At 54.5% G+C, this 121,337-nt stretch overlaps 2 protein-coding genes across 2 annotated transcripts; one reads left to right on the forward strand and one right to left on the reverse strand.

The window, feature by feature from the left end:
- Positions 1-16,071: 16,071 nt before the first annotated feature.
- Positions 16,072-101,846, reverse strand: Lpin1 (lipin 1). The gene is made up of 22 exons (XM_048353404.1): positions 101,773-101,846; positions 81,872-81,928; positions 54,155-54,355; positions 52,800-52,895; positions 50,865-51,175; positions 49,756-49,881; positions 47,876-47,983; positions 44,263-44,392; positions 42,790-43,093; positions 41,664-41,757; positions 40,865-41,055; positions 40,257-40,350; positions 39,142-39,211; positions 35,970-36,062; positions 33,784-33,863; positions 29,893-30,019; positions 28,466-28,614; positions 27,409-27,495; positions 23,687-23,839; positions 20,703-20,817; positions 19,936-20,039; positions 16,072-17,976 (listed from the first exon to the last, which is right to left on the reverse strand). Exons 2-22 carry the CDS (start codon positions 81,917-81,919, stop codon positions 17,814-17,816), a joined length of 2,844 nt encoding a protein of 947 aa, XP_048209361.1. The 5' UTR covers positions 81,920-81,928; positions 101,773-101,846; the 3' UTR covers positions 16,072-17,813.
- Positions 101,847-108,609: 6,763 nt separating this feature from the next.
- Positions 108,610-118,013, forward strand: Ntsr2 (neurotensin receptor 2). The gene is given in 6 exon segments (XM_048352235.1): positions 108,610-109,221; positions 113,139-113,406; positions 114,891-114,981; positions 116,150-116,303; positions 116,305-116,383; positions 117,769-118,013. Coding segments are annotated over 6 exon segments (1,449 nt in total).
- The last annotated feature ends 3,324 nt before the right edge of the window (positions 118,014-121,337 follow it).

Genomic DNA, 121,337 nt, shown 5'->3' on the forward strand with positions numbered 1-121,337 from the left:
AATCTGATGGGACCCGGAGGAGAGAAGGCCAAGAGGAGAGCGGGAGCCGCGGTCTCCGCTGGCTCCTGGGGATCCGTGCCCAGCGCCTGACCCACCCTTCTCCCTTTCATGCTACAGCAGGACAAACACTTCAAAACCCAGGCAGATTTCACTCCTTCCTGACCTCTGCCCAACGCTCAGCGTGTCCTGGAGGGGCCACACAAGAAAGAACACGGAGCTGGAGCTGCCCAGGCGGGCGCTGCGCTTCAAAGAGACTCAAAGCGGCCCAAGGTGATGGGTAACTAACCGGCCATCGGTTCTGAAGAAAGGGCCTTTGTGATTATCCAGACACTTCTCTCCGGGCACCGGATGCTTTCCGCTCAAAGCAGGACCCTGGTCCCTCAAAGATCAGGGGACATCCCAGCTCATTAAGCCTTTTCAGATGGACTCTACCTCCCCTCCCCCCACCAATCCATTCCCTCCCAACCTCACCCCTTCCCCAAGCACTAGTGCCTCTCTCCGCATGGACACCCCTGCACGGGGGTGAAAGTGGAACCGGTGGTTGACGCTTCCGAAGCGAGCTTCGCCATCCCTACAATGCCGGGCTCTTTTGACGCTTGGAATCCTCGTCCTTCTTGGCCCTCCCTTGGGCCAACGTCTACTCAGCCTTCAGGGCCCCGGCGTGAAATTCGGATTGAATCTCTTGTCCCGACCAACTGCTACATTCCGGTGTGACTTTGGTCAGAAAGCTGATTTCCTGGTGGGAGTGACCGATGACTCTTCTCAGTCTCGATGGCTGTGGCACGTGTGCGACATGGCCGATTCCACGCAAGCCAGCATCCACGAGGAATTCTTACCCTCCTCCTCTCGGGTAGAAGAAGCCCGGTTACAGGGCAGGGGGGCTAACAGGATCCTCACACCGATCCAGGAAGCCAAGATGATACCCCAAAAGGAGTCTGGACCAGCACGGGCCTCCCTGGGCCATTTTCAGAAAGGATCCAGCCGCCGCCAGCTGCCAGTCGCCACCCCCACGTGCCAGGCCCGCCACGCGCTGGGCCCCAGATAACCATTTCCTGGCTCGGTCGGAGGCAGCTCCAGAAAGCAGCCCTTCCCCCGAGTGCGCTGCAAACCTGTCAGCAGGAGCCGGGAATGCCTCCCACGGGAATCCGCTGCCCCTGCTCGGGTCACAGGCGCGCTTCCAAGAGAGCCGGGCACACAGCGCGGCTGGACGCCGGCCCAGCCCGCACACACTCGCCCGATTGTGTGGGGACCCGTGGGGAAACAGTGTCGGCTCTGAGATGCACAAAGTGGCCATCAGCCCCCCCCCCCCCGCCCCGCCCCAGGTGCCACCGTGGGGATTCTTCCCAGGGGCCTCTCGAGGACAACCAGAGACTGTTCCAGAGCCCCATCGGGGCCTTCCCACGCCTCGCCGGGCCCTCTCGCTGAAGGAAAGAAAGCCAGCCCATGGAATCAGAGCCACGCGGTCCGTGGGAAGCCTCCATAGGGGGTTCGCGGAGGGGCCTGGGGGGAGGCACTCCCCGCCCCTCGGCACCCAGGTGCGGGGGTAACAGACACACGCTGTCGCTTCACAGAGCCGGGAAGAACCTGCCAGCCGTCTTCCTCTCCCTGGCTCCGGGCGTCTCCCCCTAGCCTTCATTCCTCCGGGCTTTTGCCAGTGCCACCATCTTGGTTAGCTGCTGGGGGCTCACCCCTGCCATCCTAGCTACTCAGGAGGCTGAGATCTGAGGATCACTGGTTTGAAGCCAGCTCCAGCAGGAAAGTCTGTGAGGCCCCGCACTCCAATTAACCAGCAAAAAGCTGGAAGTAGAACTGGGGCTCACGTGGGAAAGCACCATCCCTGAACAAAACAGCGAGGGGACGGGCACACAGGCCGTGAGATCGAGGCCCAGGACAGCAGCAGTAGGAAGCAACACACTCGGGACTCGGGGTCGCCGCGGCTCAGATCCTCTGGGAGTGACCCCAGACCACGAGCGGATTGCAGACGGCCGAGGCGCCACGGGCTCGCAGGCGGCTCTTCCTTCGGAACTCACCTAGTCTTCTGGGAACAGCGAACGTCTCCGGGGCGGCACCTGCTCCCCAGTGCCCCGGGCACGGGAGGGGAGGCGGGCCTCCGTGTGTGACCCTTCCCGCCTTCTCTCGGACAGCCACAGGGACCTGTGAGGAGACTGTCACCATCACCAGGCTGGGACAGAGACCCCCAGCCTGGCCCCGGCGCCCGCCCGGGCATCGAACCCCTGGCCAGTTGCACACACCGCGCTGCACCTGACAGCAGCGATGAATAAACCAGGCCCGGGAGGGCACAGTTCCGGCCGCAGCTTCACGCAGACGCAATGGCACCTGGGCGCCTTAGGGGTCGGCAGGGCCGGGGTTCGCATGCTGTGATTTGTTTTAGGGTGGGACGGACATAAAACTTAAGCTTCGCTTTCGCATTCAGAAATCCGTCAACCACTTGAGCCTCACCCTCCACTTCTGGCTTTTGAGTGAGGAACTGGATGAGAGTCTCACGTTCCTGCCCTCCAGAAGCTGCCCCGGCCTGGCAGGTGGACAGTGGCCATTGGTGCCTTTAGCACATTCCTAGTAAACCAATATACGGAGAAAAAGACCTGTTGGGAATGAATCTACCTAGTTTTCCCACAGCAGAAGAGTTCATATTGATTGAATCCTCCTTCTCAGGAGGTTTTTATATGCAATCACGTCTAGTCTTCAGGACAGCCCAAGGAAGAATGATAACCACTTGCTCTCCACGTATCAGCAAACTCCATTCCAATCTGTGATTGTCTATATTCCTATGCTCTTTGAATTTTTCATAAAAATTCATTTTTGTAATTTGCTGGTTCCTTCGTTAGTTAGCGAATTAAATGATACCCTTGGTATATATTCATTGCATAGTTCCACAAAATCATGTTTTTTAACACCACTTAGGATTCAAACTCAAGGTTGCTGGTTCTTTCTAAACACACACACACACACACACACACACACACACACACACACACACCAATGCGGATCAGGAGTTCTTTATTATTAAGCTCTCTTCCAAAAGCAATTGACCATAGTTGACATTTTTTTAAGTGAGCTCAGAAATAGAGCACGTACTTAGCACGTTTAAGGTCTTAGGTTCTATCCCCAGTACATGTACTCACAAAAATACAGAAGGAAAGAACGAATGGAGGGAAGGAGGCAGGTGGGAAGAAGAGCGGGAAGAGGAGAGGGAGGGAGAGAGGGAAGGAGGGAGGGAAAGAGGGAGGGAGGGAGGGAGGGAGGGAAGGAGGGAGGGAGGGGGGAGGGAGGACAAATGTTAAACAGATTTAAGGAGGCCTTTCAAGTCTATGTGTCTCAGTATTGCCTAACAAGCAGCGCCTGGGTAAGGTGTGTCCCGGGTTGCTACACAGACCCGCACCAGTGACTTCCTTGGATTCCAAAGTGGCAGCCGCTTTCACGTGCGTGTGCTTCCCGTGCTGGCCTGCCTCCACCTCTCCCGGGCCCAGAAGGCTTCAGCCCTATGTTTCACGTTTCTCAGGGCAAGCCGGCATGCGATCAGACTAAACATGTAGGCCAGGCTGAGGTGAGCCCAGCCTCCTAGATCTACCTAGAAACATCTGCCTTCCCACAAGGCAGCACTCTCCGCGTGGTCTTCCAGAAATAACAGCGGCAGAACTCCGAAGCAACCCTAGGAGACCACACCCCCCCCCACGCTAAATGAGAGCACCTCTGGGGCCAGACATCCCTGCCTGGCAGTCTCCCGCTGTTGTGCCAAGACGCAAGACCACCCCCAAGAAGACCACCGAGATTCAGACACTCCGAAATGCAAAAGCAAGGCAAGGCTTTATTTAACGAGCTGCCAACTCGGGCCTCGTCCTACCCACCGACACAGCGGAGGTTAGGAGGAAGCCTCGAGCTGTGATTACACAGGGCTTATAAAGGCAAAGAACAAGGTTACAACAATCAGCTGTGCAAGCAAGATTAGCACACAGGTACAAATCTGATTGGCTCAGGGTTCGATTCTAAAATGGGGTTCACGTGGTGGGGCCTGACTTCAAAGTCTGGCACCTCATTTCCCCCTTTTTCTTTTTGGTACCTTGGGAGCCAATCATGGCTCCATTCTGTCCATTTCAATGGCTTGCATATCTAGGGGATGATATAGAGGTAAGGCATGGGCCAGTAGGGCCAAAAGTAGTATCCGAAAATAACTCTGGTCCCTCGGTTTTAAAGGGGGGCTGATGGGTGAAGATCATCTATCTTCTGTAATTTCTTCAGGCTGACTCAGGGGCGTTGACCTTACCTAGCCAGGAACCTATAACCTTAGTCTACTTTACCAAGGGACTGCAGGATTCACCTCACTTTGGAGTGAGCTGCCAAAATAACATCAACACTAGCCAGGGTAGTAAGGAAAGAAGGCAAAAAGAAAATTATAACAATATTCAGTCTAACTTTCTTTTCTTGAGGCGAAGGCGAAGCGGCTGAGTTGGGTGCTTGGAGACCTCCCATGTTCCACCACGGTAGTTGTCATCCAGGGCAAAGGGGTCAGCTGGCCTGGCGTGGAAGCAATGAACCCAAGTGGCGATGCCGTCTAGGGTTCCTTCCACCGTGGTTCTTAGGATTTCAGTCCCCTGGTCTGAATAAATGGGGGGTAGGGACAGAAGCAGAATCATATCTTTTAGAGTCCAATTCATTTTCTCTACCTGTCCTGCACTCTGGGGTCTATAAGCACAATGCAATTTCCAATCCGTCCCCAGTGCTGCAGCTATTCCCTGACTTACTTTTGAGACGAAAGCCTGTCCGTTGTCTGACCCAATGGTGGATGGGAAGCCATACCTGGGTAGGATTTCTTCCAGATCTTCTTAGCCACTACATTCGCAGTCTCATGCTTTGTTGGATAGGCTTCAACCCATCCTGAAAATGTGTCTACAAAAACTAGCAAATATTTGTAATTTCTGTGAAATCTACTTCCCAATACACACCTGGCCTATTCCCACAGAGGCGAGCTCCTTTAGTAATCTGTTGATTGGGGGCATTGGCAAGCTGACAGGCCTTTAACAGATCTCAATAAGGACACAATCTCAGGTCTACAAGCTTTCTTTACTAAACAGATGTATGAGCTTAAAATTCTCACTGCCAGTCAGGGCTTTGAGTAAATGCGGGGGGTGAGATTTTAATCTATCCTCTCATTTGACAAACTTACCCTTACTAACCACTATCACAGATGACTGGCAAATTCCTGCCCAGTAGACAGACATGGGCATTGGAAAGGCATGCTTACGAACTATTCTTCTAGGACTTCCCAGCTTTAACTTTTGAAAGGCCAACAGTAGTGACTCTAGGATCTGACACCATCTCTGCCATCCAAGCAGTGGCTTACTGCCTCTGGATGCTCCATCACTTTTGTCCCAGGAGGAGTGACTTTCGACTTGGACTCAGGGCCTGAGTGCTGTCCCTCAGCTCTCCAGCTCAAGACTAGCACCGTACCACTTTTGAGCTCCACACTACTCCGTTCCCAGCACTCTGCTGGCTGATTAGAGACAAGTCTCTCACAGGGACCTTTCTTTGCCCGGGCTGGCTTCGAACTGCAGATTCAGATCAATGAGTCTTATAAGGGGCCACTTTACTCCAATTATAAGCAACAAGGTGGTCCACACAGAGGTACAAGGTGGTCCACACAGAAGTAGTTTTTAAGCATGCTCTCTTACCTGGAACTTATTAAGGGTCAGTATTAGATCTTGACAAACTTGTAGGAATCACCTGTGCTTCTCTGTGGGCCTGCTGGAAACTGTTACAAAAAACCTACAAAGAAGAAACAACACAGAGATGACAACGCAGCATGGTGAGGTCACTCCCTGCCACCTGTGGGTGGCTTGGGCTGGCCCTACATCCACCCCGTCGGCGGCTGCGGGTCAGGACTTGGACTTGGGGCTGATGCGTCTGTGTCCTGGGCTGTCGGCAACGGCGAGTTGACTGGGCAGGACCCTCCGGAGCGGAGGGCACAGCTGAAACATTTTCCTCAGAGTCCTCCTCTTGTAGAGTTAACTGGGATGGGGAGTATGGAGCGGGAAACATTTCCTCCTCCATGCTTCCTCCCTATGTCAAAGCTCCCTCAATTTCCTCAAAGGTGGACCATTCTGACTTGCACAGGGTGATCCACTTTTCCTTTTTAAGGGCCACACCTTGGTTCTGAGCTATCTCCTTAACCTCCCTCCAGTGAGCTAGGATCAAGTCTAGGGGGCTAGATGGAGGTCCTCAAGATAGAACGTTATCCATAGCTCTGATCAGAAGTTCAGTCCAAAAGGCTACAAAAAACAAAACAATAAAAAAGGAGGAAAACACACAGGCCTGAGAACAAGAAAAGCTACGAGTTGGAGATCTCCCAAGCTGGCCCACAACCTCCTACAAGGGTGCAGAAGGAATGGACCCGAGTTGGCCCACAACCTCCTGCAAGAAGGAGTGGACCCGAGTTGGCCCACAACCTCCTGCAAGGGTGCAGAAGGAGTGGACCCGAGTTGGCCCACAACCTCCTGCAAGGGTGCAGAAGGAGTGGACCCGAGTTACGAGTTGGAGATCTCCCAAGTTGGCCCACAACCTCCTGCCAGGGTACAGGAGGAGTGGACCCAAGTTGGCCCACAACCTCCTGCCAGATAAGCAGAAGGAGCAGACCCAAGTACAAGGTGGGCGGGTTGAGTCTCGTTTAGGAGGCCCTCCTGGTCAGTTCCGGCCAAAAACCAAACTGACTCGCGCCCTACAAGCAAAAGCAAAACAGACAAATTACAGGACAAGACAAATGAACAGTGCTGTTTTCTTACCTTCGGAGTCTGGGATCTCGGGGTCTCTGGGGCTATCCCGGACGAAACCCCAAATGTTGTGCCAAGACGCAAGACCACCCCCAAGAAGACCACCGAGATTCAGACACTCCGAAATGCAAAAGCAAGGCAAGGCTTTATTTAACGAGCTGCCAACTCGGGCCTCGTCCTACCCACCGACACAGCGGAGGTTAGGAGGAAGCCCCGAGCTGTGATTACACAGGGCTTATAAAGGCAAAGAACAAGGTTACAACAATCAGCTGTGCAAGCAAGATTAGCACACAGGTACAAATCTGATTGGCTCAGGGTTCGATTCTAAAATGGGGTTCACGTGGTGGGGCCTGACTTCAAAGTCTGGCACCTCACCGCCACCCAGCGCTTTCCTGAACTTCAACCTGATCTTCTGTGCTGGCTAATTTTACACATCGCCTTGTCTGGACTTTGCTGTCCGCATGTTTGCAGTATTGGTCCGGATGTCATGGTGAGTGTCGCATTAGATGCGACTCCCATTGGAATTGGTAGACGAGGAAGCGCAGCAGGTTTCTATCTAGGGTGGGTGGGCCTCATCCACACAATGAGGACCCTGAGGGAGAGAAAAGATGGCCCCCAGGTGCGGCGGGACTTGACCTGCAATCTCAATCCTTTCCCAGGTCTCCAACACTCTCGCCTGCCACGCAGACTTCAGATTTGGCACGAACAGGTTCCTTCTTTCTCATTCTCCTTGTCTCATTTGCATTCTCTCTCCTTCTCTCCCTCCTCGCTCTCACCTCCTCCTTCTCTTCCCCTCCTCGAGGAAGGCAGCTAGGATGACCTGCTCCGGGTCTCTCTCCTCCTCTCCGCTCTGAGTGGACACTTCATTCCCGGTAGGTAGTAGTTAGAACAGTGGATAAATAAATAAGAAAGTAACGGCGTATCTGGGTGCAAAAATGCCCACCTAAAATAGTGCACAGCTGAAGCCCATCAACTAAAAGTGTCCTGCCATTGGAGGACGATTTTCCCAAGTGGGATAAGCAGATTGTTGGAACTAGCACAGGATTGGTTGATGACGCCGTAGACCCCACCCCAGCCCCAGGCTGCTCTTCATCAGCTTCAGACCTGAACCAATGGGGTGGCAGGATGTTGCCAGGTTCTGGGCTGTAGATTCAATTGGCCAGTGTGCCTGTATATGGGGCAGAATAGGATTGTGAATTAAATTAACTCCTCACTCTTACTGTACCCTGTTCTGAAAAAGCATTCTAGCTTTATTTCATCCTGTATTTAAGTTCATGCCATATCATCAAAAGTAGTTCTGGAAAGATTTGACAGTGCTCCCAGCTAGACTCTGGGAAAAAAAAAAAAAAAAGTTTCCAAATGTGGATGCTGAACATTGCTGACTTTTTTTTTTTAACTTCCATGTAAGAATCAAGCGTCCCAATCATTTTCTACTCAAGTTTCTCCTGCTTGGTGCTAGAGAGGGGGGTTCAGATGAAAGTAAGTTTCCAGTGCATTTCTGCTGAAATCCTACCTTCCGTTGGCTGGCTATCATTCTTTTAAAAATACTTGTGACTCGTGGGTTCTGTTTTTCCAAAACTCCACTAGGGCCAAAAATTATCCTTCGTTCACAAAAGTTAGGAAGCTCAAGCAAATTCCATGTCCCTCAATAGGTCATCCAAACAGAATTATGGCGGCAGGACGAATTCACTGCATAATTCAGATCCCAGGAAAACACCCCAAAAGGCAACGGGGAATTGGGAGAATAAGGAAAATAAGGGGGTTACTATGAAAAAGCTAAACATTTATGATGGCAGCCCTAACACATGCCAGTAGATCTAGCTGACTGTTTGGAGTGTCTTTTCTAATTATCTTTAAGCAGTCCAAAACAGTTACCACTTAACTCGGCGGTTTCTGAATGCAGTACATCTTGATGTGTGTCAAATGCCTCCTGGGGCAGTCCGGGCCCTCCAAGTGGGCTGCGGTGATGGTGGCCCCTGACTGTGCTCGGGACAAGGCAGCTCTCCTCCAGCAAGCTGAAGAAGGTTGAGGTCTTAAGGGGGACTGGGCATGGGTCAGTCAGCCAGGCACCAGTGGCTCACAGCTATAATCCTAGCTACCCAGGAGACTGAGATCTGAGGATCACGGTTCAAAGCCAGACCAGGCAGGAAAGTCTGTGAAACTCCTGTCTCCAATTAACCACAAAAAGCTGCAAGTAGAACTGTGGCGCAAGTGGTAGAGCACAAAAGCTCAGGGACAATGCCCAGGCCCTGAGTTCAAGCCCCAGGACAGGCCAAAATAAGAGAGGCATCTGTCTGCCTTTTCAAAGAAATCTCCTCACTTCTACTCCCCAGGAGTTCTTGGCAGCCTGATGCTGAACCGAAGTGTTGGATCCGTCTCTAATTCCTCCTTCTGTGCAGAGCGTAATGTGTTTATTGTTAGCTTTTGCTTTCCTCATAGCTGCATTTCTTTTGCTTTTCTTTTATGTTACTCAAAAGATGCCTTCCTAGCACAGAGAAACAAGGGCTACATGTTTTCTTTCATATGTATGATAGACTTCATTTATAAACATATAAGTAAATACTTTGGGAAGTACAAAGTGCCTATAAATGCATTAACAGCAATAGAGTTGTACTGTTTATAAAGAAATGGAAAGACCTGGGGAAATTACCCAGTGAGGTGAAGTAAGTCAGGCCCAGAGAGACAAAGGATGCATGTTTTTCCTTATATGTAGAAGCTAGATTTAGCTTATATGCTTCTAAGTGTGCACGTGTGAGCGGTATGCAAGTGTATACAGGTGTACTCATTGAACATGGTAGATTCAAGGGAGATCTCAAATAGTGTAATTCCTTAGATAGGCAAAAACGAAGTTCAACAAAACAAACACCAGGAATCCAGGACTTGAAAGGGGTAGGGAGGAGTCAAGGGGAAAAGGGGGAACAAATGAAAAGAAGGGGGAAATGCAAATTCAACCTGTAGGCTGGGAATGTGGCCTAGTGGCAGAGTGCTTGCCTGGCACGCATAAAGGCCTGGGTCCGATTCTTCAGTACCACATAAACAGAAAAAGCTGGAAATGGCGCTGTGGCTCAAATGGTAGAGTGCTAGCCTTGAGCCAAAGAAACTTAGGGACAGTGCCCAGGCCCTGAGTTCAAGCCCCAGGACTGACAAAAAAAAAAAAAAACAACAACAACAAAGTAGAAGACAAAGAATGAAATTCAATGCATAGCCTACAAAATTAAGACAAGTGAGGGCAAGTGGTTAGGAGGGGTGGGTGAGAATGTTGAAAGGGGTGACATGGACCAAGACACACTGTGTTCATACATTGCTCTGTTGAACCCCAACTCCTTTGTCCAATTCCTTAAAGTGCTTTTCCTAAAGTTGAATACCTGACAATTTAAAAAAAAGAGGATTATCACCTAGAGCTCACGGTACCACAGAGAGGGTCCTGGCGGTATGCACGCCCCCCAGAGAATCCCACCTTCCCTGAGCGCCGGTGACTCACGCCCTGAGATCCAGCCTCAATACATCGGAGCGACCATCGATTCCCCTTCCCTCCCTTGGGGGGATGATGCGGCAACATGAGCAGCAAGCGGAGTCCATCGTTTGCACGTGTGCGGGTCCTGAGGCTGGGACACGGTGTCCGGGGCTTTGCTGAAGGCTACAGCGCTACGGCTCTGGCGCTTACCTGGAGCTCATTCCTTGCGATCTTTCCTGCCTGGTCTCGATCCTTCGCTCTTAGGCGTGAGCCGCTGCTGTGCAGCTCTCCCCGTCGTCTGGCAGTGGAAGACAGTTCTCTTCTCCCAGTGTTGCCTCCACTGGCCACGTCTGGCGGCCTCCTCACTGGTCCTGGGGACTTCCCACCACCCCACAGCCAGGACCAGCCAGGTGGTTATCACAGATCTCAGGGGGCCATAAAGGAACTACAAACAAAAATCGGAAGCTCCCGGTAAAATCCCACCCCCTCCTCCGTACACCGAGGCCCGGGGGGCTTTGATCCGCCCTGCGGCTGGGCTCGCTCTAACCTGAGCCCCGTCCCTCCCCCGTCCTGTCACTCGCTCAGCTGCCAGCGGCCGTCACAGGCCTCAGAACCCCGAGCCTCTGCCTCCCACTCGCCCAGAGCCGTCGGGGCCACCGGACCCCCCTCCCCCCCCCCGGGCCCAGGTTCCTTCCATCTTGTGGCTCTTCCCTTGCAAGACCTGCGCCTCTGGTGGAGGGGTGGGGAGGGGAAGACACGCTGCTTCGGCCCACGGGTGGCCACTGCTGGGATTCGCACGGACAAAATGCAGGGTCCTGACCCCACCCGAGACAGGCGTGGGGAAGAAGGGCAGGCCGGGCCCACGCCGGCAGCCCCGCCCCAGCAACTCTGCAGCGTGGAACCCAAGCCCACCCTGTAGAGGACAACCAGCCATCGAGGCTCTGCTTCCCAGGACCCCCCGCCCTCCAGCCCTGAGCCCTCAGCCATTGGCACGAGGGCCCCAGGGCGTCAGCGAGCAGGCGCTCGGCTCACCGTGCTCCCATCCTACTGTGCCTCCCCCAGGGCGGAGTCGGGAGGCCGAAGAGCGGGAAAGGGAGGGGAGAGGGTTCGTGAACCATCAAGCTTCAAGCCATGGCGGCTTCTAGTTTGATTTTCCCAGGGAACCCAGGAGTTGGGGGTGGTGAGTGGATGCCGGGCCCTGTTCGGCTCTGTTTATGCCCCACCCGTCCAGGAGGAAGGGAGACAGCACCCAAACCCACACCTATGTTTTCAATGGCTTGAGAGGTCCAGTGGCGCACGCCTGTAATCCCAGCTTCCTGGGAGGCTGGGATCTGAGGCTTGAAGTTTGGAGCCAGTCTTGTCACACAAGTCTGTAAGAGAGACTCTCATCTCCAATTTGCCACCATAAAGCCAGAGGGAAGCTGTGGCTTAAGTGGAAAAGCACCAGCCTGGAGCAAAAAACAAGCTGAGGAACAGTGCCCAGGCCCTGAGTTCAAGGCCCAATACTGGCACATATGCAAAAAAAGACTCCGCAACAGTTCATTGCTAGGCAATGTAAGTATTAACAGGGAATAAGGAATTTTCATTACTGCATCTTGTAGAAGTCCGTATCAACGACAATGATGCTTTTAAAAAGTCCTTGGTGCTCAGAAGTTAACTAGTTGACCAATGAAAGACACAAATGCATCTATTACAATCCAGATAATCGTTTCCCTGATTTCAACACATTCACATTCTCCACTGCATAACATTAGCGTTCATTAGAACCCTATTACTGCTTTTGTTTTATCTGCCCTGCTGTGTAATATTTGTGTCCATTTGCAAGCTGGCTTATGCTAAGAGATTCATCTTTCCAGACAGCATGAGCTGACCTCCAGAGAAGGACCGGGTAAGAAGTATTTCGGTCGCTCCCGTCAGTGGCTTACACATGTCATCCTCGCTGCTCAGGAGTCTGAAGTCCGAGGATCACAATGCAAAGCCAGCCAGGGCAGAAAAGTCCAAGAAACTACTCAGAAAACCCAGAGAGTGGTGCTGTGGCTCAAGCGGTAGAGTGCTAGCCTAGAGCACCAAGAGACTCGGGGACAGTGCCGCGGCTCTGAGTTCAAACCCCAGGACTGGCAAACAAAACAAAACACAAAAGGCACTTCTGTGCACAGTAAATTCTGCCTGTTGTCTGTGTGTGTGTGTGTGTGTGTGTGTGTGTGTGTGTGTGTGTGCATGAGGCTTGAACTCAGGGCCTGGGCGCTGTCCCGGAGCCTCTTTGTGCTCCAGGCTAGCACTCTCCCACTTAGAGCCACAGCACCTTTTTCGGCTTTTTGGTAGTTCGTTGGGGATTACAGTCTCGCAGACTTTCCTGCCAGAGCTGGCTTTGAACCTTGATCCTCTCGGCCTCCTAAGCAGCTAGGGTTACAGGCATGAGCCACCAACGCCCAGCTTTCTACCTCTTGTCTTTTGGGGGCCCATCTGTCATCAAGATCCCAGATTTTAATCCGCAGTGAAATCTCCTTCGATAAAGTAGCTTCAACCACTTCATCCAAACAATGTCTTTTTGAGGATGCCCCCCAAATCTGAATCCATAAGACAAAGAACAAAAGTGAAAGTTAGCCGGTCCCTCCCGGAAAGGAAAATATGAAACCCTCAAACGTGTGACTTGAAATCTATAAACCGTTTCTTCCCAGCTTGGCTCTGTGGACCATCTCGGAAAAGGATGTTTTTACAATCAGGGCAGAAATATGACTGGCTGTTCCCACATTTACATTTCTTTGTCGCAAAAAAAAAATAAAAGAAGAAGAATGTGACTTGTTCGGGTTCCAGCGGCAGAGAAAGCAGCAGAAGTGGTGGTTCCTTTCCAATGTGAACCTTCAGACCACAATCTCCGGTGCACAAAAGACAAGAGTGAGTCACAGGAAGAGGCCACTTGTTTGCAGAACTCATTAGAAGCAATGCCGGCTGAATGGATTTCCTGCACAGTGAAAAGACCCTGGCACCCTGACAAGCCCCCTCGGGCTCTGACCATTAGAAATCTGGGCACAGCCAGAGCTGTTCTACCCCTGGGGCTCTCAGCACCCGCCCTCCCCTGCCCTCTCGGTGGCCTGGCCCACGCTGCCGCCCCAGTCCTGCGGCTCATAACTGAGAGCCCGGGCTCAGGCGGGGTCCTTCGGGCTGAGTGTTCTGGGCTCCTTTTCTTCAGAGGGGCTGAATCGAGATGCCCTTTCCAGCCAGGCACCGGGGGCTCCCGCCTGCCATCCTAGCTACTCGGGAGCCGGAGGCTCTCCAATCCAAGCCAGCCCCGGCAGGAAAAGCCAGGAGACTCATCTCCAACGAGCCACCAAAAATCCAGAAGTACAGGTGAGGCTGAAGTGGAACAAAAACTAAGGGGCAGCAGCCAGGCCCTGAGTTCAAGCCCCAGTACCAGGGCAACGATGCTCTTCCAGGGGAGCTGCAGAGAAAGGAGGGCTGGGGGCTGAGAGCTTCAGGCGGTGAGCACTCTCCTGCCCCGGGCCAGATGCGAGTCAGATATGAACTGCCAAAGGACGTGGCCTCCATCTAACATGCGCATCTCCATCAAGTGTGCCTCAGACTCCTTCAAAGGACTTACTCAGACCACAGACCCCCCCCCCCCAATGTCGTTTGATTCTGTAGGCCTAGCCTAAGAGCCCCAAATCTCGTATTCCTCATGAGCTCTCTGGCAGGCAGAGACAAGCCTGGGAGAGTCACACGCTGACAGGGATAGCAGATCCACACCAACGGCCACACACCATTCCCCTTTCAAAGGCAGTGGTTGGGACCTCGGGATTTCGGTCCAAAGCAGTCCCCCTAAGGAGCCGTCCGCGCTTCCCACGCGCCCAGCCCACAAGCTGGCCGGGCTCCAAGCCTACATCCCAACCCAGGGGCCTTTGTCAACGTGGAGCCAGCATTTCGGTTTGGGGTGGTGTTTTTCCGAAGGCTGCAGCAGCCATACCAAAACCAATTGCGCCCCCAGGTGGCCAGTGCGCCCCACTGACTTCCAAGCCCAGCTTCCGTCTGGCCCCAACACTGGCTTCTAGCAAACAAGCCCCTCCGCCTGGTTCCCAACGCAAGTGGCGCCCAGTGCCACCACCCCTGAGGCCACAGGACTGAAAGGCGTTAGAAGCGGAGACTCAAAACTAAAAACCCTGTGAACCCGTCACCTCCTTCTCCAAGTTCAAGGACAAGATGGAGTGGGGCGGGGGCCACACACAAGGCTCAACAGGATGAGCTCATCTCGTCTCCAAGATATACAGCATTCATTCTCCACATGTCCAGAGAGGAGCCACGGTAAACTGTGAGCAACTGAGCTCGGCTCTTCTACAAGAACCAATAAGCTTCCATTTTTCCCAGAAGTGCTAAGGCCTGGACAGATAGTAAATAGGAAGCCTCTGGCTGTATTGGTACACAGAATTAGAAATTAGGATTGAGCCGGTGCCGGTGGCTCCGCCTATCATCCTAGCTACTCAGGAGGCTGAGATCTGAGGATCGTAGTGCAAAGCCAGCCCCGCAGGAAAGTCTGTGAGACTCTTACCTCCAGTCAGTCGCAGAAAAAGCCAGAAGTGGCGCTGTGGCTCAAGTGGTAGGGCACTACCCTTGATCAAAAGAAGCTCAGGGACAGCACCCAGGCCCTGAGTTCAAGCCCCAGGACTAGCAAAAAGAAAATGAAATTATGATTGAATTAGACAAGGATTTTAATTGATTCAAGTGGAAATGAATGTGACTCAACTCAAAACGGAAATAAATGAATCTGGGGTAGACCACAAAGAAGCCAAAAAATCCAAACGAGGAGAGTAGTGATGTGCAGTGAGCTGTCCACACGTGGTGAAGACCAGAGAGAGAGCGGCCCCCCGGGGGAGAGGGGCACAGTCACCCACATTTCACCAGCCCAGGCCCCTGGTGCAGCTCTTCTTTCCTTCATCCTTCCTATTCCCCAATAACCGAAAGCCTTGATATTTTACCTACTTGACTCTAACACCTCAGAAATGATGTTAATTCCAAGTAGTGGACAGCGTAAGGATGATTTTTCAAGTAGAAAATTTAGTCCCGTGCACGATCCCACAGTAGAAAAGCAGTGTTAAAACTGAACAATAACAATTTTTTAAAATTCACACAGCCAGGTGCTTGGGGCCTACACCTAAAATCCTAGGTACTCCAAAGGATGAGATTTGAGGATCGTGGTTCAAAGCCAGCCTGGGCAGGAAAGCCCGTGAGGCTTTCATCTCCAATTAAACACCAGGAAACCAGAAGTGGTGCTGGAGCTCAAAGTGACGGAAGTGCTAGCCTTGAGCGAAAGGACTCAGGGACAGCGCCCAGGCCAAATACAGGCCCCACAACCAACAGAACAAAAAATTCACACAGCTGGTTTGCACACAAGTCTTTCATTCATCTCGTTTATTCCAGTATTTCCGATTTCCGCACTGAGCACAATGCAATGAAATATTACAGTGATTTTCAGCATTGTACCAGCATTTACCAATACAGATCAAATGTTGTACAGAAAATACACTTTGAAGGAGTGACCTGAACCTAAAATCGGAAGTTAATTCTCTTTGAGGGTATAACCATTTGTGTCCAGGTCTGCCTATTTTTCTTCGTCCTGTGTGATGGACATGTGGAGTGATTCGTTCAGCAATGTGAGGCCTCATGCCAGTATTCTAGCCTACGATGCCGGGGCCACGAGTTGGAGCACACACACAGACAATCCAACTCTGGGGGCTGCAGCCCGGTACAGGTCATCTTCAGAAACCACGGGCAGGCGTCACTACCACAGCCTGCCCGGAGTTCCCACCCAGCGTGACTGGCATCTGAGAGGGTGACTTTGTTTAATTAAGAAGGGGAGGGGGGGAGTGATGTGGAGGTTTCAGGTACATCAAAATCAAGAGTGCTAAGATGCACGAGCTCAGACCGCCGGCGGCCTGCGAGGGTGGACAGATGCCCACTCCCACAGCCGGAGATCCTCCGAGGTGCAAGGGGGGAGCCAGGTGACCCCGGCGGGCTGCATTCGCAGGTATGTGCGTCACCGCAGTTGAAATCCACTGGGGAAAAAAACCTGCCTAGGTGGCAGAAGGGCTGCCCAGCCTCTAGGGGTCACTAGTGAGCAAGCCCAGGGAGTTTGTTAAAATGACGTTGAATGCCTCCAAAAGGGAGTCAACACACGCGTGCCTGTGTCTCCACGTCCATCTGAGGTGCCTCCGTCACCTCCGGGAAGCGCCCAGGAGAGGGCTGCCCCTCACGGAGCCCACCCACTGTGACCCAGGGGGCAACTCGGGGTTTTCTTTCACAGAAAGAGTAACGTTTCATTCAACAGTTCCATCTTTGGCCTCCTGTGACTCTTACCTATGAACTTTAAATAGTAAAGCATGTCAGTCAAGGGAGCATCACAGTCTTTAAACAACAACAACAACAATAATGATAAGAATACAGTGGAAAGTAAAGCACAATCTTTTACCAAAATAATTCTTTCACTTTTCACATTGTTCTGACCGCAAGTCAGTTTAATGAAGGAGGATTAGGTTAAGAGAATGTCACTCAAGCTGTTCTTGAGTGGAAAACACTAGGGGAAATAAAGTACTCATAAATTCCAGAAGGTCAGGGTGTCCGACCGACAGAAGTCTCTTTGGGTCATCTAGCTTACTTATGATCTGTTTCATGTACCCAGGACAGTTGTCATCCAAAGAATACAGCTACAAGGCTTACAACAGAAAAGTCCACTCTGAGCACAGCAATAAATAGTACCTATAAAGAAGATAACGTAACTGTGTTTCTTTAAAACAACTAAGAAGCAAAAGAATCCACATCATCATCATCATCATCATCCTCATCCTCATCCTCCTCGTCGTCGTCGTCCTTGGGCCTCAGTGCTCTGCGCGTTCCCCTGGCGAGCTCCGCTGGCTGCGGGTGAGCGGACTCACTCGTCCCGCCGCCCCGAGGCCTTGCAAGGGAGCGAGGGAGCGAGGGCCCGTGCACGCTAAATGAAAGGCCTCTCACCATGCAGTAAGGCAAAAACCGTGGGGACGCAAAGGCCGACGGCGCGGGTCGCGGGGCGCGGGCCGCCGACCGGGACCGCCAGCCAACGACTGCCCGGGGGCACTGGCGAGGCCGAGGCCGGAGGGCGGCCGCGGGGAGGGGCGGCCAGCTCGGGGGCGGGTCCCGTCGCCCCTCCCTCGCAGCCCTGGCCCGCACGGGTGCGGGGGGTGCGGACTCCGCCGCGAGTCAAGCGCGCGGGGTGGTCCTCGGGGACCGGTGCGCGGCAGGACGCGCGCAGGCGCAGACGGCCCTCTTCGGCCGGCCGAGGTCGGGGCCCGCGCGCGGTGCTGACTGGGAACTAGCATCCGGGCGGGCTGCGAGCGAGCGAGCGAGCGAGCGAGGCATTGTGGGTAGGACGCCGCGGCTGGGACGCACAGCACGCGCTACGCGGCGGCGGCGCGGCGCGGGCTCCGGGCCGGGTCGCCTGGACGGGGCGGGGCAGAGGAGAAGGGCTTCTCCTTCCTCCTGAGCAAGAGGGCCACACGGTGCCGCGCGGGGGTCCCCACAACCTATGCTTTAATGGGTGGCGCCCGCCTCGGGCCTCACAGGGGCCGCTGGCACAGGTCCGGCTGGTTCTCGAAGGGCGGCGGCGGCTCCCTCCAGAAGGTGAAGTTGCTGAAGGTGTCCGAGCAGGGGAAGTCCGAGGAATGGCTCCGCTTCAGCAGCGGGAACACGTGGTCCACCACCTCGCAGAGCCTCACGTACCTGCGAGGAAGAGGGGCGGCGGCGTCACCCAGGAGCCCGGGCAGGGCCCCGGGGCGCAGGTCTCGGGGTCCTTCCCCGCCCCCCATGCCCCGGATGCGCAGGGGGGGGGGGGGGCAGCGCGAAGGACCCGGGGAGGAAGTGCGCGTGGCCCGGGCGCAGTGGGGAAGAAACCACGAAGCCCGGAGCCAGCCGGGCCCGGGCCCCGGGGCCGCGGTCCTGACTCGCGCCCAAAGCCACAGCGTCCTCCGTGGTAAGAGGGCGTGACGGAAATGTTGGCTGCAGTGTTGGTATGTCTTTCCCGGGGATGAAAACAAACGAACACATGGTTTAAATGCCTCCTGGATTCGGGGCTCCTGCGCCTGAGGGTTTGTGGCCAGGGCAGCGGGCGGGGCCCCTCTGCTCCTGCCCCCCCCCCCCGCACCAGCACAACCCCCCCCCCCCACACACACACACGTGCATGGCTCAGGGACGCAGAGCCCACTCTGGGTGGGTGGCCTCTCCTGGCTCCCGCCTGCTGCCCACCACGGGGCCCCATCTCTGAACACCGCCCAGACATCTGACCAGGCTCGCAGGGACAAGCACCTGCCCAGCCTAGAAATCACTGTGGAGGCCAGCAGAGCGCCCTTCGCCCCGTCCCTCCCTGCTGTCCGCTTGAAGGATTGAGACACCCCGGGTAGGACATGGCAGAACCCAGAGTGACTTTATAGCACTCCATGGGGGTACCACATGCAAAAGAGCCATCTAGCCGGGCATGGTGGTACATGCCTAAGTCCAGCCTGAGGTAAGGGGATTGGAAGTTGGAGGCCAGCTTTGGTTACATATTAGGACCCTGCCTTCAAAAACAAAATTAGCAATCTATGGCCTGGGCTGGTAGCTGGATAGCAGAGCACTTGCCTAGCAGGCAGAAGCCCCAGGTGGTAACTCTGGCACTGTAAAAACTAAAGCTTGAAAACAAAAACATCAGTAATCCAGTTCAGCGCACTGACTCAGAGAAACTTAGCTCTGACCAAAAAATGCGAGCAGGATTCTTGACAATAACACTGGAATGGGGGCCATTTGGTGAAGAGATGGATACTCGTCTCTTTGTCTTTAAATACAATTTCACACACTGCACTGTGTTTCTATTTCTAATACATATTAGAGACTTCCAAATTGAATATGGCAAATTAAATGATCAGCTTCTGAATCCATCCCCTTCCTCTCCTGGGGGGGGGGGGGGGGGGGCTCAAACCCAGGGGTGGGCAACTGGATTCTCTGCCAAGGTACTGTGGGTATTTATGACATCATTCAAGAGCCAGACAGCATTACCCACATGGACAGTCTCAGTCAGCAGGGAAAAAGCTCATGAGAAGCATGTGTGGATTTCCTGCCTGGGTGGGCCTTTCAGAGCCCAGCCGTGGGGCAAGAAAAAGGATAGTACTGCCACTGTCAAGTTTAGACCTGACAGGGGGTGGAGGCGGGGGGGGGGGGGGGGGGAGGGGTCAGGGGGAATCCACTCCACTTACCTAAAAACTATTTTGGACAAAATACAAGGAGCTAAACTATATTTTTTATTAGTAGTCAGGTGCCATTGGCTGATGCCTGTAAAACCTAGCTACTCTGGAAGCTGAGAGCTGAGGACCATGGTTCAAAGCCAGGCTGGGCAGACAAACTCATGAGGCTCTTGATTGCAATTAACCAGCAAAAAGCTAGATGTAGAGGTGTGGTACAAGTGGTAAAGCATAAGTTGGAACAAAAGAAAGTATAAGACCTTAGTTCAAGACCTAATACTAGCACAAAAATGAACATAAATATACATATATGCATACATACGTATGTAGGTACATACATTCAGGAATTAAAACATGGGCAGAAAAGGATAAGAGGGTCTGCTGTCGGCAGCAAACCCCTACTTCTGGACAGCGGTCCGGGTTCAGGCCAGGAGCTCGGGCCTGGCCCGTGGGTGGCGCTGGTACTCACGAGGAGATGTTGGTCTTGGCATGCTCCTGCACCAGCTCGCCTTTGGGGTTCACGGTGAAGATGCGGTTCAAGGACACTCCCACTTGCTTGTAGGAATACACATCCTGCGTGTGCGCCAGCAAAGGAGGCGTGTGCATTAGGAGGAGGGACCAAGCTGAGCATCCGGGGTTAGCGACATCCAGGCGCCCCCCCATCCCACCCCCCCACCCCCCCACGCTCCCAGAAACACCAAGGCCTCCTGCTTGTCACTCCTTGGGGTTCTTCTCTGAAAATCGGTCATGGTTTTTAAATGTAGGAGAATTTTCTGGCTGAACAGCTGCTACTCAAGTTATATTCTCCAGACTGGTGAACTTTCCAGTAAATTTGGACCAAACATTCAAAATCTCAAAGCATATTTTATGGCCCAGGAGGCCAGAGACTGCTCCCCTCTTCCGACTTGAGATGGCCAGTCCCGCACTGTGGCCAAGATTCATCTTGGGCTTTCTTTCTGGGAGGAAGGCTCTAATGCTATTAAATGTCCCCAATGCGCTCATTTTCACAAGTAATGTGAAATTAGAAGTTTAATTGTCCCCATCCCCAGCTTCAAACCCAGCGGCCAACCTTCAAAGAAAACTAGACGCCACGCATGCCTTAATTGCTCCTCTCTGCCTAGGGACGTGGCATTTGCCAGGCTGGCCTAACAGACAAGAGGCTGGCTTGACGTGGGTCAGGCCGCAGGCCCCGGCCTTCCTGAGCTCATCTGAAGCACACCCCATCCTTGTCCTTACCGCCGGCCGGTTCCCAAAGGCAGCATAAAAGGGCTCCGTGTTCGGGAAAAACAGGTTCTTGATGTCTGTCAAGCACTGGACTTTAAACTTTTCTGGCTTCTTTTCAATCACCTCTCTGTTATAAAGGAACAAATAAGTAATGGATTAGCCTGACAGGATAAGCTTTGTTAGCATAAACTAATTGTCGAAGCTGTGGAGACAGTCCAGGCAGACCAAAGGAGCTCGAAACACAAAATAAAATGTACTTGCAGCCCCAGTACAAACCGAAGGCCGAGCATCAACAAGTTCACCCAAGAGCTCTCCCGCAGTCTAAGGAGCAAGACTCCCTAAGCCTTCTGAAGGACAGGGGGCAGACATCTCTAAATTCATTCTACAGGATCCCAGAGCCCAAGCTGGGCACCGTGGCTCACACCTGTCATCCTGGCCACTCAGGAGGCTGAGATCTGACGATCTCGGTTCCAAGCCAGCCCAGGCAGGAAAGTCCATAGACTCAAGAAAAAGCCAGAAATGGAACTGTAGCTCAAGTGGTACAGTGTCAGCCTTGAGTGAAAAAGCTAAGCAAGAGTGAAAGACCCTGAGTTCAAGCCCCAGTTCTAGGACAAAAGAATAAATAAAACCCTGAAGAAAAGTAGGCCCTAAGTACAGGCCAATCTCATCTATAAACATAAGGGCAAAAATGCCAAGGATTATCTGTTTGCAAAACAAAGCAGGGTGACATACAAAACCCACAGTTATTCCTAAAATGCATCAGCAATGTAATACTGATTGCTGCCCCACCACACATTATTGAATTTGCGGGGGGGGGGGGGGGATCATCTTTGATACACAAAAGACCTTAGGTACAATTCAACATCTAGTCAGGATGAAACTCTTCAGCTGGGAATAGAAGTAAGTAGAAAAAAAAGAAAAAAGAGAGAGAAAGGCAAGGGAGGGAGGAGGAAGAGAGGGAGGAAGGAAAGAAGCTCCTGCAAACACAGTAAAGATGATTTCCATCACGATTTCAGTTCAGTGATATATCTCTGGGCCTATCCAAAACAATAAGATATGAAAGATAAATAAAAGTAATAAAGATTAGATACAACTAGAGGGAGGAACTTTCATTATTCAATCACACAAAAACACATTTGAAAAACTACTGATGGCCAGACAACTTTGTAATGCTAACAATCAGGAGGCTGAGATCTGAGGACCTCTGTTTTCTCCAGGAAAGTAATCTGCTCAGTTCAAAGTCATCCCAGGCAGAAAAGACACACAGACTTGTTTTGCCTTTTGTTTTGTTTTGTTTTGTCAGTTTCTTGAACTCAGGGCCTGGCACTATCCTTGAGCTCTTTTTGATCAAGGCTAGCACTCTACCACAGCACCACTTCCAGTTTTCTGGAAATAAGATTCTCAGGGACTTTCTGGCTTGGGCTGGCTTTGAACCATGATCTTCAGATCTCGGCCTCCTGAATACCTAGGATGACAGACGTGAGCCACCAGCACCAAGCTCCAGACTCTCATCTCCAATTAACCACCACAAAGCTAGAAGGAGAGGTGTGGCTCAAGTGGTAGAGCATTAGCCTTGAGTGAAAAGAAGGTAAAGGAGCACGCCCAGCCCTTGAGTTCAAGTCCTAGGACTAGTGTGCACACACGCACACACGCGCATACACATATACATACACAGAGTCCACATTCATCTTGTCAGCCCCCTACACGCATGCACACACACGTGTGTGTACACACACACACACATCCTACAGAAAGAAAATACCTCCTTGGTCCCAGGTCACCACGCCTTGATGGCACAATAACCTCTCCTCTAGCAGTGATGATAAGATGGGGACTTGAGTGCATCTTGGCAGATGATCTGAATTTGCAGACGGTCCCTGGTCACTGGCCCCACCTACCTGGCAGGCTGGCTCACCTTTGAAAGCCACAGTACATACACAGCATAAGCTAAGAAAAGCACCTTATGCAAAACCAGCAAACTAGTTCAGGACAGCATTTCCTGACAACATCTGGACCGCCTTCAAGATCTATGCTGCCATAACCCTTGCTACTTAAACACTTTCCCATTGTTTACACAGCAAGCACCAAATCCAATCCTCAAATTCAGGAGAATCCTGCCAAAGCCTTGCACTGGGACTTTTGAGTTGGTTTGTTTGTTTTGGCCTTACTGAGGTTTGAACTCAGAGCCTCATGCTTACCACTAAGCCGCGTCTCTGGCCCCTGTTGGGTCTTAAGAGCCAACGATAGGATCACTCCAACCTTTCACAGGGACTGAAGTCCTGGAGCTGACAAGCAGGTGAACTGCCCCACCCAACCTCAGAGGAAAAGAGTGTCTGTCCCCAGTGCTCCCTGGCCAGAATGGCCTTAGCTGCCTACAGCCTGGCCAGGAGGAGGAGGAGGGAAAGAGGGAAACCAGAGATTGGCCATTAATATCCGCAGTGCCCCTAACTCTGGGAGAGAAGAAGCGTGTATTACAGGCTTCTACGGCCAGAGGGATGGGGGGTCGGATGGGCTCCTTCAGCAGGCTGGGCTCCCCACAATCTGAGTTGTTTCTCCAAGGACCATTAAGACTCTGCCAGGTCCCTCAGGGCCAACGACGAAGGGAGAGCTTCCCAGAGAGAAGAGCAAAACAAAGACTGTCTGGAACATGGAGCCCGTCAGCCTCCGTGAGACTGAGAAATAAAGAGGGAAACGCATCTGCGGAGGAAGCAGGGCCAGGCCCTGGAGAGCCGCCCTCCCCAGCTAACCAACCTGAGCTCGACCCCAGAGCCCGGCAGACAAACCAGGGGAGGTGCGGGCAGGAGAGGAGGGGCCAGACCGGCATTCAACAGGCTGGGCGGGGGGGGGGGGGGGGCAAGCACCCGCTATCAAGTGGGGGCTGGTGAAGAAGCGGGGCCTTCCCACAGAACTTCCAGTGGGGGAGGGAAAGCAAGGAGCAGGCACCGAGGTGAAGTCTGGGCTTAGGGCGGGCAGTTGGGGGGGGGGGGGCGCGGTACCTGTGCAGGGCCGAGAAGAGGCTGCTGGGGCTGAGCAGCAGCGGGCCCTGGGGCAGCACCGTGCCCCTCTCGTTGACCCAGTGCAGGTAGCCTCGCGTCATGTCTGCCATCCCGATGGCCCGGGCCGAGCAGTAGAGGAACTTATATCCGTTTCTGAAAGACACAAGGCGTCCGCGCGTGACAGCACCGCCAGGCAGGGCAGCCAGCGTTGCCGGGCCTTCGCCCGTCTGCTTCCTGCGCGCTGGTGCGGCCAGGTCCACGCTCCGCACCTCTGGGCGCTCAGTGCCACGCGCGGCAGCTCACCCGGAATGCTCGGAGTGGGAATGGCGGACGCTTCCCCAGTCTCCGTGTGTGCCACTGACACTACGTCACATCCCTCGTGTCTCTCTCTCTGTCTCTCTCTCTCTCTGTCTCACTCTCCCTCTCTCTTAATCCACGAAACCCCATGCTGAGGACAATGTGTGGCCCACGGTGGACACGGAAACATCCGCCACACGGGTGAACACCAAGTCCACCACACACATCCTGTGGCGGCAGAAGGCCGTGGCTACACCTGCCAAACGGAACCTTCCTGAAAACCAAGGAGCGGGAAAAGTGTTCAGACGAAAGCCATCTCCCAGCTTGCTTGGAACAGAGGGAAGCACGTGAATATGAAGTTGGCTGATGAACGGACCATCTTTGTACTGCAGCTGTCTAATGGGAGGTTTTTAAGGAAATCGCCATTTCTGTGCATAGCTCTTCACAGCAGACTCTCCGGGCGGCCACCTGCAGAGGTCTGAGAGTTCGTTTTGTTCGAACTTGATTTTCAACCCATCTTGGAGTTGGATTGGGCACCTGAGCTCATCTCCATGCGCATTCTCTGCTCACAAGCCGTTCCTAACTTGGGGCGGGACCTCAGCTCAGGGCAGTCTACCGGTAGGGGGAACCACGGCCGGCCGTGGGGCTGGACCTGCCTCTCCCACGGCCTCCCCCACAGCGGCCAGCCCACGCCTCTGCAATCTGGGGCTCCTTGCACCCCTGGGCGCCCCACCCTGGCCGAGGAGCCCGTGGGCTCCCGTGACCCTGCCCTGCAGGAGCAGAGAAAAGCAACAGTCAGAGAGACAGGGCCCTTGACAGCGCGCAGGTGGCTCGAGCACACGCAGGGTGTCCCGTCTCCAGCCTGCTTCTACACCGACCCGAGAGCGGTTGTTCTGAATGTTCGCCACACAGCCCGGGGATATCAGGAGCCATCCCTGGCCAGGACTGGAACTCGCTTTAGGCAACAGTCCCCGCGGAGGCAGCCGGCTCCACCCAGGGACTGAGACCGCAGCTCCCCGCAAGGACTCGGCGGGACATCAGCAGCACCCCTGGCCTCCACCCACTAGGTAGCGTAACACACACCACTCGGGACAGCCAAAGACAGCTGAGAATCCTGTAAAGAAAAGGGACTAGGTCCTCCTTTACAGTCCTCAGAGGAAGGACAGTCACCTGCCCCCTGAAGGAGGAAAGGACCCAGGTGAAACCCACGCATGGACTTGGCCCGGCCTCCCAGCCCCTCGGCCAGCTGGGTTCACAAGCGCATTGGGTTTTGGTTTGGGGTTGGGGTTTCGGTTTTTGTATCCGTCTTGGGGCTTGGACTTGAGATCTGGGCACTGTCTCTGCACTTTGGTTCTCAAGACTAAAGCTCTACCACTTGAGCCACAGCTCCACTTCTAGCCTTTTGCTGGTTAGAGATAAGAGTCTCACAGACTTTCCTGCCCAGGCTGGCTTTGAAACATGCACCTCAGATCTCAGCCTCCTGAGTAGCTGGGACTGCAGACGTGAGCCACTATCGGCAAGCGTGTGTGTGTGTGTGTGTGTGTGTGTGTGTGTGTGTGTGTGTGTCTGTGTCTGTGTCTCTTCCTTTCTTTCTGCTCTGGCTAGCTTTGAACATTGATCTTAAGGTCTCAGCCTCCTGAGAAGCTAGGGATACCGACCCCACCCTCCCCTGCACCAGAACCCCCTTTCCCTTGTGTGCCGGCTCATCCTACCCCTGCTCCTTCCACTGGAAGAGTTCCCTTTCCTTTGGAATGCCACTCACCATGAGGACTGGCTGGCCTGCCACGGCCCACCTATGCGAAGACACCAGCACTGTCCCGGAGCCCCGCCCCCAGCTGCCTGCAGGAGCTCTGGGCACTTCCTGTGCCATCGCGAGGCCCTGAGGCCCCGGGCATCCTCGCAGTGCATGGATGGTCCCCAGGGCCCAGAGCTGTGCCCGGTCCCTGGGCACTGCAGGTGTGCAAATCTAGCACACTCCGCAGAGTTCTGCCTGAGGCTCGGCTCACACACACTGTGCCATCCCCAGGCCTGACCCAACAGAAGAGCACCTCATGGCTAGCATTTGTTCTAACGGGTCATCTATTCTAACTTCCTCACGTGAGAGATAAGGAGGCTGACGCTCAGAGGAAGGCTCTTTTAGTCCAAGGGCCTCTAATGAGTTTGGTGGCTGTCACTTCTGGAATCCAGCCCTGTGACTTCCGTCAGACCTTCTACTCAACATGTCTCTCTATTCCTTGTGGCAGAGAGTGATGAGTGTAATAAACTAAGAGTTGGGGTAAACAACAAAAAATGCTAGGAATGTTGGGCCCCAGTGGTTCAAGCCTATAATCCAAGCTCATCAGTAGACTAAGATCTGGGATCGAGGTTCAAAGCCAGCCAGGGCAGAAAAGTCTGTGGGACTCTTCTCTCCGATTAACCAGCCAAAGGCCAGAAGGGAAGGCATGGCTGAGTGCTGCCGCAGCAGCCTTGAGTGCCGGCGGCTCGCGCCCACAGTCCTAGCTACTCAGGAGTTTAAGACCTGCGGATCCAGGTTCAGATCCTGCTAGGGCAAAAGCAAGCCATGAGTCTTATCTCCAGTGAACCAGCAAAAACCCAGACGGGTAGCTACAGTTCAAGTGGTAGAACCCTAGCTTTATGAAAAAGCCAAACAAGGCCCTGAGTTCAAGCCCCAATACCAACAAAAAAAGAAAAAGAGAGAGGGAAGGGGAGGGGAAGGGAGGGAAGGAAGGGGTAAGGGAAAGGAGGGAAGGAGGGGGAAGGAAGGAAGGAAGGAAGGGAGGGAGGGAAGGAGGGAGGGAGGGAGGGAAGGAGGGAAGGAGGGAAGGAAAGAAGAAGGAAGGAAGGAAGGAAGGAAGGAAGGAAGGAAGGAAGGATGCACTTTTTCAATATTATAGAAATAGATTTAACCCAGAAGTCAAGATGAACCCGCACCCTGACCTGTGCAGGTTTCTTTCCTTCAACCACAAATACCGCAGAGCACGAGAAGCTACTCGGGGGGGCAGGGCAGCGGAGGGTGGGTCTGCACACGGGGCCTGTGACCACAGCTTAGAGAGGCCGTGACCCAATGTCACGTGTGTACTTCCCTACACGCGTGTTCCCTATTTCCTTACACACACACACACACACACACACCCCATCCTATGTCAATGCTTATTTCATCCCGGCTGGCTGGCTGGCTGGCTTTGGCACCCCATGAGCACTGCCTATTTCTTCCATAATGGCTGGCTCACCTGTACCCTCCTCTCTAGTTTCGTGGTCCTGAGTTTAAGTCTGGGATGACGACTCTCCACCATCACTCCCCACCGCCACCGCTCCTCCTGGCCCCAGAAGTCCCCCCCCACCCCCGCCGCCCCGCACCCGGCACAGAGAGGCTGGCGCAGGGCGCTGCGTGCGGCCCCTGGCAGGGCACAAGCGCTCACACTTACTGGCTCACTTTGTGGTACAGCTTAGCGATGCCCTGGTGGGTCCAGTCCTTCCCGAGCGTGGGCAAAATGTGGCCGAGGGTGTCTGACCTAAAGCGGGGGGGAAGATGAGGAAATCAAACGATGGGCCACATTAAGCACATCCATGCCCCACAAAAATACAAACGCAAGGGCGCACAGTCCAGGGGCGCACCTGCCATCCCAGTACTTGGGGAGCTAAGGCAGAAAGCTTGAGTGTTCAAGGCCGGCCTAGGCCACAGAGGAAAGAAAACATTAGAAAAACTAGGGAAGTGGAGGTGTGGCTCAGTGGCAGAGCACTAGTCACGTGAAAAAGCTAAGGGAGTTCAAGTCCCAGGACTGGTGCACGTGCGCGCACACACACGCACACGCACACGCACACACACACACACACACACACACGAACAACCAAAATACTACGGACTATTATTAAGCCAGGCACTGGTGGCCCTAGCTACTCAGGAGGCTGAGATCTGAGGATCATGAGTCTGTGAGACTCTTATCTCCAATAAACTACTCAGAAAAAGCTGGAAGTGGCGCTGTGGCTCAAATGTTAGAGTGCTAGCCTTGAGCAAAAAGAAGCCAGGGACAGTGCTCAGGCCCTGAGTCCAAGCCCAGGACTGGCAAAAAAAAAAAAAAAAGTTTCAAAGGAGACCCACAAATGTCTTGATAGTATGCTCAAGGTCCAAAGAATCAAATGAGAGGCTCAGAGAGGGGCACTGACCGTGTGCCTGGTTTCAGGCCTGCCAGAGCACAGGGAAGTGGCACTGACCAGTCTTAAAAAGCTCTCTTCAAAAGCAACCGCGCCAGCAGGGGGAGGGGGGAGAGGGGAGGAGAGGGGGAAGGGGGTTGTAGCAACATCATGACGTGATGCCCAGATGATAGAGACAGCCACCGGGCCCCAAGGGGTGCACGGGAGCCAGGGCTGCCCTGCGGAGCGGCTCCCACCAGGAACGGGAGGGCACGCTACCCCAGGAGGGTGGGCAGGGCCCCGCCCAGACCCTGGGGGGGAGGGGCGGTCCCAGGCAGAAGCCAGGCCCACCTGGTGATGGTCCCATCGATGTCAGAAATGATGACCTTGTCGTCCCAGTTCCACAGGTAGATGGTCCCCTCACAGCGGCAGGTGCCCTGGTACTGCGTGGTGACGCTGAACACCACATCATTGGGGCCATTCTTCAGCTTCAGGCTTTTCTGAGGAAACACGAGTGATTGGCCAGCCTGAGGAGAGGCCCAAATGGGGGGGGGGGGGGGGGGCGTGCGGTGCGTCTGGCTTGGAGAAACAAACCATCAGCCTGGTCGTGGCCCTTGAGATTAGGCCCTGGCACTTGCTAGGCTAGCATTCAACCTCTCCCAGGCCTTTTGTGCTTTAAATATTCTTTTAGCAAGGTCTCAAACTGTTGCTGGGATGGAGCTAGACTGCAGTCTCCTGGAGCAACAGGCAGACACCACCACACCTGGCTTTTACTGGATGGGATGGGGCTCTGCCTAACTTTTTTTTTTTTTTTTTTTTTTGGCCAGTCCTGGCCTTGGACTCAGGGCCTGAGCACTGCCCCTGGCTTCTTTTTGCTCAAGGCTAGCACTCTACCTCTTGAGCCACAGTGCCACTTCTGGCCGTTTTCCATGTATGTGGTGCTGGGGAATTGAACCCAGGACTTCATGTATATGAGGCAAGCACTCTTGCCACTAGGCCATATCCCCAGCCCCGTCTGCCTGACTTTTTGGTCCGGGTTAGCCTGGAACCTTGATCCTCTTGCACTCACATCTTCCAAGGAGCTGAGATTGCAGGAGTGAGCCAGTGCACCCTTATTCTAGTTCCTCAAGGGGCCTGACAGGCAAATTAAGCCTCCACTGGCTCTGGCCCACCTGCACTAAAGCTCCTCCCCTTCCCACAAAGCTTTCTGTATGCAAGCACAATCGATGCTGCCACGCTGCAGTATTTCTGGAGGAGCCGTTCCCCAGGGCTAAGTGATGGGCCACAAGAACTGCAGAGCCAGGTGCCGGTGGCTCGCGACTCAGGAGGCTGACATCTGAGGATCGGGGTGTGAAGTCAGCCTGGGCAGGAAAGTCTGTGAGACTCTTAGCTGCGTTAAAAAATCAACCAGCAAAAGAGAAAAAGTGGAGCTGTGGCACAAGTGGCAGCCTTGAGTGAAAATGCTAAGGGACAACACCCAGGCCCAGAGTGGAAGCCCCAATACCTGCACACATGTGCATACGCGCGCGCACACGCACACGCGCGTGCACACACACACACAGTACAAAGATAAGAAATCGGGGCGAGTGATGCCACGCTCGGGGCTGCACTTGGACAGCTAAGAAGTCAGGTCGTACAGCACCAAACAGGGATGGAGGGGGAGCAGGCCACTGGGGGATAAACGGTGGCAGGAAGTAGAAATGGGAACCAAGTAGCCGGAAGAGCTTCCGAGGGCCCCTAAGAGTCTGGTGCGCGTGCGCGGGGTGTGGCGGCCTCACCAGCTGCTCGGAAGTGAGGCGCAGCGTCTTCTTGTAGCTGACATTGGCCAGGAGAGGGAGGTGGCCCGTGCTTGACGGCTTGGCAGCTGCGTGCTCTTCATCGCTGGAAGATGACTCATGCTTTATCCTGCAACACACAGTGATGGCATCACCCACTGGGAAATGCAACGGAGGAACCATTCACCGAGCATTCGCTCTGAATCAATGACTCGGTGAACCAGGCCTCTCCCCAGACCGTCCCTGGGGTGGTCATTGACCGTATGGCTTTAGATTATCAGCGAGCTCGTTCTGCACCCCATTCATGCATCTACGCATTATTCACTGGGAGCTGCCTCTCCTCCTTCACTTGCCCACATACTAGCTACCAGCACTCTTCCAACCAACAGACTTCTCCTGAGCAGCAGTCCGATCCCTCTAGCCTCAGCAGCCTAACCGACATTCCTCTCCTCTCCTGCCTCTCTTCTCTTCCTGCAGCAGCCAAGGGCCAGGCCCTCGGAGGCCCAACTCATTCGTTCATCTGCCTCTCCAGATATGTAATTCCAAATCATTAGAGCACTTCTAGGACCTATCAACAGGTGCCAGTCACCCCACCTGGACCTCTAGCAGGTCACCCCACCGAGAGGAGGCCATCTTTGCAGGCCTGGAACCCACAAGCTCATTGTGTTCTGAGTAGGGGATCTGCTTTAGGAAGTCCATCTGCAGTTCACTGTGCCCTGGATGGAAATCCGGCAGCGTCGTCATCTGCAACCCAGCGGTGGAAGCGCCGCCTCTCAGGACCGCTATCTTTAGAAAGGTCCTAGTGCCGGGCCCCAGTGGCTCACCCCTAGAGGTGTCTGGGAGACTGAGAATGGGAGGACTGAGGTTCAAGGCCAGGCCCAGCAGAAAAGCTCCCAAGACCCCTGCTCAACCCTTCATGACAAGCTACGTGGGAGGTGGAGCTGGGGCAGTATGTGGATCGAGGCCAGCCCGGGCGGGAGCATCTGCGAGAGGGAGGAAGCTCACGCCTGGGATCTCCATGACAACAGGAACACAAATGAGCCTCCAGGTTCAGGGCTGGAGGTGCGGCTCGGTGGTATAATGCGCCAGACAAGCAAGTGGGGGAGAGCCTTGAGTTCAAATCCCAAACCACAAAAAAATAAAGAGGTCTCGGCATCCTACGATTGAATGGAAAAGGCTGAGCGCCCCCCCCCCATCTGCATGAGCTCGATTTGGAGGCACACAGCCCCCCATCTTCAAGTCACTTCCGTGGGCACTCACCTCTCTCAGCCTGCCGTAAGATGGCGATAGAGCCCCTCACAGCCTCCCGTCCAAGAAACATTTCCACAACCAAGCATGGCCCCGCCCCGGCCCCGTGCTGGAGAAATGTGAGGATCCACGGCCACGGCCCCCACCTCCGCCCACGGAGGGGGTTCTTTGCGCCTCTCAGTGCGCTGCTCCCTCCCTCAGCACGGGCACCAAGGGAGCGGGCTTGGGAGCCGGGCCAGGAGAGCGGAGCGCCGTGACCACAGGGAAAACGGCAAGCAGCCTTCTGTCCCTGGTGCAAGAAGCCAGTCACAAGGCTGGGGCCGGTGGCTCTCGCCTGTCATCCCAGCTGCTCAGGAGGCTGACATCTGAGGACCCCAGTGTGAAGTCAGCCCAAGCTGAAAAGTCCATCAGACTCTCATGTCCAATAAACTACTCAGAAAAACACACAGGGGGCGCTGTTCAAGTGGTAGAGCACTGGCCTTGAAGACAAACACACTCGGGGACAGCATCCAGGCTCTGAGTTCAAGCCTCAGGACCAGAAGAAAAAGAAGAAGAAGAAGACAGTGAAAGGAGTGTAGCGAGTGGCTGCCGCCAGCCACGGTGGCCCGTGTCTGGGCCCTCCAGACGCCCCCACCCTCCCACCCCGAGTCCCCACGCCCCTCCCCAGAGGCTGGTTAGATGTCACCTGCTCTTCACAAAGGGGCCTCCACCATTTGAAAATCTGTGTGCAGACAAGGAGCTGAGAACAACACAATGTCTAAGTTAACGCCTGTCATGGCACACGACATTCTTCAAATGGCGTTTTAATTATTTGTGTGGTGACAAGCTGTTTGCTCAATTATGGGACTTCGGGGACTGTTCTGCCAATCAAGTCTGTCAATTAGAAAACATTTGCACACAACTTTTTTTTTTGTCTTCTGCATATGTGTAATAAGGAGACTAAAAGTCAAAGACACTCATCGAGATGAAAAGATGTACACTTCTCAAAAGAAGCTGAGTGCTTCTCCAAAGTTCCAGTCCCCCTGCTCGGGAGTCGGCTCTTCATGGATAGAGAAATGCATATGGCGAGCCGAGCACAGGGAGGGACCCGGGCCTACAGAACAGCAAGCGCGTGTCTAGGGAACTGGTGGACACCACTCTTCCTCCCAGCTCGAGGAAGCTCCATGAGCGGAGCACCCAACTTGGGAAGAGTCACCACGAGCTATCCCCATGGCCTCTGCCTTCAGCCTGCCCAGTGTGCTTCTCGAATCTTCCACACCACGAGCAGAAATGAGGAGAGTAACAGAGGTGAGGACACTAACTCAGCACCTGGCCTCGGTGTCCAGATCCCTGCCAGTGTTCATTCCCCCTCTGTGCCTTTGAACTGAGCTCGTGTGGCCAAGACCCATGGTCCCAGGTCAGAGCCTGTCACCTGGCAGGGCAGAACTGGAAGATTCCAGTCTGCGGGCCACAGACGGACATCCTTAGAACAGCTGAAACTACAGGTTTTGACTGAACATGGATTTGCAGCGTGGCCCGATGGGCGCGTGCCCTCTAGATCATGAGGTAGGTGCTGAGGTTGTTCTTAGCCCTGGGTTCGCAGGTGGAGATGCCCGGATGCGTCAATTATGTCCTTTGCCTGAGGTCCCCACTGGCCCCTAGGGAGCAACACCTGCCTGCCAGACCACATCTGCCCAGAAAGCCCACGGGTGCCAGGAGTCTTTCCAAACAGGAACAAGCAGCCACTCGACTGGAAATCTGTTGGCTTCTCTCCTGGCAGCTTCCAGGGATGGCACGTTCTCAGCTCAGGCTTAATCCTTAACACACTTGCCTGGGCCCTTCAGCTCACTCGGAGCCAAACAAAACTCATCAGAAAAGAGCCAGGCAGCCAGGTGCCAGTAGCTCCCTCCTATAATCCTAGCTACTCAGGAGGCTGAGACCTGAGGATCACAGTGTGAAGCGAGACTCAGCTCCATTTAACCACCAAAAAGCCAGAAGTAGAGCTGTGGCTCAAGCGGTAGACTGCTTTCCTTGAGCAAAATAGCACAGAGACAATGCCTCCCCTCTGTATAACTACTTAAATTACAAGCAAAAGAAGAAAAAAAAAACCCTCATCTCTGCTGTGCCAAGTTCCTATGAATCCATGAGAAAAAATATCAATAGACCAGGTGCCAGTGGCTCAGGTCTGTAATCCTAGCAACTCAGGAAGCTGAGATCCATTGGATTCAAAGTCAGCTCAGGCAAAAATGTAACAAGCAAAAAGCCTGCCTGAAGGAAGGAGCAGCTCACGCGGTAGAGGACCAGCTGAATGAGCGCAAAATCAGAGAAGGGAAGGAGGGAAGAGGGAAGAAGGGAATGAAGGAGGGCGGAAGGGAAGGAAAGTAGATTCCAGGAAGCACTGGATCTATGTAGAAAAGCAAATTCCCTCGGCGGGAACTTAGGGTCATGTCACCATCAACACCGTCAGCACAGGAACGCCGCCCCTCGCCAAGACCCTGAGAAACACGCCAGTTCTGTCATCTCCGTATTTAAGGCTCACATTTTCCTAAGGGAGCCACGGCCTCCACGTTAGGAGCGGTGGTGGGTCGCCGAGGGAAGGGGGGGCCCCAGGAGGGGGGGCCCCAGGCTCGGGGTGTCATCCGGGACCTCGGGCCTCCGCCGCCTTACCTGGGCGTCATGCTGAGCTGGGACGGCTGCTCTCCGGTGCTGTGGCTCTTTCCCGGCAGGCACTGCTCTGGCTTACTTTCCTGGGGAAGGAGAAAAGCAGTGGTCACACGGGCAGCAACACGGACGGACTGGTGTAAAAGCTTGCGGTCTGCCACGGGCCCCCCCAAAGCCCAGGGCAGGACCCCAAGGGGGACCCCACCCCAGTAGCCATAGGAGGCTCTCTGTGTTGAGTTTTCTTCGCAGCTCCTGGCTTCTCCTATGCGCAGAAGCATACAATGAAGCTGAGAAATGTTTTTGACAGAAATGAGTCTGTTATCCGTAAGTGTCGGTGGCACTCGACCAAACGCCATCATCGCTGTCTCGCCTGCAAATGCTTCATCAAGGGCTGCCTGGATTCCTCGGGGCTTTCAAAATATTTTCTTCTAATTGCCGATTGAAATGCTTGAAAATATTTTCACACCATATTTTGCTCGGAGAAAATGTGGAAGCATTTCTCTCTTCTTAATACCGCATATTCTTCATAGGGAATTGCTCTTGGGATGTAGTGAAGTCCTGGATTTCTAGAGGATTCCGGGGCCTGGGACCACCTCCTGCTTCTGATGGGTCCAGAAGGACACCCCTCACATTCTCATCCGTGGGGTGGGGGTGAGATTCTTGCCCCAGGGCGCTGCTCTAGTGACTGTGAAGGATGGTGTAGGCAGCAAAGCGGCCGGGGGAGGGGCGGGCAAGGGGCCCAACTTAGAACAGACCAGAAAGACACAGCAAGGGACAAAGGGTACAGGAGACAGCCTCCTTTCCCCTTGTTCAGGGAACACATTAATAACTTCCACTGGGGCATTTCAGCAAAGAAAACAAACAGCATCAACCGCATAACGTGGCAACTGTATCATTAGTACAAGTAATGGCAGGCGCTCGGGTTGTTTTATGAGCACATAAATAATGACACAGTTATTGTTAACCTATTTATCAAGCTATGTACCCTGCCACAAGTAACCATCTTTATTAGGCTAGTGCAGAAAACATACATCGAGCTGAAACATATATTTTAGCTTTTAAAGAAATACTTAATTTCACAAATACTCCTTTCTCACCAAACTGGTGGGAATTCAGATTACAAATAAAGCCGTCTTTGAAACGTACTTTGACCTACAATTCTACAACATTCTGCCATTTAGTAAGAAAACTAAAGGCCCTTTGGGCTTTAAGTCCCCTAAGAAAAGCATATGTGCTGGCTCCGACTTGGGTCTACCCTAGCAATAATGAGACAGTCAACTAAGTCACGTGCCAAGAGAAAGGTGTCAAAGAACAATCCAATGGAAGCAATGCTACCACAGACCTCTTCTCTTTGAACAAGTGGAATCAGCTAGCTGAGTGCAATGGGGCTTATTCTAGAGTTTCAATGGGTTTATTTAACCTGTGGTTATTTAACCCAAACAACCATCATGCCCTCAACAAATAAATGCCAAATCCCTCTGAGTGGTCCCGTGTGAGTTCCAGGAATGACCACGGGTTTAAGGTCCCACTGGCTGCAAACACTGAGACAAGGTTTAAGAAGGAAAAGCTCCTAGGCGGTGCTCAGGGAGCCTGCAATCACAGATCAGATGAGCCCTCTAAGAAAGAGAAATTTGTGTTCCAGATAGCTAATTTTTTTTTAGAAAATGAAATTATTACATTGAAGGTCTTCTTAAGATGCAGAGATCTAGCCAGGTGCGGGTGGCTCACACCTGTAATCTGAGCTACTTGGGAGGCTGAGGCTCGTGGTTCAAAGGCAGTCCCTGCAGAAAGGTCCATGAGACTCTCTCTCATCTCCACTTAACCAACAGAAAACTGGAAGTGGAGCTGTAGCTCAAAGTGGTAGAGCGCTAGCCTTGAGCAAAAGAGCTCAGGGACAGCGTCCAGGCCCTGAGCTCAAGCCCCACGATGGACAAAACTTAAAAAATACAGAAATTTTACAGAAGGAGAACAACTCTATTTTAGAGGCAGTGACCCCAAAACCTAATGACCTCTCACCTTTCAACCCTGATAACCCCTCACTCTTCAACTCCACTAACCTCTTCCATCTTCCTACCCTCCCTGTTAACATACAGCTCAGGCCTATTTCTCTGAAGCAAGTGGCTGGAAACATCACTACGACACAAAACCAAACCCCCTCTAAGTACAAACACCGTTCTGTACTCTGCACGTACCTCTTTGATTGTGGTGTTTCGGCCCCTCCAGGAAAACCACCATCTTCCTCCCTTTTTGGGCATCTTATCCCTCATGATAGATTCCACGGTAGCCTGTTTTAAATGGATGGTAACATAAATAATGGAACCAAAAAAATATCAACTGAGCGCATCAAACTGAAAGGAACACCATGCGAAGAAGATTGAAAAAGTAAAACACCAAAAAAGAAAACAAAATCAAAGGAAACACAACATACTATTTGTGAATTAAAAATTTTAGAGAAGCAAAACCTAATGGTGTCCAAAATCACAGTAAGATAACTTAAGCATGAAGACTTAAGGAGATGTTAAAAGAATAAACAAACAACAAATAAAATACAACACGACAACAACAAAAAAGAAAGCATTAAAAATCATTAGTGATTAGTAAGACCAGAAATTTTCAAATTAAAATGATTAAGATATTGTTACCTTCAATAGGATGATTATAAAATAAAACATGAAATGATTACTATGGCAACAAGATCAAACAGTTTTAAACAAAACAAAATGAACAGGACTTTTCGGGCAACATACATTTTCAAATTTTGACAATATAAACTTTAAAAGATGTACTTGGTTTCTATTCTCCAATATTAAACTGACACTCCCAGGAAACAGAAGTTAAGTGAAGGACATTACATGTGAATTAATAACTTTCTAAGACTTCCCAAGACATTGGTCTTGTCAAGATTAATTCCCAGAAGAAGGAAAATGTTATCTAATCCCACCCCTTCCTCGGTTTATACAACTTTCATGCGTTAATAATGGAACTTTATACAACTGTTACACAACTTTCATAGCTAATAAAGGCCTAGGGCACTCTACCTACAGGAGGAAGGAAAGGAGACAGACAATTCATATCTTTAGCCTGAAGTATGATTCTTCTTATCACTTAAAAATCTTTATCTGACACAAAAGAAAATCTGAGCATACTAAAAAACAAATCACGTATACAATGTTCAAGAATACCATAATGCATAAACCAAAGGAGTGACATTGATCAAGACATATTGTATTCATAAACTCCTTTGTTAAATGGCAACTCCTCAGTACAACTACTTAGAGGTCATAATAAAAGTGTGTGTGTGTATATATATATATATATATATTTTTTTTTTTTTTTTGCCATTCCTGGGGCTTGGACTCAGGGCCTGAGCACTGTCCCTGAGCTTCTTTTGCTCAAGGCTAGTTAGTACCCTACCACTTGAGCCACAGCGCCACTTCCAGTTTTCTCTGTTTATGTGGTGCTGAGGAATTGAATCCAGGGCTTTGTGCATGCTAGGCAAGCACTCTACCACTAAGCCACATCCCTAGCCGCAACAGAAAGTATACTCTTCAAATTGTTTCAAAAAAAATAAATCATGTTCCTTATTGTTCTCTTAACTCATACATAAATATACCCAATTAAAAGAAACAGCATTTCAGACCTGGACACACTGATTCTAAAGTTTATTTGAAAAAAAAAAAATAGGCAAGAAAGTTCTCAGGCAGAAGTATAATAGTGACCAGTAGTAACTTGGTAGATCAAGTACTAAAATGTATTTTAAAACTACAGTAATTAAGAGTACGCAGTACTTGCTCATGAGTAAACATACCAGAAAACTTAAAAATAAATCCAAAATCATGGGGAAATTAACTAGAAACAGGTGTAACGGATAATGCATGGGGACATGGCTACTTAATAGATTATACTGGGATGACTATGAAGCTGCGTCAGACTCAGTTACCTGCATGCCCCTCTTCCCTTCTGTCTTAGCAACAGAGCCAAGAATCTGCCTGAAAAATATCGTGGAGGGTCCAGAGGAAAAACCCGATTGGTCCACGCTATTGATTGACAGCTACTCCAGTATTTGGCCAACAACCAGCTTAAAAGTGATCAAGTTTGGGCCAATGAAATGTCAAGAATCTGCCCCAACCTTCCCACTTTGGATATGGTACGTATAAGGAGACAATGTGTAAAGCTGTCATTTATGATAAGGAAATGAAAAGCCAAGAAAATCACAGAGAATTCATCAAGCTCCAACATAGCAACCTCTAAGATTCCTGCCACAGGGGACAGTAAGTCCATAGTATTTAAGCCATGTCTAATCATTGTTTTCTGCAACGCAAAGTGTCCTGATTCAATAACCATCTGGGTTTGGTTCCTGAAATCCCTCATTATGCCCCAAAGAATTATAGATGGATCAAAGAAAGATTTAAAATAAAACAAAGCACTAGAAGAAAATGTAGGGAATATTTCCACAGGCTTCAGAAATGGAGAAGCAAGATTATTCTAAGTATACACAAAACCCAACAGCCAAAGAGAAGATAATTCAACATATAAAACTCATTTCTGAATTAGAGAAGCACCATAAACAGTCAAAAAAAAACCCCAAAAACCCAGCCAGGCTCCAGTGGCTCACGCCTGTCATCCTAGCTACTCAAGAGGCTGAGATCTGAGGATCCAGGTTCAAAGCCAGCCTGAGCTGACATATCTGTGAGACTTTTATCTCCAATTAACCAGCAAAAAGCCAGAAGTAGAGGTGTGGCTCAAGTGGTAGAGCATTTGAGAGAAAAAGGTAAGAGAGAGTGTAAGGCGTGAGTTCAAGCCCCAGTGCTTATGTGTGCACACATACACACACACAGGCAAGCGCACACACGCATGCACACGCTATTCCATGCCCAGGGGACTTGCAGGGCATGCACTGCTCTTGCCCCAGAATCGGGCACGGGGCTTGTGTCCTGGCTGGGCAGCACCAGATGTTACCTTCACACACACACACACACACACAGACACACACACACAGACACACACACACACACACACACACACACACACACACACACACCCCACACCTGAGCTGCTGCTCCCCTCCCCGCCCCCTGCCTTCAGTTGGCTCTGACATGCCCGGTCTGTCTTCCCTGACTCATAATCCAGCACAGCCAACGCCGAGAGCAGGCTTCCTGGTCCTCACAGCCTTCACAGGGGAAGGGGTGGAATGTTCCAGATGCAAGAAAGCAAGATCTAAAAACTGCTGATGTAAATACCCATGCACCTCAAGCCAGCCCAGAGCAGTTCGCTGGACGGTGTCTGACGCACAGGTTGAACTCCCACCGTCCCGTTACCCCGGCCGTCGTGGCGGGCACTCACGTGGCCCATGGTAAAGCTCACCTTTGGCAGAGGTTTCTGGAAGGCTTGCATCGCCAGGAGTAGAGGCGCTGCTGTTGTCCAATTATAATACCTGACAGAATAAATCACGAGAGAGATGTCAGGAGACCAAGAAGGCCCACGCTGCAAACCTTCCTAATGCCATGCGAAGACTCAGAGGAGGCCCGGAAGCCCCTTGAGGTCCTCAGAGCCCAGCACGGTGGCTGCTTCCCTGTGCCCTGCCCTGCAGGCTCGGGCTCCCTCTTCCATAACCCCCAAAGCCATGGTGAGGTGCCAACAGCAGCCATGGTAGAAGGGCAGACAGCCGGGCACAGTGCGAGCTGAGCAGCAGCTAATGTGCAGCCCCAGGCCAGGATGGAGCCGGTGGCACTCCCTGCCAGGCGACTCCACAAGCATGACTTCCGCTCGGGAGGCAGGTGTGCCAGCCGTCCACCCGAGACCCCTGCGCGGCTGGACCTCAGGTAAGGCCGGCTCTAAGGGGGCAGCTTCACGGTAGGCCCTGCACGGGGCAGCCGGGCGCTGGGGGCTCTCGTCTGTAACCCTAGCTGCTCAGGAGGCTGGGATCTGAGAATGGCAGCTCAAAGTCAGCTGGGGCAGAAAAGCCCATAGACACCTATCTCCAATTAACCAGCAAAAAGTCCAAACGGAGCTGTGGCTTAAGTGTGGCCTTGGGTGAAAAAGCCTAGCGAGAGCTCAAGGGCCTGAGTTCAAGCTTCTGCAAAGGAGCCGAGAGAGAATGGAGCAGGAGAAAGAGGGAAGGAGGAGGGGGAAGAGAGGAGAGAAGAGGGAAGAGGGGGGGAGAAGAGGGAAGAGGGAGAGGAAGGGAGGGGGGAGGGAGGGGGGAGGGAGGGAGGGAGGGAGGGAGGGAGGGAGGAAGGAGGGAGGGAGGGAGGGGGGAAAGCCTCAGTAGAGTTGTATATTACGTCTGGGATATTAGAACCTTACAATCCAACACCTCAACCCCTCTACGACACGGGAACCCAGAATAAGCCAGTGGTGAAGAGATAATAGCAAACGATCACAAAGTCTATTGCGTGTGTTTCTGAGGTTGAACATGGACGTCGATATATGTGAACAACTGAAGCCGGCGGTAGGGTGCTCCTGCCAGCGGCACTTACTTATTCCCGATCTTGACCACGAGGTTGGGGTCGTCGATGATGGCGGGGTTGTCCACAAACTGTTGGTAGGACACGGCCTGCTCCAGGAACGCATCTGCCACGGCCATGGGAGGGGCCGAGGGGCCAAGAAAGGACAGGGGTTGGAAGCAGGCCAACTTTCCGGAAGTGCTTCGGGGTCGGCGAAGGGCCTGCGGCGACCGCGCTCGGGGGTGCGGGGGGGGGGGGGCCCACGCCTCGGGCACAGGGTTTGGGGCGGCGTGGCCTGCGCGGGCAGGTCCACGGAGGCAGAGCGGTGGCGGTCGGTGCCGGGCCACCTGGCTGTCTCAGTTCCAGTCACCTGGGTGGGTGTGACGGGGGTCAAGCAATGTGCCCCTCCCCTGGGGTGTCAGCGCCCTCTGGTGCCTCAGTGGCCACACCCACCTCCCTGGGGGTGGTGAAGATGGGCAGGGCGCTGGGTGCAAATCAATGTCCCGCCCAGAGTGAGGCTTCCTCAGTGTGGGCGGCTGGGGACGTGGGGGGGGGGGGGGGGGGTACGGCGTCCAAGTGCCCCACCCCCCGCTAGCAGGCCCGGAGCACCAGACACTGGGCCTGGACGGCGCCCGCGGTACCTTTTGTGATCTCCCGGTGGTCGCTGAGCCCCCCGCAGAGGGAGATGGCGATGGACGGGAGGTCCCTCAGCCCGTCCGAGGTGCTCTCCACGCTGCTGTCAATGCCGGAGCTGCCCACCGACTGCGGGGACTGGTTGGCGGAGCGCACGCCGCTCTCGCTGGCGGGCTTGGCGAGTCCCGGGGGGTCCCCGCTGGAAGGAGGAAGTGGGAGCTGCAGTGGGGGCCTCCCCCGCACCAGCGTGGCGGGACCCCCGCTACCAGAACCCTCTAACCCCGCGGGGCCCTCCGCCAGGCCGCCAGGAGGAGCAGGGGATCTCATGCGCGGACAGGTCTGCTCAGGAGAGAGTGCGATCCTGGGCGCTCTGCTTCCTCCCCCAACTCGTCCAGGACGTGCAGAGACCACGGCAGGGCTCAAACCCTCACTCGCCAGGCCCTGCTCCGTCCCGGGGGGTGGGGGGGGGAAGGGGGGCCCCAAGGACCACACGACAATCTCCCCAGAGAAGAAAAAGGCCCAAGTAGCTCATGGGCAACTGACCCGCGGCCCAGCCCTGGGCTCCATGGTGCAGCACAACCTCAAGCTCGGGCTCCCTCCGGCGGGAGCAGGCAGCCACCTGCCGCTTTTGCGCCCCGACGGGCATGCGGGTGCTGCGGACTTGAGGGTGCAGCTGAGACTTCCGGTCGTGAAGTGCCAGCCCCGGCGGCACACCCCCCCCATCTGTGTGCCCGGTCTCACAATCGGGAAAACTGGACTAATCCTCACAGGACATAGAATGACGGCAACAACAGAGAGACGTTTTACTTTTTGGGGAAATACAGGGCTGCCACTTCCGGATCCATGTCCGTGAGGTCATCGAGGTAGACGCCGTCGGCACCTAGGTGTCGGCTCCGTTTGTCTGAAACAGCAAACGATCCAGTCGGGACGCTCGCCTCTCCAGGACCCGGGCACCTTGGGCGGCACCGGCCCCAGAGCCAGGTGGGCGGCAGGGCTCAGACCGGCCGGTCCCGGTCCCAGGCTCAGCCCCGGTCCCTGTGGGGAAGGGTCTCCCACTGAAGCCCTCACAGCTATTGCTGTTGTTGTTGATGAGCACCTTCAGTGAGACTGGCCCATTGTCAGGGCGCCAGAGGCTCACATCTGTAATCCTACACGAGAAGCTGAGATCTGAGGCTTGCAGTTCAAAGTCAACCTGGACAAGAAAGTCCAGGCGACTCTTCTCTCCAATTAGCCACCAAAACGCCAGAAACCAAGCTGTGGTTCAAGTGGCAGACCATTAGCCTTGAGCAGAAAAAAACTAAGGGACAGCAACCAGGCCCTCAGTTCAAGCCCTAGTTACCAGCACACGTGCACGTACGTGTGCATACACACGCGACATGACGTGGCATGCCTGCAATCCAAGATCACAGTCCAAGGCCAGCACTGGCAAAGTGAACACAGACCCTATCTGAAAAACACACTGAGACACAAAAAGACTGCTGGTGTGGCTCCAGGGGTAAACAGCTTGCCTAGCAAGCCTGAGGCCCTGAGTTCAATCCCCATTGCTTCCTGACCCCCAAAAGAGACTTTCTCCACCGATGCTCCAAGGCCTAACTTGTACAGTTGCCGGTCCGGGCACACCCTGATCTCAGGTTTCCTCGCTACAGCTGGCTGAGCTCCGCGTTCACACAAATCTGGAAAACACACAGAGCCTAACTTCACCAAGCGACCTGCCAGGCATGCCTTGCAGATCTCAGAACCTCAGATTAGATGCTCAACCACTGAACCCTGGGTCAGCATTCTAAAGCTGGACTCACGTCTGCCCCCAAACACTGACGGCGAGGAAACCCTGACTTTGAACCGGAGGAGGAAGGGAGGAACTCTGCTGTGCACGAAGCCAGGGAAGGCTGCCCTGTGCGGGAGGAGGGCCGGCCAGCAAGCACGGGCTGCGTACCCTTCTTCCTGGAAGGAGAGTCCATCTTGGCCCCCGTCTGCAGGCAGCTGGAAGCGGGGGACTTGAGCTCCTCGGCCATAGGTAGCGGCGGGGCGGCCGCTCCCAAGGCCTCCAGGTCGTCGTCACACGCAAACTGCATCTCCATGGGCGGCTTGCCGGGCTCGGCCAGCAGCCCTCCCGCTAACGTCGGCGACTGGTCGCTGAACGTGTCTGAAGACTCGCTGTGAATGGCCTGGAAGTGAGTCTTCTCACAGATTTTCCTGCTGCACAGGGGGCTGGATTCTTTCATCTTGTGCGGAGAAGACTAAACCAAAGGAGAGAGAGGGAGAATGAGTCAAGAAAAAGCCCAAGCATAGGCAAAGAAAGACTGAGTTACCAAAGAACTGCGGTCCAGGAGTAATACATAGCAGAGACTTTTCAACCTAAGGACCGCCTGTTGCTTTCCATGCATCCCCGAAGTCCAGACACCAAGAGTATTAATTCCAAATTAATATGAGCTTTCACACAGAACCACCAGACAAGTGAGACAAACGGCGGCAAGTGCAGGCAACGCCAACGGCTCAGTGGAACGGGAAGTGTTATCACAGCGGCATGGCTGCATCCGTAGGAATGAATTCATTAGCCAGCCATGGTGACTCGAGTCTGCAGTCCTGGAGAAGGACAGGGGGAATCTGAAAGAGTCTCTCTCAACCCATGACCCGGCATGGTGGTGTGCACCTGCCATTCCAGCTGGGGAGAAGGGGTCATGTGGCTGGCGCAGTAGGGCACACCTACCGTCCCAGCAATGCACAAAAGTCCAGATAGGAGGGGCCATAGTCCGGACCAGCCTGGGCAGACCGTGAGACCTTGTCTCAAACCACACAGAAAAGGGCTGAAGGTGTGGCCCAAGTGGTAGAGGGCCTGCCAAGCACGGACAAAGCCTCGAGTTCAACCCTAGATGCATTACAATGGCCAGGGATGACGTGGGGACATGCTATAAAATCAGTCTCTGCTACCACAAAACAAGCAGGATGGCAGCCATCCTTTTGGGAACAAGGAGCCAATGTGGCGGGGGCTGCGGGGACTGGCGCCCACGTACCCGACGGCCACACAGCTGAAAGGCAGCTGTCCCGCGCGGACAGGCACGCGTCGTGAAATCTCAGCTACGCTGCTCACTTAGGATCTGATATTCCTCTCTGAGATGCACTGTTTCAGTGGACTATCCCCTAAGTGGCGGTAACTTGTTCACAGAGATGAAAACTGACCATACATAGGGATTTCCACTAATGGAAAAAAAATTCACTAGATCACAACCATTTTACAAGCCCGGTGTGCCCGTGGCTCAGGGCAATAATCCCAGGTCCTCAGGAGGCTGAGATCTGAGGATGAAGGTTCAAAGCCAACACCGGCAGAAAGCCTATGGAACTCCTGCCTCCAGTCAACGGGCCGAAGGCAGAGGTCATCAGTGCATGGCCGACGGGAGGAAGGGCTTACCTTTGCGGCCTGCGGCAATTCCCCCCACAGCCACAGCATTTCTAGGTTGTTCTTCTGCATGGGCCTGTCCGTGGACTTGCTGACCAATTCTGAGTCGCTTTTTGGGGTCGAGGGTCGGGATCCTGAGGGACTGAAGAAAACACAAACCCACAATTTACGTGAAGAAAGAAACTCTTTCCTTGTCTTTGATCCAAACCCGGGGGTTCAAATAACCCATAAAGTACACCTAAGCTGCCAGTCCCTTGGGAGCACAGCCTTGGGGCAATCCCGCCTTTGGCCACCAGGGGTCCGGGTAAGCAGGAGGAAGATGTTCCCAAAATGTGGGTGTCCAAAAACAAAGGACGGCCAAACTCGGGAGAGACAAGGTAAGAAAAGCAGCATCTAGAAAGGAGACAGACAGACAGACAGAGGAAAAATAGACGCCTGTAATCTAGTTACTCAGGAGGCTGAGAGCTGAGGATCAAAATTCATTGCCAGCCCAGGAAGAAAAGTCCATGAGATTCCTACCTCCAACTAGGCACCAAAAAGCTGGAAGGATGGGCTGGGGATATGGCCTAGTGGCAAGAGTGCCTGCCTCGGATACACGAGGCCCTAGGTTCGATTCCCCAGCACCACATATACAGAAAACCGCCAGAAGTGGCGCTGTGGCTCAAGTGGCAGAGTGCTAGCCTTGAGCGGGAAGAAGCCAGGGACAGTGCTCAGGCCCTGAGTCCAAGGCCCAGGACTGGCAAAAAAAAGCTGGAAGGGGAGGTGTGGCTCGCGCGGCTCACGTGGTAGAATGCCAGTCGTGAGTAAGGAGCAATACCCAGGCCCGGAGTCCGAGCTCCAGGACCGCGGTAGTCTCTCAGCTCACCCGGAGCCCGCCACTGGCACATGATGCATCTCAATTGTTGGGCAGCCGCGCAGGCTCCTGGCCAGCAACACTATATTCCACCATTTGAATATTTACAAAAATGTGCCCTGGCTTTGAAAACAGGACAGCAGTACCACGCACCGACTCTACCAGACATAAACTGAACAACATGCCAGGGGCAGCAAGACTGGCATCTTCTAAGCCCTGTGAGCGTTCGGGAATCCTTCGGAGACGCTGCCACTCTCGAAGCCCCACTCTGCCGGGACGGGGACATCGTGCCACTCCCAGGCCAGCTGCTAACTGGCCACGTCACGCTCTTACTCTATGCTTGCTCTATTTTCATTCTAGAGACCTTCACAAAGTCTTACTGCTGTCCACCCACAAGTGGCACAAAGACTCCATTGAAATTCACCTCTAGACAGAAGGAAAGGCCATTTAAACTGAGAGGAGCTGGTGGTGGCTAACCCTAGCTACTTGAGAGGCTGCGAAAGGGAGGGTCAGAGGTTGAAGCTGGCCTGAGGGGGGGTGGTGAGAGCCCCTAGTCAACTGCTGAACACAACGGAGCGTATGCCTGCAATCCGAGATCGTGGGAAGTGTCAGCAGATCAACTGTAGGCCAGGAATGTACTCAGGCGGGAAGCAAGACTGTCTCAAAAACAGCCCGTGCAAGAAGGGGCTGGAGGGCTGGGGATATAGCCTAGTGGCAAGAGTGCCTGCCTCGGATACACGAGGCCCTAGGTTCGATTCCCCAGCACCACATATACAGAAAACGGCCAGAAGCGGCGCTGTGGCTCAAGTGGCAGAGTGCTAGCCTTGAGCGGGAAGAAGCCAGGGACAGTGCTCAGGCCCTGAGTCCAAGGTCCAGGACTGGCCAAAAAAAAAAAAAAAAAAAAAAAAAAAGAAGGGGCTGGAGGCGTGGCTCGGGGAGCAGAGTGCCTGCTTAGCAAGCACAAGGCCCAGAGTTCAAACCCCAATGCAGCCAAAGAAGAGACAATGCCCCTCAGCTATCGTATGTCACCTCCCATCTTCTTTCCCTGAAAGATGGCAGTGCTTCCCCATAAACAAGACACGGGGCACAACTTTCATCCACACCTCTCACCGACTGTGCACGTGTCCTCGCTTTGCCGTGGGCGCAGGGGGAAGGGCTGTGCGTGACGTGCACTCGCCCGAGGGGCTCCCACACTGAGCATGTCTCCCCGGGCCTGATCCTGGGGCTCCCTGCCCACCCACCCCCACGCCTTCCTGGCTCCCTCTCTTCTACCATGCTTTTCTCTAGAGCTAGCAGCGCTCCTAGTTTGGCCACATCCACAATCACAAGTTTGATGCCAGTGAAGTAGGGAAAGGAAGTCAAAACGCCCTGACCACCTCCCCCTGCACCGACCCAGGGCCTCCTGGGCCTCCCTGCCCTCGCTGCCCCTGCAACCAGCGCCAGTGAGGGGGCTGCTGTTCTGCTCAGCACACAAAGCTGACACGCTCTGCCCTCCATTCTGTCCCAGCCGCCACCACCAAGTTCACTGAGACCCTTTGGGGGCGCTTCAAGGGTTGGCCCACTTTCTGCCAGGGCTCAGATGGCCCTCGGTGGCGGCGGCTCGAGTCTGCCCTCAGAGCTTGAGAGAGCCCCTGCCACGGTGCAAAGGGACTGGCCGGGCTCCAGCAGACCGCGGGCCGGGCCGCCGGGGGCCCTGGGTCAGCAACCGCAGCTCCACAACAAAAAGGCTGAGCGCGGTGCTCTGCTGACCTCCCCGCTCTGGCACAAACGCTCCGGTCCTGTGACGGTCGCAGGTCCCCGGCAGCACTCGGGAAGAAGCCGGCCTGCGTGCCCATCTCACACGGGAAACTCTCCTCTCCCTAAGCGGCCATCCTAATCAATCCTACCCCCCCGCCCCGGGTCACGGCAGCCGGGGCTGGGCACGAGCGCGCGCGGCCGCCCTGCACCTGGCTCTGGGGGTGCCGGGGCCGCTGCGGGAGAACGCAGGGAGACGTTCAAAGCCAGTTCAAAGCCAGCCCGGGCAGCAAAGTCCAGGAGACTCCCTTCTCCAGCTACCTGGCGCAAAACCACAAGGGGAGGTGTGGCGCGAGTGGTAGAGCAGAAAAAGCCAAGTGAGAGCGTGCGGCCCTGAGTGGAAGCGCCAGTGGAAAGGGGACGAGCGGGCCACACCCAGCCTCCGTGGCCGACAGGCGATGACACGAAGCAGCCGCGGAGGCCGCGGCAGGGAGGCTGACCTGCAGATCGCCATGAGAACAAAGGCCTCCATGGAGACTCCAACCTGTACTCCTGAGATCCAATACCACTTCCACTCCCAAAAGGGTGTGCAAAACGCCTGCATCCATTATTCAGACCGCTGATAGACTACTTAAGTATTTATAGGTAACTTGGCTTATACTAAATCAGCATCCTAAAAATATCTCTGTAGACATATTGCATCAGACAAAAGACCAGATTCTCCAGGTGAATCTCTCACTCTTCCCGCGTTCAAGGCGCTCTACAGAATAACTGGAATGATACACTTAGCTGTAATTTCCAGGGTCAGATTGAGGACTTAAAGAAAATTTAATCTAATAATCGATACGTATTAAAAATAAAAAAAAGGGAAATAGCAATGTATATGTTTTCATCGTAAGTTGGTTAGTGGGTAAAATGGTTTTGTAAGAGTTAGATGGAAATTTCTATTTCAAGTCATCATTACCATCATTTGGTTAGTGGTAAATTAGTTATCTAGGGGTTAGCTCACATTCTGTTACTGAAAATGAACCGGTCTACCTTTCCGAAGCATGGAAATGGGAGGACTGTGGCGGGCAAGAACTAGACAGGACTCCCTCGGCTGCGACCACAAGATGAGGGGGGTTCCTTTTGCAATCTACCGGGCTGCTGGATGCACGTGGGAAAGAAAGAAAAAGAGATCATAGGTCAGAAGGGTACCATTTCTAACCGGGTCTTTGGCTCTTGTCAATAACATTTGCAAGAAAGTGATAATATCCAGCCATCTCACAGCAAAAGACTCTCTGTTGAGATCTCTAAGATACCGACATGAGCTTTCTGTACCAAAATTCAAAAAATAAAATTAAAAAAAGGAAAGAAACTATGGAAAAACCCATGTCTCTTCCCACACCACCCACGTAACCAGAGCACAATTTTCTTTAATGGTCATAGCTCAGTGCTGGATCAAACTACAGTCATCATCCAACGATGTAATTGTCCAGACTGTTATTGTCTCTTCTAAGAAAATCCATCGTTCTGAGCACGCCAATGTGCCTCTTAGCCCCATTTGTAATTGCATTTCGCAGTGCTTCACATCCACAAAGTCTGACACCACTGTTATTCCGGAGTCACAAAGCCAAGGGGAAAAGAATGCTCGGGGAAGCACATTAAACATTCCCTTGAAATTCTGAAGATTAATATGAAGATTCTTCAACCTATCATTGATTTCTCCATATTTTGCATCGTTTTCTTCCTGTGCTTTCTCTTCATGAGGACTTTCTCTACAGACCCAGGGCAAAACCAGGAGATTCTAGAACAGTCTGCAATGAGCACTATCCCCAATAACAAGCTGCAGGTTCCATGTCCCACTGAGCTTCTCAAATGTGCCAGTCCCCGTAGAGCCGTGTGCACACCGTACATTTTAAAGATGTGGTATGAAAACAATACCACGAACTACCTTGACAACAATCATTTGACCAGATTTACTTATTTAATGTTTCAGATACGCACAATGAGATGAAATCAAATTTCACCCCTTTGCTTTAGCTTTTAAAATGTTAAGTAGTGGAACCTGCAGAGCCACCCACGGAGCGCTGTGTCCTGGGGGTCGGGGCTAGCCTCTGCAGCAGGCTGGCCTCCACAGAGCCACTCCAACGCCGGTCCCAGGCTCACCCTCCACCTCAGCGAGAGCCGGGGACGGGACACACCTGCCTCCTCCCCAGCCCCAGCTTCCCGCCAACCCGCCTCAGTGCTGCGGTCACCCCCTGACGGTCACCCTGAGCAAACTAGAAGCAAGAAGGGTGTTCTGATGAGACTGACTGGGGACCAGAACCCACCACAGCCCATGACGGGGACGCCCAGGCCTTTGACAGCTCCACTGTAAGCCACAAGAAAGCCGAAGGCTTCAATAAACAAATAGCCAAAGAAAGCCGCAGGTAATTAGGGTTCCTCAACCTCTTTTTCTTTCTCTCCATCCCTTAAACTTAACTGTAAGCATTTTGAAAAATCACTTCTCACTCCTGCTGACCAGGACAACTTACTGCCGTGGGCCTTCGGGGGCCCCCAACCATTATCATGTCCAGGACGTATCTGCCGCTGCAACGGAGACAGCCCCTGTGGGCACACACACAGCCGAACCATCCACATGGCCGGCAGCCTCGGCTGTAAGCTCCCATCGGCCAGCAGGGGGCGCCGCGCAAGTGCACTCCGGGGGAGTTGGTGTTCTTGAACTCAAGCACACGAGAAGCCCTGCTTTAGAGCGGGACCAAGAGGCTCTGCCACCTCCGCATCGGGCAGCGGAGGCAGAGAGTCGTCCCCCCCCCCCCCCCCGTCCTGGCCCCAGGGAGCTCGGATGCAAGTCTGGTCCTAATTATTTTTTTCTTAATCCCTATTTCCCTTGTAACTCTCTGAGCAGGGCAGGTGAACACACACCAGCAACTCACCTGGGGTTGGGGGACCACTCTCTATCGGAACTGGGGTACGACGCCGACTGCGGGTACGGGGAGACGGAGGGGAGGTTCTCCTTAGGAATATCGTCTTGGAATGGCGGGGCGTCCGCGTGAAGCGTTCTGAAGGAAAAATAGTAACACCAGGTTAAAGCCAAAGAGGGACGCGTGCTAGAATCTTACCGACGACAAGTTCTGGGTTTTTTCCTCAGCTGTTCTGTTAACTAAAATGAACGCTTGAGCAGGGGCTCGGCCGCGGAGACGGAAAGGGAAGCCTGTAGAAACATGTCCTTGCCCTTGTGCTCTGGCTGGGCTATTCACTGAACAAGCTTTGGTTGAAACATCTGGACAACACTCCCCTCTCTTGTTCCTGCTGTGGGGCGGGGGGTGTCGGGCCCTGGACACACCAGCCAAGCCTCCCAGCCCTTTTCCTTTCGAGACAGCATCTCCCTACATGGTCCAGGCTGGCCTCCAAGTCATGACCCTACGCCGCAGCCCCCACAAGGTCTGGGATTACAGGTATGCGTCCCCATACCTGCCTTCCACTACCGTATCTTAGTGCTACCCTTCACAGCTCAGTGCACAAGAGCTTTGAGAGGAGCTCAGCCCAAAGCTGACCCAGTGGGTGCCATGTATAGAAGGAGCAGCTGAATAAATGAATGGCCATGCATACTATACTGTCTGGCAAAAGAAATACCAGGTAAACGTCCCTTGATTACAATGTGTCTGCCCAACTGCTAGCACACGCCACACATGACAAAATTCGATCATCAATACCAAAGCCAAGGGACAGGCTTCACATTACTGAGAAAATATCACCGGGCACGGGTGACTCAAGCCTGTAGTCCTAACTACTCAGGACGCTGAGAATACAGAGGTTCACAGTTCAAAGCCAGCCTGGGGGGAAAAAAAATTCAGCAAGACTCCAAAACAACCAACAAAAAGCTAGGCCAGAGGCATGACTCAAGCAGGAGAGCACCAGCGGAGTGAGCAAGTTTGAAGTCCTAAATCCAAGCCCCAGAACCAGCCCAGGGAGGAGGAGTGTAATCCACCCCACCGCTCGGCTCTGCAAGGCCCTGCTGGGGGGGGGGGCGGGCAGCGTTCACCTGCTGCTGCCGTCCAGGGGCCCCGAGTCCTCATCGGAGCTCATCTCTATGGGGAACATGTCCTCGTCCTCCGACGTGTGGCTGCTGTCGTCTCTTTTCAGGCTGTCCAGCTGGCACTTCCGCCTCCTCTTCCTTCTCTTCTTCACCAGCGAGCCGCTGGAGGGGCTCTCACTGGGCGCCAGGCTCTGGGAGGGCGTGCTGGAGTCCAGGCTCCTCACCCTGTCCACCGAGCTCCTTTTCAGCTGGCACTCGATGCGCGACACCCCTTCTGACAGGATGGGAGAGGTGGCCAAGTACATGGGGATCACCTCCTAAAGCGACAAGGACACGGTTTCTCAGAGCCCCTCCACTGGGGTGGAGGACCCGGGGCGGGGCCAAACATCGGGGGCGGAGACAAGCACGGGGGCGGGGCCAAGGCCCTGGGTGGCACCTGAGAGCCACCTGAGAGCCAGACACTGCCAGGGACTGCGGCACTGTCACCACAGCCTGGAGTCCAGCCCCCCCCCCCCACATTTAACAGAGCTTGGGCTATATGCAGCCATCCGTGTGTGTCTGTGTGTAGCGCGTGTGTGCGTGCGTGCGTGCATGTGTGCGCTTGCACATATGCATCAGTACTCGGGCTTGAACTCAGGGCCTGGGCGCTGTCCCTGGGCTTTTTCACTCAAGGCTAGCACGCTACCACTTGAGCCACAGCTCTGCTTCCAGCTTTTTGGGTGGTTACTCGGAGTTAGGAGTCTCATAGACTTTCCCGCCTAGGCTGGCTTCAAACTACAGTTCTAAAATCTGAGCCACCTGCATCGCTAGGACTACAGGCCTGAGCCACGGCGCCCAGCTACCATGATCGAACCTTCCCACATGACGTTGAGCGAAGGCCAGGCCACATGCGGGATATTTCCGCTCCGATGAGAGCTCAGGATGGAGAAATCCACAAAGAGAAGGTGGGCTGGTGGTGGCTGCTTGGCCTTTGAGGTTGTGAAAATGCTCTAAAACTGACAGTGGAGAGGGTGACACACACTAAAACCACTGAGCAGCACACGTGAAATGGGTGGCTAATGTGGCAGAACAATTACACCTCAGGAAAACTTTAAAAACTTGAAAATACTAAGACAAATGAGATTGGGCCAGTGAGTGGTGGTGGCCCACGCCTGTCATCCTACCCGCAAAGGAGGCTGAGACCTGAGCGTCAGGGCTTGCAGCCAGCCCGCGCGGGAAAGTCCCTGAGAGTCTACCTTCAGTGAGTCACCAGAAGGCCAGGAGGGGAGCCGTGGCTCAAGTGGTGGAGAGCTAGCCTTGAGTGGAAAAAACTCAGGGACGGCAGCAAGACCCTCAGCTCATGCCCTAGGACCAGTACCGGAGGAAAAAAAGGAAAAGGAAAAGGAAGAGGAAAGAAAGAGATTGGGCCGTTTGCCAAGTCAAGACCGAAACCCTTTCTCCCGGCCGCCTCTCCGGCCCCGGCCAGCCCCGCAGTTCACCTGACTCCATTTTCACAGGTGGGCATTGAATAGTATGACCGTTTCGCCCGCCCTTCCTTTCTCCATGCATGCGTCCCCCTCTCTCTGCCCTTCTCCCTCCCTCCCCCAAACACAAATCCCCAGCCCCCCCCCCCACGTCAGTGGGTCTGGATGCACCATGCATAAGGCCCTGGGCGTGTCGCCTGGTGTTGGCAGCTCAGGGCTAAGGCCACAGGAGGGAGCACACTCGACCTTTGCTGGAGCCTGACCGACGTCGCTGTGCGGAGGCTGCTCCAGGCCCGCCCATCTCCCTGCAAGTCACATGATCGCTGCTGGCATTGAGCACCGTGTGCTGTGCTCACAGACCAACATGTTGGGTTGAAGCCCCTATGGTCAACTACTTGAAATTAAATTTAAAAATTTGGTTTTCAGTTATGAAGAAAGAAAAGCAAGGTCAGAATCGGCGGCCGCCCGGCATCCTCACCTGGTCGTTGTCTGCCTCCTGGACGAAAAACGCCTCCCCGTTGTCTCCCAGCTTCATGTGCAAGTCCACGGACTCCCCGTTGATTTCTATGTCCACCTGGAGGAGACGCAGGGGGCGGCCTGGAGGGTGGGCCGAGCCTCTCCACGCACGCGCCGACCCCACGCCGACCCCACGCGCAGCCCCTCCCCGCGGGGACCCCCTCCTGGCAACCGTGAGGGCCCCCCACACGAGGTGGAGATGCGCTCCTGACCGAGCAGGGTACATACAGCCCAGGATTTCAAAGCTCCCCTAGCGCCGCGGGGTCCGGCCCGAGGAGCTGAGGGCAGATCAGGGGAGTGACTGGCACAGGAGGGCGCAGCAGGTGCTCCAGTGGTAAAGCTCAAGTCCAAACTGAGCCATCTCCCCTCCTCCCGGGCCCAGTCTTTCACACGCTGGAACTTTTGTCCGTTAGGGGTTGGAATCTTTCAACCAAGATCATTCCCTTCAACTTAAAATCCATCGCACCACGGGCGTGTGGCGAGCTCGTCAGAAGGCAGAGGTGGGAGCCCCAGGAGAAAGCTCAACACCCCAGGTGAAAACGAAACTAGACCAAAAGACTGGGCGCGTGGCTCACGTGGCGGGGGGAGGGGCACTCACGCCAAGCGCAAGGCTCTCAGTTCAGACCACAGTGGCGCAAAAAAGAAGAGAACCAGGGCTGGGAACATGACTCAGCACGACCAACATAATGATGATGATGATGAAGCATAACTCCAACTCCACAGTAAGCAGGGGTGTGAAATGGGTGACCTATTTTTAAGGATTGCGTTCACTTGTGTGGCCTATAATCTTTTCCAGAAGTGGCCGCCTCGGGATGCTGGGTCCCTGTGTCCTTCCTGAGCCTTGCCCTTCCCTTCTCTCTGAGCCTGGTGTACACGTCAGAGTACACATGGCGGGGTCATGAGAACACACCATCCACCTGCTCCCTCTCCCCCGACCGGCCGCGTGCAGGACGGGAGCCCAACGCACAGAGGGGCTCTGGCCAGTGGCCCTGGCTAGGAGCACAGCCAAAGGCCAGAAACGGTGCTCCACATGAGGCAGGGCGTGCTCAGCGATCCCGGCCTCCAGCCCTGAGTCTTCCGGTGGCAGCCCCAGGTAGCAGAGCGCTGAAATGGGCCATCCCAGGACCCAGGGCTTGCTCGGCAGCCCGTGCACGACCTTTAGAGTGACCGGCACAGCCAAGGTCACTGGAACTGTGTGGAGTACTTTTAACTGTTTGCCCTTTCCAGTGGAGGGCTGGGCACCTGGGTCCCAGAGCTTGGGACCGGGGGCGGCAAAGACGCACGACAGAGAGACGGGTGGCGGGGTCCCCATCTCACCACTTTCTCCCGGGAGCGCAGGACCCCCATCTTCCCAAAGCGGACGTGGAAAGGGGAGCACTGCAGGCTCCCGTTGGGCTGGCGGATGACAATGATGTCGATGCATCCGGACAGCGTGGCGGGGTTCAGCCCCTTGTAGAGTTCCTTCACGGTCACAAACACCTGGCCCGCCAGCTGCCCCACGTAATTCATGGTCTGGGCCTGGGAAGAGACAGAATGCGCATGCACACACCAGCGGTTAACTGGAGAGCCGCCCAGAGCCACCCACGGCCCCTCCACTTCAAGAATAGCGTTCCGTGTCCACACCGGCTCAGATCACCTCCTTCCTGGAATGTTCTCTAAGATCGCCACCACCACAGCCCATCTCCCCCCAGCTGCAATCAACAAGGCCAGCCACACCCAGCCTGGGTGCCGGCAGGGTCCAGCACCCCCAACCCTGATCCCTAAATCCAGGTGCCGCCAGGCTCTGTTGTCTTGCTGAGGTCCGTGGAACACGTGTGGGTTGTTCCTTACAGCTTCTGTCGCCTGCGCCCCACTCTGTCACTGTGCAAAGGTGGGTATAGTTATCTGAAGGCTTGAGATCTGCTTGCTACATCCCCCGCCATGCCAGGGTCAGTACTGAACAAGAGTCACGGGGAACGTGAATGGACTGCTTCGCGAGGGTTCCGTCCTGACCCCTGGTCTCCTGCCTGCCCAACCCGTCCCTCACCATCCTCTGCCCAACCTGGCCTGGTGCTGCCACGCCAATACCAGCCAGTCTGAAGGGCCTGCCCGTCCTCTTCCCAGCCAGCCCCACACCAGGCCTTTCTCCCACTCCACATCCCCAGCTAGGGTCAGGAAACCACCTCACAAGCCCCCTCCCATGGTACCTGAGCCTATGCTAATGAGGTGCCTCTGGAGGGCGTGGGGCTGGTCCCAGAAGAACCAATCATAGCATTGCAAGGCACTGTGGGCAGCACATCCCGTACCCTAAGACACAGGGGAGTGGCTGGAATTGCGGTCATCCCCAAAGGTCAGTAATGTAACTGATCGGGGTGCTCAGGAAGCCCTCATAACCCCCCCCCCCGAAGGCGTTGGTCTTGGTGCTGGGCGGGGCCTGCAGGCACTGAGTGGCGGGACACAAGCCCTCGGCCGAGGCAAGGGACTTCCGGTTGAACACTGTGCAACAGGCCAGAGGCCTAGGAGTGGTGAGCTCTACCTGCGGGGAGACGAGAGACGGGCCAGGCTCCCCCAGCAGGTGCACTTTAAACTCCAAGCTCCATCCAACCCACTGCTGTCCCTCCCCCTGCGCGTCGAGAGCGGGGAGGGGCGCCTGCCCCGGTGCTGTGAAGGGGGAAAGCCCAGGAGCACAGAGTGCCTGGGGCAGAGTCGTCCCCTCCACCCCCCACCCCACCCCACCCCCGCCAGGCAGACCAGCGCCCAGAGGGGAGGTCAGGGCTGAGGCTGTGGCTTTGGTCTCTGCCAGTGAGCTCCGCTGTCTGCAGCTGACCTTCTCCAAAAGCGCTCTGCAAGCCAGGGGCCAGTGGCTCGGGCCTGCAATCCTGGCTGCTCGGGAACTCCAGGTCTGGAGGATCACCATTAGAAGGCAACCAGGCCAGAAAAGTCTTCAACTGACCGGCAAAATGCCAGACTGAAGGTATGGCTCAAGTGCTAAAGCACCAGCCTGGCAAGCATGGGGACCTGTGTTCAGGCTGGAGAGGAGGAAGGGAAACAAGAGCCTGGCACAGTGACTCACGGTGGGAAGCTCAGCTCTCCGGGAATCAGGATGCGTGAGATTCAGATACCACCGCGCAAACAGCCGGACCCCAGCTACTGCGTCCAAGTTGACCCGGCTACCATGGACGCCCAGGAGGGAGGGTGATGGTCTGAGGCTGGCTCCAGGCAAAAAGCAAGGTTGTATGTGAAAAATAGCTACAAAAGCGGCGGCGGGGGGGCTGGCTCAAGTGGTAGAGCACCTTGCTAGCAAGGTCAAACCTCGGTGATGCCAAAAGGAAAAAGAAAGAAATGCTGAGCAAGACTAAATGAGAGCAAGACTAAATCCACTTCCTTCGGCTGCTTTTGAAGTAAAAGCAATTGAGCTGGCTCTAGGAAGCAGCTAGTGTGATTTACAGGAAGATAAGAAGCAGAGAAAACCAGCCCAGACACTTCCCTTCCCGGCCGGCTAAGCGTCTCACTGCCTGGGTTTCTCGTCCCTTGAGGACATGTGACACTGTAACCAGCAAGGGGAGGAGGGAGGGTGGATAAAAAAACTTGTAGCCAAAAGGTTTCTCCAATCTCACAAAAACCTTTCCGCCAGACTGGGATTCTCTAAGCTACCCTGGAGATCCTCCGAGAAACTCTGAGCTGATCACACATGGGGGGGATGCACACACGTGCGCACACACACACACACTGTCGTGTGGCATGTTTGGTCTGACTCTGTGGAATGAGGGTATTACCTCCCACTGGATACCATCTTTCCAGATGGGTGGGGCTTACACCAGCAGCTCCTGGGGTGCCGGAGAAGAGGTGGCAAAATCAAAGGCCCCGTCCCTGGCAGGAGACAGTGCTCCCAGTGAATCCCCACAACGAGCTGGGGCCTTCGGTGGACGCTGGGAGGCTCCGGCCACGCCTGCTCAGCTCTGGGGTGTCAACACCCAGGGACCCCCCTCTCACCCTGGACAAGTCTGCATTGTGTCTCCAGGGAATGCTGCTTTCTGAGTGGGACAAGAGAGGCACGTCTGGCCACTAACTCCCACCTGAGGAGACCCTAGCCCCACGTGACCGGCGGAGGCCCGCAGAGGCTCCCCAGACAAAGGGTTGGCGAGCCTGGGGGTCACGCGCTGCCAGCACCCGCTCTCGCTACCTGAGTCACGCGCGGGGGACCGGCTGTTACCCGGGGTGCTCGGGACACGTGTGGGCAAACCCCAGCCTGCCTGTCCACAGCTACGTTCATCCTCCAACTGCGGCACCAGCTGCAGGCACGGAGACGGCGCCGCGGCCGCCGGACGCCACGGGCTCCCACGTTGGAGCTGGAAGGCTGAGGCAGTGGAACCTAGAGGATCTGGGTTCGAGGCCAGCCCAGGCGGAAAAGCTCATGGGAACCCCCCTCCTGGACCCACAGCGGGCACAGTGACCCGTCACCGCCATCCCAAGCTAGGTGGAAGGCCCCAGGCCAGCCCCGACAGAGGGAGTCTGGACCCCCGGTGTATGCCTGTCAGCCCAGCAACGGCGCGGATCCTAAAGTAGACAGTGAGGCTCACACACACACACACACACACACACACACACACACACACTTAGAAGACCCTATCTCTAAAACAACCAGCAACAAAAAGGCCTGGAGGCACAACTCAAGTGGTAGAGTGTCTGCCTAATACGCCAGAGGCCTGAGTTCAAATCCCAGCACCACTCCCCCAGAAGGGAGCAGGGGGAACAAAGCTCCCCGTAGGTTAACATGAAGAAATACAGACTGGAAGAAGTCAAAACTATTCATTCCCAGAGCCCATTTTTAAGAGGTCTCCTACGTGCCGTGTAACAATGACTTCCATGTGGAACCGAGTCCTGGGAGCCCCTGCGGGCAGGCAAGAGGGGACCCCGTGGGTCTGACCTGTGTCTCCCCCTGAAACCGCCGAGCAAGAGGAGCAGGGACCTCGTGGGCTGGCAGGAGGCACGGGCCAGCTCCCCAGCCCTGAGTTTTGCAAGAAGCCAGCCTCCCCCCGCCCCAGCCCTGAGCCCTCGGCACCCGCCAAGGAGCCCAAAGGGCCCAGGCAGCAGGGGTGGGTGACAAGGAGACCCACGGGACCAGCCAGCTTCGGCCTGTGTCTGGCGGACGAAGACTGGGCTCCCCGGTGGCCTGCCGCGTCCGCGCTGGCAAGGCCCGGTCCCAGGGTGTCTTGCTCTTGTGACTCCCCTTCTGCATGACACCCCTCCAGCCTCCCCCCGCCCCAAATACCACCCGGGACGCAGACACAGGACACAGCTCAGAGGCGGCAGAGGCCAAGCCTGGGCAGGTGACAGCCTGTCTGCACCTCACTTGTGCTATCTGTAAAGCGGGTGCCCACCACCCAGAGCCAGCTTGAGCTAGTATACACGAGGGCCTTCACAAACGGCTCACACCAAGCCGAGCCACGGGCTGGCCACAGGCTCACAAAGGGCTCCAGACTGAGACTCGAGGTACCACAAGTTAATCCAACGACTCCTAACAGACAAATCACTACACTGGGACACGCTGAACTAAACAGCTCTCCAAGCATTCTCACAGTGAGAACAAAGGAGGATGTTCTTAGGAGAGGGTCACGGTGGCTCACTAGCTATGTGCAGATGATCATCTAAAATGATGCTTATTGAAATGAACAAGACATTTCTTCTGGTACTGTTTGCAGTTAGAGCTTTTTTTGGGTTTTTTTTGCCATTCCTGGGGCTTGCACTCAGCATCTGGGCACTGTCCCGAGCCTCTCTGTATTCAAGGCCTGCACTCTCCCACTTGAGCTACAGCGCCATTCCCAGCTTTTTCTGTACATGTGGTACTGAGAATCAAACCCAGGGCCACATTCCCAGCCCTGTCCTCCGGTTCATTCCTTGTTGTCACTGTTTAGTTTTTTGTTTTTTTATTTCTGGACCCTTTGTCTTGTAGATAAGTTTATCTGATTTGGGGAATCACAGAAACGGTGGGACAAAGGGCAAACAAATTCTAGAAACTATGTTGGAAATGAACTTTACAACATAGGGGGAAGGGAGTCGAGAGAGGAGGAAATGTGGGAGGGAGTAACACTGTTCAAAAAGCAATGGACTCACTGCCTGACTTACGTGACTGCAGCCCCTCTGTACGTCACCCTTACAATAAAATATTTTAAGTAAATTAAACTCAAGGTGGTCTCTCACCTGAAAGTATTTTGCACATACTTAAGGTGTTTGAATTATGCGTGACCAAAAAGACAGAGGTGAGCAGGACGGCTGGTTAAGCCACACTGGCGGGCCCAGGCAGACACGCGGGAACCCCACCATCATCAAGGCTTCAGAGGCATCCCAGTTTGGGAGGAGTGTCAATTAATAAAATGCATATGGGTTTCTGGAGGGCTTTGGAGGGAGGAGGGTCGTTTGTTGTTGTGTAAGTTTTTGAGACACACTTCATTATGTAGCCCAGGCTGGACTTGAACTTTGGACTCTCCTGCCTCAATCTCTTGAGTGCCAGGAGTTACAAGGGTACCCTACCATGACTAGCTAAATGTGTCACTTAAAAAAAAAAGGTGGAGCCAGGCACCAGTGGCTCACACCTGTAATCCTAGCTAGTCAGAAGGCTGAGATCTGAGGGTCATGGTTCAAAGCCATTAACCACCAGAAAACCAGAAGTGGCCCTGTGGCTCAAAAGGATAGAATGCTAGACTTGGGGGGGGTGGGGAACACTCAGGGACAGTGCCGAGGCCCTGAGTTCAAGCCCCATGACTCACACAAACTCTCTCTCTCACACTCACACACACACACACACACACACACACACACACACACGAAGACTGCTCTGCAAACACAAATAGCTTCCTGGTTTACGTCAACATCTAGCCAGGCTTTTTCGGTCGGGGGCTTTCAGTAAGAAAACCTCCCAGGCGTAAGCAAACCCTGCCATGCTGCAGAGGGCCAGGGACCCGCTCCCAGCCCAGCTCCAAACCACCACAGGCCAACCCTGAAGGTCATCAGACTGTCACCCTGGGGCCTCGGTCCAGACACACACACCACCGCACACACAGGAACACACACTCACAATCACATCACAACTAAGTCATACAAAACAACACCTAAAGACCAGTCTGTTACATTCTAATACTCTCTAGAACTTTCTATACCACTTGCTTAAAAAAAAGCCTTCCAGTCAATGACACTGACTTTACTCTCCATGGGTCACAAGCGGCTCTATGGAAAACACTGTCCCGTACTTTTGATTTTCCCAAACATTCCAGCCAGCCACTGACAAAAAAAAGATCACGGGGAGACCAACAAGGGAGGCCGAAATGCAGAATGCACACGGGGGGGGGGGGGGGGAGAGGAGGAAAGGGCGAAGCTCCTGACCCCTCATCAGCAGGGGCGGGGAGGGCTTCCAGGTGTCTGTCTGTCTCCACACCCCGGGCTCACAGCTGACACTAAGCCCCTGGGGACCTTGGCCCTCTCTCCCCTCTGCCCTGCCCTGAGCCCCTTTCTGATTTTTAAGTCTGTGCGTTTCTTGTAAACTAAATGAGATGGGGATTCCGTGGAGTCTAAAGCGCGTGATGCGTGCTTCCGGGTGTACACACACATACACACACACACATGCATGCACATGCAAGTGAACACACCCATACAACACGGATCAGGCCTTCCTGAAACAGGTGACCCCTCTACCCTCCCCATCCTACTCCACCCATCCCATCCATTCCCTTACCCGGGTGGCTGCCTCTCGGTTAGGTCCCTTGAACTCAGAAGAGAGAAGACACGGGAAGAGCTGTGTTACAGAGCAAGAGGGCGTCATCCCACAATGACTCTGGACCAGAGGCCAGCATTGGTCACCCACAAAAAAAGCCCTCCTGGCAGGCTCCAAGCCCCCGCCCCATAGCCCCTTCCCATCACTCCAGTGACTCATGTGCCCTTACAGCACACAGTAAGGGATAATTTGCTCTGCCTTTCACAAACAAGGCAACTGAGGCCCAGAGAACTGAACCCTCTGGCTTGCCATCCGGCTGTAAGTGGTCGGTCTCGGATGACATAGCCAGGCCCCTCACCCGGGCCAGGGTGTCCTCTGCTTCTTTTGCAATAGCTACTCGTCCCCTGACCTTCCCTGCCTCTGGCCCAGTGCAGAGCTAGCAGCAGGCAAGGCCCAAAGATTTCCTTCTGACTGGGCCTGAAGGCCACCCTAACCCTGTCCAGGGCAGGGTCACCACCACCCCCACCCCCACCAGGGCCTACCTCCGCACCCCAAATCCAACCTCTCACCCGCAACCAGCCTCAGCCCCAGCTGCTTTCCCAAGCGGACAGCTGTCACCTGACCTTGCACAGGACAGGGCTGGACAGAACCAACCCCTCTCCCAGCGGGCCCAACACGCCAACAGACGGGGATGCGAGCCAGGGCCGCCACCCCTGCATAAACAACACGCTGTGCGCGCGCGGAAAACTCAAAAGTCAGCAAAACCCAAGGAAGGCACCGTCCATCTCGGCGGACCTTCCACCCCAAGGGTGCAGCGGAAGAGGGGGTCCATCCCGCCAAGTTGCTCCCATTTCTAAAGCCCACCGAGGGGATACACAGGAAACCTGATCCTCGCCACCTCCCGGGGACCCTGGTTTGAAAGATTGGGGGGGGGGGGGGGGACTTGGGCCACCCTGGGGAGGGGGGCATGCCGGGGCAGAGCCTCTTGTGGGTCCTGGGTCCGGGCGGGCGCGCTGCCCGGGGCCCACGTCTTGGGAGGGGGGGCGGGGGAGGCCGGCTCCTGACCCCCACGCGCGGGCAGCCAGCGGCCTGGACACGGGGCGGGGGGAGGGGGCGGCCCGGGGGCCCCGCGGGGAGGAGGAGGGAGGTCACGACCCCGGCCGACCTCGGGCATCTGGGCCCACCAGTCACTCCCGACTCTCTCCAGAAGTTTCCTCCTCCTGGGGAGGGGAGGGGAGGGGAGGGGAGGGGGGCCGCGTCGGTCCACCCCGCCGGCCCGCCCGCAGCCCCGGGCCCGGGGGGTTCCGCCGTCGGCTGCGGAGAACCCCGCCGTCCGGGGGGAACGGGGGACCCCGCGCCCCTCACCCCACCCCACCCCACCCCACCCCACGCGGAGGCCCGCCGGGTCCCACCCAGCAGCCTCCGCGCGCGCGCGCTCCGGGAAGGCCCCAAAAGAGATGCTGGCCTGGCCGGCGGGGCTCAGGGCCCGCCCACCGCCTACCTCCGGGAAGCACTTCCCGCACGGTGCGCTGAGGCCCGGCGCGGCCTCGACCCCGCAGCCGCGGGAACCGGCTCCGTGCGTGCGGCGCGGCGCGGCGCGGCCCGGCCGCCTTTGTATGCAAACACGGCGCCAACCGCTGTCAGCGCGGCGCGGGCCGGGGGCGGGGCCGGGGGCGGGGCGAGGGCGGGTCCAGAGGGCCGGGGGCGGGGCCCGCGGGGAGGCGCCAGGGGGCCTCGCGAGGAGCCCGAGACGCGGCTGCTTTCAGCGCCGCCGCCAAGCCGCGGGCCTGGGGGAAGGTTTCCCTTTGACTTAGGGGAAAGCAGGATGCACCCGTCCAGCTGCAGACGGACCCCTAAGCCCGCCTTAGCTTTCCACCTTAGGCCCTGTGTCTGATTCTCGACACCGCTTTCCATTCCAGACAGACAAACTATAATAGAGACCTTGGGGGGGGGGGGGTCTTGCTGCTGCTGGCACACCCAGCAAGGGCCAGTCCCATAAATGGCCGGGGCTGGGGAGGCCCTGACTTAGGTTTTCATCCCTCTTCTTGTTCACCTCCCCCTCCAATCTTTTCAACCTTAGGTGACAGCCCTGTGGACCATTTTGCTACTTGCATTTGGTTTCTACCTCATGCTCTATCCTTATCCCAATGGTCAGAGGGGTCCCCTGGACCCTGTTAACTACCTCAATGAATGCCCAAAGGTTGGGGGGGAAAAAATGACTGACATCAGGTGATCTCAGATCATCATCATCCCATTCAAATTGAGACCCTGTATGGCAAGAAGCCCCAAGACACACAAAGATGCAGAGCTTTCTGAAGGAACAAGACCACCGAGTGCAAAGGTCCCGAGGCAGGCCACTGGAGTGTGGGTGGTATCGCTCATGTTATCCCTACAAGTGTTGAAGCCTGGGTGCTGGATATGGAAAATGGGCTACAGGAGTGGACACGAGCAGAACAGACAGGGACACTGAGGCACGGTAGGGAGACAACAGACGGGGCTCAGACTGTGAGGAGTAGGGTTTGCTCCAGGGGAAGTGGAAGGACGGGATAATGGTAGAGGCAGAGATCAGGAAGGTTGTGGTTCAAAGCCAGCCCAGGCAAAAGGTTCTCAAGACCTCACCTCAACAGAAAAGGCTAGGTATCGTGGTGTATATCTATCATCCCCGGCATGCAGGAAACAAAAAGAAGAGAATTAAGGCCCAGGCTGGATCAGGGAAAAGGCAAAACCCTATCTCAGAAATAACCAGAGTGCTAGCCTTGCGCAAAAAAGAAGCCAAGGACAGTGGCACAGGCCTAGTTCAAGCCCCAGGACTGGCCAAGCAAATAATAATAATAACCAGAGGAAGCCAGGCACCGGTGGCTCCCGCCTGTAATTCTAGCTACTGAGGAGGGTGCAATCTGAGGATCGTGGTTCGAAGCTAAAAGTTAGCCCTGGTTGGAAAGTCCAAGAAACTCCTATCTCCAGGGGCTGGGAATATGGCCTAGTGGCAAGAGTGCTTGCCTCGTATACCTGAAGCCCTGGGTTCAATTCCCCAGCACCACATATACAGAAAATGGCCAGAAGTGGCGCTGTGGCTCAAGTGGCAGAGTGCTAGCCTTGAGCCAAAAAGAAGCCAGGGACAGTGCTCAGGCCCTGAGTCCAAGGCCCAAGACTGGCCAAAAGAAAGAAACTCCTATCTCCAATTAACTACCAGAAAAACAGAAGTGGAACTGTAGCTAGCCTTGAGGGGAAAAAGAAAAAAAACAGCCTTGACATTGAGCCTGAGTTTAAGTCCAATAACCAACAAAAAAAAAAAGAGTAAACCAGACTGGAGATGTGGTCAAGCAGTGAAGCACCTGCTTAGCAAGCACAAATTCAGTAGAGGGTGGCATGACTGGCTGGCTCCTATAGCAGCTTGGGGCTGCTGTCTGGAGAGCTTCTCTGGGCTTCTCTGGGGCCATGAGACCTCTGTCACTCAGGCTGGGGCTAGACGGGCTCCTACAAAGGACTGAGGCTCCAAGGCCCCCACCCCAGAAAGCACCTGTCCTTGCTGCCCTCCTCCTTCCTCTCCAGGGAAGCCTTTTAAAAACAACCGTCTTGAATGTTTCAGGTTTGGAAACTGGAGGCTTAGAAACAAACGCAAGCTCTGCAGGTGACGCCTGGGGCTAGAGCAGGCTTGGCAGGCCCCCAAGCTGGCTTTGGTTAGCCAAGAGCAGGATTCGGAGCCAGTTCCAGACAGCTTTGCTGCTACTTCCAGGAAGGCCGGAGGCACCGGATGACATGTTTGCAAATGTACCCTAAGAAGCAAACACCTGTTGAGTCACCCAGCTGTAAAGTGAATGGGATCCTGACCCGGCGCCCCCAGGAGCCCCCCCTGGCAGGGCCCTGGGCTGTGTTGTCAGCAACCTGGCTGGTCACCGAGCTGAGTCACAGCACTGAGCTGAGGTGATCACCGGGGCCAATCCCGGACCTAGATGGGCTCAGCCCCCACTCGGAAGAGGGAAATAACCCCGGGGCTGAGTAGACTGGAGGAAGGAGGAACCCCAGCCCAGCCCGTACCAAACAACCGAGCATCCTGCCTTCTGGAGACTCAGTTTCACAATCTGGGAAGTGGAGAGCCAGGTCCGTGACTTTCAAATTCTAAACCCAGGCTCAGGGAGGACTGGGCGGTGCTGGAGCCCAGAAACAAAGCCTGCCCCAGACACGGTGCTCCTTCCTACCTGTAATCCTAGCTGTTGAGAAGGCTGAGATCTGAGGATCAAGGCTTGAAGCTAGTCGGGGCTGGAAAACCTGAGACACTCCCATCTCAGTTAGAAGAACCTGGTCAGGGACTGGTGGCTCACGCCTGTAATCCTAGCTATTCAGAAGGCTGACTTCTGAGGATCATGGTTGGAAGCCAGCCCAGGGCGAAAAGTCTGTGAGACTCATCTCCAGTAAACCACCCAAAGAAAGCTGGGAGTGGAGCTGTGGCTCAAGTGGTAAAGCAGCCAATGGAAGGAAGGAAGGAAGGAAGGAAGGAAGGAAGGAAGGAAGGAAGGAAGGAAGGAAGGAAGGGCAGCTGTCTCATTAAGGGCTGCTCCACCACGCAGATAAACAGAGCAAACTGCCCAGCTGTTTCTCAGAATTCCGGGACTTCTTGCCGCACAGATAAGGGCGACAGGCCACCTCCTCACTTCCAGCAAGTCACAACTGTGCTCCTGGTCCCAGAATTGTCACAGGTATGGGTAACTACGGTGATCCCAAGAATGCTGGATCAGCCACTTGCACGACTATAGCGCTCCTCTGCCTGCCCTCAGGGTGCTAGGGCTGAGGTGGGTGGTGACTTGCTTGGGGCGAGTCCCAAGAGGAACAACCCCCCCCCCATCCCCCAGTCAGCCCTCTTGAGTCCCTGGTTCCATAAGTAGCAGTCATGAACAAGTCTCTTCAATGCTAAGAAACAGCTACCCAGCTAGGACTCCAAACAAGAGGTTAGACAGGAAGAGACTGGTGTTTTGTGCCTGTCACCCTAGCTACTCAGGAGGCTGAGATCTGAGAATCAGGGTTTAAAGACAGCCCAGGTAGGGAGGGGAGGGGGTCCAGGAGACTCTCCTCACCAATTACCCACCGAGGAGCTGGAAGTGGAGGTGTGGCTCGAGTGGTAGAGCACCAGCGTCAAGCAGAAAATGCTAACAGAGAGGGCATAGGCTTCGAGTTCAAACCCCGATCCAGGCACAAATAGAAAAATAATGTAAAGGCTGCTGGGCATCAGTGGCTCACGCTTATAAAAATCCTAGCTTCACAGAAGGCTGAGACCTGTAGGACCTCAGTTCAAAGCCAGCCAATGAAGGGCTGGGGATATAGCCTAGCGGCAAGAGTGCCAGCCTCGGATACACGAGGCCCTAGGTTCGATTCCCCAGCACCACATATACAGAAAACGGCCAGAAGCGGCGCTGTGGCTCAAGTGGCAGAGTGCTAGCCTTGAGCGGGAAGAAGCCAGGGACAGTGCTCAGGCCCTGAGTCCAAGGCCCAGGACTGGCAAAAAAAAAAAAAAAAAAAAAAAAAAAAAAGCCAGCCAATGCACAAAAGTCCTCCAGGTTGAATCACCAAAAAGCTGGTCTGGAGGCATGGCTCAAGGGGTAGAGCACGAACCCCATGAACGAGAAAACACAACAAACTTGAGGCCCTGAACTCGAGCCCTGGTACCCCTGGGTAGCAATTAGTCAAACGCAGCCCCAGAGAGATGACCATTGGTGATACAAAACTGAGGCGGTGGTCACAATCCGATTCCAGTTTACCCTAAGCCAGCCCTCCACACGCTGCCATCCTGAGCGGTAGACAATAATGCCGAAACCACCCATGCTGTGGATTTTAAAACAAGCAGAAGCACCCCGAGGTGAGTGAAATCACAGCCAGTTCGCAGAAAGCAGCGCACACAGCACAAGTGTGCACAAGTGTGCATAAGTGTGCGTAAGTGACACACACAGGAGCCCCTGTGACCCTCTGGGCATTTCTCGGGGGGGGGGGGGGGGGGACATTCTCAGCTAGAAATCTGTCTGCTCAGTGGAGCAGCCTGGCCTGTGTGGAGCCCTGGGTTTGGCCCAGCGAGGAGGAGAGCTCTCTCCCCGTGACACTTGTCACTCCCGGGCCCTGCGGCGAGGCCCCCCCCAGCCAGCCAGGCCCCGTCTCCACACTCCACACCTGCCTCTTTCCGGGTACGCTCTCTCCGTTCTGTTTCTCGGGGGCCTCGGCTCCCCCCCGCACACCACCAGGGACATAATATATAAATAGGATGCCGTGTCGATAAAGCTTGTCCTGATGATTATGATTCACCAATCCTATCCGTCTGGCCGGGCTTGCCTAGTAAGTCCATGGCCTCTGCCGGCTCTGGTTTTTCACGTCTTTCGAGGTGGCGGGCAGTGAACGGGCTCCTGTTGCTTCGCTCGCCTCACGCTGTCCCGTCTGCCCTGTGGATGACTGGACGTGGCGTGAGTCCGGGAACGCAGGGCTGGGCCTCGTCCCGGCGAGGGCTGTGAGCTTTCGGGGGCAGGCAGGACCTCAGGCCCCCCTAAGCCCGTGTTCCATATGGAAGCACAGCTGCCTCAAACCTGGACCACAGAATTGGCCGGCTTAAACCAATCGACATGGAGGATCCCGTCGCGGCCCTCAGGCCGGGAACCAGGAGTGGTTCTGACCCGGGCTGCCCAGTGAGGCAGCGGCCAAGGGTGATCTAGGGAGGACAGCGTCCTGGGGCCCGGCCATCTGACTGGAGGACCTGCCCCCCCCCCCAGCTTCCTCTGTGAGTGTGGGGGAGGGGTGTCTGATGATGGAACCGTGGGGGATTCTGGGAGATGATCCGGTTTCACCAGCTTGAGGGTCCCGCCGCCATGGAAAGTAAGCACTCTCAGCGGGTACGAGCTCTCCACTGTGTGAGCAACGTGGCCAGAAAACCAGCGCGTGCAAACAGGAAGACAGGAGGCCCGTGGCCCACGACTGTCATCCTAGCTACTCGGGAGACTGAGACCTGAGGCTCTTGGTTCAAAGCCAGCCCAGGCGGGGAAGTCCCTGAGACCCTGATCTCCAATTAACCACCAGAAAGCCAGAAGTGGAGTTGTGGCCTCAGTGGTAGAATGCTAGCCTTGAGCAACAAAAAGACTCGGACAGTACCCAGGCCCTGAGTCAAGCCCCAGGACCTCGGGGGAAATATATATATATATGGCTTTATATATATATATATATACATATATATATATGTATATATAAAGCCATACTCTGGTCTCCGACCTTCGGCTTCCACAACTCTTAAGGGCTAGATTTCTGTCATTAAGTCGCCGCCACCTGGTCTGTAGTGAAGCGGCCTGAGAAGCTTCTAAGAAGAGACCTGAAGAGAAACTTGCACGCCGAAAGGTGTCCATCAAACACAGAATCCACAGCCAGCCTGCCTTCAAGACTCAGCCACCACACCGGAACGAAGAGATTGTCAGCCAACCCAGGCCCGGGCATGGGGGTCGTGAGGGGCGGGGGGGTGAGGGGGGAGGAGGGCTGGCTGAGGAATAAAAGCCAAGCCGGGTTTCTGGTAAGAAGACCCAGCCAGCATCCTGATAGCAGATAATGAGGTGCCCTAGCCAGCCCCAGGGTCATTGTCAGGTTCTTCTGATCTACTTTTGTGTGGCCTAGATAACAACTATCTGCAAGACGAGCCCGCACCGTTTATCAGCTCTGAGGAAACAAGGAAACCAAACAGAGACTCGTCTCGTGTGCCAACAAAGTAGATCTCTTGCCCTGAACAAACCCTACTTTACAGCCATTGGGTTCCTGTCTGCTTGCGGCCTCCGCCTCATTCTGTGACGGGGAGAAAGACTACGCGGCAAGCCAGGAGCCAGTGGCTCACACCTGTAATCCTAGCGACTCAGGAGGCCGAGATCTGGGAGGTTCCCCAAAAAACTCAATGTAGACCTTCCCCTAGGACCCAGCCATGCAACTCCCGGGCATCTGCCCTGCGTGTCACAAGCCAGGAGGCCATGGGGTCGTGAGGACGCGTTCCCACACCGGGGGAACACAAAGCCACCATGCCGCCGTGCCGCTGAACACATAAAATATTTACCAAAATAAACTGCAGGAAATGGAAACAGGAGGGTCGGTTTTTTTTCTTTTTGTCTTCTCTTTGGTTCATGTGTCTGTCTTTGGCGGGGGGGCCAGGAGAGCACAAAAATGGAGCATAGGATAAACACATGCAACAGTGGCACTCAGTAGAAATGGTGGGAAAGTGACTATACAATTTGTGGGTGGGAACTGGGAGAAAAAAAAAAAAACTGGGAGGGAGAGAACAAAAAAGGGGTGACACTGTCCCAAAAGAAATGTGCTCACCACCTGACCTATGAAATGGTAACCCCTCTCTCTGTACGTCACCTTTGTAATAACAATAAAAACATTAAGAAATAAGAATAACAAGACCTGAGAATGCAGGTCTGAAGCTAGCTGTGGCACAAAAAGTCCTTGAGACGCTTATCTGCAACTAGTCACCAAAAAGTCAGACGTGGCAGTGTGGCTCAAGTAGTAATACACCCGCCTTGAGCTGAAAAAGCTAAGAGCATCCAGGGCCTGAGTTCAAGCCCCGATGCGAGCCCAAAGGAAAATGAAAGGACTGCACTGTGAGGACTTCACCGCATGGGAAGCTCAGAGGGCTGGCTGAGAACCAACCGATTGCCTAAGCTACGCTGGTACTCAGAAGACACTGGCCGTGGAGAGGGGTTAAGCAACTTTCTAGGTTTTATGTTCATTTATTTTTGTTTTACTCACTAGAGCTTTTAAAAAATTGTTACTGTAAAGGTAATGTACAGAGAAATTACAGTTTCATAAGTCAGGTAAGGAATACATTTCTTTTTGTTGTTGTTGTTGGTGGTGGTGGTAGTGGTGGTTTGTGGGGCTTGAACTCAGGGCCTGGGCGCTGTCCCTGAGCTTTTTTTTTTTTGCTCAAGGCTAGTGCTCTACCACTTTGAGACACAGCTCCAATTCCAGTTTTCTGGTGGTTCATTGGAGATAAGAGTCTCATGGACTTTTCTGCCTGGGCTGATCCTCAGATCTTAGCCTCCTTGGTAGCTACGATTACAGGCGTAAGTCACCAGTGCCCTGCATGAGTATATTTCTTTTTGGACAGCGTCAACCCTTTCTTTGCTCTCTCCCAGTTTTTCCCTCTCATTTCCATCTGCAGACTTCTTGGATTTTAATACATATTCCTTTGTACTTAGAAGAGCTACACCAAGTTTTCTTTAGTCCAAAGTATTCATTACTATCATAGATTAGTGAAACAACATAGAGACAAGAGTTTCACAGATGCTAGAGGATCATTACCCAACCCTGGAAGCGTGGGAACGCTGCTCAGCCTCCTGTCTTTCTGTCCATCCTTCCTTTCCTGCTGTCTTGTGAAAGAAGCCAGGCAGGTGAAGCACAAGTATGCCTCTCTGGTCTAAGGGGAAATACAAATCCAGAAAAGCTTAAGCCAGGCACCAGTGACCCATGCCTGTCATCCTAGTGACTCAGGCAGTTGAGATCTGAGGATCCTGGTTTAAAGCCAGCCCATGCAGGAAAGTCCATGAGACGATCTCCACCACCAGAATTCGAGAAGTGAAGCTGTGGTTCAAGTGGTAGAGCACTGGGCCTTGGGGAAATAAAAGCTCAGGGACAGTTCCAGACCCTGCGTTCAAGTCCCTCAACCAACACACACACACACACACACACACACACACACGCACACACGCACGCACGCACACAAACTCCTTTATATAACTACTCAAAGATAAATAAATAAATACAGTACAATAAATATGGCTATAAGTCATTTAAAAGATCGTGCAAAGCCAGGCACCAGCGGCTCACTTCTGTAATCCTAGCTACTTGGGAAGGTGAGATCTGAGGATTGTGGTTCAAAGCCAGCCCGGGCAGAAAAGTCCATGAGACGCTTATCTCCAATAAACTACTCAAAAAAGCCACAAGTGAGGCTGTGGCCCCAGCGGTAGAGCGGTAGAGTGCTCACTTTGAGCAAAAGAAGCTCGGGGACAGTGTCTTGGTCCTAAGGATGTCAAAAAGAAATAATAATAAGAGAAGATATAGGAATAAAGATGGAAAGCAGACACCAAGACAAATGAACCTAACTGTATTACACGTGAATTGTGTGAGTGCCCTGAGAACAATGGAGAAGTGACAGGTTTTAAACAAACATCTCAATTAAACACCGGAAGTACGCACTCAGCTCCACCTGCGAAGCCTGTAGCTCACAGGGTATGAAGAGTTGGAGTCTTAAACGGCTGCCCCAAACTCACGTGCTGAACCGTGCCTTGAAGCCGGTGGAGCCCAGCAGGAGGAAGTGAGGTCACCAGGGAGCCTCAAGACCATAGTGGGACCTGGCCTCCTCCTCCTCTCTCCCTCCCGGGCCCCCAGGAGACAGAGCCTCCTTCCTCGGCCTCATCCCAAGAGCAACAGGTCCCAGCCACCCTGGGCTGAAGCCATGAGACCCGATAAGCCTTTCCTCCTTGCGAGTGGCTTTTCTCAGGTAATTTGTCGTAGAGATGGGAAGCTGGCTGACACCCAGTTGGTAATTCGGGAGGGTATATAGGATGGGAGAAATAGGCAAATCAAATGCAGAGTAAGAGCAAGGTTTCTTCCTGGAATTACAGCTCAGGAAAGGAGGAAGGTTAGAATGTGCTTGAGTGTGAACTGGAGTCCGATGTAAACTCGTGCTCGGATTGTTTAAAGAACGGCAGACGCTGGCTGGCCGGTGGGAAGCAGCGCTGTGCGGACCAGTGCTTACGGCAAGCCCGAGTGCTTCCCGGCTCTGGCCACAGAGAGGGTCAGGGAACGTCCACAACACCCTGGCCACGAGCAGCAGGCTGCAGGTCATGGTTTCTAAAGAGGACTTCCCAGTGAAAGGAGGCGAGGCTCATTGGAGAACTGATTTCATGGCTAGAACAGAGAAAATACCAGGCAAGCCTTGGTGGTATCAGAAAGCAAAAAGGTGCAAAAAAACAAAAAAAAAATAGAGGAAGAAAGGAACAAACGAACGTGTAATATGGAGGTCAGCACTGGCCACATGGCCGTTGCACTATCTGGCATCTTGTCTTCTTGGTGTGCCTGGATTCCTAGAGGAAGGGAAGTCCCACCCACTGGTGATGGGTGTTCCTGAATCCCAAGAGACAGGGGTGGGCACATGGCCTATAGGTTACTGAACCTGTCAGTCAAGTGCCTGGGACTGGGAGCTTCCTGTGACCCAGCCCCCTGATCTGACGCTATTAAGGGTCAGGCCAGCTCAGGGGCCGTTACGCCACGTCCCATGTCTCCATGTTCCAGTCTTATGTCCTGTCTCCTGGCTCGTCTCCGTCACCATGGCGTCCCAAGTCAGCTCTCCGTTGGAGCTGAATTGGTTTGTTGGTATTGTTTTGTTCTTTCTTCCCTCTCTGGCCCGTTTCCTGTTAGTGTGAAGGGCGTGTGTGAGCCGCAGGCCTTCGTAACAACTGGCTGCCGCAGACTGCCAGTGCTCTAATAAAAACCCCAAGATTCGGGCTGGGGATATAGCCTAGTGGCAAGAGTGCCTGCCTCGGATACACGAGGCCCTAGGTTCGATTCCCCAGCACCACATATACAGAAAACGGCCAGAAGCGGCGCTGTGGCTCAAGTGGCGGAGTGCTAGCCTTGAGCGGGAAGAAGCCAGGGACAGTGCTCAGGCCCTGAGTCCAAGGCCCAGGACTGGCCAAAAAAAAAAAAAAAAAAAAAAACCCCAAGATTCCATCCTTCGACATGTGGCCTCTCGGATAATTTACACCTATAGAACAAAGGAACAAAAGAAAAAAGGGGAGAAAGAAACGGAAAGGAAAAAGAAAATAAAAAGAATGTTCAAAGAGCACAACCTTGAAAGACTTCCTAATGGCCAAAGTTCATAGCTGTTCTACACAATAAGTAGCCATACCATTAGACCTACCACCTAAGTATTTGAAAAATCCATGAGCCAATACTTACATTTCAAAAATAACTAGAGAAAAGACAGCTGCCAGTGGCTCGCGCCTGTCATTCCAGCTACTTAGGAGGCTGAGATCTGAGGATCGCAGTTCAAAGCCCAGCCAGGGCAGGAGAGTCCTTGAGACACTCACCCACAACCAACCACCAAAAAGCCGGAAGTGGAGCTGTGGCGCAAGTGGTAGAGCGCTAGCTTTGAGCACAAAAGCTCACGGACACCATCCAGTCCCTGAGTTCAAGCCCCAGGACCGGCACCAAAACAGTAACAATAACTATCTAGAGAAATAAACAATGAAGACACAGCGCTTCCTTAAAGAGGAATTCCAATCAAGGAGGCAAGACTGGGGGAAAGAAAACAGAACAGCCAACAGAACGCTGTTCACCCCGCCAAAGCAACGGTGAGAGGGCAAAGCTAACCAGAGAACCAGGGCGTCTACGCCGTCTAAATACCTATCTTCCAAATGTTGGGGCTGGGGATATGGCCTAGTGGCAAGAGTGCTTGCCTCCTATACATGAGGTCCTGGGTTCGATTCCCCAGCACCACATATACAGAAAATGGCCAGAAGTGGCGCTGTGGCTCAAGTGGCAGAGTGCTAGCCTTGAGCAAAAGGAAGCCAGGGACAGTGCTCAGGCCCTGAGTTCAAGCCCCGGGACTGGCCAAAAAAAAAAAAAACCAAATGTTGAGAAATCACAAAGGGACATCCGAGTGGGTTTCCTGCAAGACAGCCCCACTGAACCACGTGATCCAGGTGAACATTCTGGGCAGGCTCGCATCACTGCGCCTGGAGCTGAGGACAGACTGTCCTCGGGGCTTTCCTCCCGGTAACGACCTCCGTGTGATGATAAGAACGCCTGGAAAACCCAAAGAGAACTACCTCCTGGCCCCTACTCTTCAAAAGTGCCACGATCAGAAAAGACAAGGAGAGAGCCAGACTGTCGCACACAAGAGGACACCCAAGGCACGGGTCCCAGCAAAGGGAGAACGCGTTAGTCAGAAAAGTGAGGAGAGCGGCGTCAGCCGCCCCAACCTGAACACATTTGCTTTAGCGGCCCCCGGACACACGCTGGCAGAGGCGCTGGGCGAGGGGCCTCAGGACAGGGCGGATGGGGCTGGTCCAGACTGGAAAGGAGTGATGCCCCTGCCCCGGGACCCCTGGAAGAGCGCGGGCCGGGGGCTGCAGGTGGCCTGCCAGGCCCTCCAGCACTGGGGCCGTGGGAACTTCCGTGGTGCAGGCCCGGGACGGCACCGTGGGTACGCTGAGTTTCCTGCGAGCCGGGCGGCCGCTGGCTTCTCTGCGCAGTGTCCTCACCCCCCCCCCAGCCCCCACCATGGAAGCAAGGGCCAGAAACCCTTCCTGGATTGAGGGCAGATCCTTCCTTCCTTTCCACATCCAGCCATCAAAGAAGGGCAAGCAGTGCGGGAAGACGCCGGCGCACCGCATCATCGCGTGTCCTGTGGCGGACGGACAGCCACCCTGTCCCCGACCCAGAAATCAGAGCTGGCAGAAAGCCCACTTAGAAGCCCCAGAGGAACCCCGGAATAGAACCGCTGGGGCTGGGGACCGCCCCCCCCCCCCCACACACACACCAGAGGTGGCTTTGGGGCTTACAGGTGACTCAGCTCTGTGGAATTACAAAGGGAAAGAAAGGCGAGAAAGCTGGAGGAGGGGAGGAGCCACACCTGGGGCTGAGCCACGCAGGGGTGGAGCCATGAGAGGGAGGAACCCGAGGGAAGAGACCCCCCCACCCCCCCACCCCCCACCCCCCCCACCCCGCCCAGACTTCACCTGCTTCAAAGCTGTGGTTTGCTCTTCCTGGATCCTGGTTTGGCAATCCAAGCTCCTGTCCCTACTGCCTGCCGTCCTTCTAAGAGGAATGTATCCCTGGAGACTCCTGCTAGGCTCCAACTTGTAGAACTCCCTGAAAATACACTGGGTGTCACGGGGGCTGGTCCCCGTCTCCGAGCGGCCACTCCTCTGCCTGCCCCGCGCTCCCTGGCTGTACGTATAATTTGTGAAAACGAGATGGACACATCCGAATCCTGCGACTGGGGGCCCTACTTTATCCACCTTCAAGGAATTCCTCGAGCAGGTGCAAGCGGGGGCACCTCCTCTCCCCTGACAGGGCGGCAACCAAGTCAGGAGCGGGCTTGGCATTTGGCCCTGGAGGGCTTTGGCGGCCTGGCTCTCCTCCACCCTCCCTGATGCCGTGCACCTGGGCTGCCAGAAGAAAGTCCGTCTCTCACATTTGAAGGCCGAGCGGTGAGGACCCCATTCTGCTCCCATGGATTTCACACGACGGTCTCTGCTGGTGGGCGCGCTGGCCTCTGGCTGCCGTCTTCCTTCTGGTTCTCTCGGTCTTAGCGAGCTAGGCCACCCCTCTGTAGCTATGACCCGGTCTGGCATGACTGGCTCTCCCAGTCTTGCCCCTCGGCCCTCCCTCCCCTCCCATCACCCCCCCCCTTCTCCTCTTCCCTATTCCAGTGCCCACTGGGGGGCGGGGGCATCCACAGGAAGCTCCCTGGGGGGCGGGGGGAGGTGGCAGGATTGTGATGTCCTCGCTGAGGTTGTGACATCAGCGTTTGCAGCTGCGCAGGGGAGGGCAAGGGGTGGACGGAGGACTGCACACGTGTTTAAGGGCCTAGCAGTGGGCTGGCTGGCTCCAATGGTGGAGAGCGAGCTGGGGGCACGGTGGGACCGAATCCTCCGTGACATGAGAAGCCGCTGGGTTACAAGCGCCTTGCTGGGGAGCAGTCTTCCTCCGGAAGCCGAACCCAAAGTGTTGAGTGAGGAGATAACTGTCCACTCTTTGTGAAGCATGGGAATGTGGCCATGTCTACTGAGTCTCATATGGAGATTCCTATTCTGGACGTTGTGACTAACAAAGGGACCAGTTCCCAGAGACTGGCGCTGCATGTGGACTCGTAGAAATGCCTAGAGCAGGGGTTCGGGATATGGCCTAGTGGCAAGAGTGTTTGCCTTGCATACATGAAGCCCTGGGTTCGATTCCCCAGCACCACATATACAGAAAATGGCCAGAAGTGGTGCTGTGACTCAAGTGGCAGAGTGCTAGCCTTGAGCAAAAAGAAGCCAGGGACAGTGCTCAGGCCCTGAGTCCAAGGCCCAGGACTGGCAGAAAAAAAAAAAAAGAAAGAAATGCCTAAAGCAACTAGGTGCCAGTGGCTCAGGCCCGTAATCCTAGCTACTTGGGAGGCTGAGAATAAGAGGATTGGGATTCAAGGCCGGCAAAGGCCAAACAAAGGTTCACCAGACTCCCTCTCAATCCTTAGCTGGGCATGGTGGTCTATGGCTGTCACCCTAAGTCACACAGAAGAGGGAGATGGGCAGGGCTGCAGTGCCAGACTGGCCAGGCAGACAAGTCCGTGTAATTACATCTCAACAAAGGATGCTGGGTGTGGTGGCGCCTGCCCATCATCCCAGCCACACTGGGAAGCCTAACAATAGTGGGTGGACCTCCAGTGGCCCGCCCAGCCAGGAAGCAAAACCCCATCTCAGAACCACCAGTGCACGTGGCGTGCCCTACGTGGTTACTGTGCATGATTGTGGCACACTGGATATTGTCTAGATGCCTACCTGATCTAGGGAAGGGAAAGGAAAACGAGGGTGTAAGATATCACAAGAAATGTATTCGCTGCCTTATTATGTAACTGTAACCCCCTTTGCACAACCCCTCATCAATAAAATTTAATTAAAAAAAAATCACCAGCGCAAAAGAGGGCTGAAGGCTGGTTCAGCAGTAGAGCACCTGACTTGCAAGAGTGAGGTCCTGAGTTCAAACCCCTAGTACCACAAAAAGAAAAGAAGAAAAAGAAATGCCTAGAGCAGAGTGAATTATAGGGCTCAATGACTGGATTATTGTCCCGTCAACTCAAACCAAAAGTCTTTAAACAGTTGTGAAAAGGGAATTCGTGGACTCGTTTAAAATAGGGACCGCGTACTGCTCCACGGCCCCAGAAGCGTGCTCGGAGCTGCTCTGGGATCCCGGGCCTTCCCGTGAGGATCAAGGCCTTATCGCAGGCGCCTGTGTGTCTTCAGGAGGGTGTCTAGGACCACCCCGAGTTTGCTTCTCGTTAGCAGTACCCTTTGGGGTGATGAGCTGGGCCCGTAACAAATGGCTGGCCCTAGTGTCCTCTCATCCTTCAGGAAGACCGAGGAGTCCGATCTGTCTTTGTTTTCCAGGCCTGCCAGACCTGCTGTGCCTTCTCCGATCGCCTGACAGGAAAGCCCGGTTGGGAATTCATCTGGGGAGCCGTTTTCTTTTGTGTCTGGCTCATAGTGCTTTGACTAGACGGAAGATCCGTAGAGCTTGCAGAGCCTGCAGAGCACGTGCAGGCAGGCGCTTCCAGCCAGAGCTGGGCGCGTGAACATCGCTGTGTTGACCTGTTATGCATGGGGGCCTTGTTAGTTAAGTCATGTGCAAATCTAGCACACTCGGTCCTCCTGTGAATGTGTCTAATGTATTTCCAAATGATTCTTACCACGCACCAGCCTCTTCTACACCCCCAGCCTCAATACCCAAATTGGATGATTGAGAAATCTTCATCTGCTTCTGAAATCATGCTTTGCATCCTCAAAAGTGACTGGAGAGAGCACAAAAGCTCGCTACCCTCACTGCTGGACTTCTCTACTCCAAGTAAAATGTGCCATTCATACGCACCGTTACCATAAAGATCCCGATGTAGTATACTGCGAGTATAGTAAAAAATATATATATACATATATACTCAGATAATAAGAGCAAATGAACAAGCCTGGCACAAGTGGCTCACACCTGTCATCCCAGCTGCTCAGGTGGCTGAGATCTAAGAATCCAGGCTCGAAGCTCACCCAGGCGGGTGCGTCCATGAGATTCTTGCCTTGGAGACACTGAAGATCTAGATGTTTCCCAGCATCTCTGGGGCAAGAGAAGGGATTGATACCAGGGAGACAAGAAACCTTAGTGCGGGGTCGCTGTGCACCCATGAACAAATGTCCCAGGCATCTCTACAGAACCTAGGAAGTCACTGGACAGAAAAATGACTGATCTGGATAGAGACCCAGATTCTAATTAAATGCCTGATTGTTGGACCTGACAGTGCTGGCGTCTGTCAACAGTCATGACACGAGGATTCAGGCTTACACAGAAATGAAGCAATTTTTTTGTAAGAGGCACACAGCGCCATTCTAAAGAGGAGCACATGACTGCCGCGCGCGCACACACACACACACACACACACACACACACACCAGCCGACCATGGCAGGGTGGGGGGCACGAATGGGAACTGATTGTTCCTTCAATCTATGTTCACATTTCAAGGACACCTCTGGATTTAAAAACCCCACCACAATGGAGAGAACTGGGAGGGTGGAATCAGATACCCCATTGAAAGGTAAAAAATGGAGGGAGAATCTGACTAAGGTAATGATGTGGAAAAGCCACCGGCACCCCAGAATTTTCCGCATAGAGGGCCACAGGCGAGGGACAGACCCCTGCCCAGCACAACCTCCAGAGGCGCTGGCTTGGGAGCTCTAGCGTCCCTAGAGAGCAGCCACACCAGACCTCGCATTCCAGACTGTTCTCTGCAGGCGGAGCCCTCGGCAACCCTCCCACCCATCCATGCTAAAGAAACCCAGCCACGGGGAGTCGGACACGTGAGGAAATCCTGCAACTGGGAAAGGGAAAATAAGATAACAGGACAGACATGGTTCCGGGAACAAAACAAACAAGAAAAACGGGGGGGGGGGGGGGATAGAAAGAAATCCCCAAACTAGAATCTCAGAGAGATTTCAGGGAATGGTTCATGCATAACAGCAAAACAGGCTGGGTGCCAGGGGCTCATGCCTGTAAACCCTCGCCATTCAGGAGGCTGAGGTCTGAGGAGCGTGGTTCCAAGCCAGCCCCGGCAGGAAAGCCCGTGAGACTCTCATCTCCAATAAACTACCCGGAAAGCCCGGAGCAGAGCTGTGGCTCAAGTGGTAGGGCGCTAGCCTTGAACACAAAGGCCTAGGGGCAGCACTCAGGCCCTGAGTTCAAGCCCCAAGACTAGAACAAAATAATAATAATAATAAGGCTACGAAGGAGGACTCATTAGGGAACAATGATGACTGAAATACTGAGAAGTAAAACATTTAATGCTAGAAGTTGACATTGGAGGAAATCAACCAAATCAGACAAGCAGCGGGGCGTAGGCGATGAATGATAGAGATCAATAATGGTAGAGTCTCCACCAGCAACCTTTTCTGTTCTCCATTCTGCTCTGACCCACTAGATGAGAAGTGGATGGTCAGTCCCCTGGAGGAGACGTTCTGAGCAGATCATGAAGAACAACCCTTGGGGACAGACATGCTCGGGAAGCTTAACCGCAGATCCAAAGGCTTCCACAAAGGAAAACTTAATCGAGGTCACCTACGAAGGTGACCAAAAATCCCAGGTGGTACGTAGAGGACATCAGCTGTTAGAAGGCCATGGGACAAGGTGTTCACAATGCTGTGAAGATGAACTACCAACCCCAACTTCAACACCCAACCCAGCTAGCAGATGCAAAGCTAATGAAAGGATTTGAACCTATATCTCCTGTCTCTTCCTACAAGGTTCTCTGGATGTAAATCCTAGATTTTACTGTTCTTCCCCCCCCCTTTGGTGGTACTGAGATTTGAACTCAGGGCCTCATGCGTACCAAGCTAGCACAAAACAGCCAAGTCACACCTCCCGGTTTTCACTCATTATTTTAGGGTGGGGGTCTGGATTCCTACCTGGGTGCAATACCTGAGCCTCAATCCCCCTACGTTTACATTTCCTGTCATCGCTGAGATAACAAATGTGCACCGTAGCATCCAGCTTCTCCTCCATGCAGACTAGCCTCAGACCTTGATCCTCCTGGTCTCAGCCTCCCAAGTAGCTAGGGTGACAGGCATGAGCCACGGGCAACAATCTCCTACTTATTTTTAGAGTAAATTAAGGAAAACACACAAACAAAACGGTCCGGCAACGGTGGGTATAGGGAAGATCTCTGAGCACAGCCCAGGGGAAGCAGGAGAGAAAGGCTTCTGAACTGAGCTCTCGCGGCTCCACCGAGCACCGAGGATCTGGACCAACCAGAGAACCAGACAACGTGAACCACTTGGGTAAAAATCTTCTCGCCTTACAAAAATAAATAAACGCCAGCAAACTCAAACAGCCGAGTCCTTTGTGAAAGACACATCAGGACAACAATAACAACAAAGCAACCATAAGGAACACACAGTCCAGTGCCAAGGACCTGAGCCCCACACAGCCCGTCCCCCTCCCTCGCTGGCAAGTGAAACCAGCCACCGCCCAGAGCTCCCTGCGGTCCCCGATGCCCGGCAAGGAGAAAGAAGGACGGGGTGGGGGGTGGGGGGTGGGGAGAGGAAGCCAGAGGGGACTTCCGGTTCCAGTTGCACTTCCCCTTCCTTTTTTGCTTTTGGACAGGAGGCTCTTGCTGTGTAATCCAGGGCTGGCCGGGAACTCCGGAGCCGCCTGCCTCTACCTCCCAAGGGCCAGGATTCACAGGCGTGTGCTACACAGCCCAGGCTCCCCTTCTAGCTTTCTTGGCACTAAGCCTTGGGGGGGGGGGGGTACAGTGGAGGGACAACGGGCACTGTAATGATCGAGCTGACAACCTGCCCCGCCACCCGCAGCCGCCTCTTCCTGCTCTTCTTCCTCCTTGCTCCTCCTCCTCTTCTTTTGTCGGCCATGGAGATCAGAGTCTCAAGGCCTTTCCTAAAAGGCTAGCTTCAAGCCACACGCTCGCATCTCAGCCTGCTGAGCAGGTAGGATTACAGGTGTGAGCCACGGCCCCTGGCTTTTCTCCTCCTCTTTTTCCTCCTCTTCCCTTCCTCCTGCTCTACCCCTTTTCTCCTGGTTTTCCTCTTCCTCTGTATTCCTTCCTTCATCTTCTCGTCCTTCCTTCCTTCTCCTCTCCTTTTTTACTTCTCCCTTCTCCTTCTCCTCCTCTTCCTCTTCCCCCTTCCTCCTCTTTCTCCACTTTCTTCTTTTCCTCCTCCTCTTCCTCCTCTTCGTCTCTAGTTGCATTTTCTGCCAGTCCCTCCTCTCACCCTAGCCTCAGCTCACAGATCTACCCCATTGCTACACAGAAGCCTCTCCACCATTGCTTCTGCCTTCCCTTGCTCCCTTCTGAGCCAGCCGAGATACGGACCTTATCTCCTATGTGGCTCGGGATAAATAGCAAGGACTTCCTGCTGTGTGTGTGTGTGTGTGTGTGTGTGTGTGTGTGTGTGTGTGTGTGTGTGTCTATACTGGGGCTTGAACTCAGGGCCTGGGCACTGTCCAGGAGTTTATTCACTCAAGGCTGGAACTCTTCCATGTGAGCCACAGCTCTACTTTAGACTGTGTGGTGTGGTTAACAGGCGGTAATCCGTCTATAGGCGTCACGACCCAGGCCAGCATTGAGCTACGATTCTCGGAGCTCCGCTTCCTGAGTAGCGAGGATCCCAGGCGTGAGCCGCCAGCACCTTCCCTTCCTGCCTACGAGGACCAGATGGATGCACACGACACACAGAACTCGCTCAGCATTGCACGCACGGAACGGGGACCCGGAGTTGGCACTGCACCCCCTACCAGGCACGGCGGAGATGCTCTGCCATCTCTCTGGCTCCTGAAGCAGGACCCCTGCCCAGTGCTGCCCGTCCTGCAGCAGCTGCGCTCGGGGAAGGACCAGGCCGCCGAGGCCCCGGGACCGCCGCTCCTCGCCTGCCCCTCCTGCACACGGGCCGAGGGGCCGAGGAACCTGGCAGTGTTCAGAACGGGGACGCAGCCCCCCGACGCGGCCTCGGGCCACCTGTGGGAGGGGGGCACTTACCAGGACTTCCTGCCCCTTGCCTCGCAGCGGGGGGCGCTTTACTCCTGGCTCAACTGCCACTAACTGCCTACGGGAAGTTTCCCTGGGAAATAGAACTTGGGCTGCCCCCCAAGTCCCCAAGGCCTGGCCTTTCGGGGCAGCCTTCTCCATTCACCTCACCAAGGCGTCTGAAGCCTGGAACTGAACCCCAGGGGTGAAGGGGAAGGGCTGGGCCAAAGCCGGGCTACAAGGACCCCCGAGAGGAGGCGGGACCTGGAGAAGGGCCAAAGGGCCTGGGGCCACTGCAGACCTTTCCCCCCAGGCTTGAGGGAGCCCCGGAACGCTTCCACGCTTCCTCCTTCACGGGAGGGAAAGGTGAGGAAAGTCCCACTCGCGCCTGGGAGGGGCGGGACCACGGGATGGGGGAGAGCAGAAGAGCCTTGAGCCACACAAGGGGTCCCGGAAGCCCCTGCTGCTCCGGGAGCAACCTGACCCCCTCACAGGACACCACGGGGAGGTCAAGTCCGATGGGGCGGCGAGAGCGTTGGAGAGGAGGCGCAACTCACGTTGATGTTCGAAGGCCATACGTTCCGAATCCACCCGGGGTCTCTCATGATCGGAATCTGCAAGACAGAAATGTCAGGAGCTCGTCAGCAAACGCGCACGAAAGCGGCTCCTCCCCCGGCTGCCGCCGCCCGGATGCCTCCCGCATCGCTTGTGGCGGCTGCGGGTCTTGTGCGTGCACTGTGAACTCACATCCTCACGCGCCCACTGGCTGCGTGGGAACTGGACTGGAGGGAAAGGCATTGGGGGGCTTCCCTCCGCAGCTGCCCCGGTGAGGGGCCCCGAGCCGCCCAGGACGCAGAACGAGGTCACAGCCGTGCTGTTTCCTCCATCTTCCTCCTCCCCCTGGGCCCCTGGAGAGGCCGCGGGAGGCCAGCCACACGGGGGAAGGACCAGGGGACCCCCCACACAAGGGCTGCCTGCCCTGAGCCCGCTCTGGCATCCGTAAAAAGAGGGTGCAGGTAACCCGCCCCCACCTCACCGGCGAGTGTGGTCGGGGCACCTGCTGCATCCACGTGAGATGGAGGGCGAAGCCTGGCTCGCGGCCAGCTGTCCGGACCTCACGGGGACCATCTGGGCCATTCCTTCCTGGGACCCACTTAACACTGCCCACAGCTGCCACCCCTCCCTCAGGGCCCTTGCTGGCTGTCCTGAGCCTTACCTTGCACATGAACGATCGTCAGACCTCTAGGCTTTGTGTCCCACCAACGCCACGGAGATAAACAAACCTGGCCGCACCTCAGCCGCCAACTTGCTACCTCATGCGACCTGCTGACCCATCTGGTTTCTCCAGCCCAGGCTGGTTGATGGACTTATGCTTCATGGTGGTGTTTTGCATTGTTTTATACTGAGTGGCTCTGGAAGCCCTCGCTAAATACAGGGAACAGAGACGAGTGACAGGACTCCCCCGTGAGTCACTCCCCGCTAGAGACGCACAGATGTTCGGAGGAGGTCGTGTGGCCGGCACTGGAACCAAGCAATGTCCAGAGAGAGGGGGAACCCCGGGCGAGAAGGGGAGCGGACACGGGGCAGGGCCGCGCCCCACGGGGCACGGATCTGCTCAGAGAAAGGAGGCAGTGGCGGCAGATGCCACTGTAAGGACCACGGGAGCCACAGTAAGGACCGTGGAAAGCTGCAGCTTGTGCAAACTCTCGGAGCGGCTGGGGGACCGGAAGCTTCCAGAGAGCTTAGCCCGGGTTTGCTCTAGGCCCTTCATAGCTTGAAGAACGCCCTCTTCAAGCAAGATCTTTTGGGGAACCCACTAAGAAGATAGACAAGTCATGAAAGGACCAGGAGGCCCCCCGTTTCTAGGCTAGAGAAAATCTGGGGAATCACAGAGCGAGCCAGGTGGGCACCCCCATACGACAGAGAACCACAGGGCCCTGGGAAGATGACCAAATGTGCCTCCTATGGTCCATGCTGACCCTTGAGTAGAGGATGCTCTGGAGGCAGGGAGGCCAGCTTGAAGGTCATTTGAAGGTCATTTGGGCAGGAGGAAGGAGAGCTCTGAAAGACCCCAGCAAGTATCACCTGGCCTGGATGACTAGTTGGTTAATGGCATCATTAACCAAGTTAGAAAAACAAGGCAGGTAACTTTGGGGAAGAATGGGGAGGGGGGTGGCTCTCCTGAAACCACACCTGTCCTGATCTTCCTCTAGAGCTGAGCCTGAAGATGGAAATGAGATGGCATCCCACCCAAACCCGGATTCGTGCGGGGACCGCGGGAGGACGCCACGGGTTCCTCTATGGAACTACTGCTCGACGCGGCAGCCAACGAAGGCTTCGTTTCGAGGGAGCAACGCGTTTGCCAATGCTTCCCCGGGGGGGGGGGGGGGGGCTTCTGAGGAGCCACGCCCCCCGCCCCCCACCCCACCCCCACGGTCTTGAGCATCCACTCACAGGCCCCCCACGCTTTTGCGCGCAGAGTGGGCCGTCCACAACGGTTGGCTGGATTTCCCACTCACGAGGTCGGCCAGGAAAGCTGCCAGTGTTCCAGCTCCCCGTGGGTGGAGTTGGTCCTCATTCAAAAGGGCTTTTCAACCCAAGGCCAAATACATTCTTCCACTGCTAGGGAAGGATGCCCGCGTCCCCCACAGCCCACCACCAAACTTGGTTTGGCGTCCAAGATCAGGACACAAGGACACCGAGGGTGGGAAACCGTGTGTTTCTATGAGAATTGCTTTCAAAGCTAAGGAGAGGAAAATCTCATTCTACCCCCAAATGACTGGCTGCCTTGTGAAATACACACACACACACACACACACACACACACACACCCTAAAGCTCAGCCATTAGGCTCTGGACACCAAGCAGTGTGGTGTAGCAAGACCCAGAAATGAACATGGCTTTGACTCCTAGACCTCTTGAACTGTGTGGACAAGCAAGGGACCGCAAGCCTCCACCTTCTCGCCTGTAAAGGAGAAGACAATGGTACCAGAGCTGTCTCACACAGAGTCGGGGTGAGGAGGGAGACAGAGACACTGCTAGGAGGAGACCCGGAAGAGGCGGGGCACCAGGTGGGGCTCTACCAGCAGCCATCCCGTCCTTGAGCCTTGAGTTTCGTCCTTGCTGGGGTCTCCTCCCTCGGCTCTGGTGCCTGGCCACGTTTCTGTCCTCCTTGTGAGCAGGACCCTCTGACGTACACGGCTTTGCTCACCTCACCGTGGCCTCAACTTCTCTCTTCCTCTTTAGTCACTGAAGAAGAGCTGAGTGTTCTGCCCTCCTCCAGGCTGGAGTGTGCAAGCCCTGGCCTCTGACGGGACCAAGGGGATGTGGAGACTGGGCCTTGTGGACGTGATTAGTGACCTGGGGGGGCTGGAGGCATGGCTCAGTTGGTAGAGCACCAGCCAATAAGCAAAGGGTCAGGTACCGGGTTCAAGTTTGATCTCGGAAGAAGAAGGAACAGTGTCCTTCAGGAAGAGATAAGAAAGAGAGGGACTTCTCTCGCCACTGCACTAGGGTTCGCTGTCTGTATCCCCCAGAGAACCCCCACCAGAACCCAGCCATGCTGGCCCCTAGCGCGGACTTCCAGCCTCCAGAATTATGAGAACCAAATTTTTTTCTTCGAGAGCCAAGCCTTCCACGATAGCTTTGTTTGACTGAGCGAGAAATCTGGTTGCGTTTGGAACTCTTATCTGGGGATATAGATAAGTGGACAGATGACATAGACAATAAGACAGATGATAGATAACACATAATAGATTCATACGGGATAAGACAGAAGTGACCTACACAGACAGCAGATAACACTTGTTCGGTAGCTGTAAGTAGAAGATCAATAGATAGGCAGGTGGTCAGATGGATAAGGTAAGCAGATAAATCAAGGATAGATAATGGATAGCCATAGAAAATAGACACGGGTAGATACAGGTAACAGATAATGGACAGATAGGTAAAGCACAGGGACAAGGTGGACACATGCAGAGGAGAGCCGGCCTCCTCAGGCTGGCTTGAGAATGAGCCCCTGGACAAGCAGCATGGGGGTGCTCAGGTGGGGTGCCCCTCAGCCAGCCCTGGGGGGGGGGGCTGCAGGGTGCCACTGGCCCTGGCCCAGCTGAACCCCCAGAGGGTGCTGAGAAGGGAAGGGTCTGGGCCCCCACAGGCTGTCCGAGCTCTATGTGAGTGCGTGTGCACGCGTGTGCACGTGTGTGTGTGCGCGTTAAAGATGGCCTGGGAATTCACACAGGACGAGGAGAGACACCATCTCCTCTCTCTCTCCGGAAGCCAGGTCACAAGACGCCCCAGCACAGTGGCCTCCTCGGCCAATCGCCTCACGCCTTCTGGGGACCGTGGTCCCCCGCGAGGCGGTGACAGGGAATCGGGCCAAGCTTAGACCACAGGGCTCCCGCGGCTCTCCAAAGCCCGGCCGGCGACGGTGGCCCCGAGCCCGCCCCACGCAGGAGGCGGGGGCGTGCGCGTGCACCGCGTGAGCTCCTTTCCGGGCATGCGCGCTCCTCCCTCACTAAGCCAGGCCAAGGAAGTCAAGGTTTGTGTTTCTCAAGCGTCCCGGTTACTTAATCTCTTCCCCACGTCTTCTGATTTTCTGCACTCTGGTGGCTTCCTTGGGTCCCCAGGGCCTTGCCGAGCCTGGAGAGGCCTGGCACACGCAACTCAACCAATCCAGAGCCCAGGCCTAACCACCTCCTGTCCGGGGATCCGTCCCGTCGGGGCCACCGCCCTCCCCCCTCCCCTCCCCACCCGGGACCAGGTGTCTGCGGAGAACCTTCACCCTCCCCAGGCCCACGGCCGCCGACCCTGCCCCGCCCTTCCCTCCCGGGATCCACGGTGCCCTGGGTCCCCGGGGCGCCCACCCGGGCCTCCAGTTTCTGGGGCTTCACAAACGTCCTCCCTCATGACAATCACTCCCAGTTGGCAAGCTGTGCCAGGCCCAATGACGGCTAACCCCCGACCCATAGAACACTTGGCATCGGGCACCATGGGACCGGGTCGCTAACCCCTGACCCATAGAACACTTGGCATGGGGAACCACGGGCCTGGACAAGAAGAGACACGCACGATTACCAACTATCGGAGGGTGACACTGAGCAGTTCAGGAAGAGGCTGAGCCCAGGCATTGTGCAAAGCCCACTGACTGAAAGGCACACACCAGCCCAAATAGGACGACAAGTAGTGTCATCTGAAACACAGGTTCCAGACTCTGGCCAGCTTGAGCTCAAATCCTAGGCCGTTCACACCTTCTCCGCGTGACCTTGACCGAGCCATTCCACTTTTCCGGGCTTCGGATTCCTCATGCACGGGGAAGTGGGCTTGGTGATACGTCGTGAAGATGAAGCGAGACAAGCCCCGTGGCTCATAGCTCACATCCTGATGACGCCTCGGGGGCCTGAGATGCAGGGGATGGTGGTTCAAAGATGTAAAGCCTCCTGTGGACACACAAAAAAAGTCCATCTCCAAAACAACCAGCAAAAAGCTGAGCTGGAGGCATGGCTCAAGTCAGAAGACTGCCAGCCAAGCAAGTAGGAGGGTCTGTCAAGCCCCAGTTCCAGTCCAGAAATGAACCCATATACTCAACGAACCTCCCAGTTTCCTAGTCCATCGCCGTGGCCACTGTGAATACCTGTACAGTAACAGGATGAGGTAATCGCTCACGCCCACGCTGATCTTTGTGTACACACCACCTGGGCCAGGTGCTCTGGACAATCTCAAGGCCCAGAATAGAGAGAGAAGGGAGAGGACGGCACAACCCCCTCTCCCATTGCCTCCGGGTTGTTTTTTGGATCTGTAAAGCTGTCTGTACCCCACTTCCCTCACCGAACAAAAGTGGACGACGAATGGAAGTATTCCCTTGGCGCCACCCCCGTGCCTGCTCCCAAGTCTTCCTCTGCCCTTCTCCGTATCTCTTGGGCACGTAGCTGAACCTGACATGTTGAAGGTTTGGAGTTTGGGACAGTGAAAACTCCCAAGAGGAAGGGGTGACATGGTCCAAAAAGAAACGTAGCCTTTACCTGACTTAGGTAACTAACCCCTCTGTACATCACCTTCACAGTAACAAAAGAAAAATGAACTCCTAGACTAAGACGGGGAGGGGAAGGAGGAAAACACCCCGAGCGAGTCACAGGAGGGGCACGGCAAGGAAGATTCGAGACCCAAGCGGCAGGCAGATGGGACAGCCTTTGTAGTACTGAGTGCCGACCGAGACCCTTGCTCCTCTTGCTCCCAGCCTGGGTCACGCCGCTTGAGTCACACCTTCGGGCCAGCTTTGTGCTGCCCAATTGGAGATGGAGTCTCGCGGATGCTGCTGCCCGGGCTGGCTCTGAGCCTCGAGCCTCTAGGCCTCGGCCTTCCGAGTAGCTACAATTACAGTCGTGAGCCAGCAGTGCCCAGCTCTGAGTTGATTCCTGAACGGCGGGTGATTGTCTCAGAGTCACCCGTGGGCGGCCAGTCGAGGTCACTGGTACCGCCTGTGGGCCGGACCCACAGTCACCTCACCCTGTGACCACCAGGACAGGTGCTCATCAGCAGACGCTGCGGTGCGTGTTGCAATACAGTCCGCCCAGTTCTCTGAGCATTATGGGTATTACAGTCATGCTTGGGGTTTTGTTTTGTTTTGTTTTCGGTTTTATTTTTAGATATGGTCTCACTGTGTAGCCTCAAACTTGGAATCCTCCTGCCTTCCCTTCCCAAGTGCTGGGATTACGGGAATACACCACCAAGCCTGGCAACCATCCTCGTCTGAGGAGCAAACTCAGAGCCTTGCGCTTGCTAAACGAGTGCTTTTCCACGAACCTAAATCCCCAACCACTGTGGGGTGGTTTTTCTTGTTGTTGTTCTGTTGGTCATGGAGCTTGAACTCAGGGCCTAGGAGCTGCCCCGAGCTCCTTTGCTCAAGGCTAGTGCTCTACCACTTTGAGCCACGGCACCACTTCTAGTCTTCTGGTCGTTAACTGGAAATAAAGAATCTCACAGACTTTGCTGCCTGGGCTGGCTTTGAACCGCAATCCTCAGAGCTCAGCCTCCTGAGTAGCTAGGAGTAGCCAGCGCCTGGCCTTTCCCCCTCTTTCTGAACCTAACATCAGCTCCTGCCGGTGGATGGAATCGTTCCCATCACCCCTGATTCACAATCCCCCCCGAAGCTCCCTGGGGATTGTCAGCGAGTCTGACAGTAGAACAACCAAACTGGTTGAAACTGGATTAGGAAGGGGGCGGGGCAAGGAAACGTGACGGGGGATTGACTCGACTGCACTAGGTACATGCCTGGGAATACCGCAATGAAACCTTCCCTTCAGAGCTCATGTGCGTTAATAAAACAAAAAAATAACACAAGAGGAAAAGAAGACTTAGCTTGCCGCAGGAAGGATGCAAGACCTACCTTCTGTTTCTTCCCTAGGCCCCCCTTTTTCTCCATCACACCCCCAAACACTTTGCACCCCTAAAAACACGATGTGGGTTCAGTCATAGGTGTGGAAGACCCATAGAACTTTCTAGGAAGTGCTGAACACCACCCTGACCCATTAAGTAAAACCTCATCAACGTGTACCCAGTAGAGCTGGAATCAACTTGTAACAATCTTCGCTCCTTTCAACTGCATATAATGAATTCACCTTCCTCAAGAAAGGGCTCCGTGGAAAGGTCCATATGGATTTGTTTTAACAGAGATTTAAGTTACATGACATCGTGCAGGGGAATGAGGGTCCAATCGTATCTGAGGACATGTTATGGACTTCCAACAGGGAGAGTAGGAACTTAGAGGAGAGACTGAGTTACCAGGCACAAGACTCACCCACCCGAAGTGGCGGCGGACACACACGGATTATATACGCCAGGTTTCAAGATGCTCAAAGCCTCGACTTATCTAAAACCCCAGCTTCGAGCTGGGTGCTGGAGGCTCACGCCTGTCATTCTAGTGACTGAGGAGGCTGAGATCTAAGGATCACGGTTTGAAGCCAGCCAGGGCAGGAAACTCTGTGAGAATCCTGTCTCTAACGAACCACAAAAAGCCAGAAATGGAAGTGTGGTAGAGTGCTAGCCCTGAACACAGACGTTCAGGAGCAGCGCCCGGAGCCCTGAGTTGGAGCCAAAGGGACCCACACACAAAAACAAGCCAGGCGTGAAGAGCTTGCTGTTTTCCAGGGAGAGAGTTCAGTCCTTGTGTGTCACTCCTGCATTTCTAAGAAGAGGTGGGCGGCGGGGACCAGCCCAGCCCTGATCCGGGGACAGGTTGTAAATAAAGAGCTCTGAGCGGGCCCCTGACTGGGGACGTCCCGTCCCTCCTGCAAAAGCATCGGGTCCCCTGAGGTCGCCCCGGTGGGTGACACTGGCAGGCATGAGATGGCCACAGGCAGCTGGGCTCAGGCCAAAGCCAGCAAGAGGCCATGCAGTCAGGCAGGGGACTCAGCCAGGACGGGATGTGAACACAGTTGCTGGGTTGCCTAACCCAACCCAACCCACAGTGCCCTTGTCCCCAGCAAACCAGGCCTTGGAAGGGGGCGGGGGGGGGGTTGGGGTTGACTCTGGAGAAAATGATGCGGTCCACACGGCACAGGATTTGTTTCCCGCCAGCCAGCTGCCCGGATTTCCTCCAGGTCCATTCCACGTCACCCACGCGACCCTGGTGGCTCATCCTAGCCTGTCGTCATCCTAGCTACTGGAGAGGCTGAGATCTGAGGAGCAAGGGTTGAAGGCAGCCCGGGCAGGGGAGTCCATGAGACTCTCCGGAGCCGTGGCTCAAGTGGCAGACGCGACCGTTTAGCAGAGTGCCAGGATCACACCGATGGTTCTAGAAGCTGGGCGGCACATCACAATCACATTGGCAAAATTCGTTCCCCGCAGAGACAACTTCGTGCTGGAAATGTGGATCCCAGAGGGATCCTCAAAAAGGAACCCAAACTACTACTGGGGAGAAGAAAGAAAGAAAACAACCCATCATTCTGATGCTCCAACCTTCTGGACAATGGCGTCTGAGGGCCTCGACTCTCTACCGCCACCTACTGGGACTTCCAGTGAACAGTCCAGAGACATCCTGGGCGGGGGGGGGGGGGGGGGGGGGGGGGTATTTGTCCTGGGAGGGAATGAGCCCTCTCTGCCCTGTTTCCCTCTGGCGTCAGCCGCTTCCTCTGGCCGCTTTCTTATGTGTTTGGGAGCCCGGGGGGCAGTGCCAGAGTCCTGTTTGTGTCTGTAGCGCGCAGGGTTTAGCAATGGGGGCCCAGGGTGAGCCCAGTCGATGGGGTGGAGTTTAAATGGAAGCTGGAAGCTTTGTGTTCAGCGGGCGGGGTGGTGTTTGAAGCCCTCAGGAAAGGAAATCACCCACCGACCAGCAATCTGGGCGAGTTTTGTCCTGTGTTTCTCCTCTGGCCCGTGCGGGTCATCGCAGAGCCTTGGGGGCTTCCGACGGAGGCAGAGGCGAGAAGCAGGGGTGGGGACGGGAGCGCTGGGCTGTTTGTAGAGCTTCTACCACGCTCCACGCACCGTTTGCTGAGCACCCCGGAATTCTACACCCCAAGTCCTAAACTTGTCCCCTTTCTTTGTAGTCAGAATCAGCTGAAGAATCGCCCTACATTATAAGTTCCCAGACCCTTACCCCACCCTAAATCCCCTGAAGGAAGCCCGGGGTCTTTTCAAAGCTGTTCAGCTGTTCAGCTGGTTTTTGGAGCCACTACGGTGCATTGCTTAATTCTCACAGTAACCCAGATTTACAGATGAGGCCCCATTGACAGCCACAGTCAAGGAAATGGGACCAAGTTCCACAGACCCCAACCCCAGGGGAGCAGTGGTGCGAGCCTTTCCTCACTGAGCCCGGCAGTTTGCTGAGGACGGAGACATCCCCGGGTGTGTGTGCCACCCCCCCACCCCCGCCATGACCTCGAAGTGGGTTACTACTCTCCAACTTGGAAAGCCAGAGATCTAAACGCCCTCTGAGAAAGTGGCAGCCACCAGAAGTGGCAGGGAGCCACTCTGCTAAAGACTGTGTTTTTCAAGGCCAATGTGACGGCTCATGCCCGTAACCCCAGCTGTCGGGGGAAGCAGAGATGAGGAGGGTCGTGGTTAAAGGCAAACTGGTACAAAACGTCAGACCCGTGCCCCTCCCCAGCATACACACATTTTAACCAATAAGCCGGGTACAGTGGTACACACACCTGTCACCCCAGGTGTGTGAGAGGCGTAACAGACAGGTAGATTTGAGAAATACTGTCCACATGCACGTTTGCCAACACACACACACACACACACACACACACACACACACACACACGTATATAACGGTCCCAGCAAGGCATTTGATAAAAAGCATGAGGCCTTCAGGGTAGGTTGGATAGCTTGGGTTATTATCCTATTAGAACAAGAACAGCGCGTTGAACTGCCATTCCTAAGGAATATGGAGCCCAAGTCGGCTTGAACAGAGACCACTTGGGCTGTCACCCTGGTCGGGGCTCTATTCTTTTTTTTTTTTTTTTTTTGGCCAGTCCTGGGCCTTGGACTCAGGGCCTGAGCACTGTCCCTGGCTTCTTCCCGCTCAAGGCTAGCACTCTGCCACTTGAGCCACAGCGCCACTTCTGGCCGTTTTCTGTATATGTGGTGCTGGGGAATCGAACCTAGGGCCTCGTGTATCCGAGGCAGGCACTCTTGCCACTAGGCTATATCCCCAGCCCGGGGCTCTATTCTTATTCCTTCTTCCTGATCATCTCATCCCCGCGGGGTTAGGAGAACGGGCTTTGGCTTACTGTCGTCGGCTCACTCTGAACACATAGGACAAGATGCTCCGACACAAGGCAATGTTTTCAGGCACCAAAGTCAGATTGGAGCTGCCAAGGGGAGCGTGGGGCCAGCAAGCTCTGACCCCAAGGCAAGCGGGGGCCGGAAGTCACCTGAGATGAGACTCAGAGAGAGTAATTCTGAGAAGAGGCTCCCCATGCGGATCAAGGGACCAAGGCATTCCTGTGGCACTGGGGCTGAGACTACAGCCAGCGTGGGGAGGGTGGTCCGGGCCCCTCCTCGAGGACCCCACCGGGGCTGTCTCACTCAGAGCCTGCGCTGCAGCCTCCCGGGTCCACACCAAAGCTCCGCAGAGCCCGCGCAAGCGGGGGAAGGCTTTGGTGTGTGCCAGAAGGCCAGCGGGGGCAGGGAGAGCAGGAAGAGGGCCGTGTGCAGGTGGTGGTGGTTATGGGGTGTGTGTGTGTGTGTGTGAGAGAGAGAGAGAGAGAGAGAGAGAGATCAGAAGTGGTCTATTGAGGATGTGTCTCTCAATCAGCATTGATACGAGGACAAAGGGCTGGCTGGGACACCTGGGCTCTAGCTATTTTGAAACATAAAATACATTAGTGTCAACTAGAGTCAACCTCCTATGTAATAGGATGGCAGGACTTCTTTCTTCTAAGTAACTCTAACTTTGCACCCTTTGCCTCCCCCTCTTCCTTTCCTCCTTCCTCGGCCCCTAGGAATCCCGTCAATACAGATAATTATTGCATTTCCATTAAAATATCTCAAGGAGGGAAAAAGGACCAAAACATTTTATAACCCACTCAAAAGAAACTCTCTAGCAAAGCTCCTAACACTTGGGAAGTCCCATATGAAGGACAACAGGCTAAATAAATATTTGGACTATGGATTTACACATCATTGTACAACTTGACAACGAATTTTAACTATGAATAAATAGTAGGATGCATGAAAACATAGATGAAGAAATAACTTCCACTAAGAAGAGAAATTATAAAACGTGTACCCTGTAATCCCAGCTACTTGGGACACAAAGATAGCAGGGTCAGAGTTCAAGGCCAGCCTGGGCAAGAAGTTAGCAAGAGCCTATCTCCAGAAGAAGCTGGTGTGAGACTTCAATTATGTTAAACAATGTCTCCGACTCCGCTTCCCTGTGAGTAGACCAAAGCTAAGTGCCCACTTGCGTGATTCTTACGGAAATGGCAAATAAAGCCACGTCAGGAATCTACACAGTACTCAGTAAACTTCAACCGCAGTAAATCTGGACATTCACCCCTCTGAAAGAATTCTGAGCTATCAAAAAATTAAGACTACTGGGCATTGGTGGCTCCTGCCTGTAATCTTAGCTAACTCGAAAGGCTGAGATCTGAGAATCATGGTTTAAAGCTAGCCCAGGAAGGAAAGTTTGTAAGAGTCTTATTTCCAATTAACTACCAAAAAGCTGGAAATGGCACTGTGGCTCACCATGGTAGCCTTGAGCACAAAAGCTTAGGGACAATGCTCAGGCCCTGAGCTCAAGCCCCAAGACCGACACCTACATATGCACGCACACACACACACACACACACACACACACACACACACACACACTGAGAATTAAAACCCTCTTCCATCCTGTTGATGGAAATATAAACTAGTGCTGCCACTATAAAAGGCAGTTTGGAGATTTCTCGAAACATTAAACATAAAACTTCATACCCTTTAATCCAGTGACAGTATTCTTGGGCATTTATCCAAAAGAAGACAAATCAGAATTCAGTAAAGACACTTCCATGTTCCTTGCTGTACTCTTCACTACAGTCAAGTTATAGAAACAGCCCACATGCCCGTCAGCAGATGAGGGACCAAGAAAATATCATGTATGCTATGTATGTATACATTCATACATACACTTACAAGGGAAGTTTACTCTTCTATCAGTAAGAATAATACTATGTTATTTTCAGGGAAATGGATGGATCTAGAAAGAATTATGTTAGGTGAAGTAAGCCAAGCTCAGAGAAATAAAGGATGCATTTTTTTCCTCATATGTAGCAGTTAGATCTACATTATAAACATATATGAAAACATACACAGAGACCTATGCCTATATCTGTATATATTTTTAAAAATTGACTAATATATGGTTTACATGGAGGAGAATTCCAGAGGTGTCTGGCTTCCCGTTTAACAAGATGAGTGCCGGGAAGCTGAAACATATTTTGTCAGGGGGAGGGAAGAGAGTTAGTAGGCAAACACAGTCATAATAGTCCATGTGCATATGTGAAGCTAGAGCCACCTGAAGTTAGGATAGGAATGGGGATGGGAGGAGATGGAAGGATGCATTGTCCTCAGAAACAGATTCGTTGAATTGAAACCCCTGTTTGAAACAGCCAACAGTCACAAAGAAGTAAAATTGAAAAGAAAATGGGTACTAAGTCTCACACTTGCAAAATACAGTTTCACAAGCTGTCTGTGCAGACCCAGAGTTCAGCATCCGAGACTAGTGAGTTCTTTCTCTTACCAGCCTGTGACCTCTTCCCCAATGGGCATTTCTAACTGGATAAAAACTAGAAACTTGATCCCAAGTTGCTTCACTGATAACTATGATGTGTCTATCAAACGGCTATTAATAAACTCGGCCTCCGTCTAGGTTAAGTCGGGTAAAGGCCTCAAATTAGCCAAGTTCCTTTCTCCTTTATTCTGAACTGCTTTGAAATTCAAATCACCTTATCCTTGAAGAGAGAATTCGCTCAAGACCGGCACCAAAAATCTCTCCTTGTTGGCTGAAAAATGTTTCATGCAGTAATTTTCCATTTCCCATGTGTCCACGCGGAGGGTGGAAAACAGACGGCGATTCCAGCCCAAGGCAGCCCTGGCGTGGGTGTCGGCTGACGGCGCCCTCTAGAGGGCACTCAGTGCCAGGACACCAGGACTCAGGCCTCCAAGACCATTTCTATTGGGGGACTGCACTTGGGCAGAGACAATGAGAAGCAAGCAAGGCCTGGAGAATAAATATGACAGGGCGTGGGAATGGGTCCTCCCCGCCTCTGCCAGACTGGAAGCCTCCGCCTTGCCACCGGAAGCCTAGGGGAGGTTACGGTTCACGTGTGCAGAAAGAAAACAGCCCGAGATCCTAGCCTGGTGTGAACACAGGGACTCTTCCAGGATGCCCCTCGGGGTCAGGACGCGACTGTGGGGAAAGGCAGGGCTGATATGGGGACAGAGAAACAAATCTTCTTGCCTTCCCTATGCCGTAGAGACGGCTGTGGCCTCATATTGTAAGAGAGTCCAGTTCCTCAAGCCTGGTGCTAGTGGCTCACGCCTGTCATCCTAGCTACTCAGGAGGCTGAGCTCTGAGAATCTAGGTTCAAAGCCAGCCCAGACAGGAAAGTCTATGAGACTTTTATCCCCCGTTGACTATCAAAGAGCTGGAAGTGGAGGTGTGGCTCAAGTGAGAGAGTGCCGGCCTTGAGCAAAAAAGCTCAGGGAAAAAAGCACTCAGGCCCTGAGTTCAAGCTCAGTACTAGCACCATCAAAAAAAAAAAAAAAAAAAAAGGGGTTCGTCATGAGCTGCCCACCTGACAAGCCAGCCTCAGAGGCTGCCTCGCCGGGGAAGGACGGAGAGATGGCTGTCCAGAGAGATGGACACCTGGGCCCGCAGAGCCTCCCACAGTCTGGAGACAGCGCTGTGTGCAATGGGGCCAACATTTCAGACTCCACACCGACCAAAGCCACCGTGACCCCGTGAGCCCGAGCCCAGAGCACCAGGCTCGTCAGAGGCCCTGGATCCTCTTCTAATGAATCCTATTCTCTCTTCCTCCCTGCACCAATGCACTCCGGCCACGCCCAAGACAGAGCCCTCCCGTCCCCTGCGGAGCGGCCCCTGGGGCCTCCCCGAGCCCTGGTTCCAGAGCGCTGGCCACGATGCCTAATAATGCTCTGCTTGCTTGTCGATATTTATTACTTATTTATTGCTGTGCCCGTTCTGGGGCTTGGACTCAGGGCCTGAGCACTGTCCCTGGCTTCTTTTTGCTCAAGGCTAGCACTCTGCCACCTGAGCCACAGCGCCACTTCTGGCCATTTTCTGTATATGTGGTGCTGGGGAATCGAACCCAGGGCCTCATGTATATGAGGCAGGCACTCTTGCCACTAGGCCATATCCCCAGCCACCTAATTCCTTTTTTTTTTTTGGCCAGTCCTGGGCCTTGGACTCAGGGCCTGAGCACTGTCCCTGGCTTCTTCCCGCTCAAGGCTAGCACTCTGCCACTTGAGCCACAGCGCCGCTTCTGGCCGTTTTCTGTATATGTGGTGCTGGGGAATCGAACCTAGGGCCTCGTGTATCCGAGGCAGGCACTCTTGCCACTAAGCTATATCCCCAGCCCACCTAATTCTTTTTTAATAGGTAATTTTATCCTGTGCTTTTGGTTCTCTATTTGCTGCTATTCTTTATCAAATCCAAAAAAAAAAAAAAAAACCCACCTAGTTCTTAAGCAGCTTAAGAAATGAGGAGAATGTGATCGAGTTGTTTAAAAACAGATCACAAGCCGAGGCACGGAATAGGATTTCCAATGGTGGGAACGAGCAGAGGGAATCGCTCCTGAAATCTAGCCCCGGGCTAATCTCTCCACTGAGCAGCAAGTGAACCCCTGCCCCCTGCCGGGGGGAGGGGGGGAGGGCCAAAGGGGACCGCGGGGCACAGGCCTCTCTTTGTGGGGTGCAAGGCCGCTTCCATTCTGCACATACACACATCCCGGCCGCAGGCACGGAAGGAATGTGCTCTGCGTCCTCACAGCGGGTGGTGATGGGAGAGGGCGGGGGAGGGGGGGGAGGGAGGACAGGCGCCGGGGAGCAAGCTCCCACGTGACTGGGGGGGGCTCCTTCCAGTGGGCCCACGCCCCACTCGTGACCCCCAGGCCAGGGCTGCTCACCCACTCTCAGGCCTTTCACCCACCCACCAGTACCCACCCCCCACGGCACCTGTTCCACAGCCTGTGGACGCCAGCCTAGGCCACCCCAGGAGACCCCGTGTGAGCATCTGGCTGAGGCTGGGGGGGTGCAGCAGCCGTCACACACAGTGTGGACCCCCGACCATGCCCATCGCGCCCCGCCTGGTCCAAACACGCTGTCGCTGTTAGCGAACCACGAAAGCAGAAATGCAGTTAGATAAGCAGAGGGCCCCGGGACAAAACTGAACGGGGAGACACACACATCTGGAGAGAGGAAGCCCAGATCCGGAGCTGTCTGAACGCCCGCGCTTCCCTGCTGGAAGGTCAGGAAGGCCCCGTGACAGGCGTGCCTAGAGACCGGGTTCAGAACTTCTGGGGGACTCAGTCTGCCCATGGGTAGGGGCTGCACTGGACCTGGGCTTCTCAAAGTCCATAGTTCAAGACCAAGTATGTATTTCTTGCCTAGACTGCTCCTCAGCCTCTGTTAAAAGCGAACACCAGCCAGGCGCTGGTGACTCTCGCCTGCCACCCTAGCTGTTCAGGAGGCTGAGATCTGAGGGTTGTGGTTCGAAGCCAGCAAAGTCCATGGGGCTCTTATCTCCAATTAACCACTAGGAAGCCAGGGAGCGGAGCTGTGGCTTAAATGGTAGCGTGCTGGCCTTGAGCAAAAAAGCTCAGGGACAGCGCCCAGGCCTGCCGCCTCCCTGGTCCAAACCACCGTCCGTTGCTTGTGCGTTTGCAACAGGCTCCCCGTCAGCCCACACTCCGCCCCACCAGGGAGAGCCCAGGAGGCTGAACCCTTCGTGTGCACCGCCCAGTGGTGTCTGCGCCCTGTCCTCCGGGGACCTCCCTGTCCCTGTGTGACCTCCTGGTCCTCGCGTGACCTCCTTGCCCTCAAGTGACCCGGCCCCCACGGAGCCCTGCAACGTTGGACCGCACTCTAGTCCACCCGCCTCTCTGCCAGGCCATGCCACCGTCCCCTCTCCCCTCAACCACGGCCGGCCCACTGCACCAGCTTCTTCAACGGCCCACAGGGTCCTCCTGACACAACAGGCCTGACAGCCGTCGCCCCTGCCGGCCACGTCAGCATGAAGCTTAGCTCTGGGAAAGGTCGGGGCGCCAGCGCCAGCAGCAGGCTGGTGGCAGGGCTAGCACTGAAAAGAGACAGAGAGACTCCTGCCTGGAAGTCCCCAGCCTTCCTCGCCACCCTTGTCTCCCTTGTCTTGATCAGAAGGTCATAAGGCAGGTTGCTGAGCCCCCATTCTTTATTTGTCTGGTTCTGCTTTTGAGACGAGATCTCGTTCTATGGCCCAAGCTGGCTACACTCACTTGCCCAGTGCCCAGGGGCTTGTCCCCTGGACCCCAACTCCACAAAGGCAAACAAAAATCATTCTCCATCAGAAACATGATAAACACAAAGCAAAGAAGATCTGGGCAAAGAAAACGAGAAGGCTCCAGCATTCGCCACGGTGGCTGGGTAGCGCTGAGATGGATTATCTGAAGATCTGTGTCCACATGAGACGCACAATGTGCTCTGCAGCCTGCCAGACCAGCCTGGCGCACGAGAGGGACCAAGTGCACCTGTGCGTGGCGTTTCTGTGTTCATCCTAACTTCTGGTCACTGGTGAAAGTGTCATCCTCCTAACCCCCAGTTTGTGCAGCTGGCCAGCGGATACGTTTCCTGCCTGCAGTGGTAGAGCCCACCTCCAGGGGGCGCCGGAGGCTTCCCACTCACCTGGACACTGGTCAAGATGGGCCCTGGAGCTGACCGACAAAAGTCCTCCGCTTTCCCATCAGCCCCCTGGGGTTGCCTCCTACACAATTTCTCTCTGCCAGGTGTGGGTGCTCTTTGGTTGCTCTGCGTTGCCAGTCTCTTGAGAGCCTTACCTAGATCCAGATGAGCAGCCAGGTCAGGTACTCTGGGCCGTTCAGGCTCTGGGCAGAGGTGGACCCTTTCCCAGAGTTTGTGTTCCCAGGGCTGGTCTCCACCAGGGGTACGAAGCCCCAGGGTCCCACAGGCAAGGGGTTCAAGAAGATCTTGCCACTGTCCAGGTCTCTGGTCAATGGAGTCCAAGAAATCCAGGTAGCAAACTATACTCTGTAATCTAGGCTGAATTCCAGCAGCCAAACGTTGGGGATTGCGGTGACACGGCAGGTCTGATTTCCTGAATGGCCACCTCCCTTAGTTCCCAGCTAAAGCAATAGTCTCGGTGCCTCTGAAGAAAGACAGGGACTGGCTTCAGCAAGACAGAACGGGAGCCTAGCGGAGCCCAGGGGATTGGGTGGGGCCGGTGTTTGAGAGCGTTTTGAATGCCAATGGATGGGTGACCCCTACACTCGGGGTAGGGGACAAAGAGAGCCAGCTCTGCGTGTGGCCCCTGCTGAGACAGCCAAGGAACAGATTGGATTTCTTGTCTCCGGCCACCTTGTTTGGGTTGAGTGCCGGGATCAATGGCTTCATTCTATGGGTGAGAAAGCAAAGGCTCCCACGTCCCTTCCCAACCCCCCACCCCCACCAGTGCCGTCACTGGGGCGGCCACGACACCTTGGACCCAGCACCTCGACCTTCACTCTGCGGCTTATATTTGACCCATGACGACTCGCTGTCTATCACAGACCGGGTGCCCAGCCAAGATGAATGTCACTGCACACGTCCCCAGGAAGGAGAAAAAAGATCCTCAGCTTGGGGGTGAACACGCTGTACTCTCACGCCGGGCCTCCGCTCGGCCTCCTCCTCCGGCAGCGTCGACGACACCACCGTGTTTGCTGTGTTTATTGAAATTCTACTCCCACCCCAGGCCCCAGCTCGGCACCAGCTTGCAGACATGTCTTGCTGTGCTTACCAGGACTGGCAACCGCTCTTGATCCCGGCTCCAGGAGTTTTGGGCTGCCCGGCTGCAGCCTCCTGTTGGGGTGGGGTTGGGGGGGGAAGCTCCCACCTCCCAGCCCTGGCCTCTGCCTACTCCTCAGAGCCCCGAAATGCCTGTGGTCCAAAGGCCAAATCCAGGGCCTCTGGGAATGGCTGGAGCCAACCACGCAGGTGGGCGGTGCCAACTTAGCAGGTGCCTGGGACGGCTCCCATGGCTGCCGGCTGCCCTTTCGGAGACCCGTGGGTAGCGGAGCCACTTTTACCCTTCCCAGAAGCCAGCCAGCCATCCCTGGGCCCCAGCCAAGGCGGCTGCGGCCTGCTCCCTCCCGCTTCATAGACCCAGGCAGCATCCAGCGCCCCCCCCCACCCCTGTCCCTTACGCGTCCCGTGTGATTTTCCAAGCCTCTGACTCAGGCTCTCAGCCCTGCGCCTAGGCCCAACACCCTTGCAGGGAGCCCCGAACTGAGCAGTGGAGGCGCCAGGACCACACAACCCACCCCACCCCGGGGCCACGGAGGCCCGGAGGGGCCGGAGGTGGGATCCAGGCCACGCCGGAGCTTTCTGCCTGGGGGTTGGAGCTTCCGAAGTTGATGGACGGATGCACAAGGCGGGGCTGGTGGGATAATGGAATCAAAGGGGCACGGGGTGGACTTCTGCTTTTCGGCCGTTTGTTTATCAGGGCCTTCAAAGAAGGAAACACATGATCGGGGTTGGCCCGTCTCCCGGGCTTCCTGCGCTGGGGGCATGCGCATTCATTTTATCCTCTTATCCCTACCCGCCTGTTCCTGCTCCACCTTCCACACCAAACATAGTCTGCGTTTGTGTCAGTACTGCGACTTGAACTCAAGACCTGGGCACTGTCCCTTAGCTTATTTTTTGCTCAAGGATGGTGCCCTACCCCTTGAGCCGCAGCTACGCACACCTGTGGCTTTTTTTCAGCTGGTTAATCGCAGATACGAGTCCCACGGACTTTCCTGCCCCAAGCTGGCTTTGAACCATGATCTGAGCTCTCAGCCTTCCGAGTAGCTAGGATGATGGCAGGTGTGAGCTCCGCCCCCCCTGTGTCCGGCCTGAGGTTGCTTTTATAATGATGAGAGCAGACATGAAGCCGGAGCTTCCCCGGGTTACAGAGCCCGCGGATTTTCCCCGGGTGCCAAGCAGGGGGGTGGGGGCAGAGGTCGGGCAGCATGCAGGGCCTTCCTCCTTTGCGTTGCAGCCCGAGCTGGGTGGGGGGCTTCCCTGGGGCTGCGCGCCCTTGGGGTTCCGGCAGCCGTGGGGGAGGATGCAGACCCGGCCCCGCTCGGCCTCCCTCTGTGGGCCGAGCTGTCAAGGCAGAGGAGACCAGAGCGGGTGTGTGGTGAGGGGGGCTCCACAGGGTGAGCGGAGATGGGGCAGTTGGGGAGGCGCCTCTCCAGAAGGGGGCTCACACATGGCCGTCCCTGCGCCCCCTCTCTCAGCCTTTGGAGGCACAGCACAACCTAGAATCCGAGCCCAGCCCGCACCCTCCGGGCCTCCTGCCAGCTCCGCGCCCTGGGCAGGCTCCCCCGCGCCCGCCATGCCTGCTGGCTGCCGCCCCCTCCCTTCCCCCTGGCATCTCCCCGGAGATCAACGACGGCCGGCGCCCGGCCACGTCCAGCAAAGACCACATCCCACGAAGACAGCGTCCCGCAGAGCCACGGCGTACCCGGCCGCCCCTCCCCCCCCCGAGGAGATGAGACCCCCGAAACACCTAGAGCCAAAGCAATCGCCAAACACAGGAAGCCACCTTGCATTCCCCAATACACCTTCAGCCTCCAGAACGGGGGTGCGGGGGCACCGGCGGCCCACCCATCACGACGAAGGCAGGACCCTCGGAGCACGTGACCCCACAGTCCCCAGAGCCCCCAGCGGCAGAGGGACAGCAGAGCCCCGAGGGTCAGCCGCCAGCCCTTACCCACGACCACGCCGAGTCCGGGGAGCTCTTGGTCTGCCCAGCCTCCCAGCCGGGGCCGGTGCGGGGGCAGCCTTGCTTCGCCATGGCTGAGCTGCGGGGTGCGGCCGCTGCTCACCCAGCATCGGGGAGAGGAACGCCCCTTCCCCCCCGCGGCCACACCAGCCAGGCGACACCGGAGCCCGGAGCAGCCTGGCCGGCCGTGTGTCCCCGCACGGCGGACCTGGAGTCCCCGCCAAGTCACAAGGCTCTGCAAGGAGCAGTGTTGAATTGCAAAGCCTCTCCCACCTGGGGACTGGCCGGCACTCCCCACCCGGGTGCAAGCAGTCCAGCAGATGCCAGCTGCCGTCCCCCTCCTGAGAGGACCTGCAGAAGCCCCCCCCCCCCCCCAGCCCACCCGGCAGCTGGGGCGCGTGAGGTTCACCATGGCCTGCTTCAGCCAGGGGCAAAACTCATCAGAGACTGAAAACCTTCCCAAGGCTGCACAGCCTGAGGCGGAACCAGGATTCCCGCCCAGGTGTCGTCCCCAGAACGGTGAGAGGGGGACCCACTGCCCAGTGCCCCACCATCCACTTCCTGCCCTTGCGCTGGGGCAGGTGAGCTACTACAGGGACCGTTTGCCTCCCTCTCCCCCACACCCTAGGAGACACAGGGGTCAGTCCTCCTCCGTGGCCGCGCCTCCTGGGGTCATTAGGGGTCCGTCCAGAGTTAGGACCTCTCTCTAGGGGCAGAAAACCTCCACTCCAGTTCTAGCCAGACTGAGGCCGCAGGGTCCAACTGGATCCACGAGTCCTTCGCCCGGTCGTTGCCCAACAAATCCCACGTGAGGCTTCGGGCAGCACGTCCACGTGCTTTAAACTCGTGGATGACAACCTTGCACATGCGCAGATCCCTTCCAAAAACTCTGCCAAGCCTGGATCCCTCAGTTTCCCTAAGACCAGCCCACTGTCATTACCAGGAGCTCCACCCACGCCGCAAATCTTATACCCACCAGAAACAGGGGGAGTCCTTGCCAGACCCTCAGAGACACCTGGCCTCTGTAGGCTCCTCTGCTCTCCCTTGGCCTGGCCTGGGGTCCGGTGAGGCTCAGAGGCAACGCTGTATTTTCCATTCCACCCCCCCCCCAACTGCCCAAAGTGCCATCTGCTGGGCTGCTCCCCTTCCCTGGCCACCCCATCTGCCCCTCCAAGGCTCTCTGCCTGTGAATCCTTTGCACATATCAGGAACTCTGTGGAGCACTAAAGCAGCCTGGATGAGGTTACCCTGCTAAGGTGACACCCAGAAAAGAGAAGATTAAAGCTGGCACCGGTGGCTTACGCCTGCTACTGGACCATGGTTCAAAGCCAGCCTGGGAAGGAAAGCCTATTCAACACTCATCTCCACGTAATTGGTAGAAAGCTGGAAGCCGAGCTATGGCTCTAGTGGCAGAGCATCAACCTAAGGGACAGCACTCAGGCCCTGCCCTAGTACTGGCACAAAAAAGGGAAGGGAGGGGAAACGTTGCTTAAAGAGCCGGCCTTGGGTCACGAAGCAGGGAGCGGCCAAGCAGCCAGGTAACTTCAGAGCCCTTCCTTCCAGCTAACTCTAAGCCTCTCCCAAGCCCCGGGGTTGGGCAGGGCTCAGGGGGCCTGCAGCGGGATGCAAGGAGAGATGGATTCTAGGGTAGGCAGGAGGCAGAGGTAGGAAGGAGGAGGCACCTGAGTAGCCGGGCCAGAAAATAGGGGTTGGGGGGGTGGGCAGATTTCAAAATACCGAGTGTGCTGTAGTAAGGCGAGTCCTGTAGGAAGAGCACGGGTCAGTCCAGGATGCCGGGGGCAGAGGCTGGCTACGTGAAGAGCCAGCTCCCCGCGGGATCCTCTTACACATCCTCAAGGCAAGTTCTCCTCCTCTCTGCTCTCATCACACTCCTGGCCCCTCCCCCACCCTACGGGGGGTGTTGAGAATGAAGTGCGGTGACCAAGGAAAGGTAAGGAGGAGTCAAGACCACCCAGGCCTCTGCCAGCCTTGGCCAGGGTGTCACAACTCTGCCACTCAGTGCTAAGGCCCCAGGGCTTACCCCGGGAAGGAGCAGTGGGTCCTCTACCCCGTGTGCCGGAGTAGCGGCAGCGGTCTGAATGTGCCACACAGACCTTACCTGCGAAGGAGAAGTTGTCTGCACTCCTCAACCCTTTGCCACCCAGCCTTACCACGTCTGCCTATCCATGTGTCTATGTCTTGTTTATCTATTTGCCAGTACCAAGGCTTGAACTCAGGATCTCATGCTTGCTTGGCTGGTGCTCTACCACCTGAACCATGCCTCTGGTCTGGTTTTTTAATGGCTATCTATCTCGGAGACATAGTCTAGCAGACTTTTCTGCTGGGGTTGGCTTTGTTCTAGGATCCTCTGGATCTCAGTCTTCTGAGTAGATAGGGTACATGCATGAATTACTAGCTGAAATTTATTGGGGGGGGCAGTTGTTTACTGTGTTAGAACTCAGAGCCTCCCGCTTGCCAGGCAAACACTCTACCACTGAGCCACACTCAAGCCCCCATACTTACTATTTTTAATTCACCCTGTCCAAGTTATTTTAGGAGCTTCGGGCAGGAGCAGAGATAAGATTGGGAGGGCTCACGCTGGCCCAGGCCGGCGCTGGCAGGAGGCACACACTGCCCACGGGGCCCGGGCTGCAGCCCCGACAAGCCATGCCCAGAGAGGTGGAGGATGGCCACAGGCCGAGGGGGGACCCAGCATCTCCAGAGCTCCAAGCCCAGGCTGGGTACTCCATACCCCACGGGGTGAGCCCCACTTCCAACCCCAATTCATTCAATTTCTTTAAACATTTCTTACCAACAAGTCTACTGGCAAGAAATAACACACACACACACACACACACACACACACACACACACACACACACTTCCACAGTCTCTCAAGTTCCAGCACTGTACACCTCCGTCTGGTGTGGGCCAGCACTTGGTTCTCCTAATAAACTCTCTTCTTCCTCAATCTCCTGGAGGTCTCCTTTCTCCAACCCTTGCAGCACTAATCATAGTTTCTAAAACTTATCTACGAAGTCCGACATCCCTGCCGCATCTGAGTGTTGTCCATGCCGGTCAAATGTGGTTTTGTGCTTTAGTAAGTAAGTTTGGAAGCTTAGGACTTTCAGTAGGCTTTGGCAAGTTGAAAGGTGGGCACGAGGCACTGTGTTAAAGGACTGGTGGGAGGCAGGGCCTGGTGGTGAGGTGTGGGGGGAAGGAAGGAGAAGCATTCTGTGGACCATGCTTAGTCCTCAGGTCTAAGGAAAGCTGACATTCCTGCCACTTCATCTGCCTTTGTGGTTGGGGTTCTGTGCTATTGTCAACACAGGGAGACCAGCAATGTCTTAGGACAATTGTGAAAAGTCACTATGCAGGTGATCAATCCAATTCCACATATCATTTTATAAGATAGGGAAAAAGAGGCACAGAAAGATGATTTGTGGGGCTGGGGATATAGCCTAGTGGCAAGAGTGCCTGCCTGGGATACATGAGGCCCTAGGTTCGATTCCCCAGCACCACATATACAGAAAATGGCCAGAAGCGGCGCTGTGGCTCAAGTGGCAGAGTGCTAGCCTTGAGCGGGAAGAAGCCAGGGACAGTGCTCAGGCCCTGAGTCCAAGGCCCAGGACTGGCCAAAAAAAAAAAAAAAGAAAGATGATTTGTGAACTTACAACAAAGTCATGGGAAAGGCTGGCTGTGGCCTCTCAGTTTCTCTTTTTACTAGCATTAAAACTGGCCAAACTAGATGTGAGTATAAATAAAGTCTAGCATCTTAGTTCTGGCTGGAGCAACAAAATACCATAAGGTAGGGAGCTTTAGAAGAGTTGCTTCTTTCTCACGGTTCTGGAAGCTGAAGTATGCAAGCAGGAAGCTAGCAGGCTGGGTGTGGGTGGTGCCTCTTCTCATTGTGTGTTCTGGGCAGAAAGAGAACCTGAGCTCTCTGGGGTCCCTTGGATAAGAGCATTAATCTCCTTCTGGAGGGCCCCGCCCTCATGACCTTATCAGTTCCAAAAGGCTCCACCTTCTTAGAGTTCACACAGCGGTGAGGGTGGGGTGGGGAGAAGGAGGGTAAGACTTCAACATGGGACTCAGGAGGAGACTCTGTCATTCAGTCTATAATGCCTGGTGAAAGGAAGTCCAAACACCACAGGTCCTCCCCTGAGCACGGAGGCAGGGAAGGTGCAGGGCCTTTTTTGTCTCCTGTGTAGTCCCCTTCCACCCTCAAGCATGAGCCGCCTGACCAGCAGGTGGCAAAGCCGGAGTGAGGTCTACGTGATAGCCTCGGGGGGTGTGTAGTCGTGAGACGCCCCTCCTCCCCTCGCACACTTAAAGAATGACACAGGACACGCATGTGGGCATCTCGGGGAAATCTTCTGGGAATTCCACCGGTTTTACTCAGAGGAGGGGTTTATAGGACAGTAATGGCGGCAGGAAGAGGAGGGACTAACTGGATACTAGCGATAGGCTGACGAGCTGTCCATCACAGTGATGTCACGGAACTTCCCCCAGAGGCGGAGATCACAGCCCACAGGACTGCCCCCCTTGGGCTCCGCCCGGCACCATTATGATATCCATGTACTCCTAGCCAGACGGGAGGCGGGGCTGGTTTGGGCCGCCTTTCCAGTTGGGGGGGGGAGGGGGGAAGATAGGAGTGGCTAACAGCCATGCAGCCCCAGGGCGGGAGAAGAGGCGGCCTCTCGGGACTGCCCCTTAAAGGAAGAGTTGCTGAGGTGCCAGTCCCCACCTTCTGGCTTGCCCAACCCCTCCCGGCAAAATGTTCATGTAAGTGGCTGCTCATTAAAGGGCCTTACAGCCGTGCACAACAAACACAGACTGGGATCGCTGACACTGAACACGGACATCCTGACCAAACATAGAACAACCCAGTGACCCTGTAATCACACTCCGGGGCATTTATCTAATAGAACACAAACAAGGTTACAGCAAAGCCACCAGCACAACCATGTTCACTGCAGCACTATTCACCATAACCAAGATAGGGAATCAGCCCAGATGTCCCTCAATGGACAAACGATCGAGAAAATGTGATATACATACACAGTGGAACTTTACGCATCCAAAGCATGATATTATACTGTTGCCAGTCTGGCCACTTCTCAGCTTGCTTTCAGTGTGGGATGTTTCATTGTGGGTTGTTTCATTGTGGGATGTTTCATTGTGGATGCTCTGGCTGGTAATTTGAAGAACCTGTTACAGATTTTACAGCACTCAGGACCAAATTAAATAGCAGAGACCCTGGTTCAAAAATCAAATTCAAGAGGACAATAATAAAATGAAGCCCAGAGCAGGGTCCTTTTAAGCCCAGGGCCTGGTCAGTGGCCCAGGTCACACATCCACAACAAACTCACCCATTCATTAACTGCTGAGTCCTATAATGGGTGGTGTTCAATTCAGCGAGGTCATTGAGTTGTTTCCTTGTGCTTACTCCACCTTTGTAGTGCAGGAGCAGAGGTAAAAGTAAGCTTAATGCTCTCAGTCTCAATGTGGATCCTGGCTGTGTCTCCAGATGAAGATTAAATTAATTGCCCATTGGCCAAAACAAGCTTGCAGAAGACCAAGGTCAGGAGGCCTGGGGTCTAAATGCACTTTGGCCCCCAATAAACACTGGGTGCCCCCAGGGAGAAGGGCAAGGCCTGTAGGGGGCCTTCCAGTTCTCAAGCTGTGGTGGTGCCCGTGAGCTTAGAAAAGAACAATGAAAAGTTTTAAGACAGGCTAAACACACTTCTTCTTTTCTCCTGCCTAGTGAGAAACACATGCATCTGCTAGGACAGGGAGTTAGGGAGTACAAGCATGTACCTGCCAGTGACAAACATGTCCTTGGGGCCTAGGGCAGGAGGACACAGCCAGGTCGCCAAACCTTAATGCTGGCCAAGTGCCCACACCTGGCCGAATCTTCCTCTGGTTTTCAGACCACACACAGACACAGCCCACGGCCTGCTAAGCCGAGGGCACAAGCTGCACCCAGGCCCATGTGTGCTGCATTAACATGAGATTGAGGGCTGGATTTATTCAGTTAATCTGCACAGAAATTCCTCCGTGAAGGCAATGCTTTAAAGTGGCAAGCGTGGTTTGAAAGAAGTTAAAGAAAAAACTAAAACTGTCTGAGCCAGGCACCGGTGGTTGACACCTTCATCGTAGCTACTCAGAAGACTGAGATCTGAAGACTGTAATTCAAGGCGAGCAGGGGCAGAAAAGTCCCGAAGAGTCTCATCCCCAATGAACCAGCAAAAAGCCCTAAGCGGAGATGAACCTCAAGAGGTAGAGCACTCTGCTTGAGCAAAAACAACCAAGAGGCAGCACCCAGGCGCTGAGTTCAAGTACACACACACACACTATAGCTAATAGGTGGTGGTGGTGTCCAGCGCCACCAATGACAACCAGGTCCAGTGAGGAGGCTGAGAGCCGAGGATCTGCCAAGCTGGGCAGGGAAGTCCATGAGGTTCTTATGTCGTCACCACCAGAAAACCACAAGTGGTGCTGTGGCTCAAGGTGGCAGAGCGTGAGCCTTGAGTGATAAAGCTCAGGGACAGCACCTAGGCCCTGAGTTCAAGGCCCAGGACCGACTCCACCCCCCCCCCCGGAAGAAAAAGTAAGCCCCCTTTCCAATCGTGACCCCCCCCCCGGTTCTCCATGAACCCCATGGAGCCGCGTGACAGTCGCTGGCAGGCTGGGCGCCGGTCCTCCCCGTTCAGGAGGAGGAGGAGGAGGAGGAGGAGGAGGAGGAGGCGGCCCCGGGCAGCTCGCCCGCCCGGGCTCGGCGCGCAGAGAGAGGGAGGGAGCGCGCGCGGGCCGCGGAGCGGGATGGAGCGCGGCAGCCCGGGGCCCCCTGGAAGCGCGGGCCCGGGCCCGCCGCCGGCCTGGGCGCAGGTGCTGCTGTCGGGCGTGTACGCGCTGGCGCTGGCGCTGGGCGCGGCGGGCAATGCGCTGTCCGCGCGCGTGGTGCTGAAGGCGGGCGCGGGGCGCGCTGGGCGGCTGCGCCTGCACGTGCTGAGCCTGGCGCTCGCGGCGCTGCTGCTGCTGCTGGTCGGCGTGCCCGTGGAGCTCTGGCACGGCGTGTGGGCCCGCGAGCCCTGGGCCCTGGGCGACCTGGGCTGCCGCGGCTACCACGTGCTGCGCGAGCTGGGCGCCGCCGCCTCGGTGCTGGGCCTGGCGGGCCTGAGCGCCGAGCGCTGCCTGGCCGTGTGCCAGCCCCTGCGCGCCCGCCGCCTGCTCACGCCGCGCCGCTCCCGGCGCCTGCTCTCGCTGCTCTGGGCCGCCTCGCTCGGCCTCGCCCTGCCCGCCGCCGCCATCGTGGGGCAGAGGCACGAGCTGCAGGCCGCCCCCGACGGCGGGGAGCCCCGGCCCGGGCCCCAGCCCGCCCCGCGCGTCTGCACCGTGCTGGCCAGCCGCGCCGCGCTCCGCGCCTACGTCCAGGTAAGGGAGAGGACCGGTGGGGAGGAGCCGGGGGGGGGGGGGCGTCCTCCCGGCCCCGGGGGTGGGGATGGGGCTGGGGAGGGGGGTGGGGGTGAGGGTGGGGGTGGGGATGGGGGCGTCCTCCGCCCTTCTGGGTGGTTGGAGGGAAGGGTCTCATGGACTTTACGAACTGAGCCGACCTCCACCTGCCAGCCTCAGATCCCAGCCTCCCGAGTAGCTGGGATCACAGGCGTGAGCCACGGATGCCCGGCGGCTTACAAAGGTTTTTAGGAAGGAGCTAGGCGGCAGGAAGCCTGGAGAAAAGCCCAGCTTTGAACTCCGAATGAACTCGGGGTCTGTGGTTCTTCCCCTCCCTGCAAGACTGGCTTGCTCAGACGCTCCTGCGTTTGTGAACCAATTGGCTAGGGCGCCTTGCAAAAAGCCGGCTACCGGGTCCCAGCCGGCTGCAGCTTCAGCAGTCCCCACCCCCACCCCACTTCCCAGGCCACCCCTATCAGGTGGAGTTGAAGGGTGAGGGGCAGGGGGGGTGGGGTGGAACTGACTTCCCCGCTCCAGCTTCACCTCCCCACAAGTGTGCTTGAACAGCCCCGGGCCTCCTGCCCGGCCCCCTCCCACCTCGGGTCACATTCCCAGGCTGGATCTCCAGCAGCTCAGCCCTGCCTTGCTTTTCACAGGCCAGGAGTTCACATTTCAAGCACGTTCTGTGGAGCCACTCCGTCCTGCTTAATACAAGTGGGGTACTCCCCCCCCCCCAACCACCACCACCCAGAAGCCTAATGGAAATTTTTTTTTCAGTTTGATCCTTCATTTATAATTGATTTGTTTTTCAAAAGAACTGGGTATTTAAACATTTAGACCCCATTTCTGACACTAAAGAATGCAGCCATGGAAGAGGCGGGAGGGGACGGAGGGTTTGAGTCAGGACTCTGAGCTTTGCAAGGGATAAAAACACAATGAAGAGAGAGGAAAAGGGAGGGTTTAGGGCAAGGGTGTGGGGACAGCCCTGGGGCGTCTGGTCAAAACCAGGGGCTCACTGGCTTCTAGGGGACAATCCACTTCCCCTCCCTGACTTAGAGAAAGGTGTCCGCACACTCAGGTTTGTCCTCACGCAAGAACACACCGTGGCAGCCCCTGGGAAAGTCGCATGTTCGTGGGACGGTGCCCAGGGCACAGCAAGGCCTGTCCCCCACAAACACCCCTCTTTCCTTCGCTTCCCCTGCTCTCCCCTGGAGAGTTTATCTCCAGCTTTTCTTCCCGGCCAGGTACAGTGCCTGGCTCCTGGGGACACCTCACTAAACAGGCGGGCTGCCTCTGAAGCTGTCTCTCCCGGCCTTCTCTTCTGCCTCTTCCTCCCTCCTCTTCCGCCAGAGGTGTCAGCAGCAGACCTATGCCTTCTACTTTTTTTTTAAGCATCAAGGATAAAAGTTGGTTGGTAGCCAGAGTTATTCATCTTGGCTATCTTAATAAAGGGGATGGAGGTGGGTATAAAATAAAGTACTGAGAAAGAAGAGCCCGATCTTCTGATCTTGGCTCTGCTCAGTTTTTTTGTTTTTCCACTTGTCTTTGAAACCGTTGGTAGGTTTGCATCTGGAGTTGTAATAGTCTGATGGTGCTGAGCTCCAGAAACACCTACTAGAATAATATGTTTTCCCAAAGCGGCTGGTACTGGAACAGTAGGGTGCATTATTACAAGACCACCGACGTCAAGTGCAATGTTTATTGTCATTAACACTAGTCCTCTTTGGCCGCATACAAAACTAGACAAAACATCCAGCTTTGTGGATTTTAATGGAATTCTGCATCGATATAATGGAGACCTAAACACCCAACATTTAGGAGGATTTCAGAGGAAATTCAGATGTGATCTGTAGTCCTAACAAGTACACAGAATAATGCACAGCTAACCCCCAAGCCCAGAGAAAACTCTTGCTTCAGAAGACACTTGGTCTAGTCACTATAAAAAAAAAAATCACCTCAGAGCTGGCTGGCAGGAGTCCTTGTTTTAGAGTGAGGGACTCAACATCGCTTTTTTCAGCTTGTCAAATTCCTTACCCAAATCAGAGCCTGATGAGAAAGAAAAACAAAACAAAAAAGCTGGACCTCCCTGGCCGTCTGCAGTTGGAATGAACCTGTTTGGCTGTTGGACAAACTGAGGGAGACGCCAGGCAGAGTGTTTTCTCTTTCTCTAACTGCTTGTGAGCCTTCGTGAAGATGAAAAGCCCTTAGAAATGCTGGAGATCACTGAAGATTCTTTGTACTGACTCTTTTTTTACACTAGCATTAAAAATTTCATCCAGTTGTTGTTTTAGAACTAGTTGCAAACAGGACATAAAAGGGCCTTAGAATTGAAAAGGGAAAAATGCTAAAACACATTCTGTGTGTGTGTGTGTGTGTGTGTGTGTGTGTGTGTGTGTGTGTGTGTGTGTGTGCAAGCACCAGTGCTGGGGTTTGAACTCATGGCCTGGAGCTGCCCCTGAACTTTTTCTTGCTCAATGCTAGCATTCTGCCACTTGAGCCACAGTTTCATTGCTGGCTTCATGGTGGTTGTCTGGAGAGAGGACTTTTGTAGACTTTCCTGCCCGGGCTGGCTTTGAATCTTGATCCTCAGATCTCAGCCACCTGAGTAGCTAGGATTACAGGCGTGAGCCGCTGGTGCCTAGCTAAACCACATGTGTTTTGCAATCCTTTTGTGACATGCTGGTATTGAGGCTTGAACTCAAGGCCTCACATTCTTGCTTAGCTTCTTGGCTCAAGGCTGGAGGTCTACCACATGAGTCACTCCTGCACTAGTTACTTGGAGATGAAAGTTATTTGCTGGTTAGTTGGAAGGAGATTTCACTGTCCATGCTGGCTTCAAACCCAGATTACAACCTCCTGAATAGCTGGGATTACAGGCGTGAGCCACCAGCACCTGATCACATTTTAGAATTTTTAATTGAACATTTTAGGACATTCTTTAAATAAAGTTGTTTTGCTTCAACTAAGAACTATCAAAGGCTCGGGTATACCTCAATGGCAGAGGATTGCATGGCACAGAGGAGGCCTTTGGTTCAATCTCTGGCAACACACACAAACACACAGCAAGCCAAGGCCTGTATTGTTCATTAACAACTCCTGCCTGCCCCTCAAGCCTCGTGTTCTACCATAGAGATGCAGTATAACCACCATGCCTGGCTTGCTTTTGAGATAAGAATCTTGCTAACGTTTCACCTGAGCTGTTCTCAAACCAAGATCCTCTTGTCTCTACTTCCTGAGTAGCTGGGACTACAGCCATGTGCCACTGTCTGACCTAGGACATGTATTCTTGTAGCCTTCTGAGACCTGAGAAAAGATACACACACACACACGGAATTTGCAGGTCAGAAATTGTTTAGTTTTCATGTTGGGCTACTATGGCTGGGTATAAAATTCTAAGGTGGGAGTTATTTGCCCCACCAACTCTATAATGTTACTCATGATTTCCTAGCTTCAATCATTGGCTTAAGGAGTCAGTGTCATTCCTTTCTAGGAAGCTTCAAGATGTTTTCCTTGAAGATCTTCAGGATGCTAAATATCCTGGGATTGAGCCTTGGTGTGGATTTTTTCTAGCCACTGTTCTAGGCACTGGGGCAGCCTTTCTTTGATCTAGCAGCTTGGATCCCTCGGTTTCAGGAAACTTCTCTTGAATGTGGGTTTCCCCACGTATCATTTTCTCCCATCTTTCTTTTCTGCTCGCTTCCATTCTGAAACCCCTATTGCTTAAGGATGATGTGCTTGATGATGTGATGTTCTTAACCTGTCTTATCCTCTCCCTTCCTTCTGAGAGCCCCCGCAGCCTTGCCCTCTGGTGCTTCCATCTCTCACTGCTGCTGATGCGAATTCTGGGCCTGGGGAGCAGCCCAACAAGCAGCCCATGACCCTTGGAATTGCCTCCACAGGTGAACGTGCTGGTATCCTTCGTGCTCCCTCTGGCACTAACGGCTCTCCTGAACGGGGTCACCGTGAGCCACCTGATGGCACTCTACTCTCAGGTGCCCTCGTCTTCGGCCCCCAGCAACTCCATCCCCAGCCACCTGGAGCTTCTGAATGAGGAGGGCCTCCTGAGCTTCATCGCCTGGAGGAAGACCCTGGGGGGTCAGGCCGGCCTGCTGAGACACAAGGACGCCAGCCAGATCCGCCGCCTTCAGAACAGCATCCGGGTTCTCAGTTAAGTCCTCTGTCACTCCACGGCCGGCCTCCCTTGGCCCCTGCCCAGGTGACTCTAGCAAATTATGGCCCCTCTCTACCCACCAGCAGACTATCTGCAAAGGCAATGAGATAGTTAAAGCGAGAAAGGTGAATTTCTTTTTTTTCTTTTTGCCAGTCCTGGGGCTTGAACTCAGGGCCTGAGCACTGTCCCTGGCTTTCTTTTGCTCGAGGCTAGCACTCTACCACTTGAACCACAGCACCACTTAAGGCTTTTTCTGTTTATGTGGTGCTGAGGAATCGAACCCAGGTCTTCAGGCCTGCTAGGCCAGCACTCTACCGCAGCCACATTCCCAGCTCCAAGAAGGGGAATTCTGCGAGCACCGGTGGCTCATGCCTGTAATCCTATCTACCCAGGAGGCTGAGATCTAAGGATCATGGTTCAAAGCCAGGCCAGGCAGGAAAGTCCATAAGACTCTTATCTCCAATTAACTACTTAAAAACCAGAAGTAGAGCTGTGGCTTAAAGTAGCAGAGTGTGAGTCTTGAGCAAAAATGCTCAGGCAGGGACAGCAGCCAGGCGTTGAGTTCAAGCCTCAAGATCGACAAAACAAGTGTGGAGTGGGGGTAGGGGGTGAGGGGCTCGAATTCTGTTCATCAAGGCCTCATCCGCTTTAGGGAGCAGCACACATGGAGACCTGGCCCCAACTCTCCCTTCCCATCCTACATCACCAATCTGTTCGCTTGATTTTGTGAGGAGCGGGAACAATTTAGCCTTGTAAGAGAATCTGCAAAGGACACAGGAAGTGAGGGGTCAGAAGTTACTGGAGCAGAGACCCTGGCCGCATGGAGCAGTAGCAGGGGAGATGAGGAAGGAATGGAGGGGAGAAACCCAAGGAGGAGGATTAGGAGGACTCTGCTTTGTGACTTAAGTGCTGGGCGGATGGCGGGGCCTTCCATGAAGAGGTGGAGCAGGAGACGTCGTGCAAGGCGGGACAGACATTTACATCCTTCCGGAGAGGAGGTTAGACAGCCAGGTGCGAGTATTGTTCCCCAAAATACAAGCAGACCTCAGTGAAAGCTGGTAGAAGATTCCGGAAACACACGGTGTGCAGGACCTGGTTGAAATGGACCTTCCTCTAGAAGACTGAGTTAGTGAAAGACTCAAGAACAAGCTCAGGGAAGTGGAGCTGTGGCTCAAGTGGTAGAGGGCTGGCCTTGAGCGAGAAGCTTAGGGACAGGGCCTAGGCCAAGAGGTAAAGCCCCATGACCTGCACCCAAGCACGGAAAGAAAGGGGGTGGGGAGAGAGAGAGAAAGAGAGAGCGAGAGAGAGCGCAAGCCCAGACAGGGATCTGTGAGGTAAGCAAGTCCCCCCTCCCTGCCCTCCTTTGGTTCTAGAACAAGTCCCAGGGCGCTGCCGTTGCCGTGTTGGGCATGGTGCCCCCTGGGAGATAAAGGGGCGTGTCTGTTCTGTCGTCACGCCCTCCTCTCCCCTCGTCTCTCAGGAGCCATCGTGGCCGTCTACGTCGTCTGCTGGCTGCCGTACCACGCCCGCAGGCTCGTGTACTGCTACGTCTCTGATGATGGATGGAGTGAGTAAGTGTGTTGGGGAGCCCTGGCCGCCGCTAGGCGCCCAGTGGGCTGGGCCCGGGGTGTCCGCTGCCCTCCAGATTTGTCCTCGGTCGCCTGGGCCTCTGGAGCTCTGGCCTGCGGTCTAGCTGGTCCTGTGCATTCTGCACCCTCAGAATCTCCCCATGGAAAGTGGGGAACTGGGCATGCCCAGAAAGCGTCCTGACGCGGTAAGGCCCTGCCAGCCAGCGAGGGGCCTTCTGGAAGGCTGTCGGGCAGGGCCACGGGGGTCCTGACTTTGAGATGGAGAAAAGCCTCCAAGCTAGGGAACGGGGCAAGGGCCTTGATGGGAGCAGAGAGAAGGAAAGTCACACAATGGCGCTCTGGGAGCGAATTAAAAAGCCCCAGATCGAGAGCAGCACACACATCCGCTTTTCTGAAATAGAGGAGAGGAATTCCATTACCTTCACGTTGGGAATCACTGGGCCTGGGATCATCAATGGAAGCCAAGCATGCGACCAAGGACTGACCCCCACATGGCCCCCAGATGGCCCCGAGGTCACTGTGCCCAGCGCCGTCTCAGGAGCTAGCTGGTGCCTGCCTTCCACGCCCATGCACTTCCATGTTGTGTGCACACACCACGCTCTACCACCATGAGCAACTCTCCACAAGGAGCAGGGCTTCTCAGGAGGACTTTCCTGTGTGTGTGTGTGTGTGTGTGTGTGTGTGTGTGTGTGTGTGTGTGTGTGAGACTGGGGTTGGAACTCAGGGCCTGCAATCACTAGGCAGGTGCCTTACCCCTTGATCCACGCCCCTGGCCCTTTTTGCCTTGGTTCGTTTATCAGATAGGGTCTCACTGTTGCCCAGGCTAGCCTTGGATGACGATTCTCCTCCCTCCACCTCCCGAGTGGCCGGGATTACAGGCATGACCACAGGCCCAGCCCCGACTCTTTGACTTCTTAGGAAGGGGCTTCTCTTGGACTCCGTGGCCTGGATGGATAGCCCTGGTCGTCGTCTTCATTGTGCTGGGGGCTGGGAGCCACACCGGGGGCGGCAAAACATAAGCGAGGGCAGCCAGAGGTGGGGAGGCAGGGGCTCAGCCCCCCCCCCCACCATGCTTCCTTCCGCAGGAGGGACTGGCACTGGGAGGAGCCTCCGTCCTCTAACCAGGCCTCCCTCCCGGCTTCTCTTCCAGCGCGCTCCACGATTTCTACCACTACTTCCACATGGTGAGCAACGCCCTCTTCTACGTCAGCCCGGCGGTCACCCCCCTGCTGTACAACGCCATGTCCCCCTCCTTCAGGAAGCTCTTTCTGGAAGGCCTCTGGTCCCTGTGTGGCAAACACCGCACCCCGATGCCGTTATCCCCGCAAGCCTCGGAGTCCCACCCTAGTGGATGCAGCATCAAGGAGTGGGAAGCCCCCTCAAGGCCCCCCCAAAGCCCCCCCCAAGGCCCCCCCAAAGCCCCCCCCAAAGCCCCGATCTGCATGAAATACAAGACTAAACGAGCGGAGGGGAGGACTGGCTGTTCCCTAGCTGAGCACTAATCCAGGCCGTGCAGCCGGCTGGACCAGCGGCAACCCAGGGCAGCCACTGAGCGGCCAGGGCCTGCCGGCCTCCTTTCTCACCTGCATAGGGAGCTGAGTAGCAGCGCCTGGGTCGTAGTGCGGCCCGGGGCCCAAGGGGTTCACCCTGTGCCTGGAGCATCGCCAGTACGCAATAAATCCTTAGCTGGTGCTGTTGTGCTGTGGTTGTTGTTTGGGCATGGCTGCTGCTGCTGCAGTTTCCCGGCTTCTCTGGAACCTTCCACACTCCTCTTTTAGATTTTAAGACTTAAATGACAGTATGAATGTGGGGGGAAATGCCTGTGAAATACCTAGCACCCACAAGAGCTTCCTGTAGAGTAGCTGTCAAAATGAGAGAAATGCAGTATAGTGGTTGCTGGGCCCCCAGGCTGTGGGGAAACAGGGAGGGAGGGAGGGAGGGAGAGAGGGAGGGAGAGAGGGAGGACTGGTTGGAAAGCAGTGATATGAAGGATTCATGCAGCGATAGAATGGTACTGTATCTAAAACCTGACGTCAGAGCCTCAAAGAGTGCACAGAATCTCCTTTCTTTTTTGTCTTGTGCCAGTGCCGAGGCTTGAACTCGGGGCTTCAACACCATCCCTTAGATGTTTTGCTCAAGGCTGGCACACTTAAGCCACAGCTCTACTTCTGGCCTTGGGTGGCTGATTGGAGACAAGAGTCATAGGGACTTTCCTGCCTGGGCTGGCTTCAAAGCATAATCGTCCAGGTCTCAGCCTCCTGAGTAGCTAGAATCACAGGTGTTACCCTTGTATCCAGAAACTCCTTTAAAAAGAAAAAAAAAAAAACTGTAAGTGAATCTGGAATCACTTCAAATTTAAAAAAATATATGAATGAAAGAAAAACAATCTCTCATGCCATGGAGATAACTCTTATTCGATTTTGGTATATGTGTTCTGAAAAAATGTTTTTGGTTTGTGTGCCAGCCCTGGGGTGCTATCCCCAAGCTTCTTTTCATCAAGACTAGCACTCCACCACTTGAGCCATAGCTCCACTTGAGGGTGTTTGTGTGTGTGTGGGGGGGGTGGTTACTGGAGATAAAGTCTCATGGACCTTCCTGCCTGGGCTGGCTCTGAACTGCGGTCCTCAAATCACAGCCTCCTGAGTCGCTAGGATTACAGGCGTGAGCCACTGGTGCCTGGCTTAGATGTCACTCTTTTCAAGGGCTCCTAAAGGCTGAGTATAACTCTGTGATCGACGTCTCTCGATGGCCTACGTGTTTGTGTGGTAGTTGGCCTGGCTGCTTGTCTGGGCGAGACCAGGAGCAGTGGAGAGTCCACTGCATCAGGGTCTCAGGACCCTGACGCCATCAACGTGCGTGTCCCTTCCAGGAAGCTCTGGCCGGACTGTGAAAGACAGAGCCACTGCTGCTCACCGCAGTCAGGCTCTCGTGGCTGCTTCAACCAAGTCTCACCCACTGCACGGCTGAAAGCAATCCCCGTTATTCTGTCACAATCCCAGAGGCTCCGAATCTGACCCTGACGGCCATGGCTTGCTCAGGAGCCTTCCTTCCTCTTCCAACTTTGCTCCTGGGGAAGCCGTGCTATCCCTCACTCCAGCCTCTGCTCCAGCGTCCCATGGCCGACTGCGTGTGTGAGTCTCCTCTGTTCCCAGGCATCTCCCTCATTGCAGTATCTTATCTTAGCCAACAACCTTCATTAAAAGATGATGTCATCTAGTAACAACCCTATTCCCACACGAAGTCACATCCTGAGGTGCAGGCATTAGGAATAATCTTAATCTTCTGGGAGTTCAACTGAACCCTTAAACTCTCTCCTGAGTGGGCTGGATTGCTTTTCCTAGGAGACGCCATTTTGTAGGGGAAGAGCTGGCGTTTGAGAGCCCCGAGGTCTCAGTTAAGAAAATGGGTGTCCAGCAGTTTCAGAAAGAAAGGAAGGGGAACTGGGGTGGCGCACTGGGCGAATGGCAAGCACAGTCCCACAATTCTGGTTTCTGCCCTGCACGCCAAAGGCTTTGGAAGTCAGCACCAAACCTCCCAACTGTTTTGTTCGTTAAAATGCTAATCCCCTCTGAGCTGGGAAGTGGGCCCAAGCCTGTACACGGAGAAGGAAAATGGGCCCACCCTAGGTCCGCTGTGCTCCCCCAAACAAAAGCTGCCTGCAGAATCTGAAGCCAGGTCTAGGAAGCACGGAGCAAGTCTCTTTACAAAAAGGCCTTTCTCAATGCCAGTGTTGGGCTGTCCGGAACGCCCCTGTACTCTACAGACTGTGAGGTGTGGACTCGGAGCCAGCACCTGATAACTGGACTCCTATAAGATGCCTTCCCTTTCCAGGAGCCAGTGGCTCACGCCTGTCATCCTAGCCAGCCCAGGCAGAAAAGCCTGAGACTCTCATCTCCGATTAACTACCCCAAAAGCCAAAAGTGGGGCTGTGGCTCAAGTGGTAGAGCACTGACTTGAGCACAAAAACTCAAGCCAGTGAGGGAGGGAGAGAGGGAAGGAGGGAGGGAGGGAGGGAGGGAGGGAGGGAGGGAGGGAGAAACAAAAAGCCTTCCCTGATATGACATTCAGTGGAAAGGAAGAAGCTGTGATGTTTGTGGAAAGGTTATGATACCTGCAGGCCTGACTAGGTGTTACACAGTTGCTAAGCTGTGTGATCTTAAGACAAGTCACTTAACCTCTCTTGAGCCCTGGTTTCTTCTTGTGAAGGGTGACGAACTCAATGAGAGCTACTTCAGAGTGTTCTTGTGTTCATTAAATGAAATAAGAGATGTTTAGGCGCCGAGGAAGTGACAGCCATGTCACCAGAGCTCAGAGGGGTTTGCTATGCTCTCACGCTTGGTGGCTGACACAGTCTGTCTCTGGGGAGCTGGAAGGGAGGCATGAGCCCCAGGCTTCTGCTTCCTAGCCCCCTGCCCTTCCCCCGACACAGCCCACCATGAGAACTCCAGGCCTTGTTTGATAATAAATGGTGCTTCTTCGTCTTTTTTTTTTTTTTTGCACTATCCCCCATCTTTTATTGTGACATTCATTAAGTTGCTGGAAGTGTTCAGGGGTTGTTCTTCTTACTAACTACCTCTGATTACCAGGAAAGTATCTGTGAGGCCAGGATGGTAGTACATGTGGGTTTGTTGTTTTGTTTTTTTAAATTTTCTTTGCTATTCCCAGGTTTATTCATACAGGATCTCAAAGTTTGTTGTAACTAGCTGAATTAGAATCTCACATTAAATAATTTAGCTTGGGGGGGGGTGGGGGGAGCAGTCCTGGGGCTTGAATTCATGACCTAGGCATTGTTCCTGAGCTTCTTTTGCTCAAGGCTAGCCCTCTACCACTTGAGCCACAGCGCCACTTCCAGCCTTTTCTGTGTATGTGATACTGAGGAATTGAACCCAGGGCTTCGTGCATGCTAGGCAAGCACTCTACCGCTACGCCACATTCCCAACTCAAGTCTTCTTTTCTTTAAGCAGGTAGTCTCCTGAGATCACCGCCCACATGAGTTCCTTTCAAATTACCACAGTAAACACCCCTAAACAAGCAAGAAGTGCATGATGGGCTTTATTTATAAGACTGGAATAGGCAAGAGTATTACTTTGGGGATATTTTTTCCCCCAAGTTTAAATTAACTAACAAAATGGAGGAATGACAAAGGAGCTGATATGTACAGAAAACAAATGTAACTAAAGAAGGTCAATTTTTAATCCAAAGTAGGAATGGCATATACAAAGGTATCATTTTATAAACATTGATCTAAATATTTTATATTTATAGACTTTTTTTTCATGGAGGGGAAGATTGACACTAAATTCTTTGGCATCATCTTGTAAAACAGTTTCTTCTTGGAATGTTACCCATCACAGTGCTTAGAAATGTCTCAGGCGGACGTAGAACCCATTCTGGTGAGTATTTATTTTTCCATTGTCTTTACACTATTTTCCTTTTGCCCTGGGCCACTTCAGAAGCAAGGTAGGGTGAAGACCTAGACCGTGGGGTCCAGAAACCAGGAGTTTGAGCTGTGCTTCTGGTTCTTTCCAGCAGTATGACCTTGGCGAGCTACACTCTACCAGCATCTGGCCCGTAGGTGGCGCTCTCCGATGATGCTTTCAACAGCATCCTGGCCCAGTAGGCTGCGACTATGAATTCATGGCACATACCGGCTTGCTTCTCTCCCAACAAGCGAGACTCTTCCCAAAGAAAACAAGCACGACTAAGAGAAAACTAGCTAAGGAACTGGGGAAAAAAAAAAAAACTGAGCTTCAATAAATTATAACCCAAAGTCTAGTTCTTAACTATTTTATATATCGCTTTGGTTGCTTTTTAATCAAGTAAACAATTTCCTTTGTAAGGCAAATTTTAGAACCAACTCTACCATCTGAATTTCCTCCTTAAAGCCCTTTTAGTTTTCAGTAAAGCTACGTTGCTACTTTTGCCCTTTCTAAGAGGTAGGGTGTTTGCCCTACATTAGTTTAATAGAATCTTACTTTCTTTGACGTAAAACAACTCGTTTTTACCTCAGTGAGTTTGCCCAGTGAGTTGATGCCTTTGGGCTAGCTTCTAAAAGGAGCAAACTTGGAAACAATTAAATAAGTCTTATTTAAAATGGTCCCTTTTTGCTTCTAGTCCCCAGCCTCTGTGGTGAACTGGTTCCTTGGGAATATTGCTTTGTAGAAGGCTGCGTGGAAATCCCCTGACTGAAATCCTGTCCCCTGCCTGAACGCTGCACCTTCCGAGAGGTAACCCGAGATGCCCGAGATCGAAAGCCAAGCGCGTCCCTGGAAGCACGGATCGGCAGGACTGGAGGGAAAAGCTCCCTTCTTCACAAAACGGACTGCACACAGCCCAGG

Source organism: Perognathus longimembris, chromosome 8, assembly GCF_023159225.1.
Source record: "Perognathus longimembris pacificus isolate PPM17 chromosome 8, ASM2315922v1, whole genome shotgun sequence".
Classification (NCBI taxonomy): domain Eukaryota; kingdom Metazoa; phylum Chordata; class Mammalia; order Rodentia; family Heteromyidae; genus Perognathus; species Perognathus longimembris.

Excerpts from the sequence above, each read along its gene's own strand:
- Lpin1 (XM_048353404.1), bottom strand. The coding sequence starts at position 81,919 with ATGAGAGACCCCGGGTGGATTCGGAACGTATGGCCTTCGAACATCAAC. Across the intron at positions 54,356-81,871 it reads TATGGCCTTCGAACATCAAC|GCCCAGACCATGAATTACGT; the intron begins GTGAGTTGCGCC and ends GTCTCTTCCCAG. Across the intron at positions 20,040-20,702 it reads CCTTTGGGAACCGGCCGGCG|GATGTGTATTCCTACAAGCA; the intron begins GTAAGGACAAGG and ends GCGCACACGCAG.